We start from the raw sequence: 144,179 nt of genomic DNA, 5'->3' as shown, positions 1-144,179 counted from the left end.
TATAAATGTATTTGATTATTTATAATGTTATAAATGTATTTGATTATTTATAATGTTATAAATGTATTTGATTATTTATAATGTTATAAATGTATTTGATTATTTATAATGTCATAAATGTATTTGATTATTTATAATGTTATAAATGTTTTTGATTATTTATAATGTAATAAATGTATTTGATTATTTATAATGTTATAAATGTATATGATTATTTATAATGTTATAAATGTATTTGATTATTTATAATGTTATAAATGTATATTATTATTTATAATGTTTTAAATGTATTTGATTATTTATAATGTTATACATGTATATGATTATTTCTAATGTTATAAATGTATTTGATTATTTATAATGTTATAAATGTATTTGATTATTTCTAATGTTATAAATGTATTTGATTATTTATAATGTTATAAATGTATATTATTATTTATAATGTTATAAATGTATTTGATTATTTATAATGTTATACATGTATATGATTATTTATAATGTTATGAATGTATTTGATTATTTATAATGTTATAAATGTATATGATTATTTATAATGGTATAAATGTATATTATTATTTATAATGTTATAAATGTATTTATTTTTTGTAATGTTATAAATGTATTTGATTATTTATGTTATAAATGTATATGATTATTTATAATGGTATAAATGTATTTGATTATTTATAATGGTATAATTGTATTTGATTATTTATAATGTTATAAATGTATTTGATTATTTATAATGTTATGAATGTATTTGATTATTTATAATGTTATAAATGTATATGATTATTTATAATGTTATAAATGTATTTGATTATTTATAATGTTATAAATGTATATGATTATTTATAATGTTATAAATGTATATTATTATTTATAATGTTATAAATGTATTTATAATGTTATAAATGTATTTAATTATTTATAATGTTATAAATGTATTTGATTATTTATAATGTTATAAATGTATTTGATTATTTATAATGTTATAAATGTATTTGATTATTTATAATGTTATAAATGTATTTGATTATTTATAATGTTATAAATGTATTTGATTATTTATAATGTTATAAATGTATTTGATTATTTATAATGGTATAAATGTATATTATTATTTATAATGTTATAAATGTTTTTGATTATTTATAATGTTATAAATGTATTTGATTATTTATAATGTTATAAATGTATATTATTATTTATAATGTTTTAAATGTATTTGATTATTTATAATGTTATACATGTATATGATTATTTATAATGTTATAAATGTATTTGATTATTTATAATGTTATAAATGTATTTGATTATTTCTAATGTTATAAATGTATTTGATTATTTATAATGTTATAAATGTATATTATTATTTATAATGTTATAAATGTATTTGATTATTTATAATGTTATAAATGTATTTGATTATTTATAATGTTATGAATGTATTTGATTATTTATAATGTTATGAATGTATATGATTATTTATAATGTTATAAATGTATATTATTGTTTATAATGTTATAAATGTATTTGATTATTTATAATGTTATAAATGTATTTGATTATTTATAATGTTATAAATGTATTTGATTATTTATAATGTTATAAATGTATTTGATTATTTATAATGTTATAAATGTATTTGATTATTTTTAATGTTATAAATGTATTTGATTATTTATAATGTTATAAATGTATTTGATTATTTATAATGTTATAAATGTATTTGATTATTTATAATGTTATAAATGTATTTATTATTTATAATGTTATAAATGTATTTGATTATTTATAATGTTATAAATGTATTTGATTATTTATAATGATATAACTGTATTTGATTATTTTTAATGTTATAAATGTATTTGATTATTTATAATGTTATAAATGTATTTGATTATTTATAATGTTATAAATGTATATTATTATTTATAATGTTATAAATGTATTTGATTATTTATAATGTTATAAATGTATTTATTATTTATAATGTTATAAATGTATTTATTATTTATAATGTTATAAATGTATTTATTATTCATAATGTTATAAATGTATTTGATTATTTATAATGTTATAAATGTATTTGATTATTTATAATGTTATAAATGTATTTGATTATTTATAATGTTATAAATGTATTTGATTATTTATAATGTTATAAATGTATTTGATTATTTTCTGCTTCAGAACTGAACAAGGATTTCTGCTGCTCCTCGTGTCCATGTTCCTCTACAACCCAAAATCACCTCCACAATCACATCAAGAGCTGCAACCATGATAAATATGAGACTCTGGTGAAGATTAAGACTGAACATGAGGATCTGACGCCCACCAGAAGCTCCAGTAATCAGCAAACGTCCTCTGGTACTGTCAGCATTAACACCTCTCTCAGTCCCACACAGGAAGAAGGAAACGTCTGCTCACAGTGTGGGAAGAGCTTCAGGTACCCGAGTGCTTTCAAAATACACCAGCGCATTCACACAGGAGAGAAACCGTATCAGTGCTCACAGTGTGGGAAGAGCTTCAGTACCCAGGGTGCTCTCAAAACCCACCAGCGCATTCACACTGGAGAGAAACCGTACCAGTGCTCACAGTGTGGGAAGAGTTTTAATCAACATAGTTATCTTAAAATACACCAGCACATTCACACTGGAGAAAAAACGTATCAGTGCTCACAGTGTGGGAAGAGCTTCAGGACTCAGAGTGCTCTCAAAACCCATCAGCGCATTCACACTGGAGAGAAACCGTATCAGTGCTCACAGTGTGGGAGAAGTTTTAATCAACATAGTTATCTTAAAATACACCAGCACATTCACACTGGAGAAAAAACGTATCAGTGCTCACAGTGTAAGAAGAGTTTTATTACACAGTGTCATCTCAAAACGAACCAGCGCTTTCACAGTGGAGAGAAACCGTATCAGTGCTCACAGTGTGGAAAGGGTTTTAATACAAAGAGTGATCTGAAAAAACACCAGCGCATTCACACTGAAGTTAAACCATATCGGTGCTCACAGTGTGGAAAAAGTTTTAATCAACACAGCAATCTCAAAAGACACCAGCACATTCACACTGGAGAGAAACCGTATCAGTGCTCACAGTGTGGAAAGAGTTTTAATAGACAGAGTGCTCTCAAAAAACACCAGCGCATTCACACTGGAGAGAAACCATATCAGTGCTCACAGTGTGGGAAGAGTTTTAATCAACAGAGTCATCTCAAAACACACCAGCGCATTCACACTGGAGAGAAACCGTATCAGTGCTCACAGTGTGGGAAGAGTTTTATAACACAGAGTAATCTCAAAACTCACCAGCGCATTCACACTGGAGAGAAACCGCATCAGTGCTCACAGTCTGGAAAGAGTTTTAATGTACAGAGTAATCTCAAAATAAACCAGCGCATTCACACTGGAGAAAACCATTATCTGCATCCGGAATCAGATACTAACAGAGTCTGTACTAGATTGGAGGAAGTACGCAGCACTTTCAGTACAGAAGTAACAACAACCAATAACAACAATCAGATACTAACAGATACAATCAGATACTAACAGAGTCTGTACTAGATTGGAGGAAGTACGCAGCGCTTTCAGTACAGAAGTAACAACACCCAGTAACAACAATACTACGTCTGCCATCTTACCAACGTCAAGTGATGACGTAATATCGCCATGGTTACAGACCCCCATAGTTACAGACAAGCCCCACTTGACAAATTTTTGGATATTTATCGTCTTTTTGCGCTAATCATAACGTTATTTAGGGTTGTACACGATAATAACATTTTTATTTTGTTTATCTTACTTGCACCTCTGTAAACAGAGGACTCCTCCTTCTCCCCAATTTCTTGTTTTTTCTTCCGCTTCGCAGCTACAGTCGCATTATGGGATACATTATGGGTTGCATACTCGAACATGGCTGCCCAAGAAGTTCTTGCGTACCTTTTTATGTATACTGAATATTCAGACATACTAACCGCTCTCGCGTACTATTGAGTATGGAAGTATTCTGGATGCAGCTCTCATCAGTGCTCAGTGTGGGAGGAGTTTTAATCAACAGAGTTTGTGCTGTTAATTCAGTTCATGTGGTAAATGTTTACTCTTTGTTTAAGAGTCGTTTGGTAACTGATGATGATTCATAGTAGCGGTTCGCTAAGTGAAGCGATTCATGCAGGAGAATGTAGTGGAGCCTTGTGAAGTTCGTTTCATGCCTGTGGATGCATTGTGGGTATGTTTATTTGTTAATAGACGTTTTAATTGATGTTTATTAAGAGTATTAGTTGATTATGTATTACATGCTTGAATCAGGTTAGCTCATGATGCATTAAGTTACATGAATTTGCACATGTTGGCTTATTAGTATTGATATGCAGAACTTGGAATAATATGCATATGGACTTTAAACTTAAATATCATTTGATATTCATGTCTTGATGTGCTGAAGTTTATAAACGTGTTGTTTTTACTTCTTGTAGTTTTACCCTACTTCCAGTTTGCCATTAAACAGAGTTGAACTAAACATCTTCTACAGCGTGGTGATTGGTGGAGGAGTTATCTATCTGCCAGTTTATGCAGGGCGTATAAAGGTGGCAGAATAGAGTTAATACACCTGCACATTCACACTGGAGAGAAATTGACTCAGATTATCAGATTGTAAAAGGTCTAAGAAAGAAAGAACAGAGTTAGAGAAGCATGTTGGAGAACTAAACATGACATTAGAGGAACTGCTTGGAAGAACATCTAGGACTGACTGTAATCCTCTCTGAAGGACTACAGTCCACTGTTCAACTCCAAACATGCCATTATTTCAATTTGCCAAACTTAATGACCCTTCTGTAAATGGTTTAATGTGCACACTGCTGCTACTGGCTTGTTTTTCTTTTCTACAATGTAAGTTCACACCTTCAGGTTCATGTTATTTGAGGTCTGTGTTTTGTTCATTCATATGAATGCTGTGTACTTTGGTCAGTGGAAGTAGTTTTATAGCTTTATAAAAACATTGTACTTACTTATTATTTCCATTCTTGCAGGAGTGTGGGTTTACCTTCCACTTCAATAGTGAGGCGTGTCCAGCCCTGCTACACAAACTGTCATTTTTATTCCTGTTAAAGACTTTAGCTTAGTTAAAGCAAATAAAGACACATTTAAAATCTTCATCTTTTATTACAGGTTTAAAGTTGCATAAAACAAATGTTTGTACAAATAATATAAAACCAAAGTACAAAATAAACATTTCACTTATTTTAATTAATTTTTATTTCTAGCACCACTAGATAACGACGATGTCTGTACAACATGTTGAACTTCACTTTAAAAGTCAGTTGAATGTGTTTTACTGTAGTAAGAATGAAAGTATGAGCTGATCTTTGTCTCATTGTGTAGCTTTGATGAAGAAAAAGCCACTGGGTCAGTGTGTAACAGGAGGTTTGGAGTGAAGGTGGGTGTGTGTGGATAAAAGCTTTCAGCACCTGGTATTCCCAGGCGGTCTCCCATCCAAGTACTAACCAGACCCGACCCTGCTTAGCTTCCGAGATCAGGTGTTCTCAGCGTGGTGTGGCCATAAGTGAGAGACGCTGTAAACAAGCTGCTTCTTATAGACGTCCGTCGTTCAGCCTTTCTCAGTTTAGAAAGTCCTGATGCACAGCACATGCTCACCTGACTCTCTCTCAACCATGCTACCTTTAATCATTAAAGTGGGTGTGGCCCATACAGGGATCGAACCCGCGACCTTGGCGTTATTAGCACCACACTCTAACCAACTGAGCTAACCAGCCAGTTCATCTACTCTCTTTAGATCTTTGTACATAATTCTACACTAACTCCATTCAACCAGCTGCATGGCAGCACAAAAGCTATTTGAGATTCTGCACACTTTCAGTGAAGATCTGCAGAATTAAGTTGCTCCTAAACTGAATTTGGTTGTTATTGCACCAGAAATGCAGCAGTTTCATGTTATTTTAATGATCCAAGATCTCAGTCCTACTTCAGACATCTTTGTTATTTCTTATGTTCAGACTTTCTTAATACACATCTAAGAGGTTTTGTAGGTTCTTATATGTGTGAACTATCTAAACTATATATATAATACTAATACTATATACTAAGTTCTTGACTGAGCTTAATGCTGCCAACAAGTGACTGGACCAGATATGACTCAGGTCCAGGTTCTAGGATTTGTTCGTGTAGGTTTTAGGAAGTTGAGCTACTGTTAATATTTCTACCCCATTGAACTGTTTTGTATATTAAACTGTAAAGAAATGATTTACCCTCTTTAACGCTTCACAACTGTATTACTGTAAAACAGGGTTTAGATGCGCAGTAAAAATGACAATAACGTGACCGCGGTCAGACCCTAATTTTTAATTCTGGGTGAGACTTTGGACCTAAAAATACTACAAAAAACAAAAACACCATTGATTGGACACGATTGGGGATCGCAGACACCTGCTTATACGAGGTCCCACAGTACATAGTGGCCATGAGGTGAAAGGAATCGTCTGCAGACCTCGGAGGCATAGATCTGGGCAAGGGTACGGACACCAACATCCATAAATGGAAGAAGTCTGGCCTGGCTGAGAGGTGAGCAGGAACCTCTGGCATATCCTGGTGGAGACGTGAGAACCTTCCAGAAGATCGACCATCCAGGCAACACGTCCAAAAGGCACCTAGAGGACTCTCTGGAGGAGACCAGGCATCTGCCACCCCTACGGCCAATCTGAGCCATCGAGGAAGACGGGCCAAAATGCACCTCGAGGTCTCTCAGACCAGAAGAAACGAGTCACGTCTGGAGGAGACCAGGCACCCGGCTAATGCCACACCTACTGTGAAGCATGGTGGTGGCAGTCCCGATAGAGGGGAAGATGAATGCAGCTGATTCATCCTGCAGTGCTTATATACTTTATTTTAAACAGCGACTTTACAGAACGAGCATAGACGCCCTGGTGCTCGGGCTGGTGAGGGGCAGGTCGGTGCCGTGCAGCTCGGGCGGGTGGTCGTACGGAGCAGTTGGCGCCACAGTCGATGTAGTGATACGCTTCCAGGGTGTTCTGAGCACTGCGCACCACGCACGATGTTTTCACTGAGGTCCTGTAGACCCCACAGCCAATTACCCCTCAACCCTAATTACCCCAGATAAACTTACTGCATGAAGACCACTGTGTTATGAACCTTAATGCTGGCCATGGTGCAGAAAGCACTGAAACACACACACACACATAATACACACCTTATACAGACGTCTTATACACACACCTTATACACACACATTATACTTACACACCTTATATACACACACCTTATACACACACATTATACTTACACACCTTATACTAAAGCAATAAGCCACGAGAGGCCGTACGTTACTGTGATTTTAGCACGGGGATGACGTTTCTAAAACTTCTTTCCCCGTGCTAAAATCATAACAGTAATGCACGGTCTCGAGTGGCTTATTGCTTTTATAAAACGGCGGTCAACATAAAATATAATAAATACAACAATGTTTAATCATAAATTTATTTATTGTGTATAAACTTACAATAAAGCATTCTTCCGTGACGCAAGGTAATCCGATTAACAGTGTTGCTAGGCAACGTGAGGGCGAAAATAACATTAACTTTCTCTATTCAGTGGCGTATTAATATGGAATGATGTGAGGTGGTCCTAGGTGTGCGTTTATCGCGGATTTTACAACGGCTTCGAACGCGGCTCAGCCAATCAGATTTTAGGACCGGAACTATCCGTTTTATAAACACACATAATACACACACATAATACACATACCTTATAAACACACCTTATATACACACATTATACTTATACACCTTATACACACACCTTATATACACACGTAATACACATACCTTATACACACACCTTATATGGGTCAAAGACGAGACGTAACTTTTTAGTGTCCCCACTTGATAAATAATATACAATTATATTAATATAAGTGGATATACAGTGTAAGTGAGTACACCCCTCACATTTCTGCAGATATTTAAGTATATCTTTTCATGGGACAACACTGACAAAATGACACTTTGACACAATGAAAAGTAGTCTGTGTGCAGCTTATATAACAGTGTAAATTTATTCTTCCCTCAAAATAACTCAATATATAGCCATTAATGTCTAAACCACCGGCAACAAAAGTGAGTACACCCCTTAGTGAAAGTTCCTGAAGTGTCAATATTTTGTGTGGCCACCATTATTTCCCAGAACTGCCTTAACTCTCCTGGGCATGGAGTTTACCAGAGCTTCACAGGTTGCCACTGGAATGCTTTTCCACTCCTCCATGATGACATCACGGAGCTGGCGGATATTCGAGACTTTGCGCTCCTCCACCTTCCGCTTGAGGATGCCCCAAAGATGTTCTATTGGGTTTAGGTCTGGAGACATGCTTGGCCAGTCCATCACCTTTACCCTCAGCCTCTTCAATAAAGCAGTGGTCGTCTTAGAGGTGTGTTTGGGGTCATTATCATGCTGGAACACTGCCCTGCGACCCAGTTTCCGGAGGGAGGGGATCATGCTCTGCTTCAGTATTTCACAGTACATATTGGAGTTCATGTGTCCCTCAATGAAATGTAACTTCCCAACACCTGCTGTACTCATGCAGCCCCAGACCATGGCATTCCCACCACCATGCTTGACTGTAGGCATGACACACTTATCTTTGTACTCCTCACCTGATTGCCGCCACACATGCTTGAGACCATCTGAACCAAACAAATTAATCTTGGTCTCATCAGACCATAGGACATGGTTCCAGTAATCCATGTCCTTTGTTGACATGTCTTCAGCAAACTGTTTGCGGGCTTTCTTGTGTAGAGACTTCAGAAGAGGCCTCCTTCTGGGGTGACAGCCATGCAGACCAATTTGATGTAGTGTGCGGCGTATGGTCTGAGCACTGACAGGCTGACCCCCCACCTTTTCAATCTCTGCAGCAATGCTGACAGCACTCCTGCGCCTATCTTTCAAAGACAGCAGTTGGATGTGACGCTGAGCACGTGCACTCAGCTTCTTTGGACGACCAACGCGAGGTCTGTTCTGAGTGGACCCTGCTCTTTTAAAACGCTGGATGATCTTGGCCACTGTGCTGCAGCTCAGTTTCAGGGTGTTGGCAATCTTCTTGTAGCCTTGGCCATCTTCATGTAGCGCAACAATTCGTCTTTTAAGATCCTCAGAGAGTTCTTTGCCACGAGGTGCCATGTTGGAACTTTCAGTGACCAGTATGAGAGAGTGTGAGAGCTGTACTACTAAATTGAACACACCTGCTCCCTATGCACACCTGAGACCTAGTAACACTAACGAGTCACATGACATTTTGGAGGGAAAATGACAAGCAGTGCTCAATTTGGACATTTAGGGGTGTAGTCTCTTAGGGGTGTACTCACTTTTGTTGCCGGTGGTTTAGACATTAATGGCTGTATATTGAGTTATTTTGATGGAAGAATAAATTTACACTGTTATATAAGCTGCACACAGACTACTTTTCATTGTGTCAAAGTGTCATTTTGTCAGTGTTGTCCCATGAAAAGATATACTTAAATATCTGCAGAAATGTGAGGGGTGTACTCACTTTTGTGATACACTGTATATCCTATTACAGGACATGCTCTTATTCAGACACTAGTTTGTTTCTTCTCGTTTTGTCACACAAGATAAAGTTTTGGTGCAGATACAAATAAACAATAAGTAGTCTGTGTTATTATTTAAGGTTACTCATCTCAGCTGCACTACCATTTACTTTCAAGAATAGTGTTATTCATGGTGATCTCTCTTGTTCATTTAAACTTCATCCATGTGATTTTAAAATTAACAAACAGTATGTAGAACAAGTTTAACCTATAGATCAGTCCATTACACTAACAACACAGGGGGGAACAGATTTACCTGGAGGCCTGAGAAACATGGTTCCCTACATGTACAGTGGTGTTCAAAAAAATAGCAGTCCAACACCATTAACCTGATAAATCACTGTTTTTAGTAGAAATGCTATTTCTACATAGCAAATAATTTACTTGAAAGTGTAGTAGAGTAATGAAAACAAAACAAACCCAACAATTAGGACATGCATGCCGCTCATTCTGAGTTATTGAAGCATTGATTGAAAGGGGCTTGTTCAAAATAATAGCAGTGAGGAGTTCAATTGGTGAAGTCATGCATTCTGCAGAAGAGCGGGTGTCAATTTTGGCCCTTATTTAATGTAGGAGGGTGGCAAATGTTGCACAGGTTGGTTATAGCACATTTCCTTATGAAATACTGGGTAAAATGGGTTGTTCCAAACATTGTTTTGATGAACAGCGTACTTTGATTAAAAAGTTAATAGTAGAGGGAAAAACATACAGAGAAGTGCAGCAAATTATTGGCTGCTCAGCTAAAATGATCTCAAATGCCTTGAAGTGACAACCAAAACCTGAAAGATGCGCAAGGAAGCGTGGAACTACTGTTCGAAAGGATAGAATAGCCAAAATGGCAAATACTCAGCCAATGATCACCTCCAGAAAGATCATGGAACATCTGAAGTTACCAGTGAGTACAGAAGATGATTAAGTGAAGCCAATTTACCAGCAAGAACTCCTTGTAAAGTCAAGATAAAGACGTGTCCTGAATGGGTTAACATTTGCCAAAAACACATTGACTGGGCCAAAGAGAAATGGCTCAACATTTGTGGACTGGTGAAAGCAAAATTGTTCTTTTTGGGTCTAGTGGCCGTAGACAGTATGTCAGACGACCCCTGAGCACTGAATTCAAGCCAAAGTTCACTGTGAAGACAGTAAAGCATGGTGGTACAAAATGATGATATGGGGATGTTTCTCATACCGTGGTGTTACACCTATTTATCACATACGAGGGATCATGGATCAGTTTAAATATATCAGAATACTTGAGGAGATCATGTTGCCCTATGTCGCAGAAGAAATGAACTTAAAATAGGTGTTTCAACATGACAATGACCCAAAACATCTTGGTTACAGACAAACAAGATTGAGGTAATAGAGTGGCCAGCACAATCCCCTGACTTCAATCCCATAGAGAACTTGTGCGCTGATATCTGAAGTGCATTTTTTTGAGGCAAAACCCAAAATTGCAGAAGAACTGTGGAATGTAGTTTAATCATCCTGGACTGGAATACCTGTTCAGAGGTGCCAGAAGTTGATCGACTCCATGCAACACAGATCTCAGAAACAATTGTTTTGCCACTAAATATTAGTTCAGTAATTTAAAGTAAAGTGAAACCTCAAACTTTTTTTTCAGTTTATAGATAATTTTTTTGAGTTTTTAATGAAAAATGCTGGCACTGCTATTTTTTTGAACAGCCTAATATTCATTTTTCTTAACTTTCTGTGACAAATCAAGTGCGCATGTGCGCATGCCCAGATGTCCAGACTGACATGATGTCTGACATGATGTGTGTAGAAGAGAGGTTTGTGCAGAACAGGCAGAATAAAAGGTTATAAAGTCATCTGTCTGATGTAATATTGATGTAATGTAATATTTGTCCTGTCTGCATGAGGTTATTTGTATTTTTGTAATATTATAAATATGTAAATCTGTGCTGTATTCTTTTTTTATTGGAATATTGTTAATCATCTATTTTTTTTTAGATGTAAATAATGTCTTTTTGACATGTTTTTCATGTCATGTAATTAACTTACCCCCACACACATACATTTACACCCTTCATTTACATACCTACTTTAAATAATACATAAATATTGTATACATTATTATTGTCTTGATATTTGTATATTGTCATTTACCTATATGACCATAGTTAAACTGTCAATTACTGTAAACATCAAACATTAGAAGAGGTGACTATGAACTATTCCTAGTTGAACTTTAAACTGTAAGTTGACTGAATTTCACAATTCAACAATATCATGTTTACAGTTGAACTGTAAACTTCACAGTCAACATTATTAAACACCAGAGGAGGTGGCCATGAACTTCATGGTAACATGAGAGTTCACAGTTGTACTTATGGTCAAACTGTAAAAATGACAGTAGAACAGTGGCGGCTGCTGGTCTTTCAAAGAGGGGAAGCTCATTGTCGGTTTACATCATAAAATTTGTCAATTTATTTGTATATAAATCCTCTGTTCCTTTTCAAGAAAATGGCATGAAATGGGTTGCAGTTTGTCTTCTGACTTCACTCGCAAAATCCGCGATGGGACTGAAGCTCTCAGTGATAGCTGTCAATCAAAACGGGATTCAGCCTTTTGACTGATCCTCCAATCATCTTGCAGAAGCTCAGCGTCCAGACCCGCCCACAGCTCATTCACCGCCAGAGACGCTCAGTGTCCGGGGGCGGGACAAAATCGTAGCATTTATCCAATGAGCGGCGATGAAAAAAAAGCTCAGCGTCCAGACCCGCCCACAGCTCCATTCACCCCCAGAGACGCTCAGCTTCTGCGGGCAAATGCATTGACGCTCCGGGAATGTATGAGAAGTTCGAGTCAGTCGATTTGTGATAAGTAGCTGATTCTGAACGAACTCGTCTTCAAGATGAACGTGTTCTAACGCATTTGTAGTCAATAAAATGTTACACAACTGTACATATTTGACCATTTAATTTTTGACATTTTAGGGGAAGCTGAGCTTCCCTTGCAGTCTTAGAGAAATCGCCAACTGCAGTAGAACTATGAACTATTATGGTTCAACTGTAAACTTAACAGTTTTACTGTAAACTTCACAGTCAATATTATTAAACACTGAAAAGGTTACCATGAACTTCATGGTAACATGAGAGTTCACAGTTGTACTCATGGTCAAACTGTAAAAATGACAGTAGAACTGTGAACTATTATGGTTCAACTGTAAACTTAACAGTTTTACTGTAAACTTCACAGTCAATATTATTAAACACTGAAAAGGTTAGAATGAACTTCATAGTGACATGAGAGTTCACAGTTGTACTCATGGTCAAACTGTAAAAATGACAGTAGAACTGTGAACTTTTATGGTTCAACTGTAAACTTAACAGTTTTACTGTAAAACTTCACAGTACATTTTTTCCTGGGTTTCTCTTTGGCTTTATTTACTCAGCAAATCTTGAATATTTACGCCAATTAATTTTGCAATGACACGGTTCCAAGGTGTAATGGTTAGCACTCTGGACTCTGAATCCAGCGGTCCGAGTTCAAATCTCAGTGGGATCTGAGATGTTAAAGTCTAAAGTTGCGTGCGTGTGTGCGTGTATTTTTCTTTTTGGCTTTATTTACTCAGCAAATGACAAGTTTCATTTGGGAGCCGGTGTGAGTTCCAAGGTTTAGAAACTTTAGCAGTATCAGGATGGTAGCATTCAGCGCATGTGCAGTACAACAGAGCGCTTGTGGGGTGTAGACCACGATTACTTGTGCTAGTGTCAACCAAGCAGATCACCATTCAGGAAGGTATATCAGTGCCAAAATATGAGCCAGTTTGTTCAGTAAAACTTTATAAGTCAACAGCAGCGAATAAACTTAAGAGTCACCTTAGATTACATGTTAACTTCCATCTATCCATCCAGCTTCAATACCATAAACACTACATACAAAACATGTGGAGCTATTCTTACTACAGTAAAACACACTGAACTGACTTTTAAAGTGAAGTTCAAAATGTTGTACATAGATCGTTCCCATCTAGTGGTGCTAGATAAATTACAGCTTGTTGCTTGGGTACAGATTTGTGACATTATTATTAAATTGTTGTTGTTGTGTTTGTTGTTATTTTTTAACTGTTCATGTTTTTAAGTGTAAAACCATAAACAGCACCGTCAATAAATAAATGAATCTTGTGCTTCCAACTGAGATTTTTGTCTGAAATCTGACGAGCTTGATTAGTTTGTAATATGTGTTAAGATGATGAATGAACCTAAACACTTGCTTTTAAATTTTAAGTTTTCATTTATTTATTTTAGTTTCAATACAACGTGACACCGGCAAGATAAAGAAAGCAAAAATAAAGTGTCCCAAGTGTTTTTGTAACGTGTTGTAGACCTGCAATGGCGACTATTTTTGGTATACAGGAAAGAAAACGCAGAATGCAGGTGAAAATGTGTTATTTGGCAACCAGCACTGTAAACATTGGACAGAACACGTGATGGATTATTTTAACTTGTTGGGTTGTGCAGTTTAACCATTGTGCTGGATTAAATACATTTAAGAAAATACAGCATTAAAGCATAATCTTAATAAAATAGGCTACAATTTAACACTATAATACAATACAATACAGTGACAGTAAGTCTGTGTGTGTTTCTGTTGTTTATTCTGAATTGTGTTTGTGTGTAAACTGTGAATTAGTTCTTAATCTGGTCGTGATGTTAGTGAATTAAACCTACATCTCTCTGATGGTCTGATCGATGAGCTGTCTGTTCTGACATGCTGCTTAAGCCCGGCTAGCTCAGTCGGTAGAGCATGAGACTCTTAATCTCAGGGTCGTGGGTTCGAGCCCCATGTTGGGCGAGTATCTTCATATAACATCTACTGAAACCAAAAGGACGTTCTTCCACTTTGTACAGTCGGTCTCTGGTGACTTATCAGGAGGATGTTTGTGCTTGTAGGACTGTTGTTCGTGCTTGTAGGACTGTTGTTTACTGGATGTTTTCAGTTACTTATTTCCACTATTCTGTGGGACTACATGTTGTTGTTTCTCATATTCATTTCATCAACAGGCAGGTTTTGCAATAAAAGACACTCGTCCCTAGGTGGGCTCGAACCACCAACCTTTCGGTTAACAGCCGAACGCGCTAACCGATTGCTCCACAGAGACACACGCACAGCTTTTTCATTGGACGTTACACACGGGTCACATGACTTGCTAACTTTTACAGCAGGGCAGTTAAGTTTGGCAAATTAAAATAATGGCATGTTTCTGACCTTAATGAGAGGGGCAGTAAAAAGATCTCACACTTGTCAGAGACAACGTTTGAAGCCCAGGTCAATAGGACCTGCTAGTTAAAGAAGGATCACTTGTTTGTTAGTTTAAGTACAAAGGTGGGTGTGGCCAGTACAGGGATCAAACCCACGACCTTGGCGTTATTAGGTCCACGCTCTAACCAACTGAGCTAACCGGTCTATGTCCAGGAGCAGGGCATATACCAACATACCCGATTCTACACTGCCAGCCCTTCAGTTAAGGACCTGCCACATGGAAACGATGGAGAGCTTTACTGTTGGTCTCAAGTTCATCTCGGCTGTAGGAGAGGAGACTTAATGAATGAATTCAGTTTAAATGAAGGGTCATGGTATGGGGGTGTGTCAGTACAAGTACCAGGGTGTGTCATGATATGGGGTGTGTCAGTACCAGTACCAGGGTGTGTCATGGTATGGGGTGTGTCAGTACCAGTACCAGGGTGTGTCATGGTATGGGGTGTGTCAGTACCAGTACCAGGGTGTGTCATGGTATGGGGTGTGTCAGTACCAGTACCAGGGTGTGTCATGGTATGGGGGGGTGTCAGTACCAGTACCAGGGTGTGTCATGGTACACCAGTACCAGGGTGTGTCATGGTATGGGGGGGTGTCAGTACCAGAGTGTGTCACACATACTTATACCTAGGGTACCCTGTTACCCTTAGGACATGGGGAGAACATGCAAATTTCACCCGGTAATCAAACCCAGGACCCTCCAGAAGCCATCCCACAGTGGAAATCGTCAGTATATGTGCAGTGACATGAATCCAGTCATGCCCATATATGGTAAAGGTAAATTCACTCTGCTCCTTCGGAACGCTGTGACATCACAATGTGGACCTGTGCTCTTCAGCAGCAGCATTTAGATTTTCCCCTCATTTACGATGGCTGCTTCTCTGAGACAGAGGTTTCTGCGTGTGCTGTGTTGCGGGGCGCCTCCCCGGGCGTCCTCCGGGGGCGACCCGGGTCACGGGGGCGGCACGGGGGCCCAGGAAGCGCCCCTGATGGAGGGGTTTCTGTTTAAGAGGACCAGGAGTGTGTTTAAAACCTGGAACAGGTCTGTACACTGATGCTTAGTGTATATATTAGGAATTTTCTCTCTCTCTCTCTCTCTCTCTATATATATATATATATATATATATATATATATATATACACTCAATATTATATATATACACTTAATATTATATATATTTATATTGATGCAGGCGGTGGTTCATCATACAAAATGATCAACTTCTCTACAAGAAGAGGTTTAAGGTAGGTCACATGACTTTACATGATCTAAATCAGCTCTGTGAAATACCCATAATGCATAGCGGTCGTACGCCCCTCATAATTTGGGCGCATCACAGCAGACTTCTGTGCTGGGCTGCACCCCAAAACGCCCTTGTCGTGTTTAAGTCTGGGACGATTTCACCGGCGTTTATATCATCGACTGTATAAATAAGAAGGTTTTATGTTCTATTCCCCCAGCGTGACTTCATGGTGCTGGCTGAAGACCTGCAGCACTGTTCAGTCCAGAGCTGCGAGGACGCCGGGCGACGCTTCTGCTTCCAGGTGGTCACGCCCACAAGGTAAGTCCAGATCTATAATTATCAGAGATAGACAGACAGATGATCAATAGACAGACAGACAGATAACCAATAGACAGATAGATAGGCAGACGGACAGACAGATAGATGATCAATAGACAGACAGATGATTAATAAACAGACAGGCAATAAATAGATAGACAAGATAATTGATACATAGACAGACAGACAGACTAATAGATAGACAGACAGATATATAGATGATCAATAGACAGACAGATTATCAACAAACAGACAGACAGATAGATGCTAGATAGACAGATAAAGAAGAAAATAGATTATAGATAAATAGATAATTGATAGACAAACAGATAGGTAGACAGACAGATAGATAAATGATCGATAGACAGACAATAGATAGATAGACCAGATGATTGATAGATAGACAGACAGACTAATAGATAGACAGACAGATAGATGATCAATAGACAGACAGACAGATGATCAACAGAAAGACAGATAGATGTTAGATAAACAGATGGATAGACAGATAGACAAGAAGATAGATTATAGATAAATAAATAATCAAAAGACAGACAGATATAGACACACAGACAGATGATCAATAGACTGATCGATAGACATACTATTTATCTATCTGTCTATCCATCTGTCTGTCTGAATGTCTATCTGTTTATCTATCTACTCAATCTGTCTGTCTGAATGTCTGTCTATTTTTCTGTTTATCTATCTACTCAATCTGTCTATCTGTCTGCATCCTATATAATCTGTATCTATCACCGTGTGTGTACAGGAGCTGTACGTTCCAGGCCGACTGTGAGGCAGGTAGACGGGCATGGATCAGCGCCATTCAGAACCTGACTGAGAGAGAAGAAACAGTCGAGAGCGAGGTGAATTATCATCACCACTATACTCCGGGAGGGGAGGGGTTCGGTTCTCGACTCTGTAACACCAGTTTAATCCGTTTAAATTAGGAGGATTCAGACGGGTACGATGATGATTCGAAATCAGACTCCAGTGAGACGTTATCGGAAGGGGAGTTTCAGTTGGAGGACTCAGACTCGAGCGAGCAGACAGACTGCCAGGGACCACGAGTGTCTTCTGAAGCTCCAGGTAACTTTAACACCACCACATTCGAGTCCCACACTATTGAACTCTAGTGAATATATATTTAACTCTTGGACTTCGTAGGTGGGATCAGTTCTGGAGAAGTCGTCTGTGATGCTCTCGAGAACAAGGGTGAGTACGCCAAACCTTTATGTAGACCCTTATTTTTGGTCCACATGACACATGGAGCATCATTGGTGATACTTGTGTTGAAGATGCTGAAGGAGAAACCAACAACAGAGAACGTCAAGAGGAGAAAACGACCAACACGAACCCGGACAGCTTTGAGAGCGGACACACTGTCGGAGAGCTGCTGGGAAAGGGAGGCTGCGGTTCCGTCTACGAAGGCGACCGTAAAGCGGATGTGAACCAGGTGAGTATCAGTTTGCTGTATTGATCCTCCTCTGGATCCTCCTATGGCTCCAGATACCTGTGACGACCAACCAGGACTTTATTGGGTCACTGTGGCGGATGGGCTCTTCCAGCATGGCTAGAAGAGCATGACCAAGACTTCAGAGTACTACCCTGGCCCTCTAATTCTCCAGACTTAAACCCAGTTGAGCGTCTGTGGGACCACTTCAAGCAGCATCATGGCTCCAGATACCTGTAACCACCTACCAGGACTTTATTGGTTCACTGTGTCCATTGTCTTCCAGCAAGGCTAGAAACGTCCCACATTGGTTGGAAGAGCATGACCAACACTTCTGAGTACTACTTTGACCCCCTGATTCCCCAGACTTGAACCCACCTCAATTGTCATGTTGGCTTTACGGATCCTCCCCTGGATCCTCCCTTGGCTCCAGATACCTGTGACGACCTTCTGGAGAGTCAGATGTAGCTGTTTGGGTTCCTCTGCTCATGAATGAGATACATGTAGGATGAAACAAGAAGAGGCCAAATCAGTAATAATAATAATAATAACATGTCTCTTGTGGGCAGCAGGTTGAGGTGCCATGCACTGTACCCGAGACAGACGACACCACAGAGGGAACGTCACGTGTGGTTGAGGACGTCTCCGATCTGCACAAGTGCTATGAGGTTTACAATACCATTGGATCAGGTAACTGGTACCACTTTCAGTCGTCTCTCTGCCTTTGTGTAACACAGATGTGCATCTTTTAAAACCTGACTTAATATTTTTTTTAATTCAATCGTTCTTCAGGTGGTTATGCGACGGTCAAGCTCGGCAGGCACATTCAGACTCAAGAGCCAGTGGCCATCAAGATCCTGGAGAAGAAAGAGCTCGGGGTTAGCTTCAGCAAAACTGTCTGTTAAAGACGGACGTGTCTCAGTTTCCAAACGTTTGGTTCTCCTAATTCTGATCTGAAAAGTCATAAAACTGTTCCTGTTTCCTCCCCATTGCAGGATGAGTTGTCCGATTTGAGGATAGAGATTGAAGCCCTGAAGAACCTCAATCATCAGCACGTGTGCCGCTTGTACCAAGTCATGGAGACTGTTGACCAGATCTACATGGTGCTTGAGGTACCTTAAGTGGTTGGAAACTAACAGATTTGATTTAATCTCTGGATTTACGATGATTTGCTGCTCACTTGACTCGCTCTCTCCTCCAGTTTTGTCCGGGTGGAGATCTGTTCGACCACATCGATAATAACGACAGGTTGTCGGAGGAGGAGACGCGCAGGATCTTCCGTCAGATCGTCTCGGCGCTGGCCTACGTCCACAGCCAGGGATACGCCCACCGTGACCTTAAGCCAGTGCGTCAGCCAAACGATTTCCACTTATACTTTGTGCTCTTTCTTTGTAAGGGCTTGTACATGACGTGTTTTCTTTTGACTCTCAGGAAAACATCATGCTGGATGAGAAGAACAACATCAAGCTCATCGACTTTGGTCTCTGTGCCAAACCAGAGGTTCGTGTCTCTCCTAAGACTGTAGTGTATACTTAAATCAAGTGTGCCATTCAGAGAGTCTAGTAAGGTAGTGTGCTTACCCCCATCCATCATGCACACATGGTGTCCACAATTAGTTTCAGTGATCAGTTAGATGAACAGGACGTCACAGAGCCATGCTGGTTCAGTTTGTGTGCTGTGTTGCAGATGTGAGTCAACAGTTGGACCTTCGGTTGATAGAAATTTGTTTTGTTGTAGGGTGGACTGGGTACTGCTCTGATTGAGGGCTGTGGAACCCCTCCCTACTTGGCACCAGAAATCATTGATGCGCAACCCTATCTTGGTGCAGAGGTAGGTGTGTGTGGGGTGTGTCCCCAGGTTATTCCTGATAAACTTCAATTGAAAAGTCTCCAAATCCAAGGTGTTCAGTCCCCTCTGTAGCCCCATTCATGAGTTATTCTATGAGGTCTGGATGAGGGGACTGACCAGGATAAAGCATGGTTAAAAAAGACAATGAATATGTGTGTGTGTGTGTTTTAGGCAGATGTTTGGAGCTTGGGTGTTGTCCTATATGTCATGCTGTGTGGCTACCTCCCATTCGATGGTGACAACTTTGTGGAGCTCCATGAACAAATCACTGTAAGTCTTGGAACTACAATGAAACACCATTGGCATACACGTCTTGTTACGATTATGAAATTGAATCCATTATTTAATGATCAGCAGTATGTTAAACATACAGTAAAAGTAACAGTAATGGCTTGTGGTGATGTTCTTTGATCAGATGTGATTGTTTTGCTCTGTGTTTCCTCAGAAAGGACATTATGACACTCCTGATTGGCTGTCTCCTGGTTCTGTACTGCTGATTAAGGAAATGCTGCAGGTGTGTGTTTATGGTGTGTTTAATGTGAGCAAAGTGGGTGTGTGTTTCTCTGTGGGCTTCATCACCTGAAGTTCTTGTATCTTGTCCTGTAGGTGGTTCCAGAGCGGCGTATAAAGGTGGAGCATCTGCTGGATCATGAGTGGGTAATGAAGGGGTACAGCAGCCCTGTGGAATGGCACAGCACATGCCCGGTACAACATCCACCCTAGACGTAGTGTAATGACATGATGGAGATCCACCGTACAGAAGATTGTATCTTTATTATCTTACATACTCATATATTTGTGTCTGTGTGTGTGTTTGTGTCTCAGCTGGATCATCTAGATAAGGAGAGCATCACCGAGACGGCTGTGATGTTCAGACAGTCCAACCAAAGCACCAAGCAGCTGGTGTCTAAGGTACGTTTCAGTACTTGTATCTGCATCAACACAGATGCTGAAATGTAGACACATATTTATTAATATTTAATTAATTAATTTAATTAATTAATGTGTTTATGTGTGTGTGCAGTGGAAGTTTGATCAGACCACAGCTACGTATCTTTTGCTCTTGAGAAGGAAGCAGCGCAGTAGTCCAGTGTGTAGCTGAGCGGACGTGTAAGAAATCCAGGTAACATTTCCACAATCAGTGTATTTTACCTGATAAACGCTGCTCTACATGCTCATCTGTCCAAACACTACAGCTTCTGGAATGTTCTTACACCTCTTCTTGTTTTATTCTTGTTTAGGAGACGTCGTCAGTGCGACAAGGAGGGACGATGGTGGCACCATCCAATCAGGACACATTACATCTCAATTTCACATTTCAATGATTGTTGCAGATGTTTCTCTCTAACCCATCCTCTTTCTCTTTCTTTTTACCAGAACGATGCATTTTGGGTATCTGTGTGTGACTGGTTAGAGGAACTTCACTGAAGTGCCGCCCTTGTTGATCCACACAGCTGTATGAGAAGTGTAGAACATGGATGAGCAGGATCAACAAGCCTTAAAATCTTATAACATTAAATAATAAATAAATAAACTCACTGAATATATGAAGGTGCATGAATGTTCATTTTCACATTTGTTTATTATTTTGTGTATGAAGTCAGTAATATGACGTGAAAGGCGGCACAACGTTTCCCCACATGTTACAGAACATTGAACTCAGCAGTGAAGATACAGACCTACTGTCAGCTCACTCAGAGCAGCCTGAGATCGTTACCCTAAAACTTCATTAACTCACGTCTCTCAATTCATATTATTTCACTACAATTCTACAAAAGGGCCACAAGAGGGACGACATCACAAGGATTTTTTATTTCAACAAGGTCACAAGATCCCATCCCCTTTTTTCAAACATGCTTCCAATCTGGAGACTAATGCCAAGTTCACACTACACGACTGGATCTCTTGTAATCAGGAGTCTTTCTAGTCGGTGTGTATTTCACACTACACGACTGATAGGGGGTCACACACTACACCATCTATCACCAACTGGAATCGCAGTCGAGCTTCTCTGGTCTCCCAAACTACGTTTTAACACGAAAACAAACGCGAGAAGTGATGAGGGGTTTAATGATACCACATCCAAAAATGCATGTCAACAAGTAGCGAGAGATCAAAGTTTGTGTGCTGATGTGCAGCGTAAAAGCAAAGACAAAAAAATAAATGAATCTGGGTGGATTTGGCTTGGATTGTTCTATAGTGAGTTGGAGGTTAATAAATATTTATTGCAATGCAGCGTGGGTGTATAAACTATATTACGCCCCTGTCCCACCTTTTTACACACCTCCCCTGTGTTTCCACTCACACCGTATCTTGTGTTCTCATTGGCTGTTTGACATAGCACTCATTGCCAGTCAGCCAACTCAGATCCAAATACATGAACCTCAGTCATCTCACACGAAGATCTGTTCTGCTCAACAACAGTAAAGCTCTCCATCGTTTCTGTGTGGCAGCTCCATAACTGAAGGGCTGTCAGTGTAGAATCGGGTATGTGGGTATATGACCTGCCTTTGGTCATCGGCCAGTTAGCTCAGTTGGTTAGAGCATGGTGCTAATAACTGATCGATCCCCGTACGGGTCACACCCACTCTTGGACTTAAACTAACAAACAAGTGATCCTTCTCTAACTAGCAGGTCCTATTGACCTGGGCTTCAAACGTGGTCTCTGACAAGTGTGAGATCTGTGTACTTTGTTGGGTTGTTGTAATAACTCAGCACAATGGTTAAACTGCACAACCCAACAAGTTAAAATAACCCATCATGTGTTCTGTCCAGTATTTACACAGTGCTGGGTTGCCAAATAACACTTTATCACCTGCATTCGTCCTTTTCTTTCCTACAACACGTTACAAAAACACTTGGGACAAAAGAGGCATAAACTCTAATTTTTATATATTATAAAATCTGTACCCAAGTAACAAGCTGTAATTTATTTCTAGCACCACTAGATGGTGACGATGTCTGTACAACATTTTGAACTTCACTTTAAAAGTCAGTTTTACTGTAGTAAGAATGAAAGTATGAGCTGATCTTTGTCTCATTGTGTAGTTCTGATGAAGAAAAAGCCGCTGGCTCAGTGTGTAACAGGAGGTTTGGAGTGAAGGTGGGTGGCCAGACGTTCAGTTTTAGGTCGGACAGTCCGGCTTTTCAGCTGCCAGTCCTCCATCCACGCAACGCTAGGTCGGACGCTTAAAAATCCTCCTTTTGGAGTGAACTGGTTTCATTTTTGATCACTATTATCTGTCATTGGCTCAGGTACATGTCAAAACAAATGCTTTGTATTTCATTGGTTTAACAGCCTCATTTGACTGCTTATAGTGCTACCTATCGTGGCTCGCCCACCACCACTGGCCAATTGCAGTAGGTCCGCCCTCTAAATGCTAGTCTGTGATTGGGTGGTTAAATTTCGCCGGCCGCTCTGTTCTGTATACACCTCTACCTGAGTCAATTAGTCAGCTCTCATGCTCAGGAACGCTGTGAAAATGCCAAAAAGTAAACTTTTGGAGGCAGCAAGGAACAGACTTAAATATGAAAAGTAGACACAACATTTAGTGAGTAAAACAGTCATTTGTTATAGAATTCTTGCTTAAATTGGTCAAAAACTCTGTTATATGGGTTCTGGTTTCATTCTGTGTGTTACAGTATCATGTCCTCCTGTTCCTAATATAATGTCCTCCTTTTTGGGGTGTGGTGTCCTCCTTTTTGTGGCTATGAATGTGGCCACCCTAGGCCCGACCCTGCTTATGCCAAGTTCACACTACACAACTTTCTGATTTGTCGGGTCGCTGTACAGTTCAAACTACACGACTGAATCTTTTGCACTCGGGAGTCTTTTCAGTCAGTGTGTATTTCACACTACACGACTGATCGGTGATAGGGGGTTTCACACTCTACACCATCTATCACCAACTGGAATCGCAGGCGAGCTTCAATGATACCACGTCCAAAAATGCACGTCAACAAGCCGCGAGAGATCAAAGTTTGTGCGCTGATGTGCAGCGTAAAATCAAAGAGAAAAATAAATGAATTTAAGTGGATTTGACTTGGATTGTTCTATAGTGGGTTGGAGGTTAATAAATATTTTTTGCAATGTAACGTTGGTGTTATGTTTTGTAGAGAACAATCAAGTCAGATATACTGAAACTTGTGAAACTATACAAAAACTTGTGTGTGTGCTGATGTATTCTGATATAAACTATTTAACGCCCCTGTCCCACCTTTTTACACTCCTCCCCTGCGTTTCCCCTCACACCTTATCTTGTGTTCTCATTGGCTGTTCGACATAGCACTCATTGCCAGTCGGCCATCTCAGATCCAGATATCTGACATGCTAGAAATCTTGATAGCGCTCGTGGAGCCGCTCGGATCGAGTTGTTGAGTAGTTCACACATAGCAGTTGAGAACTATGTTTATAAACGATTCTTTTTAATTTTCACAATGTTTCCATTCTTATAAGCGTTCATATGATTCCCTCAGCACTGCTTACTGCGTTCTTATAGTTCACACATATAAGAACCCACAAAACCTCTTAGATGTGTATTAAGAAAGTCTGAACATAAGAAATGACTAGACAGCGATGTCTGAAGTAGAACTGAGATCTCGGATCATTAAAATAACATGAAACTGCTGCATTTCTGGTGCAATAACAACCAAATTCAGTTTAGGAGACGCTCATTTTTACAGATCTTCACTGTAAGTGTGCAGAATCTCAAATGGTTTTTGTGCTGCCATGCAGCTGGTTGAATGGAGTTAGTGTAGAATTATGTACAAAGATCTAAAGTGAATAGATGAAGTGGCTGGTTAGCTCAATTGGTTAGAGCGTGGTGCTAATAATGCCAAGGTCGCGGGTTCGATCCCCGTACGGGCCACACACCCCTTAACGATTAAAGGTAGCATGGTTGAGAGTCAGGTGAGCATGTGCTGTGTATCAGGACTTTCTAACCTGAGTAATTTGATCTCTGAAGGTAAGAATATCACCCTGTTCTTCTGCCATCTTCTTTGTGTATAATATAAAACCAAAGTACAAAATAAACATTTTACTTATTTAAATTATCTCACAAATCACTTCTCAGTTTTAAAGATCAAAGGCAGCAGCATCTTTTAGATCAGAACAGCTATTAACATTAAATATCACTAAAGAGGAAATCCTGAAGACAGCAATGTAAACCTTTCATTTAAATACAAGCTGCAGTAAAGTTACATAGTTGAACCATGGTAAAAAAGAACCTCACAGTTGGGTTGTTGTAACAACTCAGCACAAGTGTTAAACTGCATCATGTATTCTGTTCAATATTTACACAGTGCTGGGTTGCCAAATAACACCTTTTCACCTGCATTCGGCCTTTTCCTTCCTGTATACCAAAAACAGTCACCAGTGCAGGTCTACAACACGTTACAAAAACACTTGGGACAGAGGAGCCACAAACACTCTGTAATTTATTTCTAGCACCACTAGATGTGAATGATGTCTGTACAACATGTTGAACTTCACTTTAAAAGTCAGTTGAATGTGTTTTACTGTAGTAAGAATGAAAGTATGAGCTGATCTTTGTCTCATTGTGTAGCTTTGATGAAGAAAAAGCCGCTGGGTCAGTGTGTAACAGGAGGTTTGGAGTGAAGGTGGGTGTGTGTGGATAAAAGCTTCCAGCGCTTGGTATTCCCAGGCAATCTCCCATCCAATTACTAACCAGGCCTGACCCTGCTTAGCTTCCAAGATGGGGTGTTCTCAGGGTGGTGTGGCTGTAAGCGAGAGACACTGCATACAAGCTGCTTCTTATAGACGTCCGTCGTTCAGCCTTTCTAAATTAATAAATAAGTCATTAAAACCTTAAAATTGTTTAGGTTAGCTCGTTAAATTTCAGGTGTTGTTTATGTAAACACAAATCTCAAAAGGACGACTAATGAAATGTATTTATTTATAAATATTGTTCATGGTTTTACACTTTATGTTAATATTAATTAAAATAATAATAATAATAATAACTCAGAAGGAAAGATTTATGAAAATTCACGTCTTTAAAAGCACCATGTTTTGTTAAACTCTCTTGAGTTTTGCTCAATAAAATGCCAATTAAAAAGACACAGAGTTTCTTACATTTACACTGATTCTTATTCCACGGCAGTTCTTGACTGAGCTTAATGTCGCCACAGTTTAATAAATTTATCCAAGTGGATCCAGTGGATGTTTGTTTTAGAGCTTTTTATTGCTTTGATTTACACTTTCCCAATCAGTGTCAACAGTTTGGGAACCATTACAGCAGGTAGTGAACCAGCTCCCTGGTAAATCTTCAGCTATACGGGTTTTAAGGGTGGTGATTTATTTAACATGTAAACAAGAGCAGTTTAAGATGTATGTTAGATGTATTTCATATTTTTGTTTAATTACAGTTATTAAATAATAATTAGTTAATATAATTCAGACATTAATAAATTGTATTGTATTATAGTGTTAAATTGTAGCCTATTTTAATCAGATTATGCTTTAATGCTGTATTTTCTTAAATGTATTTATGCTTAATCTCATTACAGTAGCTATAAATAATATGTGGCTGCAATCAAAGAAATGCAGGATTTTCAACAATGCAAATAATATATTAATTATTAACTGTCTGATTTTGTTAATATTTTCCTAATTAGTTTTTTGTGTATCTATGTACATTTTGTATAATTTATTTTTATTATTATAATTTATTTTATTAAACATACCTTTAAAACGTCTTTGTGCTGTTTATTATTATTATTATTATTATTATTATTATTATTTGTTATAACAGGTGTTATTATGGGAAAAAAATGTTGAATAAGACTTAATTTAAATATGTTACCTGGTTTATAATGGTTTATTGGTTCACTCTGGCAGCAGGAGTGGCATCACCAAAATAAAGTTCAGTACTGAGTGAATATGTTGAGCATTTATTACGTTATCTTGTACTTAGCTGTTTGTGTACGTAAAACTATGTTGTTGCTTTTCCCTTGTCAGTTCCCTTGATTTGTTCCTCACTCCATGTTTTGGTTCAGATTCAGTGGTGGAGAAGTGTCAGATGAGCAGCAGAATAATGTATTCTGTAGAGAATGCCGAAAACAAGTCTAGACAAAAGGTTCCAGCTCGGTCCGTGTACCTTTGGTAATTCGTTTTTCACTTTAAATCCCAGATTTGAAAAACAAGAAAATGGGTCGTTTTTCGTTTCAAAAGCCAATATTGAAAAATGGGGAAATGGGGCGTTATTCGTTTATCGTTTCAAGATCAAAAATCAAATAACAAATACGCTGCTTGGCCCTTGAAAACCGACCTATATTCCTCCCTTATTGCTTTTGTTCTGTATTCTATGGTTGTGCAATATGTGTAGAGTTCTGTCTAGAGTTCTGTGTTTTGCTGCTGTAACGAAACAATTTACATTGGGATTAATAAAGTTCTATCTTATCTACGTATCTATATCATATTATTTTTATTTAACAATTCTCCAAAAGTGCCACAAGAGGGAGACATCAAACTACTTTTATTTCAGGTTCATCATTTCCTTCCTATGTTTTATTTTCCTCCATTTCTTTTATCCATTTCATTTATCCGTTTTTAATTCAATTTTATTTATGTTTACTTATTTTTCCTTAATTAAGTCAGTACCTGTGTAAACAATGGTCACAAGCAAACAATAATACAAGTCAAGTCACATTTATTTATATAGAGCTTTTTACACTGAACATTGTAAACATTGAACAAGTGATTTGTGAGATAATTAAAATAAGTGAAATGTTTATTTTGTACTTTGGTTTTATATTATTTGTGCAAACATTTGTTTTATGCAACTTTAAACCTGTAATCAAAGATGAACATTTTAAATGTGTCTTTATTTGCTTTAACTAAGCTAAAGTTTTTAACAGGGACAAAAATGACAGTTTGTGTAGCAGGGCTGGACACGTAAGTAAAATGTTTTTATAAAGCTATAAAACTACTTCCACTGACCAAAGTACACAGATCTCACACTTGTCAGAGACAACGTTTGAAGCCCAGGTCAATAGGACCTGCTAGTTAGAGAAGGATCACTTGTTTGTTAGATTAATTCCAAAAGTGGGTGTGGCCTGTACGGGGATGGAACCCACAACTTTGGCGTTATTAGCACCACACTCTAACCAACTGAGCTAACCGGCCATTTCAACTGTTCTCTCTTTAGATCTTTGTACATAATTCTACACTAACTCCATTCAACCAGCTGCATGGCAGCACAAAAACCATTTAAAAGTCTGCACACTTTTAGTGAAGTGCGTCTCAGAGTTATTTCTCCTGCTAAATTATTTAAATTGAATTAAGGTGGTGAAGTTTTTAACCAGCAATAAAAAGTTATATTTAACGTAACTGTTCATTACAATGTTTATTTTAAGTAGTGCCCTAAGTAGGGAGTTGGCGTCATTTGAGACGAGGCCGATAGTCTCTACTCAAAACAGCAGACTGAACGAACTGGCAAAGTTAGCTAAAGAAAGAAATGCTCTGAATAGACCTTTAATGCATTGTGGACATGCTGTTTCTCACATGTATTCCTCACATGCCTTTTTATCCCCTCATCTGTGTTTTTTTTAGCTTTCTCAATTTTGCACGTAATGCTAAACTAATGTTTTTATTTTTCCGGTTGTTGTGATTAGCATTTATTTTAAGATGAACTATATGGCACTAGGACCCAGCAGCACTGTTATTAAAAGAGTTATGGTTCTTTATATTTCTGAGCGGTACCACATGTAAACTCTAGATGTCGCTGTTGCACCACTTTCTAAAATTCTCCACACGAACATACCTGTACTGTAAGTGTAAGGACTCTCCCAGGTGTAGTAAATCAATGATTTAAACAAAGCGCAACAGTTTAGGGAAGGTCCTTTCCTGTTTTACATGAAGAAAAGTTGATGGAAAGGAACTCCAGTGTCACAGAGCCCTGACCTCAACTTAACTTGGTATAAAACCTGGGCATTTTTGTCACATCCGGACGTGCACAAATTCCCACATATACACTCCAGAATCTTAATAGTTGTAGCCAAGTGGAGCTTAATAATCCATTGACACTGACACACTGATATGCAGCCCCAGTTCTGGCTGTGTTGCTTAGGCGGGAAGTGAGAAAATCCAGGGAGAGCAATGCCCACCCCAGTTGCTTTAGTTTCGCCCTAAGCTGGACTCGAATCTAGGGCAGAAAAATACACGCTCTGCCCACTGCGCTACTCAAACAGCGGAGTAATAAACAGGTTGTTATGCTGATAAACCTGCGCACACACAGCGTCACCAAGATTAAACGTGAACACTACTTAAAATAATAACCAAACACTTTCTAATTCCCACGGTAGCAGCAGTTTCCTTCTGTTTCATACACATCACCCTGTCTCAGTCTAATCTGCAGCATTTCTCTCCCACTGATAAAAATACGGAACAAAACGCGTCCCGTAACAGTTAAATTGCAACTACGACTGCAACGGTACAAATACTAGTAGGTTTGATGTTGACTTTTTTTTTATTGTTTTTTTTTTACTCAGTAACGAAAGTTATTTAAAATGTAGCGAAGTACAAAGCTTAATACAAAACATACTTAAGTAAAAGTAAAATTACAGGTTGTAAAATCTACTTTAAAAAGTACAAGTACACAAAAAAACTACTTAATTACATTAACACGACTAAATGTAATTTGTTACTTTCCACCTCTATATAAGCCAAACTATGAAAATGTGTGAAAAACAAGTATAAGTAACATCTGTGCCAACATATAAAAATAATAATACATTTTATTTATGGGCGCCTTTCAAAACACTCAAGGACACCTTACAATACAAAACATTAGTACATAATTAATGACACAGATTAAGGGTAGGCAAGTTTAAAGAAATACGTTTTAAGGCCTGTTTTGAAACTAGGGATTGAATCAATGGTGCGAATGTCAGGAGGGAGAGAATTCCAGAGATGTGGGGCAGAGTAGCTAAAAGCTCTAGCTCCCATATGAGGTAGACCAAAAAGGAGAGAGTTACAATAATCAATTCGAGATGTGACCAGGGCATGAACAAGAACATCAACACTTCTAGGAGAAAGGAATGGACGTAGACGATTTATGTTATGTAAATGGAAATAAGCGGATCATGTGATATTGTTAATATGTGCATGAAATGAAAGATTGTGAGTGGAAGGAGAGACGACTGAGTTCATCATCATCACAGAGAATTTGTTAGATTTAGAGAGAGGAGATTTTCTACTTATAAGAAGAATTTCAGTTTTATCAGCATTTTATTTGAGAACATTGTAAGAGAACCATGTTCTTAATTCTATTAGCCAATCAGAGAGAGATGAAGGAGGAAGAGTAGCCGTGAGCACAGTGGAAAGGTATAGCTTGGTGTCGTCTGCATAACAATAAAATTGAATGTTGTATTTCCTAAAGATACGTCCAATGGGAAGCAGGTAAATTATAAATAGTAGAGGCCCCAAAACAGAGCCCTGAGGGACACCACTAGTAACAGGAGTTACTGTGAACATACTGTACACGTCTAGAAATGTATGAAGAAAACCAATCAAGCACAGCATCACTAAGACCAATATATGCTAGCTGATCCAATACCTTTTGTTTGTATTAACTGATAGCATTCACTTACATCAGGCTCTAAACCTCCTGGTTCTACCAACCATTCACTCCACTACAGATAATCACATTATTTCCCAGTAAGAGTTTAACCTAAAGATTTATACTTTTATTATTATTATTTACTTATTAATGTTTACTGTGTAATTAATTACCTATTAATTACACAGTATAATTCATTCATTGCTAACCATTTCTTCCCAACACTCACTCACTATATTTTATATTTTTATATTTTAGCTTATTTGGTAAAATCTGATGAGTCACACTTGTGTCTAAGTGCTGATAAATGAGCAAAGCAGCTCCAACACTGTGAGCATCATTTCTGTAAAATGTGAATGCGCTGGTGTGTTTTGAGATTACTCTGTATATTAAAACTCTTTCCACACTGTGAGCACTGATACGGTTTCTCTCCAGTGTGAATGCGCTGGTGTCTTTTGAGATTACTGTGTTGATTAAAACTTTATCCACACTGTGAGCACTGATACGGCTTTACTCCAGTGTGAATGCGCTGGTGTATTTTAAGAGCACTCAGACACCTAAAGCTCTTCCCACACTGTGAACACTGATGTGGTTTCTCTATAGTGTGAATGTGCTGGTGTTTTTTCAGATCACTCTTTGTATTAAAATCCTTTCCACACTGTGAGCACTGATATGGTTTCTCTCCACTGTGAATGCGCTGGTGTATTTTGAGCTCCCTCTGTCTATCAGAACTCTTTCCACATTGTGAGCACTGATACGGTTTCTCTCCAGTGTGAATGCGCTGGTGTGTTTTAAGATTACTCTGTCTATTAAAACTCTTTCCACACTGTGAGCACTGATATGGTTTCTTTCCAGTGTGAATGCGCTGGTGTATTTTGAGATGACTCTGTGTATTAAAACTCTTTCCACACTGTGAGCACTGATATGGTATCTCTCCAGTGTGAATGCGCTGGTGTACTTTGAGAGCACTCTGTTCAGTAAAACTTTTCCCACACTGTAAGCACTGATATGGTTTCTCTCCACTGTGAATGCGCTGGTGTATTTTGAGCTCCCTCTGTCTATCAAAACTCTTTCCACATTGTGAGCACTGATACGGTTTCGCTCCAGTGTGAATGCGCTGGTGTGTTTTAAGATTACTCTGTCTATTAAAACTCTTTCCACACTGTGAGCACTGATATGGTTTCTCTCCAGTGTGAATGCGCTGGTGTATTTTTAGATTACATTGTGTATTAAAACTCTTCTCAAAACTTTGAGCACTTATACGGTTTCTCCCCAGTGTGAATGTGCTGGTGTACTTTGAGATTACTCCGTGTAATAAAACTCTTTCCACACTGTGAGCACTGATACGGTTTCTCTCCAGTGTGAATGCGCTGGTGTATTTTTAGATTACTCCGTGTAATAAAACTCTTTCCACACTGTGAGCACTGACACGGCTTTAGTCCAGTGTGAATGCGCTGGTGTATTTTAAGAGCACTCAGACACCTAAAGCTCTTCCCACACTGTGAGCACTGATACGGTTTCACTCCAGTGTGAATGCGCTGGTGTCTTTTGAGATTAATCTGTTGAATAAAACTTTTTTCACACTGTGAGCACTGATATGGTTTGACTCCAGTGTGAATGCGCTGGTGTACTTTAAGATGACTGTGAAATAAAACTCCTTCCACATTGTGAGCACTGATACAGTTTCTCTCCACTGTGAATGCGCTGGTGTATTTTGAGATGACTCTGTCTATTAAAACTCTTTCCACACTGTGAGCACTGATATGGTTTCTCTCCAGTGTGAATGCGCTGGTGTATTTTGAGATGACTGTGTAATAAAACTCTTTCCACACTGTGAGCACTGATACGGTTTCTCTCCAGTGTGAAAGCGCTGGTGTATTTTGAGATGACTCTGTGTAATAAAACTCTTTCCACACTGTGAGCTCTGATATGGTTTCTCTCCAGTGTGAATGCGCTGGTGTATTTTGAGACGACACTGGTACTTGAAGCTCTTCCCACACTGTGAGCAGACGTTTCCTTCTTCCTGTGTGGGACTGAGAGAGGTGTTAATGCTGACAGTACCAGAGGACGTTTGCTGATTACTGGAGCTTCTGGTGGGCGTCAGATCCTCATGTTCAGTCTTAATCTTCACCAGAGTCTCATATTTATCATGGTTGCAGCTCTTGATGTGATTGTGGAGGTGATTTTGGGTTGTAGAGGAACGTGGACACGAGGAGCAGCAGAAATCCTTGTTCAGTTCTGAAGCAGAAAATAATCAAATACATTTATAACATTATAAATAATCAAATACATTTATAACATTATAAATAATCAAATAAATTTATAACATTATAAATAATCAAATAAATTTATAACATTATAAATAATCAAATACATTTATAACATTATAAATAATCAAATAAATTTATAACATTATAAATAATCAAATACATTTATAACATTATAAATAATCATATACATTTATAACATTATAAATAATCAAATACATTTATAACATAATAAACTAGAGATGTGCATTTCCGGAGAAAATGCGAGTGTGATTGCCGTGTGCCGGTCGGGCGGGCGCGCGTAACCCAATGCTTTATCCAAGTTGGGGTGTCATCAGTGGGCTTTACGATTTAAAATTGGAACGGCGTCGATATCTCGAACTTTCAAAAAATGAATGGAAGTGAATGAGACCAAAAACGGGCGTGGCAGATGGGCGTGGGTTCGAATCCCCATGCTGTACCTGAGTCGGGGTTACATCAGTGGGCTTTACGATATAGAGTTGGAACGGCGTTTATATCTCAAACTTTCAAAAAATGAATGGAAGTGAATGAGACCAAAAACGGGCGTGGCAGGTGGGCGAGGGTTCGAATCCCCATGCTGTACCCATGTCGGGGTTACATCAGTGGGCTTTACGATTTAGAGTTGGAACGGAGTTGATATCTCAAACTTTCAAAAAATTAATGGAAGTGAATAGGGCCGAAAAACGGGCGTGGCAGGTGGGCGTGGGTTCGAATCCCCATGCTGTACCCATGTCGGGGTTACATCAGTGGGCTTTACGATTTAGAGTTGGAACGGTGTCGATATCTCAAACTTTAAAAAAATGAATGGAAGTGAATGGGACCAAAAACCGGGCGTGGCAGGTGGGCGTGGGTTCGAATCCCCATGCTGTATCTGAGTCGGGGTTACATCAGGGGGCTTTACAATTTAGAGTTGGAACGGTGTCGATATCTCAAACTTTCAAAAAATGAATGGAAGTGAATGGGAATGAAAACCGGGCGTGGCAGGTGGGTGTGGGTTCGAATCCCCATGCTGTACCTGAGTCGGGGTTACATCAGTAAGCTTTACGATATAGAGTTGGAACGGCGTTGATATCTCGAACTTTCAAAAAATGAATGGAAGTGAATGGGGATTTTATAGGTTGAATAATGGTTGTAGAAATAACCATTCAACAACCATTCAGAAAAAATGAATGGAAGTCAATAGGACCAAAAATCGGTAGAAAAGCGGGCGTGGCGGATGAACGGGCGGGCGGATCGAAAAACTTTCTTCAAGATGTGACGTCAATAACGGGCCGGACGATCTAGAGTTGGAACGGCGTCGATATCTCAACATTTTTCGAAAACGAATGGAAGTCTATGGGAAAAATTTTCCGGAAAAACGGGCGTGGCGGGCGAATGGGCGGGCGGATCGAAAACCTGTATACAAGCACACCATTCCCGTATGGGCCGGACAATTTGGCATTGGAACGGGGTCGATATCTCGAAAACTGCGGACGAAGAAACGCGGACAAAAACGGGCAGAATAATAATAAAATGAAAAATAATAATAATATGACTTTCGGATAACAATAGTGTGCTTGCCCATAGGCAACCACACTAATAATCAAATACATTTATAACATTATAAATAATCAAATACATTTATAACATTATAAATAATCAAACACATTTATAACATTATAAATAATCATATACATTTATAACATTATAAATAATCAAATACATTTATAACATAATAAATAATCAAATACATTTATAACATTATAAATAATCAAATACATTTATAACATTATAAATAATCAAATACATTTATAACATTATAAATAATCATATACATTTATAACATTATAAATAATCAAATACATTTATAACATTATAAATAATCAAATACATTTATAACATTATAAATAATCAAATACATTTATAACATTATAAATAATCATATACATTTATAACATTATAAATAATCAAATACATTTATAACATTATAAATAATAAAATACATTTACAACATTATAAATACTCAAATACATTTATAACATTATAAATAATCAAATACATTTATAACATTATAAATAATCAAATACATTTATAACATTATAAATAATAAAATACATTTATAACATTATAAATAATAAATACTGTTAGTAATTGTTAAACTGAGATCTGACGCTAAAGTCCTGTAACGTGATTCATCCTGCATTCATCATTTCCTGCTCACACTGATCTGCATGAGCACAATAGAAGCTTTCACTGTATGATGCTTCATCCCAGGTTCCTCTGATTCTATTCAATCCAAATCTTATTTTACTCAAGATAAAAAATATCTTACTGAGTTCATCTTTATCTTCAGGTTCTTCCTTCTTCACAGGCTTCATCTGGAAACCTCCACACTGTTGGTCCTCTGGGGTGAGGTGTTCCTCAGAGGTGACGTGTTCCACAGGGATTAAAGATCCTTCACCTGAAATTCATCAATATGTGAAGAAGAAACTCAACAACTGGAGGAAACTGAAGGTTGTGGGTTTAGTTACCACAAATAAATACTACTTAGATTTAATCCAGACTGGAAGTATCAGCACTTCTGCACAGGACAGTACGGTACAGTACAGGTTCTAATCCCACTATCCACATTCTCTTATTATTTCTACTATACTAACCACACTGTACTGTACTAACATGGCAAATTGCTCCACATTTACTTACAGAAGTAACTTCCATCTTCTTCCTCCTCCTTTTTTATTAGTTTCTCTTGGAATCCTTCATTTTGTAGATCTATGGGGGTGACGTGTCCCTCTTCTGCTGACTGCATTATTAAAAGATCTGACAGGCAGACAGACAGATAGACAAATGTACTTTATTCCCTATTAAAGAGAAATCCAGGAAAATTCTTTCAGACTGTTTTAACTGTTTATTTTAATGCTGTGAGGCTGTAAACAGAGTGAAAATGTTGAAACTATTGTGGGACTGAGCAGCATCAGACAGAAAAGACTTCTAATAGAACTTTTTGGGTTGGTTTCACAGACAGGGATTAAGCCTAGTCCTAGACTACACAGCATTTTGAATGGAGATTCTCTATTTAAAGCTAAATGTAGTCCTGGACTATAAGACTTAATCCCTGTCTGGGAAACAACCCTTTGAGTTTGGTGGAAGTGGTTTTGTGGCCCAAAGTGAAATGATTAAGTCTGATGTTCTTTACATCTAGTTTCTCATCCACTCCCAATAACAGTGCTGTACTAATACTTTTAACTTTTACTATAAACCTGTAAAACAACCTGTAAACAAAGCTACAAGAACTCGCTGTTTGTATAAAATATACAAACTGTAAACAAAGCTGAAAATGTGACGCGTTTATATCAAAATGTGAGATTTAATCATGAATAAACTCTGAATCCGTTACAATCCACTGATTCATCGGTTCAATGAATCGGTTCGTCAGTACTGAATCATGTGTGATGCTAACAGTTAGCGGAGCAGCTAATAGTTTGTGTGTTTAAATAAAACTGGAGTTAAAGCTCCTCAAATCCTCACAGTGATGTTTTATTATGAACTCTAGTTTTATTATTAATTAGAATGTGGTTATAATCATTTTGGTTGCCCTTTGGTTCCCCAGGAATGTTTTCTTTACGCAAATAGTACGTTCCGGTTTGGTTGTGCATTATAGTTGTGGGAACGTTCCCCTAACGTTCCTGTAACCTTAAAATTATTGAAACCTTAAGGGAACCTTGTACTAACCTTTAAATTATTGAAAACTTTAGACAACCTTGCAATAACACTCCGGTAACACCAGCAGCCCGTGTCGGCTCTGACTATTTTTGAATGACTGCCCAGAATCGGGCCAAATACACTGGCCCAAATCTGGATGCCGGATCTCCGCCGACTCTCCCATAACTGGACCGGAATAGCCCCCGAAACACTGTGATACCGCTTATTTACCGTTTTCTTCTCCTTTCACATCCTCAGATAAAATAGTAGATTTATGATACAGATTAACTACAGATTGTGCAGTAGAAAGTATTTTATTAAGATAATTGCAGCAAGTAGTATAATAATAAAGACCAATTACAAAAGTGAACCAAAACGAGTCCTCTTTTTCAATGGCTCGCGTCGCACTGTTGCCATAGTGACGCTGTTCTGCCGGCGCTGAATCAGAGACTGGACGCTGGGCCACAGCCGGACAACCAGCGTTGGCGCGCACGTGTTTCTACGAGCACCAGCTGAACCCAGCTGTGGTAACAACTGGGCCGGATCTGGCTACATTGATTCTGGTCGATTCTGACACTCGGCCGACTGTGCCGATAGAAAAGTGGGAACTGGGCCAGATGATTGTGCTAGCTGGGTTAATTTAAAAACCTTCCGGGAACGTTACTGGAACGTTACTGGAACGTTACTTAAAACACATAAGAAAGAAAACCTTAAGGCAACTTTTAGATAACGTTCTCTGTTAGTTTTCATAAAACCATGAGAGAACGTTAGGTTTCATAGTTCCCGGAACGTTCCGGGAACAGCGCTGATTTTTTTAACGAAAATAGAACGTTACCATAACGTTATGGGATGGTTCCCTAAAAATAGCCATAGGGGAACCAAAATCTAACGTTACGGGAACGTTCTGTGTTAGCTGGGTACCCAGTGGCATGTACCATTCAATACAACTGTATAAAGTCCTACAGTATGGGTACAGTAACAATATATAGTGTCAACAATTCTAAAATCAATCATTTTAATATAATAAACGATGCAATAGTTACCTAGTGACATGTACCACCTACTACACTTAAATTACAGAAACAAACCCTACAGTATGGGTACAGTAATAAAGAATTAAAAGTAAAAAATAAATAACATAATTTTTTCATATAACCAAGGATGTAGTAGTTAACTAGTCACTTGTACTAGTTACTACAACCACATTATAAAAGTCCTACAGCATGGGTACAGTAACGAATCATAAAATGCACTACAGTAAAGGTACAGTAATAATAAAATATAGAAGATTAACAACAATTAAGAAACGCAAGCTTTAATAAGATGAAGGTTGTAGTAGTTAACTAGTCACTTGTATTACTTACTACAACCACATTGCAAATTAAAAGTCCCACAGCATGAGTACAATAGGTCATCAAAAAATTTTACAAATTAACAAAAATCGAGAAATGTAAACATGAACATAACACTCATGAATTAAACCAGGAAGTCTGAGCTGCTGTAAATAACTTGCTGTGTGTACTGGTGTTTCTGTTTACATGTAGAAAAATGGTCGGAGTCCAAAATATCAGTAACTCAAGACGAGTTCAGCTGTTCAGCTCAGTCAAGAACTTGAAATATATAGTTTAGATAGTACACACATATAAGAACCTACAAAATGTCTTAGATGTGTATTAAGAAAGTCTGAACATTAGAAATGACTAGCCAGTGATGTCTGAAGTAGGACTGAGATCTTGGATCATTAAAATAACGTGAAACTGCTGCATTTCTGGTGCAATAACAACAAATTCAGTTTAGGAGCCGCTCATTTCTGCAGATCTTCACTGAAAGTGTGCAGAATCTCAAATACCTTTTGTGCTGCCATGCAGCTGGTTGAATGTGGTTAGTGTAGAATTATATACAAAGATCTAAAGTTAATAGATAAACTGGCCGGTTAGCTCAGTTGGTTAGAGCGTGGTTCTAATAACGCCAAGGTCACGGGTCGATCCCTGTACGGGCCACACCCACTTTAACGATTAAAGGTAGCATGGTTGAGAGAGAGTCAGGTGAGCATGTTCTGTGTATCAGGACTTTCTAACCTGAGTAATTTAATTCCTGAAAGTAAGAATACCACCCTGTTCTTCTGCCATCTTTAATTCTGGCTTCATTTCACCTAATGAACGTGGCATGACCTTTATAAATGGCAAAAATAAATAAATAAAAAGAGAACTGCTGTGTAATTTAGTGAATTCTTGCCCTGCACATGGCAGAAGACTAAAATAAATGTAGACGGTGTAGAATAAAAGTATTAGGAAAGTATGAGGTTAAAAACATCAGCTTTTATTTATTCTTAAAAGAAAAATACATGAACCTCAGTCATCTCACTTGAAGATCTGTTCTGCTCAACAACAGTAAAGCTCTCCATCGTTTCTGTGTGGCAGGTCCATAACTGAAGGGCTGTCAGTGTAGAATCGGGTATGTGGGTATATCGGCTGGTTAGCTCAGTTGGTTAGAGCGTGGTGCTAATAACGCCAAGGTCGCGGGTTTGATCCCCGTATGGGCCACACCCACGTTTGGACTTAAACTAACAAACAAGTGAGGCTTCTGTAACTAGCAGGTCCTATTGACCTGGGCTTCAAACGTTGTCTCTGACAAGTGTGAGATCTTTTACTGCCGCTCTCATTCAGGTCAGAAACATGCCATTATAAACTTAATTACCCTGCTGTAAAAGTTAGCAAGTCATGTGACCCATGTGTACCATCCAATAAAACAACAGTGCCTGTGTCTCTGTGGCACAATCGGTTAGCGTGTTCGGCTGTTAACCGAAAGGTTAAAGGTTGGTGGTTCGAGCCCACCCAGGGTTATTGCACAACCTGCCTGTTGATCAAACGGATATGAGACACAACAACAATGTGTAGTCCCACAGAATAGTGGAAATAAGTAACTGAAAAACATCCAGTAAACAACAGTCCTACAAGCACAAATATCCACCTGATAAGTCAGCGGAGACCGGCTGTCGAACGTGGAAGAACGTTCTTTAAGTTTCTGTAGTTGTTAAATGAAGATAGTCTTCCAACGTGGGGCTCAAACCCACGACCCTGAGATTAAGAGTCTCATGCTCTACCAACCGAGCTAGCCAGGCTTAAGCAGCATGGCCAGCATCACGACCAGATTAAGAACTAATTCACAGTTTTCAAACAAACAAAACTCAAAATATAACAATAAGAACTAAATGCAAAACTGTAAGTTAGTCGCGTCTTTCTGCTCATACTGAGTATTACTGTGCGGCACTGCATGTAGGAGACACATGGAGCGCAGTATGGTAGGTGAACTATAGGGCACTAGGACCCAGCAGCACTACAATGAACAGAGGGACAGTGGGATCTAGCGGTATTGGGAGTAGTGATGGGAATTTTTTGGCTCGGCTCACTAAAAAGAGCCGGCTCTTTCGGCTCCCAAGCGGCTCCTTAGATTTTTTTGTTGCTTAAATTAATTTATTACCAAATTACATGTAAAATGAATTACTAATGTAAAAATACATTGTATCAAATGTTTATTATTTAAATTGCTTTATTTATATACTCAACATGGAACAGAGTGCTCCAACAATAAATTATAAAATACAAAAACAAAGACCCATCTCAATTAGACAAAAAGATCTGATTGTGTATATTATTTGTACATTTGCATCTAGAGTTGGCACTGTCGCCTCACGGCAAGAAGGTCCTGGGTTCGATCCCCAGGTGAAGAGCCTGGGTCCTTTCTGTGTGTAGTTTGCATGTCTTTCCTGTGTCTGTGTGGGTTTCCTCCGGGTGCTCTGGTTTCCTTCCACAGTCCAAAGACATGCAAGTGAGGTGAATGTTCCTGTCATGAATTTAACCAAAGTGTAAAACGTGACGTTAAAATCCTAATAAACAAAACAAAATAAACAAGCATCTAGAGTGAAACAACACAACATCAACGAAGCATCACTCACACTCAACGAAATATAAATGAAAATGTGCAAAACAAAAAGAAAATCCAGGTGAAAGCATCCAGGTGACAGTATTTGTAAGTATTTAGTGAAGATTGGCATTCAGAAAAACCAAGGAGCTCATCTTTGAGGGGTTGATCCTGTTTCTCCTTTCTGTTATGATCTGCCCTGTTAAAAAAGATTCTCTCTGAGGGGACAGATACACAGTCTATGTGCCATCACATGTATAAGATGTGGGTAGGCTGAGCACTTGGTCTCCCAGTGAACACTTGGTTCAGTGGGTCTGAACTTCTCTGTAAAAGGGGCTTCTCGTGTCCAAACTTTACTATATTTCCTCTCACTCATTTTCCTCACCTTTCCAGTGTGTAGTGTAAAGCGCTGAGTTCTCTCTCTCTCTCTCTCTCTCTCTCTCTCTCTCTCTCACTCTCCTGTTCGTGTGCACACTGTCTCTGTGTGTGTGTGTGTGTGTGTGTGTAACCCCTCCCCTCCTGCTCAGTGTAATTACACAAACGCCACCATGTATCTTGACCAATCACGTGCGGTTTTGACAGGAAAAAAAAAAAACGGAAAAAAACGAATCGGCTCCCAATCAGGAGCCGGATCCCGTCGTTCACTTTAAAAAGCCGACTCTTAGAGCCGGATCGTTCACGACCGACTCATCACTACTAGCGGTATTGGGAGCTCTTATTACAGGACGCTGTTTCTGCTGCTTGTTATTAAACTCACCTGTGGCTCATTTGAGTGGAGAAAACGTGCTGAGTTCTTGTTGTGTTCTTGTTTTTTATTGAGTTTTCTTGCTAGAAAAGGGATTTATGAAGCTTTTTGAGGTTGAAACTGGGTGCTGCATTTGTTTTAGATCTTCTGGACTTGCTCGGTGGCGCTATTTCTACTTAACAAAGTTTTAGTCTCATTTACACCCTGTTTTACGGTACTGATCACATTGTCTACACTAAAAGTTTTAGTGCGCATTTAAACCCTGTTTTACGGTACGATGCTCTGACTTTAGTACCGAGATTAAAACAGAAAGAAGTTTTACAGTTTAATAAACTTATCGAGTCCTGATGCACACAGATGTACCAGAAATAAAGTAAACATTGGTGCCACACTGGTGTCAGAAGTGGGATTGTGGCGTTTGGGTGGCTCTGGTGGTTCGGTGGGCCAATATGCCCAGTCTGTTTGAGTGCGCTGGCCCAGGTGGCTGCAGGGGCAGGGTGCCCGGTGCAGCAGTGGGTGGAAGGGCGGCTCGGCAGTGTAATGGGGTGAGGTCTGGATATAGAGCCACCCAGTGAACGCTGGTGAGTAGGTCACCGGGACGGTGGACCTTTGGGGAGGGTGTAATGTAGCGTCGCCACTGGGGGGCCGGCACGGGCTTTACCCAGAAGCCCTTGCGGCAATGCTGTCCAGGCTTATTGTAGCCGTGTATCCCAGTGTTGGGGATGGGGTGGCTGCGGTGAGGGCTGGATAGGCAGCTTTTATGTGTGTCTGTTGTATGAATGTTTGTGTGCATGAATGAGTGTCTTTCCCAAACCACTGAATGAACTGCCAAAGGCAGCTCACTCGCGGCCCCGACGCCCTCCTCCTTGCTCGCCGGCGCCACAATATTAAAGTTGAGTTTTGTAAAATCTTTGAGTAGAAAGTGACAGAATCTGTGCTGTGTGGATAAATATATATGTGTCCTTCTTTTGTTCGTTCACAGCACGTCAGAATTGTTACCATCTCCTCTGCTGGCACAGGATGACAGCTCAACCAAGGATGAACAGAAATTACCAGACACAGTTAGTCATTATTGTGCAGTTTGCCCTAAATTATGTTTGTTTCAGACCCAGGAGACCAGTTTGTGTGCTGTAGAGGACACTGAAATTTGCAACAATGCACTTTTATAGGCTGTTGTAACCAAATTTATCTTGATTCAAACAATTCCTTTTTGACAGTTGGTTCAGACACACAAAGAACATCAATGGGTAATGCAAATGGACATAAGAAACGACCTAGCACTGTCATAACATATAACAGAATCAAACACGCTACATACGCCTTCTTTTGTAAATTGAAAGGTTAATTGTTCAAGCCCCAGTTCTTCTGGAGAGTGTGTTTCTGTGTCCTTAAGGAAGCCACTGTTGGCTCCTGGTGTATCAGTTTCCCACATTAACCTCAATGTTATTGGTAATATTACCTGAGAACTAAATTATGAGATTAGGTAGAGGTTATTATTACACCATTTGTGTTATTCTTCAATTGTGGTTGTAGTTCTTCTATATTAATGTCTCCACTATTAAGACCTTTTGAACTAATAAACTTAATACATTTTTTATAATGAACGTGTTATTACTTCATTGTATTTCATGGTAAAAACCAATAATATTGTGCTTTTTTAATCAGGACCAAGATGAACAAACATTCTTCAAAATCCCACAGAAACCTTCGTACTTTTTCATTGAGAGGAAAGATTGGGAGATAATCAAAAGAAAAAGAAAACAAAGAGCTTGTAAAGGACTGCAGTGGATGAATATCATTTCAAAAGGATTGTACACTATATATCCATACTGCTCAATTTCATTCAAAAGGCACAGACCGAAAGCTTTAGGGTCCAAAAAAGCAAGCCCTGAATTCTGGTGTCTTGGTTACTGCCGATTTGAGGATTGCCCAGTCACTGTTACTCTGACTGTAGATAGTGAGAAGGACTTAAAGGCAAAGGTGGAGTTTCAAGGTGAGGAGTGCATTCATAATTGCACAGAACTGAAGAGACGACCTGTAAGAGCAAATGAAAGAGATGTAATTGGACAACAGTTACAAAAACAATTACCCCGAGCCATGTATCTACACTGTAAAAAATAAACATTTTTTTTACAGGTTTTCCCAGTACATTTTTACAGTTTTTCCCTGTATTTATAAAAGACAGAATTTTTTTGTAAAATTACAAGAATAAACTGTATATTGAAAAGTGTCATGTGATTTACCAAAAAAAATCTGTAAAAATGAAATACATAAAAAGTCTGTTTTTTAACAGTTTTTAAATGACACTTTTAACAAAACTAACTGTAAAAATAAAGTAATCTTCATTGACAAAAATAGCAGAATATTCTGTAATTTTCAAAAAGAAACCTTTTGTTATCACTGTCAAATACAAATAAATACTGTTAATAATGCATTTAAAAATGTACAATTGCAAGAAAATATGTGAGCAAAGAAAGAAATATTTTGTAATTTTGCATTTCTTAACCACTACTTTATATACATAAATTGGAAAAACAAAGGTATTTCCTACCTTATGAGACAGGCAACAATACAATTTAAACAGATTTTAACTTTTACTTTATTTATGCATTTGTGTTAATTTAAAGATTGAATTGTTAAATAAGTGCATTCATACAAACTGTGTAAAACCATAGTCAAATTTAAAACGTTATTAACTGTGATTTATTCTCACATTTATAATATTTAAATCAAGCATAATTTACCCATCCCCACATTCCCCAATAAACAGAAAGAGGTATTACAGTCCATCTGTGCAACATGTTGGGTGCACATTCCAACCAGAGCACCACAGATATAAAATGATGCTCTAACCTACCAGTTACACACTCAAAAAAAGGGTTTTGAGTGCCTGTCGGTTTTGCATAAAGAATATATGCTGGTGTGACACAAATCAATTACATTTTAGATTAAAACATGAATTCATTGTGTTTATTTAACTCAAATAAATGAACCATTCATAACATTCGATGTTTTCTAGTGGACTCAACTTAACTTAGTTGCTTTATTTCCCTTAACTACTTAATTGTGTTTCAATGGCATCTCAGGTAATGTGAAGCTTTACAAAATCTTTTTCCATATGTCTAATTGCATGCTAGTCATGATGTTTATCTTATTATATTGTTTAATGTAGCTCTTTAGTTGAATAATATTCAAGTTTTATTGCTGTGCATGCTTTATTTGTTTAAAAATGCTAACGCTAATTCGCGCGTGCTAATGCTAACGCTAACGGCGGACCTGCTTATAGTGATTTATTTATTAACATCTTTCCAGAGTTTCTGTGAATCATATTAAATTCTTGAGGCAGATTTTAATGGATTGCTGTTGGCTGACTGTATATTAAGTCCGGTTGCGCTGTGTGATAACGTTGCACTGCCGTGGTGCTAGCTAGTGCTAAGCTAGTCAAGTTCAACAGCCAGTATTCTCAACTTGTGGCAGTAAGGTTCTTTCCCGAAAGGTAAAAATGGCTTAAATTACTTCATGCGGAAGTATATTAGAAGAAGGTAGAAAATAAAAAGATGTGTAATATTTGCGGTGCCAGTGCATTAAAAAACATGGACACAACCTAGCTAGCTAAGATGTGAGCAGGCAGCTCGAGCCTGAGGGGAACGGCTTTTCGTTTGGCGCTCACGTTCTGCACAAACTAAAAACAAAGTGATTCTGTAACGTTAGTATCATTACAAACCTGAGTTTTGTGACTGTTATCCTCGAAAGCACACACATGTGAACAGTATTGGATAATCAATGAATTTGTAATGTTAAAGTCTTTACTATAGAAATAATATTTTAGTTATTTACAACAAAATAATTGATGTCTTGTATCTTCTGTTTACAGATGGTTGGAAATGTGTATTTGCAGTTGGACTGACCTTTTACTGGTAATTTTTTTTCTACATTTTATGCTAAATTGAAGAATATTGAGCTACTTTTGACTGAACACTGAGTTAAGTCTAGATTAAGTGAAGAAGAAAAAATGTGTAAATTCTTATTATTTATCCTGTTTGTTTCTTTTACTTACTTTTTTGTTTTATGTATTTTATGTCTATTTTCTTATTTAAGCTGGTAATATTCTTTATAAATATTTGTCTTGCTGATTTAGATTTCCTTTAGTAATTTTTTTATATATATATAACTTTAATAGTATCCAATTTCATCTACAGTTTAGGATTCCCCCAATCACGCAATACCATCAGCGCTAGGAGGGTGAAGGTAAGCACAAGTTTCCTCTGAATTGTTACAGCAACCACCCCATCTTTTCGGGTCAATGTACGTCTGAGCTAAAATAAAGGTTGAAGTGAGATGTCATATGTTAAGTTCTAAATGGAAATTTGTGTACTGTTAAGTTCAAGAAAGTGATTTTCCCCTCTGTTCCATTGTAGGATGGTAATATGGCTGCAACTGAACGGGTGATTGAGGAGACTGTTCGGGGGATCTATGCGACTAGAGTTGAGGGAGCTGAAGCCATGGACCCCCCTGCCAATACTGGAGTGGTATTAGAAGGTGGTGTGTTCCTTGCCTTTGCAGTCCGGGCTGATTTATGCCTTATATATTTATAACCTTATGATTTAGAACTTGAGTTACCCTCCTACATTCAGATACACTTTTGATGTACTCCAAAAACTGTTTCTGGAACTAGATGCTAACAAACTGTCTCATAAAGCTCAATTACTAAATACCAAGCTGTTCAGTGAGATGTAGTCCATACTGAGTATTACACTTGTGACGTACTGTTTATCCAATTCCACTGTGGTTGCACTTTCTGAAAACTTCAATGTTGGCACTGTTTTTTTGTACATAATTCAGATTTATAAGTGTTTCATACTCATGTTTTGCAGACATTTCACTTAACTGTGTGCTGCTTTGTTAAACATTTTCCATTGAAATGAATTCTGATTGCACTTATTGTATGCTGTATTGTGTTAGACATCTGATTCTTACACTGATCAGCCATAACATTAAAACCTCCTTGTTTCTACACTTACTGTTAATTTGTGTGAAAATTATTTGGGTCAAAAATAGCTGAACTGTGGTGGATTTTGATCCATTTTGAAGCTGAAATTAACAAAAGCTATTTATATACTGCATTTTTAAAGTTCTATATAACATGTAATAGCTGCAAAATTTAACAGTAAGTATTATGCAGACAAATCTTAACCTACTTAAAATTTTTGTATTTTGTATATATTTTTTAAATGAAGAATAACAATTTAAAAGTACAGTTAACTTATGTTTTAGAGAAAGAAAATGCTTTTATTTTGACAGTTTATTAATGTATTTAAATAATAAAAAAAGACAATTTAACAGATATTTTTTGCAATACCTCTGACAGTTAATTTAAAATTGGGCTTTTGCTAAGTAAAATTACATGTTTTTTTTTGTTTTATATGCAAATATTTTGTGAAAACAGTAGTAATTATCTGTACTTAAACTTTTCTTTACTATTTATAAAGATAAATATTCTGTTTTTTTAGAGGTGTATGACACTGTTCTAACAATGAATATATGTTGAAAGTAGAAGATTTCATGAAATTATAGGACAATTTCCTGTAAAATTACAGTGATAGATGTTAATTATGGTAAATATAATTACCGTTTTTTTACAGTTTATCTCTGTTTTAAATTTTACAGTTTTTTCCTGTTTTTTTACAGACATTCTCTGGCGCCCCTGCTGCCAGAAAAATACCGTTTTTTTACGCTTTTTTTTTTTTTTTACAGTGTATAGGTGGCATGAAATGGAGTCCAGTGATTACCAATCCTGGCATTTAAAATCCATATCCCTGTATATTTTGAAGTTCTCACTTTTTATACCAACACTGAACTAACAAATCATCTCAGTAGGAGATATAGCTCAAGCACGAAACACTAACTGTGCGCGTGGATGAGTTAGAATCTTCGTGGCGAATTTAAAAGGTTAGCGCGAGCGAACCAGTTAACGGACACTCAACGGTTTTGTAAGCTATCGCCTGAGACGCTGCTCTTCTACCCGGCAAAACCATCGATTTATTGTAGCATATAGTTGCTTTTTGTATATAGTAATTCCACTGACTTTTCTTCAGTACAGCTTCCCTGAGTATAAGTTACATTCCTGTTTGCATACAAAGTATTTACCCCCATTTACAAAGTAAGTAGCACTAGCTAGCTAACTTGGCTAACATTACGACTTTAGCTTGAAGCTAAAAAAAAAACTAGCTATAGCATTAGCCGGAAATAGTTTTGGTATTTGTTAGTTAGAAGTGTCAATTCTGAATACAATTCTGTTATTAACTTAACACTACTAGCAAAGGTTACATCAGTGGCATAATTACGGGCTAAACGACTTTTGCTAGCTAGCACTAGCTAACCTCGTCTCATTTTAGCTTTAGCTAACGCTAAGAAACATGCCTTTAGAAAAACACGAAATGTTAGTATTACCTCTCCACGGACTTTTAAGCAGTGAAAATTTCAACATACTACGTGAAATCCCTCCGTTTCTCATCAGCCACAGCTAAACCACTCACCGTTAGTTCTTTGGGTTGTTTTTTTTTTAAGTCACGCCTCTCCACATAAAGCATGTGATACATGTGATACATGCTTCAGCCAGTTAAATAAATAGTAGGCGAGTACCCTACATCCACAAAGGGCCGGTGTGGCTGCAGGTTTTCATAAAGTAACATGGGCACATATACTTGTGTAATCAGTTGGCCTCAGTCTTTAAACAGTTAACCTGATGTGCTCTGAAATCCAGCAGTTAACTGTCCAGTTGTGGATAAGTCTGGACAACGCTGAATAAAAATACACAGGTTCTTTCAAACATCAAGAAACTATATATTAAAGAAGCATGGTAAATTTAGTCGTTCAATGTATAGTTAACATTATCTCCCATTTATTATTAAATACATGTGTAAAAATGATCAAACCTACATTTAAATATATTTACCTTCACTATAGTTGAGCAGTCGAAAAAGTGCACAAAATCAGGAACTTTGCAAACATTTCAACACACCACAGGGTCAGTGTTCCCAGATAGTGATTAAGATCAATCCAGGATGACTTTTTTCCTTATGGAAAACTGTCGGTTCTCTGAGTGATCCCACAGAAGATCCACGTTTGTTACCATAAAATACAAAGTTTGTTTTTCGGCCCCATTCACTTCCATTCATTTTTTGAAAGTTCGAGATATCAACGCCGTTCCAACTCTAAATCGTAAAGCCCACTGATGTAACCCCGACTCAGATACAGCATGGGGATTCGAACCCACACCCACCTGCCACGCCCGGTTTTCGGCTCCATTCACTTCCATTCATTTTTTGAAAGTTTGAGATATCAACGCCGTTCCAACTCTATATCGTAAAGCTCACTGATGTAACCCCGACTCAGGTACAGCATGGGGATTCGAACCCACGCTCACCTGCCACGCCCGTTTTTCGGCTGCATTCACTTCCATTCATTTTTTGAAAGTTCGAGATATCGACGCCGTTCCAACTTTTAATCGTAAAGCCCACTGATGTAACCCCGACTCAGGTACAGCATGGGGATTCGAACCCACGCCCACCTGCCACGCCCGTTTTTCGGCTCCATTCACTTCCATTCATTTTTTGAAAGTTCGAGAAATCAACGCCGTTCCAACTTTTAATTGTAAAGCCCACTGATGTAACCCCGACTCAGATACAGCATGGGGATTCGAACCCACGCCCACCTGCCACGCCCGGTTTTCAGCTCCAATCACTTCCATTCATTTTTTGAAAGTTTGAGATATCAATGCCGTTCCAACTCTAAATCGTAAAGCCCACTGATGTAACCCCGACTTAGGTACAGCATGGGGATTCGAACCCACACCCACCTGCCACGCCCGTTTTTTTTCCCCCATTCACTTCCATTCATTTTTTGAAAGTTTGAGATATCAACGCCGTTTCAACTCTAAATCGTAAAGCCCACTGATGTAACCCCGATTCAGATACAGCATGGGGATTCGAACTCACGCCCATCTGCCACGCCCGGTTTTGGGTCCATTCACTTCCATTCATTTTTTGAAAGTTTGAGATATCAATGCCGTTCCAACTCTAAATCGTAAAGCCCACTGATGTAACCCCGATTCAGGTACAGCATGGGGATTCGAACTCACGCCCATCTGCCACGCCCGGTTTTGGGTCCATTCACTTCCATTCATTTTTTGAAAGTTTGAGATATCAACGCCTTTCCAACTCTACATTGTAAAGCTCACTGATGACACCCCGATATGGATACAGTATGGGGATTCAAACCCATGTTCACCTACCACACCCGTTTTTCAGCACTATTTACTTCCATTCATTTTTTGAAAGTTCGAGATATCGACGTAGTTCCAACTCTAAATCGTCTAAATCGTCAACCAAAATAATTCAGAAACCACCAACAGCATGACCAAAAATATACAGACATCACCAACTACATGATCAAAAGTATTCGGACACCACCAACTCCATGACCAACTGCATGGCCAAATGTATTTGGCAAACACCACCAAAGCATGACCAAAAGTATTCCTACACCACTAGCTACATGACCAAAAGTTCTCAGAATTATTGATATCTTTGTAGTATCAACATTAGTTTAAGAGTTTTAAAGTGAGCCTTATGTCTCTGCTTAAAATATTAATTATTTTAGAGACTTAAATCAATAAAAACATTGGCAACTTGGTGGTGGTAGCAAAAGGGCAATAGTGGAAACTTGGAGGGGGTTGAATCAATTACCTTCTTTTACAATTTCAGGTCCTTAATCACTGAGCTGCAATAAGCCATATAAACATGAAAAACATTACCAGACAATGTATGCATATTTTACAGTAGACAACCTTGTCACATCAATATTTTATTTGGCACATAATAGAAAATTAGAAATAGCCAGGGATAATATTTCCAACAACAATTATATTATTTAATAACTAAATACGTACAAATGTTGATAAAAAAAAATTTTTTTAATCATATTTGGGAAAAGGGGTTGGACATTCAAATATTTAAAAAATATCGGGTTCAGTAAATGTATAATGGCTGCCAATGTAAACATTTCACATTGTACATCTAACTTACATAATATCTCACATTAGCTTGCTAGAAAAGTTTTCTTTACAGGAACAAGGCTCTGAGATATTCTGATATATTATTAAAAAAAATGTCATTGCCCAAAGGACTCAAATGAACCTTATCCTGAAGGAACAGCTTACGGTCGTTAAAATGTATGTCATGGTGATGCACGATACCCCCATTAGTTCCAAAAACAAAACTTGTAATTTTACTGTTCACCCACTTACGAGACCGTTCAATTTTTTTCGGGTGTACAGACCCCCAGCAGCGTCGCTGGGTGATGGCTGATAATATAATTTGCATTTCTGGAAAACGCTGTTGGAGATCCTGAAGGTCCCGCTTCATTGCTGCAGCAAGATGCAAGGACTTTATTTTCCCCAAGTCATTCCCACCGCAGTGAATAAGCAGAACATCTGGTGGAGTTCTTCCTGAAAGCCAGTTGTTGAAATGAGGGACAACAGAATGCCACCTCAATCCACCCAAGCCAAGCCACTCAACCTCGGCATAGACACCCAGGCTTGTCCCTATGGTCCTCCTTGCTCTTTCTTTTCCATGCCGAATGTAGCTGTCACCTAACAGCAATACTTTTGGTAGATCTATAAAAAAAAAGATTATCAAACTAAATATTGAAAGACATAACAGACATAATTTTTTGTTGCAATAATTACAGATTTTTTACATTTACATTTACATTTTCAGCATTTAGCAGACGCTCTTATCCAGAGCGACTTACAGAAGTGCTTCCATAGTGAACATTTCATTCCTTAAGTTTAGATAGACAACAGTCAAAGAACACAACTCTGCTAAAACCTGTTAGAACCAAAGTGCCTCTTTTTTAATGGAAAAGATTGGAATAAAGTGTTAGTAAATAAGTACAAATCAGCTTAAGTGTTTAGTAAAAAGGTGTGTTTTTAATCGTTTTTTAAAGACAGCAAGAGACTCAGATGTTCGGACAGACAGAGGAAGTTCGTTCCACCATTTGGGCGCTAGAACAGAGAAGAGCCTTGATGCTTGTCTTCCTTTAGTCCTGGATGGAGGCTCAAGTCGAGCTAGACTAGAGGCTCGGAGGTTGCGTGGTACAGAGCGGGGTTTGATTAGACCCCGAAGGTACAGTGTATCACAAAAGTGATTACACCCCTCACATTTCTGCAAATATTTCATTATATCTTTTCATGGGACAACACTATAGAAATAAAACTTGGATATAACTTAGAGTAGTCAGTGTACAGCTTGTATAGCAGTGTAGATTTACTGTCTCCTGAAAATAACTCAACACACAGCCATTAATGTCTAAATAGCTGGCAACATAAGTGAGTACACCCCACAGTGAACATGTCCAAATTGTTCCCAAATGTGTCGTTGTCCCTCCCTGGTGTCATGTGTCAAGGTCCCAGGTGTAAATGGGGAGCAGGGCTGTTAAATTTGGTGTTTTGGGTACAATTATCTCATACTGGCCACTGGATATTCAACATGGCACCTCATGGCAAAGAACTCTCTGAGGATGTGAGAAATAGAATTGTTGCTCTCCACAAAGATGGCCTGGGCTATAAGAAGATTGCTAACACCCTGAAACTGAGCTACAGCATGGTGGCCAAGGTCATACAGCGGTTTTCCAGGACAGGTTCCACTCGGAACAGGCTTCGCCAGGGTCGACCAAAGAAGTTGAGTCCACGTGTTCGGCGTCATATCCAGAGGTTGGCTTTAAAAAATAGACGCATGAGTGCTGCCAGCATTGCTGCAGAGGTTGAAGACGTGGGAGGTCAGCCTGTCAGTGCTCAGACCATACGCCGCACACTGTATCAACTCGGTCTGCATGGTCGTCATCCCAGAAGGAAGCTGACGCACAAGAAAGCCCGCAAACAGTTTGCTGAAGACAAGCAGTCCAAGAACATGGATTACTGGAATGCCCTGTGGTCTGACGAGACCAAGATAAACTTGTTTGGCTCAGATGGTGTCCAGCATGTGTGGCGGCGCCCTGGTGAGAAGTACCAAGACAACTGTATCTTGCCTACAATCAAGGTACCAATGGTGGTCAAGGTACCAATGGTGGTGGTAGCATCATGGTCTTGGGCTGAATGAGTGTTGCTGGCACTGGGGAGCTGCAGTTCATTGAGGGAAACATGAATTCCAACATGTACTGTGACATTCTGAAACAGAGCATGATCCCCTCCCTTCGAAAACTGGGCCTCATGGCAGTTTTCCAACAGGATAACAACCCCAAACACAACCTCCAAGATGACAACTGCCTTGCTGAGGAAGCTGAAGGTAAAGGTGATGGACTAAACCCAATTGAGCACCTGTGGCGCATCCTCAAGTGGAAGGTGGAGGAGTTCAAGGTGTCTAACATCCACCAGCTCCGTGATGTCATCATGGAGGAGTGGAAGAGGATTCTAGTAGCAACCTGTGCAGCTCTGGTGAATTCCATGCCCAGGAGGGTTAAGGCAGTGCTGGATAATAATGGTGATCACACAAAATATTGACACTTTGGGCACAATTTGGACATGTTCACTGTGGGGTGTACTCACTTATGTTGCCAGCTATTTAGACATTAATGGCTGTGTGTTGAGTTATTTTCAGAAGACAGTAAATCTACACTGCTATACAAGTTGTACACTGACTACTCTAAGTTATATCCAAGTTTTATTTCTATAGTGTTGTCCCATGAAAAGATATAATAAAATATTTGCAGAAATGTGAGGGGTGTACTCACTTTTGTGATACACTGTAGCTTGGGGCTGGTCCATTTTTGGCTTTGTAGGCGAGCATCAGTGTTTTAAACTGAATGCGTGCAGCTACAGGAAGCCAGTGAAGAGAACGCAGCAGTGGGGTGATGTGGCAGTGTTTAGGTTGGTTAAAAACCAGACGTGCAGCTGCATTTTGAATGAGCTGTAAGGGTTTAATAGTGGCCATGGGATTTCCTGCCAGGAGGGAGTTGCAGTAGTCCAACCGAGAGATTACAAGTGATTGCACCAGAATCTGGGTAGCTTCCCTGGAGAGAAATGGACGAATCTTCCTGATGTTGTACAGGAGGAACCGGCACGATCTCGTCATGTTGGCTATATAAGGAGAGAAGGTCAGCTGGTTATCCAGGACAACACCAAGACTTCTTACCTTATCAGATGGTCTAATCTGGAAGTCATCCAGAGAAATGACTAGGTCCTGGGTTGGAGACAGATCTCCAGGAATGAGCAACATCTCTGTCTTGCTGGGATTAAGTTTTAGAAGATGAGCTGACATCCATTGTGAGATATCTCGCAGACATGATTTTAGCCTGGCCCAAGTTCATTTTATACCTAAAATCTATAGCCAACATGGCACACTCAGCAATGGTGCACATGAAAATTCATTCAAAGGGGCAATTTCAGAAGCATACTGGTGGCATAATTCAAGTTGGGCCAGACAAATAAAAAATCCATCATACAGAACTGGTCCCTCTCTGTAAGAAAAAGTTGATTTTAGCCTGGCCCAAGTTCATTTTATACCTAAGATCTAACTGCCAACATGGCACACTCAGCAATGGTGCACATGAAAATTGATTCAAAGGGGCAATTTCAGAAGCATACTGGTGGCATAATTCAAGTCGGGCTGGATCTCTTCTCTCTGTGAATTTCTCTTTACACAATACTTTCATTTTTCTTCTTGAATTCTATGTGTAATCGTTCTTCCTCTTGTGTTAATCCTTCTGTTATGTTTGTTTTGTCATTGTACATTGACCTTGAGTTTGCTGAAAGACGCTATATAAGTTAAACTTATTACTATTATTATTATTGTAGTTTGTGTGCAGCTGCTGTCTCTATTATCATGGCTGAACAGATTCTCACAATTTGGGGTTGACGGTTTTATTTATTTGTGTAAATAGAGATTAGAGTCGTTTGTGTGACTGTGAGGGTTTAGTGGTGCTGTTAGTGTTAGTGATAGTGATAAACACAAATAAATTCAATAATAAATGTTAGTTTTACTTACTGAGTTCATCTTTATCTTCAGGTTCTTCCTTCTTCACAGGCTTCATCTGGAAACCTCCACACTGTTGGTCCTCTGGGGTGAGGTGTTCCTCAGAGGTGACGTGTTCCACAGGGATTAAAGTGACTTCACCTGAAATTCATCAATATGTGAAGAAGAAACTCAACAACTGGAGGAAACTGAAGGTTGTGGGTTTAGTTACCACAAATAAATACGACTTAGATTTAATCCAGACTGGAAGTATCAGCACTTCTACACAGGACAGTACGGTACAGTACAGGTTCTAATCCCACTATCCACATTTTCTTATTATTTCTACTATACTAACCACACTGTACTGTACTAACATGGCAAATTGCTCCATATTTACTTACAGAAGTAACTTCCATCTTCTTCCTCCTCCTTTTTTATTAGTTTCTCTTGGAATCCTTCATTTTGTAGATCTATGGGGGTGACGTCTCCCTCTTCTGCTGACTGCATTATTAAAAGATCTGACAGACAGACGGACAGATAGACAAATGTACTTTATTCCCTATTAAAGAGAAATCCAGGAATACTCTTTCAGACTGTTTTAACTGTTTCTTTTTAATGCTGTGAGGCTGTAAACAGAGTGAAAATGTTGAAACTATTGTGGGACTGAGCAGCATCAGACAGAAAAGACTTCTAATAGAACTTTTTGGGTTGGTTTCACAGACAGGGATTAAGCCTAGTCCTAGACTACACAGCATTTTGAATGGAGATTCTCTATTTAAAGCTAAATGTAGTCCTGGACTATAAGCCTTAATCCCTGTCTGGGAAACAACCCTTTGAGTTTGGTGGAAGTGGTTTTGTGGCCCAAAGTGAAATGATTAAGTCTGATGTTCTTTACATCTAGTTTCTCATCCACTCCCAATAACAGTGCTGTACTAATACTTTTAACTTTTACTATAAACCTGTAAAACAACCTGTAAACAAAGCTACAAGAACTCGCTGTTTCTATCAAACATTACAAACTGTAAACAAAGCTGAAAATGTGACGCGTTTATATCAAAATGTTAGATTTAATAATGAATAAACTCTGAATCCGTTACAATCCACTGATTCATCGGTTCAATGAATCGGTTCATCAGTACTGAATCATGTGTGATGCTAACAGTTAGCGGAACAGCTAATAGTTTGTTTGTTTAAATAAAACTGGAGTTAAAGCTCCTCAAATCCTCACAGTGATGTTTTATTATGAACTCTAGTTTTATTATTAATTAGAATGTGGTTATAATGAAATATAAGGGTTATAATTAAATACATATTTTACTTACAGATGAGGCTCTACAGTACAAACACAGCAGCTTCTTGTTCTTCTTATGATGGTTAATGGCGGTTGGCAGAACAACTTAAGACGCACCAGCGTCACCAACTGGACTGGAGTTGAACAGCAGCTTAGCAGTAAAACATCTCCATTAGCCCTGTATCTCTCAGCTACAGTGTTGGGGGGAACGCGGTACAGTCACGTGATTACTTTTTATCTGTAACGTGTTGGGAGGAACGAACCGATTCTATTGAATGACTCTTTGAAATGAACTAAAGGAACCGAGTCGCTCCTCTAGTATAAGGACAAATAATTAAGGAATAAACTCGTTTAATGATGTTAAATCTGATTGGTTCATGGCGTTTATGTTTTAAAGCAGAAACAAACACAGGCACATCTCTGTACAAGAGAGGATTTTTCTGAAACTAAATAAATAAAGTAAATAAATGGAATTTGTTTGTAGATGTGATTCCAGTATACAGTATTTGTTTGGGTTTAGAATGTAACGTGAAAGTAAAGTAATGAGGAACGAGATTATATTTTCCAGGAAGTAATGAGTAAAGTAATCCCATTACAATTTTAGTTAAGTAATGAGTAATGAGTAATGGATTACTTTTTTGAGTAACTACCCCAACACTGCTCAGGTAGCTTTAGAGAGGACTACAGTCAGTCCTAGACGTTCTTCCAAGCAGTTTCTCTAATGTCATGTTTTGTTTTCCAACTCACACATTCACACCAGTAGAAGCTTAAAAATAACACTACAAACCAACTAGTCTATAAGCACAAGAGGATTCATCTTTACAGACGGTGCTGTTTATGCTTTTACACTTTAAAATATGAGGAGGTTTTTTTATTACAACAAACACAACGGCAACAATTAATAATTATAAAAATAAAATAATATTAATAAAGTCACAAATCTGTACCCAAGCAACAAGCTGTAATTTATTTCTAGCACCACTAGATGGCGACGATGTCTGTACAACATTTTGAACTTCACTTTAAAAGTCAGTTGAATGTGTTTTACTGTAGTAAGAATGAAAGTATGAGCTGATCTTTGTCTCATTGTGTAGCTTTGATGAAGAAAAAGCCGCTGGGTCAGTGTGTAACAGGAGCTTTGGAGTGAAGGTGGGTGTGTGTGGATAAAAGCTTCCAGCACAGGTGGTCTCCCATCCAAGTACTAACCAGAACCCACTCTGCTTAGCTTATTTGTATCATCTGTATTCAACCATTTCTTCACCAGCAGCACTGTAATTATGAGAGAATTTCTATTGTCACTCCAGCTCAAGCCTACATACAAATACATGGACCGTGAGTTTAGTCCCATTTAACAACCGTGGACACATTTGTTGACATCAGATTCAACTCTCATCACACAGAGGACTCGGATGGAATTTACAGTTTAACAAATACATTTATTCATCAATAAAGAAACACTTGTCTCCCGACCCCTCAACTGGTCTTGGTCAATTGGTCACCTCCATGATAAGAAAACACCTGAACTACCACAATAGTATTTATTTATTTTTAAATGTAATTGTAAAACATGTCAGTGCAGTCTGTATTAGGATTTATATGAACTGGGTTTTATGCACTAGAAGATGGTGGGATAATTAAATGTAAATATGAGTATTTCTTTTAACAAAGGAGTTTAGCTACCACTAATTTGGTCTATAGATAAACACAAAGAACAAAGACTCATGATGACAGAACAATGCAACACTGTTCAGTCTACAGCCCTCCATTCACACCTTCTCATGTACATTCTGGTTGAGGACGGTTCATTATTTGCTAAGTGGAAATCATCTAAAGACTAGAATTTTGGAGTGTAGATCTAAAAGTGTTAAAGTAAAAAGTTATACATTTATGAAAACTTAGCATTCATAATATGAAGAATTTATGCAAACACCATAAAGACCAGGGTAAAAATCTTCCACTTGAATGTAAAAGTTGTTCTGTGTTTATTAAAGTAGATTAAACTTGAATAATTAATAAAACAGATTCTGATTCAGATCTGAGGTTGGTACATTACACCACATTACATTTGATGATTAATGATAATATTCATACAATCATGTACATTTGATAATTGAAGTAGAACAGTTCTAGTGGATATTAGTAGAAAAAGAAAGTACACATAGCTTTTTCTGTACATGCAGTAGTGGAGTATCATTTTATTTTCTCCTCTGAATGCGCTGGTGACCGTACTGGTGTCAATTAAAAATGCTGCTTCCAGTAAAACTTCATCTGCACTATAAGCAGCAATATGGGTCATCCTCTTATGTGAATGCGCTGGTGTGGTGTACTTAAAGGATATTCCTTTCACTAAAGTTCTTTTCAGACAGTAAACTGTGATACGACCTCTCTCCTGTGTAAATGCGCTGGTGTTGTTGGAGAACATAATGTGCAATAAAATACTTCCCACACTCTTAACAGTGATGTAGTTTCTCTATGTGAATACGCTGATGCCGTTTGAGACTATTTTCATGAGCAAACATCTTTCCACACACTGAGCAGTGATACGGCTTCTCTCCTGTGTGAATATGCTGGTGTATTTTGAGGTTAACATGTTGAGCAAAACTCTTTCCACACTCTGAGCAGTGATACGGTTTCTCTCCTGTGTGAATACGCTGGTGTACTTTAAGGGCACTACTTTGAATAAAACTCTTTCCACACTCTGAGCAGTAATATGGTTTCTCTCCTGTGTGAATATGCTGGTGTTGTTGGAGTGTACATCGTTTAGTAAAACTTATTCCACACACTGAGCAGTGATACGGCTTCTCTCCTGTGTGAACACGCTGGTGTACTTTAAGGTCACCACTTTGAGCGAAACTCTTTCCACACTCTGAACACTGATATGGCTTCTCTCCTGTGTGAATGCGCTGGTGTTTTTGGAGCATATTCTGATGAGAAAAACTGCTTCCACACTGTAAGCAGTGATATGGCTTCTCTCCTGTATGAATGCGCTGGTGTTGTTTGAGATTACTCTGCATAGTAAAACTCTTCCCACACTCTAAGCAGTGATATGGCTTCTCTCCTGTGTGAATGCGCTGGTGTTTTTGGAGCGTATTCTGTTGAGAAAAACTGCTTCCACACTCTAAGCAGTGATATGGTATCTCTCCTGCACTGTAAGCCCGGATGAGTTCAATCTACTTAAAAAATTTGAGGAAACCGGTTGCCTTAAAAAAGTTAAGTAATGTATAATGAAAACTTGAGTTAGCATAACTTAAAACATTAAGTTATTACACCTAAAAGGCAAGTTGATTAAACTTTCTTTTTTTTGTTATACCAACTGCTTTTCCCAATAATTCTACTTATTATCTTGAGCTCAATGGAAAAAACTATTGATTTCTTCTTAGTTTTCATGTTAATTACATTTTAAATATGAATTACAAATGTTTATAGAGAAACAGACACAATTATAAAATTATTTTTCTTTATTTCACTTCAGAAGTATTTACTTAAAATACATGTCAAGAAAACATCTTTAAAACTGTACAAACTGTATATAAAGTTCTGATGAAACACAAACAGCTCCTCACAGTAACCATGAACCTGTAAAACAACAAAAAGAAACAAGAAACAGAAGTATTAAAATCAACATTAATAGCATTAATTTAAGGATTAAAATAAAGCAAGTCAGCACACTCTTTGCTTCGTATGAAGGCTAGCATGCTAACATGCTAGCATGTAGCCTAAATACGGCAAATAAAGCAGCGCTGTTTGATTATTTATTTAGTGTCAACATTAAGATCATTTATTTTAAACAAAATTGTTAAGTAAAGTACAACACTTACCAAAATTAGACGGAAGATGAAAAAGCCCCATTAGACTGGTGTACATGCTACTCAAAAATAGCATAATGAGGAAGAAAATGTTTGTCCACTTAGTTTAACAAAGGTTCCACTTCTCAAAAGACATTTGAGGAAGACAAGTTTACTTTTGCAAAAAGCCTTAAATGAAAAGTAAAAAGTAATTTGCAACAACAGGTTTCAAAAGTTAAAACAAATGGCTGCCTGATTCACCAACAGCAAGCTGAAAAAAGGCGGACTTACATGTAAATGGGGGCGTTTTTCTGTTTTATTACCTTAACTTAACTTTTTTAAGTTAATCTGATGGAAAAGTAATTTTTTTTGTTTAGTACACTTAAATCTTTTAGCCCATTTAAATGTGTACTCAAATTAGTACAATGTACTCTGCATTTTATAGTAGAGCAAAAAAACTTAAATAATTTATGTATGTTGTACTAAAAATGTTTAATTAAATATAAAGTCCGGGCTTACACTGTGTGTGAATGCGCTGGTGTTGTTTGAGATGACTCTGCATAGTAAAACTCTTCCCACACTCTAAGCAGTGATATGGCTTCTCTCCTGTGTGAATGCGCTGGTGTTGTTTGATATGACTCTGCATAGTAAAACTCTTCCCACACTCTAAGCAGTGATATGGCTTCTCTCCTGTGTGAATGTGCTGGTGTTGTTGGAGATTACTCTGCATAGTAAAACTCTTCCCACACTCTGAGCAGTGATATGGCTTCTCTCCTGTGTGAATGTGCTGGTGTTGTTGGAGATTACTCTGCGTAGTAAAACTCTTCCCACACTCTGAGCAGTGATGAAAGTTCTTCATGTTTATGCTTTGATAAGACTGTAGAAACTGTTTCCTTGGAAAGCAACAGAAACAAAGAAACAAGTCGATTAATTAGAATTACTTTTACTACATTAATACCACAATAATATTAAACTCATCACCTAGTAATAAAAACATTAAATTCACTTCACGTCTAAGTGAGAATCTGAATTCAAAGAACATCAGGATAAAATACTTATAAATACTGCAGATATTAATAAGTAAATAACTATAAATAACTTGATATAAATAAAGATATAAGAGATCTGATTTTCTCAACATCAGTCCTGAACCAAGCAAATCTAATCCAGTTCATGACAGGACTAATAATTAGCTCACAAGTGTAAATCTTTGGTGTGCTGGGAGTAAAAAAGGCTTCATAAATCACCACAATTATGAGCATAAAGCTATTTTAAACAGTCTGAATATATTAACCTGATAATATTAAATAACATAATAAAATAAAAAGAACAACAAATGCAACATAAATGTAAAAGAAACAAACAAGAAAACCCTTTACCTTCCTGTTAGAATCCTGGCACGCCACTTTAACAATGCTGGTGTCTCCAGCAGGTCGTTTCTAATGAAGAACGTGCAGAAGATCCTTCTTACCAAGTGACTCAGCTACAGGTCTAGAGTTTAGTCCTTAAATAGAGCTGAGAACAAAGACCCAAGACCAGTTAAAAACTCTGCATTGGTCAATCATCAGCCAACTATACACACCTTCTTGTGTGAAGTACTAGCTCATTATCTGTGGAACATGTGCAAATGAAGTAGATGGAGCCACAAAGCATGATGGGTGAAGTCAAACTACATTCTGATGTATCATTTCTGAATACATTTTAGACACGTGACAATGTTAAAGGCCCTAATTATAAAGTTTAAGGGTACCAAAAAACAGGGTTTAGATGTGCATAAAACTTTCAGCATAGACCATGTGATCAGTACCATAAAACATGGTTTAGATGCGCATTAAAACCTTTAGTGTAGACCATGTGACGTACCGTAAAACAGGGTGTAAATGCACATTAGGTTTTGAGCAAATTTTAGTGCGCATTTAAACCCTGTTTTACAGTATGCTTAAAGTTTAAGTGCGCATCTAAACCTTAGTAATTTTATTCAATAGTAACATTTAATAGTAACACTTTAAATACTACAACCCCTGGCAAAAATGATGGAATCACCACTCTTGGAGGATATTATTTAAATAGTTTAATTTTTTAGAAAAAAAAAAATACAAAAACAGACATGCCACAAAACTCATTTTTCAAAAGTTCAACCTTCTGGCATTAAGAAACTAATATAATTGTTGTGGTAGAGGAAAACTCTGTAATTTGCAGTTTAAAAACAAAACATCTGCAGCAGATTAAATTTGCTAATTATTCTCCAGTTTAAAAACAGTGCTCACACCTCGGAGAGCTGTTGCACAAAGCAGATTGACATGAATCATGGCTCCAACACAAGATATGTCAGTTGAAACAAAGGAGACGATTATAAAACTCCTTCAAGAAGGTAAATCATCATGGAATGTCGTGAGAGATGTTGGTTGTTCCCAGTCATCTGTGTCTAAAATCTGGACCAAGTACAAACAAAATGGGAAGGTTGTAAAAGGGAAGCATACTGGTAGACCAAGGAAGACATCAAAGCATCAAGATGAGAATGAGAAACAAGTGGGCGGAAAGTGGAGTCAATGTCTGTGACCGAACTGTAAGAAATCACCTAAAAGAAATGGGATTTACATACAGAAAAGCCAAACAAAAGCCATCATTAACACTTAAACAGAGAAGAACAAGGTTAAAGTGGGCTAAAGAAAAGCAATCGTGGACTGTGGGTGACTGGATGAAAGTGATCTTCAGTGATGAATCGTGAATCTGCATTGGGCGAGGTGATGATGCTGTGACTTGCTTGGTGTCTGTCCAATGAAATGGTTGAGGATAACTGCATGTAAATTTCCACAGCTGTTGATGATATGGGCCTGCATGTCAGGTAAATGCACAGGGGAGATGGCAGTCTTCAATAAATGCCAATGTCCACATTGAAATTTTTTAATTGAAAGTATGTTTGGTGATAATGAATTCACTTTTCAAGATGATAATGCATCTTGCCATAGGACAAAGGACATGAAAACTTTCCTTAAAGAAAACATATAATGTCAATGGCATGGCCTGCAAATAGTCCAGATCTCAATCCAGTTGAACATCTCTGGTGGAAATTGAAGAAGATGTTCAATGACAAGGTTCAAATCTGCAAAGCTGATCTTGCAACAGCAATAAGAGACAGTTGGAGGCAGATTGATGAAGAATACTGTTTGTCATTAGTTAACTCCATGCCTCAGAGAGTTATTTCTTTATTGTTTTTATTGTTGGCATTATGTAGTTTTACTACATTCTGATGCACACTGTGTATCATACAGCTAGACAGCAAATAAAACCAACATAACTGTTCTGGAGGGAGTTGTCTGTCTGTCTGTCTAGCTGACAGACAGACTCAAAACTGGGTGAACGATTGTCTTAAAATACACTGTAAAATCCTACATAAACTGCATCTCCCAAAATGCATGCTGATTTTCTGACCCGCAATGTGACCCCATTCTGCCAGTAGATTATGTAAAAAAATATTTACACATAATCCCAACATGTACAAGAAGAGAAAATGAAGCAGAATGAAGAAATGTAATGAAAATGAATACAAGTTTGTGCTTTAGGAAGAGAAAGGAAAGGAGTTTAGCTACCACTAATTTGGTCTATAGATAAACACAAAGAACAAAGACTCATGATGATAGAACAATGCAGCACTGTTCAGTCCACAGCCCTCCATTCACACATGTACATTCTGGTTGAGGACGGTTCATTATTTGATAAGTGGAAATCATCTAAAGACTAGAATTTTGGAGTGTAGACCTAGAAGTGTTAAAGTAAGAGGCTATTCATTTATGAAAACTTAGCATCCATAATATGAAGAATTTATGCAAACACCATAAAGACCAAGGTAAAATTCTTCCACTTGAAAGTAAAAGTTGTTCTGTGTTTATTAAAGTAGATTAAACTTGAATAATGAATAAACAGATTCAGATCTGAGGTTGGTACATTACACCACATTACATTTGATGATTAATGATAATATTCATACCATCATGTACATTTGATAATTGAAGTAGAACAGTTCTAGTGGATATTAGTAGAAAAAGAAAGTACACATAGCTTTTTCTGTACATGCAGTAGTGGAGTATCATTTTATTTTCTCCTCTGAATGTTTTTCTAGACGACTCCAGTCACAAAAACTATTAAAAATGCTGCTTCCAGTAAAACTTCATCCTCACTATAAGCAGCAATATGAGTCATCCTCTTATGTGAATGTGCTGGTGTGGTGTACTTAAAGAATATTCCTTTCACTAAAGTTCTTTTCAGACAGTGAACAGTGATACGACCTCTCTCCTGTGTGAATGTGCTGGTGTTGTTGGAGAACATAATGTGCAATAAAATACTTCCCACACTCTTAACAGTGATGTAGTTTTTCTATGTGAATACGCTGATGCTGTTTGAGATTATTTTCATGAGCAAAAAACTTCCCACACTCTGAGCAGTGATACGGCTTCTCTCCTGTGTGAATACGCTGGTGTACTGTAAGGACACTACTTTGAGTAAAACTTTTTCCACACTCAGTGCAGTTATACGGTTTCTCTCCTGTGTGAATGCGCTGGTGTACTTTAAGGGCACTACTTTGAGTAAAACTTTTTCCACACTCAGTGCAGTTATACGGTTTCTCTCCTGTGTGAATACGCTGGTGGTTTTGAAGGGTACTATGCTCAGCAAAACTCTTTCCACACTCTGAGCAGTAATATGGTTTCTCCCCTGTGTGAATACGCTGGTGTTTTTGAAGGGTACCATGTTCAGCAAAACTCTTTCCACACTCAGTGCAGTTATATGGTTTCTCTCCTGTGTGAATACGCTGGTGTTTTTGAAAAGTACCATGTTCAGCAAAACTCTTTCGACACTCTGAGCAGTAATACGGTTTTTCTCCTGTGTAAATACGCTGGTGTTTTTGAAGGTTATTCTGTTGAGCAAAACTCTTTCCACACTCTAAGCAGTGATACGGCTTCTCTCCAGTGTGAACACGCTGGTGTACTTTAAGGTCACTTCTTTGAATAAAACCCTTTCCACACTCTGAGCAGTGATAGGGCTTTTCTCCAGTGTGAATACGCTGGTGTACTTTAAGAGCAATACTGTAAGAAAAACTCCTCCCACACTCTGAGCAGTAATACGGTTTCTCTCCTGTGTGAATACGCTGGTGTAATTTAAGGTTACTGCTTTGAGTAAAACTCTTTTCACAGTCCGAGCACTGAAATGGCTTCTCTCCTGTATGAATGCGCTGGTGTTTTTGAAGGGTACCCTGTTTAGCAAAACTCTTTCCACACTCTGAGCAGTGATATGGTTTCTCTCCTGTGTGAACATGCTGGTGTTGTTGGAGATTACTCTGCTTAGTAAAACTCTTCCCACACTCTGAGCAGTGATGAAAGTTCTTCATGTTTATGCTTTGATAAGACTGTAGAAACTGTTTCCTTGGAAAGCAACAGAAACAAAGAAACAAGTCGATTAATTATAATTACTTTTACTACATTAATACCACAATAATATTAAACTCATCACCTAGTAATAAAAACATTCAATTCACTTCACGTCTAAGTGAGAATCTGAATTCAAAAAACATCAGGATAAAATACTTATAAATACTGCAGATATTAATAAGTAAATAACTATAAATAACTTAATTAATTTAAATTATTATTAAATAGAATAATCTTGATTACATTAATTGTTATTGTGATTAAAAGGAATCTACTTGTTTCCACAGAACAATTCCACTTCATAATGATAGTACATCATCTGTAGTTTACACTCAGTTAATATCAAGACATTCTGATGTATCATTTCTAAATACATTCTAGAAATGTGACAATATAAAAGGCCTTTATTATAAAGTTTAAGGGTACCAAAAAAAAAAAGGGTTTAGATGTGCATAAAACTTTTAGCATAGACCATGTGATCAGTACCGTAAAACAGAGTTTAATCAGGGGTGGGCAATTAAATTTTCCAAGGGGCCACATAAGAAACTGGGACTGTCGTGGAGGGCCGGACCAATAAGGTGAACTTAATTCTGCTCAATATTAATTTTATCTTTTTATTTACATTTTCAGCATTTAGCAGATATCTTTATCCAAAGTGATTTACAATACAGTTACAGTATACAGTCTGAGCAATTGAGGGTTATGGGTCTTGCTCAAGGGTCTAACAGCAGCAACTTGGCTGTGGTGGGCTTTGAACCAGCAACCTTCTAATTACTAGTCCAGTACCTTAACCACTAGGCTACGACTGCTCACTCTTTATGAAAAGCAGTAGATTGTACAGTTCTTATAAGCTGTTAATGTTTAGATGTTACAATCAGAAAATTAGAAGTAGAGAGAGTAAAAATGTTCTTATATTTCTGTTTAGTATCATAACAGCGATTTAGAGCCTAAATTCTGATCCTTAACCAGCGTTACACCTGACTTCAGTTAATAAATACCTCAGAAGTTAATGTCTTGTTAAAAACTCCTTCTGTTCACATTACAGTGAAGCTGGAAACACTCGCACACACGTAAATCAAAACTTACGGTAATTTAAAGACATAGCGCTCCCGTCAAAATCAATCCTGTTGTAATGCATGTTTGATGTACATTGTTTTACATCTAATTTTTAATTGCCACGAACCTCATGCGGGCCAGTTGGGGATGTCTCGTGGGCCGGCTGTAAAATGATGATTATAAAATGACTAATAGTTTAACAATAAAATATTACTAGCTGTAATACCAATGTAAACAAAATACATCACAAAAAAGTATCGGAATGTAAAATGAAAGTATATTATTAATAATAAAATATTCACTAGTAGTACACTGATCGATCATTTGCCATTCCACCAATATCTGTGACACCCTGGATTCTGGTCTAGTTTCAGCTTCAGGGTTGATTTTAGACCAGACATTAGGCTGAACCTGGAAACTCTTGCGATTTTCCTGCCCAAATTGGGCTACTTTCAAAATGTGTCATGGCTGTCTAAAAGCTTTCATTGCAAACCGTACAAAATGTTTTTAATGAGGATTTGCGCTCACATACCTATGAACAAGGTCTGCTTGTTTTAGCATGTGAAGGGTGGGTTTAGACAGACTTTGAGCTGGATATTTGTGCTGGACTTGGCAACCCTGGGTAGAGTTGAATTGTTTGGTGTTGGTTCCAGTCTCTGCTGGAGGTAAACATACAGAGTACAAGTACAGTCTGTGTTCCTGTTATGAACTGCTCTAATTCTTTATTAATCTTTATGTTTCCTCAGTGAGCTCGTATCACTGCTCAGAATGTAGAAAGTGTTTCAGTAAATACAACAGTTCACATATTTCTACACCATAAATACAGATAAATCTATAGGTGGGTGTTTCCTCTTATAGTTTTCTTATTGTTCCTCATATACAGTAGAAACTAATTCACACAAATATACATACAGCATTTTACATGACTTAGATTCTTATCATAAAAGCTTTATCTAAGTTCATGTCATTTCACTTTACAGAATAGCCTTTCAATTCCTTGTTTGTGTTTAGGATTAAATGTAAATAACTTCTCTGCTGAGATAAATAGGTGAGGTTTGACTTCACCCATCTTGCTTTGTGGCTCCATCTAGTTCATTTGCACACGTTCCATAGATAATGAACTAGTACTTCACACAAGAAGGTGTGAATGGTTGTCTGATGATTGACCAATGCAGAGTTTTGAACTCTGAACTGATTTTTAGGCTAGTAACTTTAACTCTTCTCTTATTGCAGAGTTTTGAACTCGTCTTGGGTCTTTGTCCTCAGCTCTATTTAAGGACTAAACTCTAGACTTGTAGCTGAGTCACTTGGTAAAGTCACTTGGCTTCTGCACGTTCTTCATTAGAAACGACCTGCTGGAGACACCAGCTTTGTTAAAGTGGCTGCCAGGATTCTAACAGGAAGGTAAAGGGTTTTCTTGTTTGTTTCTTTTACGTTTATGTTGCATTTGTTGTTCTTTTTATTTTATTATGTTATTTAATATTATTAGATTAATATATTCAGACTGTTTAAAATAGCTTTATGCTCATAATTGTGGTGATTTATGAAGCCTTTTTTACTCCCAGCACACCAAAGATTTACACTTGTGAGCTAATTATTAGTCCTGTCATGAACTGGATTAGATTTGCTTGGTGCAGGACTGATGTTGAGAAAGTCAGATCTCTTATATCTTTATTTATATCAAGTTATTTATAGTTATTTAATTATTAATATCTGCAGTATTTATAAGTATTTTATCCTGATGTTCTTTGAATTCAGATTCTCACTTAGACGTGAAGTGAATTTAATGTTTTTATTACTAGGTGATGAGTGTGGTATTAATGTAGTAAAAGTAATTCTAATTAATCGACTTGTTTCTTTGTTTCTGTTGCTTTCCAAGGAAACAGTTTCTACAGTCTTATCAAAGCATAAACATGAAGAACTTTCATCACTGCTCAGAGTGTGGAAAGAGTTTTATGAAGCAGAGTAATCTCCAACGACACCAACACATTCATACAGGAGAGAAGCCATATCACTGCTCAGTGTGGAAGCAGTTTTTCTTGTCAGAGTACGCTTCAAAAACACCAGCACATTCACACAGGAAAGAAGCCATATCAGTGTTCAGAGTGTAAAAAGAGTTTTACTCAAAGCAGTAACCTTAAAATACACCAGCGTATTCACACAGGAGTGAAACCATATCACTGCTTAGAGTGTGGAAGCAGTTTTTCTCAACAGAATTTGCTTCAAAAACACCAGCGTATTCACACAGGAGAGAAACCGTATAACTGCACTGAGTGTGGAAAGAGCTTTACTCAAAGTAGTGCCCTTAAAGTACACCAGCGTATTCACACAGGAGAGAAGCCATATCACTGCTCAGTGTGTGGAAATATTTTTGCTAATGAAAATAATCTCAAACGGCATCAGCATATTCACATAGAGAAACTACATCACTGTTAAGAGTGTGGGAAGTATTTTACAGAGGTGGAAAGTAACGAATTACATTTACTCGTGTTACTGTAATTGAGTATTTTTTTGTGTGTACTTGTACTTTTTAAAGTAGATTTTACAGCCAGTAATTTTACTTTTACTTAAGTATGTTTTGTATTAAGATTTGTAATTCGCTACATTTTAAATAACATCCGTTACTGAGTAAAATAAAAAAACGCATTCATACAGGAGAGAAGCCATATCACTGCTCAGTGTGGAAGCAGTTTTTCTTGTCAGAGTACGCTTCAAAAACACCAGCACATTCACACAGGAAAGAAGCCATATCAGTGTTCAGAGTGTAAAAAGAGTTTTACTCAAAGCAGTAACCTTAAAATACACCAGCGTATTCACACAGGAGTGAAACCATATCACTGCTTAGAGTGTGGAAGCAGTTTTTCTCAACAGAATTTGCTTCAAAAACACCAGCGTATTCACACAGGAGAGAAACCGTATAACTGCACTGAGTGTGGAAAGAGCTTTACTCAAAGTAGTGCCCTTAAAGTACACCAGCGTATTCACACAGGAGAGAAGCCATATCACTGCTCAGTGTGTGGAAATATTTTTGCTAATGAAAATAATCTCAAACGGCATCAGCATATTCACATAGAGAAACTACATCACTGTTAAGAGTGTGGGAAGTATTTTACAGAGGTGGAAAGTAACGAATTACATTTACTCGTGTTACTGTAATTGAGTATTTTTTTGTGTGTACTTGTACTTTTTAAAGTAGATTTTACAGCCAGTAATTTTACTTTTACTTAAGTATGTTTTGTATTAAGATTTGTAATTCGCTACATTTTAAATAACATCCGTTACTGAGTAAAATAAAAAAACGCAAAATAAAATCGCGTCTGGGAAGCCTCTGCAGTGAATTCTGAGATGGGGAGTCGGATCTTTTACTCGGTTCATTTTCAAGAGCCGACACATCACTAGTGGTTATACAGTTCAAAATGTTTTATGGAACTAAAATGACACATTACACAGCACTAAATGTTTTAAATGTTGTATCAACATGTTTATTCTATTATATTTTAATTAAAAACAACTATTGTGAGATTTATATCCACTTGTTATGTTTGCATTACACAGAAGAGACACGCCCCCCTGTGGTTAAAAAAGTAACGAAGTAACGTTTACTCTGTAACGTTTACTCTGTAACGTTTACTAACGTTTACTCTGTAACGTTTACTCTGAGTACATTTTACTTTTTACTTGAGTAGATTTTTAGGCTAGTAACTTTACTCGTAAAAATTAATTTAAGTAATCGTATATGGAGCTAATTTAGTGCCAAAACTTCGCAAATAAACAGACCGTATTCTGTAAATATGATACGATTTGTAAACAAACACACCACGATGTACAAATAAAAACATGACTATTTAACGCACACATTGTGATTTACAAATACAAAACGCCACTGTTGCAAATGCATATGTGACTTTCTAATAAATGCACAGCTGTTTTCTAATACACTGCACTTCACAAATAGAACACGTTTTACAAATACAAACGCTGTTCCGCAAATGCCATTTGGGAATCACGTGACTTTTGGCACTGTTCTGGCGCCGTGTGTCATACCCCTTTTCCACCGACGCGGCACGTAGCCCGTTCCGGTTCCCGAACTTGACTTTGAACCGGTTCCGCGTGTTTCCACTGGAAAAAAGAGGTTCCAGACAGTGAACTAGCGGGTCAATCTGGCACCACAGAATACTTGGTTTTTCAACCCGAACCGTGACGTCTGTCTGTGGGCGTGTCATGTTATACAGCATAGCGCGTTAGCAACAATGGCGTCCGCTGGAGTCTCGTATGGAGCTTAATGCTGAATTTTTTTCTTTTAAAGTTCACCTGATCACATTTTGAGCCAGTTTGCCACTGATATTTTCAAAGTGCATTTAAAAAGATGAACTGTGTGATATGACGTGATAAAAGTGACCCGGACAGAACAAAAAACGCTTGACGTGAGAAATAAAGCGTGAAGCTTTTTCAACTCCCCGAGCTGCATAAACACCACATGTGTAAATCCAGATAAACACAGATACATGTGGTATTTTAGAGTAGATTTGATGTTTATTTCACACAGACAGATGTTCGTGTTGTGGAACTTTAGTGATCTTTCACCGCTCGAGTCGAGCGCTGAGCAAATCGGCTATTTGCGCTGAGAGTCGTGGTGAAACCGAAGAGCAAAACGCTTCTCACGTTAACGAACTAAAAAAAACAACAACTGAGACAAACACGTCACGTCTTCTTATCACCGATTGTTAGATCGATGCTTTTTACATAAAAATGAACATCTGTAACAACAGCACAAATGCTTGCACATAATATGCACACTCCGCCATGATATTACTACTCTTAACTTTCGTTAAGTAACGCCCACCGATGATGACGCTGCTTGGTTTTCAAAAACTGGCGGGAACGTGCGCCGGTTCTCTACAGAACACCAAGGTTCAGAGAAACCTGAACAGAACCGGTTCAAGAACCATGTTTTTTTTTGGTGGAAAAGGGGTAAAACTGAACTGCGTCTTTCTGTACATGAGGAAGAAATATATGGAGAGATCTTAAATAACATGAACCTGAAGGTCTGAACTTACATTGTAGAAAAGAAAAACAAGCCAGTAGCAGCAGTGTGCACATTAAACCATTTACAGAAGGGTCATTAAGTTTGGCTAATTGAAATAATGGCATGTTTCTGACCTGAATGAGAGGGGCATTAAAAAGATCTCACACTTGTCAGAGACAACGTTTGAAGCCCAGGTCAATAGAACCTGCTAGTTAGAGAAGAAGTCCAAGAGGAGATGTGGCCCGTACGTGGATCTAACCCGCGACCTTGGCGTTATTAGCCCCACGCTCTAACCAACTGAGCTAAACGGCCAGTTCGTGTGTACTTTCTTTAGATCTTTGTACATAATTCTACACTAACTGAGTTTAATATTATTGTGGTATTAATGTAGTAAAAGTAATTCTAATTAATCGACTTGTTTCTTTGTTTCTGTTGCTTTCCAAGGAAACAGTTTCTACAGTCTTATCAAAGCATAAACATGAAGAACTTTCATTACTGCTCAGAGTGTGGGAAGAGTTTTACTACGCAGAGTCATCTCCAACGACACCAGAGCATTCATACAGGAGAGAAGCCATATTACTGCTCAGTGTGGAAGCAGTTTTTCTTGTCAGAGTACGCTTCAAAAACACCAGCACATTCACACAGGAAAGAAGCCATATCAGTGTTCAGAGTGTAAAAAGAGTTTTACTCAAAGCAGTAACCTTAAAATACACCAGCGTATTCACACAGGAGTGAAACCGTATCTAACCCCATTCAAGCAGCTTAAACGGACTTTAATAATAAACATCTAAGAGGTTTTGTGGGTTCTTATATGTGTGAACTATATAAACTATATATTTCTTAAAGTTCCTGACTGAGCTTAATGCCGCCAACCAGCGACTGGAGCAGATACGACTCAGGTCCTGCACACAGTAAGTAGTTCTGATACACAGTACCAGCCTGCACACCAGAGGGGCTCCAAACCTCAAGTTTTCACTCATTAAATCATGTATTTTGTGAACTTTGTGGAATGAATGTAGGATTTGTACGTGTAGATTCTGGGTTTTAGGAAGTTGAGCTACTGTTAATATTTTCCCCAATTGAACTAAAAACCTGAATTGATGTTTTAATTGTTCATTAAGACTTCACTAAGAGTTATTACCATTAAGCAAATGTAAAGTATATTTCTATGGGAAGAGCATCTGTTTCCAGATAATATACATTGAGGTTTAATGGTTTGATCATCAGGCATGGTTGTGCAATAAAAGGCACTCGTCCCTGGGGGAGCTCGAACCACCAACCTTTCAGTTAACAGCCGAACACGCTAACCAATTGCACCACAGAGACACACACACAACTGTTTCATTGGACGGTACACACAAAAAATCTCTATACAGGCTCACTGTGGAGGCAAATTGGTGGTTAAGTGGGCGGGTCTAAACTGATGAAGACTGAATGAGTGTACCACAATACAGTATAGTGTAGATAGTTCACACATATAAGAACCCACAAAACCTCTTAGATGTGTGTTAAGAAAGTCTGAACAGAAGAAATAACTAGACAGCGATGTCTGAAATAGGACTGAGATCTCAGATCATTAAAATAACATGAAACTGCTGCATTTCTGGTGCAATAACAACCAAATTCAGTTTAGGAGCCGCTCATTTCTGCAGATCTTCACTGAAAGTGTGCAAACTCAGATGGTTTTTGTGCTGCCATGTAGCTGGTTGAATGCAGTTAGTGTAGAATTATGTACAAAGATCTAAAGGAGAAACACTATAAACTGGCCGGTTAGCTCAGTTGGTTAGAGTGTGGTGCTAATAACGCCAAGGTCGCGGGTTCGATCCCCGTACGGGCCACATCTCCTCTTGGACTTAAACTAACAAACAAGTGATCCTTCTCTAACTAGCAGGTCCTATTGCCCTGGGCTTCAAACTTTGTCATTCTGGTAGGACAATAAAAGCGATATACTACTTTTTATTCAATGTATTAAAATACATAGTGTTGTACAACATTACATGTGTACTTAATACTTTTGTATTTTAATACTTGCAAATTTGAATACTTGCATACTTTAATACTTGCTTACTATAATACTTTGCATTAATATATATTGAGCTGCTGTAATAAATGATCTATCTATAGATTCATTTAATTTGACCTGTAATGCTAGTGATGGGCTATCCTAAACTATCTTTAGGAAGGTAAACATATCTAGCTTTGGGGTTGAGGCTAAATATTCATGATTGTTGTAATGTTTCTACACAGTCACATTAGAAATCCCTTTTAAAACTAATGTTTGATATTGGAGGGTCTGATGAAGACACTAAAAATCTTATCCGGTGGAGAGTGGCCAACCAGGCCCTCTTCACTGGAAAACAGAATGCAGCAGTTCGAGGGTTTGAGTAAGTGACTGTTTGTTTGACGTAAAACAAAATTTGTGTTACATCTTATGCATAATATTAATTACAAATGGTGGTATAAAGACAAGTTTTAGTATTTAAGTTTTTCAAAGCATTAAAAAACTTTTAATGACCAAACTTTTTTTGAAGCAGTGTATGCTATATACATTAATAACTGTTATGTGCATTATATTGTAGAGCCTTTGTGTTGGAGAACCGAATGCAGGGGAAGGTGACTCCCACTTATGTGAAGAAGAAGTGGGAGAACCTCAAACAAAACTACAAAGTAAGCTTCATTTGATGGTAAGATCTTCAGTAAAAATATCAGAAAAGATTTGTAATACAAGTTAAGGTCCTTGTACTGTGTTTATGAATCTTGTAGGAACTTAAGTGTCCACCTACTGGGGTAAGTACAGAGGGTGGTGAAGCAACAGCAGCATCCTGGAAATGGTATGTGGATATGGATGAGGCAATAGGTGGGAGATCATCAATTAGCCCAGCGACCCTTATTTCCTCATCCGGCCAGGATGCTGCTGAAGCTTCACCATCCTCGAGAAGCATGGAAGCCCCAGCCAAAAAGAGACGAGGGGAGAAAGATTTAGTTGAGTATCTGAGGGAGATGGAAGAAAGGGAAAATGAGAGGGAGACAGAAGCAGCAGAGAAAGAGGAGAGAAGATGGAGAGAGGCTGAGGAGAGGGAGGAAAGAAGAGAAAGGGAAAGAATAGATCGAGAGGAGAAGAGAAAGCAAGAGGCGCGCCAGAGAGAGGAAAAGCGAGAGCGAGAGACGCGAGAGAGAGAGGAGAGGAGAGACCAGGAAGCAAGAATGAGGGAGGAAAGGAGAGATAGGGAGGCAAGAGAGAGAGAGGAAAGGTTTATTAAAATCCTAGAGATTGTAATGAAAAAATAAATAGTTGAAAATCAAAAAGTGTTGTAGTATTATTGCATGTTGTGAGAAAGAAAATGTGTTGGCAAATAATGGACATAAAGAATTTTCTTTTTAATTTAACCTCAATTAAAAATAGAAAAACTGGTAAAATTGGAAAATTGGAAATTGTAATTAAAAAAATATTCAAGTTTTACTTTTAAATAATGCATAAACTGTTAATGTCAAGAGACAATCAAGAACTGTAGAACAAAACGTAAAAACAAACAAACATGAACCTATTAACAAAACATTTTTCTAAATGTAATCATGCTCATAAAGAGCTGGTATGCTGTGCTGTGGTGCTGTGACAGCTGCAGCCAGATGCCTTGCATCTTCACCTGATGTAATGTCATTAATTACAGGCTCTGGTTGGTCAACATGTACCTCTGTTAATTCTGGCTCAATGATGTCTCCATGAGCGATACAGAGGTTGTGGAGCACCGAAGACAGGTCTCACCTCAAGGGCTTTAAAGAAAATGGAACGCCATTTTGTCTTAATCATTCCAAAAGCCCTTTTCACCACATTCCTGGCCTTGGACAGTTTGCTGTTAAAACGAGCCTGTACAGGGTTCTGCACAGGCTCTCGATAGGGGGTCAGGAGCCGGATGGGTGTATTAATGCAGGGATAACCCCCATCCCCAAAAATTTATCGTCCTGCAGGTGGGTATAAGCCCTTTTTATACATAGGGCTGTTCTTTAGTACCCTTGCATCATGAATTGCCCCAGGGTAACTAACAAAAATGTCTCTGAACTTCCCCTGGTGGTCACAGATGGCTTGAAGCTGAATTGAGTAGAACAGCTTCCTGTTTAGGTAGCACTGTGCGTTGGCAGATGGGGGTTTTATTCGAATGTGGCACCCATCAATAGCACCAACTGCCACTCTAAAACATTTGGATCCTACACACTCTAGTTCATCACCAGTTGGTAGGGTGATGATCCTCCTGACGAGCCCTCTGACAGCCCTACTCATTTTGTGCACAATGTCGTGCACAGACGATTTTCATTGTAGTAGTCTAATCATGGTAATGTAGTATACTGTTGCTAAAGGTTAGCAGTACTTACATTATTTCTGAGGTAAAAAATCAATAACTTTCTTAGTTCTCTTCTGTGATTTACTTCTCTCTGCCATCTCAGTGTGGAGTCGGGATACATGACTATAGATTAATCAGTAAGTGGCGCAAATAAAGACGATAAATACTCAAAATTTTGGCGAGTGGAGCTTGAAATGAGCATGCGGTCTGTAACTATGGTCACTTGACGTTGGTAAGATGGCGGACGTAGTACGTACGGGTGTTGTGTGCATACTGCACACTTCTGTACTGAAAATACGTACTTCTTTACCAGCCGAGTGGTGCATACTTCCTCCTGTCTGTTTCTGTTGATTATTTTGAACTTAGTTTGTTTGTAAACTGTGAATTAGTTCTTAATCTGGTCGTGATGTTAGTGAATCTCTCTGATGGTCTGACTGATGAGCTGTCTGTCCTGACACGCTGCTTAAGCCCGGCTAGCTCAGTCGGTAAAAAAAAGCTGGTAACGTTGAATCTCAGGGTCGTGGGTTCAAGCCCCATGTTGGGTTAGTATCTTCATTTAATGTCTTCAGAAACCAAAAGGTCATTCTTTCACTTTGGACAGCCAGTCTCCGGTGACTTATCAGGTGGATATTTGTGCTTGTAGGACTGTTGTTTACTGGATGTTTTTCAGTTACTTATTTCCACTATTCTGTTGGACTACACGTTGTTGTTGTGTCTCATATCCGTTTCAGCAAAAGACATGGTTGTGCAATAAAAGGCACTCGTCCCTGGGTGGGCACGAACCACCAACCTTTTGGTTAACAGCCAAACGCGCTAACCGATTGCACCACAGAGACACGCGCACAGCTGTTTCATTGGATGGTACACATGGGTCACATGACTTCCTAACTTTTACAGCAGGGTAATTATGGCAAATTGAAATAATCACATGTTTCTGACCTGAATGAGAGGGGCATTAAAAATAACTCACACTTGTCAGAGACAACGTTTGAAGCTCAGGTCAATAGGACCTGCTAGTTAGAAGAAGAGCACTTGTTTGTTAGTTTAAGTCCTAAAGTGGGTGTGGCTCATACAGGGCTTGAACCAACGCCCTTGGCATTATTAGCATCACGTTCAAACCAACTGAGCTAACCAGCCGGTGAGCAAGGACAGGGCATGTACCCACAAACCCGATTCTACACTGACAGCCCTTCAGTTATGGAGCTGCCACACAGAAACGATGGAGAGCTTTACTGTTGTTGAGCAGAACAGATCTTTGTGTGAGATGACTGAGGTTCATGTATTTTTCTTTTAAGAATAAATAAAAGCTGATGCTTTTAACCTCATACTTTCCTAATACTTTTATTCTACATGCTCTAAATTTCTTTTAGTACACAGTTCAGTTAGCAGCTCCAAAAAATGTGGTTATCACCCATATCCTTTGCTGTGTGCGAGAGGTTTTTAGCTTTTTTTTGCCCTGAAATGAGTTTTTGCAACTTGGGATATCTGACATGTTAACTTCCATCTATTCATCCAGCTTAAATACCATAAACACTACATTAAACATGTGGAGTTAATGGTGTAATTATTAACCTTTGTGCTGAATTGTTTATCTTTTGTGGTTCCATGGTGTAATGGTTAGCACTATGGACTCTGAATCCAGTGATCTGAGTACAAATCTCGGTGGAACCTGGTTTTATTTAGGTAAAAACACTGTTATCAATGCTGAGTAGAGAATAAATAGTGTTTCACATATGACTGCTCTATGCCAAATTAGAACACAAAGTGGCAAGTCATTGTTTACTTAGTGCCATTTTCCAACAGTGGAACGTTTTGTTGTGATTTTGATACTTGGGTGGCAATGTTTAACTAAAATTACTTTTATTTAGTGTTTAAAACTTCTAAATTACCTCAGTTTTTTCTATTGCTTTCAGTCAATTATATCAATCACATAAGTTTAAATAACTTGAGATGTAAAAGTAAAGTCTGAAGTTGTGTATTTTTGCTTTATTTACTTAGCAAATGGTGAATCATTACGTTTAGTTTTTGTGCTGTTAGGGTTCCATGGTGTAATGGTTAGCACTCTGGACTCTGAATCCAGCGATCCGAGTTCAAATCTCGGTGGGACCTTACTGCTTTTATTTCGGGCCCGGCGTGAGGTCCAAGATTGAGAAACATTAGCAGTTTCAGGATGGTAGCATTCAGCGCATGTGCAGTACAACAGAGCATCACAATTGCTTGTGCTAGTTTAGAGTCACCTTAAATTACATGTTAATTTCCATCCATTCATCCAGCTTGAATATCATAATAGCACTAGTAGTGTTATAGTGTTCCACATGTGACTGCTCCATCCCAAAATATAATCGCTAATCATTGTTTACAGCGCCATCTAACAGCTAACTTGCACTTACATGACTAATTATTAACTTTTGGGCTTAAGTAAGACCTCACTGTGTGGTTCCATGGTGTAATGGTTAGCACTCTGGACTTTGAATCCAGTGATCCGAGTTCAAATCTCGGTGGAACCTGGTTTTATTTAGGTAATAACACTGTTATCAGTGCTGAGTAGAGAATAGTGTTCCACATGTGACTGTTCTATGCCGAATTGTAACACCAAAAGGCAAATCATTGTTTACAGCGCCATCTACCGGCCAACTGGGTCCTAAACTTAACTCAGTGCAGTTTAACAGTGGAATAGTTTGTTATTTTGATACTTGGGTGGCAATGTTTAACTAAAATTACTCTTATTTACTGACTGAAAACTTCTAAATTAGCTCAGAATTATATCAATCACGTAAGTTTAAAAAATCTGAGATGTAAAAGTAAAGTCTGAAGTTGTGTGTGTGTGTGTGTGTGTGTGTGTGTGTGTATTTTTCTTTTTGGCTTTGACTCTAACCATTACACCATGGAACCACACAGTGAGGTCTGACTTAAGCCCAAAAGTTAATAATTAGTAATTTAAGAGCAAGTTGGCTGTTAGATGGCGCTGTAAACAATGATTTGCGATTATATTTTGGGATGGAGCAGCACTCCACACTGACAGCCCTTCAGTTATGGAGCTGCCACACAGAAACGATGGAGAGCTTTACTGTTGTTGAGCAGAACAGATCTTCGTGTGAGATGACTGAGGTTCATGTATTTTTCTTTTAAGAATAAATAAAAGCTGATGCTTTTAACCTCCTACTTTCCTAATACTTTTATTCTATACGGTCTAAATTTCTTTTAGTCTTCTGCCATGTGCAGTGCAAGAATTCACTCAATTACACAGCAGTTCTTTTTTTTTTTTTTATTGCCATTGATGAAATGGATTGTAAGCATTTATAAAGGTCATGCCACGTTCATTAGGTGAAATAAAGCCAGAATTGAAGATGGCAGAAGAACAGGATGATATTCTTACTTTCATTGATTAAAATACTCAGGTTAGAAAGTCCTGACACACAGCACATGCTCACCTGACTCTCTCTCAACCATGCTACCTTTAATCATTAAGGTAGGGGTGGCCCATATGGGGATCGAACCCGCAACCTTGGAGTTATTAGCACCACGCACTAACCAACTGAGCTAACCGGCCAGTTAACCCATTCTTCCTTTAGATCTTTGTACATGATTCTACACTAACTCCATTCAACCAGCTGCATGGCAGCACAAAAACCATTTAAGAGTCTGCACACTTTCAGTGAAGATTAAAGCAAAACATCACAACGAGAAATCCTGACTTCAATCAATTTCTTTGAGGAATAACAGAAAACTTGAGTGACGTCCCATTCTTAATCCACCGGGTTTAATATGATGTTGGCCACCCTTTGCAGCTATAACAGCTTCAACTCCTCTGAGAGGCTTTCCACAAGGTTTAGGAGTGTGTTTATGGGAATTTTTGACCATTCTTCCAGAAGTGCATTTGTGAGGTCAGACACTGATGTTGTACGAGAAGGCCTGGCTCACAGTCTCCGCTCTAATTCATCTCAAGGTGTTCTATCTGGTTGAGACCAGTCAAGTTCTTTCACACCAAACTGGCTGATCCACGTCTTTAAGGACTTTGTGCTTTGTACACTGGTGCGCAGTCATGTTGGAACAGGAAAGGGCCATCCCCAAACTGTTCCCACAAAGTTGGAAGCATGAAATTGTCCAAAATCTCTTGGTATGCTGAAGCATTAAGAGTTTCTCTCACTGGAACTAAGGGGCCAAGCTCAACTCCTGAAAAACACCCCCACACCATAATCCCCCCTCCACCAAACTTGTACAAGTACTGTTCTCCTGGCAACCGCCAAACCCAAACTCCATTGAATTGCCAGGTAGAGAAGCGTGATTCATCACTCCAGAGAACACGTCTCCACTGCTCTAGAGTCCAGTGGCGGCATGCTTTAGTCCATGCGCTTGGTGATGTAAGGCTTGGATGCAGCTGCTTGGCCATGGAAACCCATTCCATGAAGCTCTACACACTGTTCTTGAGCTCATCTGAAGGCCACATGAAGTTTGGAGGTCTGTAGTGATCGACTCTGCAGAACGTTGGTGACCTCTGTGCACTATGTTCCTCAGCATCCGCTGACCACGCCCTGTCATTTTACGTGGTACCACTTTGTTCCCAAACGCTTCCACTTTGTTATAATACCACTGACAGTCGACTGTATAATATTTAGTAGTGAGGAAATTTCTTGACTGGACTTGTTGCACAGGTGGCATCACAGTACCACGCTGGAATTCACTGAGCTCCTGAGAGCAACAAGGCGAGGTGCTTGGTTTAATACACCTGTGGCCATGGAAGTGATTGGAACACCTGAATTCAATGATTTGGATGGGTGAGTGAATACTTTTGGCAATATAGTGTATTTTGTAACTGGACCTCGTGTATTATAAAATGGTTGTTAATAGTTTACTGTCTCTTTAGGAGATATGAGTTCATTAAGTTTTAGGGTAACGATCTCAGGCTGCTCTGAGTGAGCTGACAGTAGGTCTGTATCTTCACTGCTGAGTTCAGTGTTCTGTAACATGTCGGGAAACGTTGTGTTGCTATTGTAAAAATGAACATCCATGCACCTTCATATATTCAGTGAGTTTATTTATTTATTATTTAATGTTATAAGATTTTGATGCTTGTTGATCCTGGTCATCCATGTTCTACACTTCTCATACAGCTGTGTGGATCAACAAGGGCGGCACCTCAGTGAAGTTCCTCTAACCAGTCACACACAGATACCCAAAATGCATCATTCTGGTAAAAGAAGAGAGAGAGAGAGGATGGGTTAGAGAGAAACATCTGCAACAATCACTGAAATGTGAAATTGAGATGTAACGTGTCCTGATTGGACGGCTCCACCATCGTCCCTCCTTGATGCGCCGACAACGTCTCCTGCTAAATAAAACAAGAAGAGGTGTAAGAACATTCCAGAAGCTGTAGCGTTTGGACAGATGAGCATGTAGAGCAGCATTTATCAGGTAAAATACACTGATTGTGGAAATGTTACCTGGATTTCTTACATGTCCGCTCAGCTACACACTGAACTACTGTGCTGCTTCCTTCTCAAGAGCAAAAGATACGTAGCTGTGATCTGATCAAACTTCCACTGCACACACACACACACACACACACACATCTCTATTAGACGGAGCACAAGAACCTCAATATTAATAAATATGTGTCTACATTTCAGCATGTGTTGATGCAGATACAAGTACTGAAATGTACCTCAGACACCAGCTGCTTGGTGCTTTGGTTGGACTGTCTGAACATCACAGCCATCTCGGTGATGCTCTCCTCATCTAGATGATCCAGCTGAGACACAAACACACACACACACACAAATATATGAGTATGTGAGATAATAAAGATACAATCTTCTGTACGGTGGATCTCCATCATGTCACTGTACTACGTCTAGGGTGAATGTTGTACCGGGCATGTGCTGTGCCATTCCACAGGGCTGCTGTACCCCTTCATTACCCACTCATGATCCAGCAGATGCTCCACCTTTATGCGCCGCTCTGGAACCACCTACAGGACAAGATACAAGAACTTCAGGTAATGAAGCCCACACAGAGCTTTGCTCACATTAAACACACCATAAACACACACCTGCAGCATTTCCTTAATCAGCAGTACAGAACCAGGAGACAGCCAGTCAGGAGTGTCATAATGTCCTTTCTGAGGAAACACAGATCAAAACAATCACATCTGATCAAAGAACATCACCACAAGCCATTACTGTTACTTTTACTGTATGTTTAACATGCTGCTGAGCATTAAATAATGGATTCTGTTTCATAATCGTAACAAGACGTGTATGCCAATGGTGTTTCATTGTAGTTCTAAGACTTACAGTGATTTGTTCATGGAGCTCCACAAAGTTGTCACCATCGAACGGGAGGTAGCCACACAGCATGTCATATAGGACAACACCCAAGCTCCAAACATCTGCCTGAAACACACACACATATTCATTGTCTTTTTTAACCATGCTTTATCCTGGTCAGTCCCCTCATCCAGACCTCATAGAATAACTCTGAATGATGAATGGGGCTACAGAGGGGACTGAACACCTTGGATTTGGAGACTTTTCAATTAAAGTTTATCAGGAATAACTTGGGGACACACCCCACACACACCTACCTCTGCACCATGATAGGGTTGCGCATCAATGATTTCTGGTGCCAAGTAGGGAGGGGTTCCACAGCCCTCAATCAGAGCAGTACCCAATCCACCCTACAACAAAACAGATTTCTATCAACCAAAGGTCCAACTGTTGACTCGCATCTGCAACACAACACACAAACTGAACCAGCATGGCTCTGTGATGTCCTGTTCATCTAACTGATCACTGAAACTAATTGTGGACACCATGTGTGCAAGGTTTTAGCATGATGGATGGGGGTAAGCACACCACCTTACTAGACTCTCTGAATGGCACGCTTGATTTAAGTATACACTACAGTCTTAGTAGAGACACGAACCTCTGGTTTGGCACAGAGACCAAAGTCGATGAGCTTGATGTTGTTCTTCTCATCCAGCATCATGTTTTCCTGAGAGTCAAAATAAAACACGTCATGTACAAGCCCTTACAAAGAAAGAGCACAAAGTATAAGTGGAAATCGTTTGGCTGACGCACTGGTTTAAGGTCACGGTGGGCGTATCCCTGGCTGTGGACGTAGGCCAGCGCCGAGACGATCTGACGGAAGATCCTGCGCGTCTCCTCCTCCGACAACCTGTCGTTATTATCGATGTGGTCGAACAGATTTCCACCCGGACAAAACTGGAGGAGAGAGCGAGTCAAGTGAGCAGCAAATCATTATAAATCCAGAGATTAAATCAAATCTGTTTCCAACCACTGATGGTACCTCAAGCACCATGTAGATCTGGTCAGCAGTCTCCATGACTTGGTACAAGCGGCACACGTGCTGATGATTGAGGTTCTTCAGGGCTTCAATCTCTATCCTCAAATCGGACAACTCATCCTGCAATGGGGATTAAACCGGAACAGTTTTCATGACTTTTCAAATCAGAATTAGGAGAACCAAACGTTTGGAAACTGAGACACGTCCGTCTTTAACAGACGGTTTTGCTGAAACTAACCCCGAGCTCTTTCTTCTCCAGGATCTTGATAGCCACTGGCTCTTGAGTCTGAATGTGCCTGCCGAGCTTGACCGTCGCATAACCACCTGAAGAACGATTGAATAAAAAAAAATATATTAAGTCAGGTTTTAAAAGATGCACATCTGTGTTACACAAAGACAGAGAGATGACTGAAAGTGGTACCAGTTACCTGATCCAATGGTTTTGTAAACCTCATAGCACTTGTGCAGCTCAGAGACGTCCTCAACCACACGTGACGTTCCCTCTGTGGTGTCGTCTGTCTCGGGTACAGCGCATGGAACTTCTACCTGCTGCCCACAAGAGACATGTTATTATTATTACTGATTTGGCCTCTTCTTGTTTCATCCTACATGTATCTCATTCATGAGCAGAGGAACCCAAACAGCTACATCTGACTCTTCAGAAGGTCGTCACAGGTATCTGGAGCCAAGGGAGGATCCAGGGGAGGATCCGTAAAGCCAACATGACAATCGAGGTGGGTTCAAGTCTGGGGAATCAGGGGGTCAGGGTAGTCCTCGGAAGTGTTGGTCATGCTCTTCCAACCAATGTGGGGCGTTTCTAGCCTTGCTGGAAGATCCCATACGCCACAGTGACCCAATAAAGTCCTGGTAGGTGGTTACAGGTATCTGGAGCCATGATGCTGCTTGAGGTGGTCCCACAGACGCTCAACTGGGTTTAAGTCTGGGGAATTAGAGGGCCATGGTAGTACTCTGAAGTCTTGGTCATGCTCTTCTAGCCATGCTGGAAGAGCCCATCCACCACAGTGACCCAATAAAATCCTGGTTGGTCGTCAAACTGATACTCACCTGGTTCCCATCCGCTTCACGGTCGCCTTCGTAGACGGAACCGCAGCCTCCCTTTCCCAGCAGCTCTCCGACAGTGTGTCCGCTCTCAAAGCTGTCCGGGTTCGTGTTGGTCGTCTTCTCCTCTTGATGTCCTCCGTCGGTGGTTTCTCCTTCAGCATCTTCAACACAAGTATCACCAATGATGCTCCATGTGTCACGTGGACCAAAAATAAGGGTCTACATAAAGGTTCGGCGTACTCACCCCAGAACTGATCCCACCTACGAAGCCCAAGGGTTAAATATATAGTCACTAGTTCAATAGTGTGGAACTCTAACGTGGTGGTGTTAAGGTTACCTGGAGCTTCAGAAGTCACTCGTGATCCCTGTGAGTCTGTCTGCTTGCTTGAGGAATCTGATTCTGAATCGTTCTCGTACCCGTCTGATTCCTCCTGATTCAGACGCATTAAACTGGTGTTAAAGCCGAGAACTGAACCCCTCCCCTCCCGGAGTATAGTGGTGATGATAATTCACCTCGCTCTCGACTGTTTCTTCTTCTCTCTCAGTCAGGTTCTGAATGGCGCTGATCCACGCCCGTCTACTTGCCTCACAGTCGGCCTGGAACGTACAGCTCCTGTACACACACGGTGATAGATACAGATTATATAGGATGCAGACAGATAGACAGATTGAGTAGATAGATAAACAGATAGATAGACAGACATTCAGACAGACAGATGGATAAATAGTCTGTCTATCTACCTGTCTGTCTTTCTATCCATCATCTTGTCTATCTATCTTTTGTCTGTTTATTGATCATCTGTCTATCTCTGATGATTATAGATCTGGACTTACTTTGTAGGCGTGACCACCTGGAAGCAGAAGCGTCGCCCGGCGTCCTCGCAGCTCTGGACCGAACAGCGCTGCAGGTTTTCAGCCAGCACCGTGAAGTCACGCTGGGGGAATAGAACATAAAACCTTCTTATTTATACAGTCGATGATATAAACGCCGGTGAAATCGTCCCAGACTTAAACGCGATGGGGGCGGTTAGGGGCGCATCCCGGCACAGAAGTCGACCTCTGCTGTGATGCGCCTGAATTATGAGGGGCGTAAGACTGCGGTGCATTATGGGTATTTCACAGAGTCCAGGAGAGAGCTGATTTAGATCATGTAAAGTCATGTGACCTACCTTAAACCTCTTCTTGTAGAGAAGCTGATCGTTTTGTATGATGAACCACCGCCTGCACAGATCAAACACATCGTATATATATATATATATATAATGTTGAGTGTATAAATATAATATTCAGTGTATATATATATAATATTGATAATTATATATATATATATACAGGGGTTGGACAAAATAACTGAAAAACCTGTCATTTTAGTGTGGGAGGTTTCATGGCTAAATTGGACCAGTCTGGTGGCCAATCTTCATTAATTGCACATTGCACCATTAAGAGCAGAGTGTGAAGGTTCAATTAGCAGGGTAAGAGCACAGTTTTGCTCAAAATATTGCAATGCACACAACATTATGGGTGACATACCAGAGTTCAAAAGAGGACAAATTGTTGGTGCACGTCTTGCTGGCGCATCTGTGACCAAGACAGCAAGTCTTTGTGATGTATCAAGAGCCACGGTATCCAGGGTAATGTCAGCATACCACCAAGAAGGACAAACCACATCCAACAGGATTAACTGTGGACGCAAGAGGAAGCTGTCTGAAAGGGATGTTTGGGTGCTAACCCGGATTGTATCCAAAAAACATAAAACCACGGCTGCCCAAATCACGGCAGAATTAAATATGCACCTCAACTCTCCTGTTTCCACCAGAACTGTCCGTCGGGAGCTCCACAGGGTCAATATACACGGCCGGGCTGCTATAGCCAAACCTTTGGTCACTCGTGCCAATGCCAAACGTCGGTTTCAATGGTGCAAGGAGCGCAAATCTTGGGCTGTGGACAATGTGAAACATGTATTGTTCTCTGATGAGTCCACCTTTACTGTTTTCCCCACATCCGGGAGAGTTACGGTGTGGAGAAGCCCCAAAGAAGCGTACCACCCAGACTGTTGCATGCCCAGAGTGAAGCATGGGGGTGGATCAGTGATGGTTTGGGCTGCCATATCATGGCATTCCCTTGGCCCAATACTTGTGCTAGATGGGCGTGTCACTGCCAAGGACTACCGAACCATTCTGGAGGACCATGTGCATCCAATGGCGGTGCCGTGTATCAGGATGACAATGCACCAATACACACAGCAAGACTGGTGAAAGATTGGTTTGATGAACATGAAAGTGAACATCTCCCATGGCCTGCACAGTCACCAGATCTAAATATTATTGAGCCACTTTGGGGTGTTTTGGAGAAGCGAGTCAGGAAACGTTTTCCTCCACCAGCATCACGTAGTGACCTGGCCACTATCCTGCAAGAAGAATGGCTTAAAATCCCTCTGACCACTGTGCAGGACTTGTATATGTCATTTCCAAGATGAATTGACGCTGTATTGGCCGCAAAAGGAGGCCCTACACCATACTAATAAATTATTGTGGTCTAAAACCAGGTGTTTCAGTTTCATTGTCCAACCCCTGTATATGTATATGTATGTGTGTGTGTGTGTGTGTGTGTGTGTGACTTGCGTTTTTCCTCCGCTTTAATCAGGACAGACACCAGGCTGAGATGATGCAGCTTTATTATCATCTGAAGGGAATGACAACCACAGTATAGTAGGTCAGCACTAGGGTTGCCAACCGTCCCGTAAAATACGGAATCGTTCCGTATTTGGAAACTAAACGTCGCGTTCCGTATTGAACTGATACGGGACGCGCTTTGTTCCGTATTTTTATCAATGGGAGAGAAACGCTGCAGATTAGACTGTTCAATACAGCTGGGCGGTTCCTGAATCACCCGGGTTAATGATTCGAATCTTTGTACTGAATCAGGAATCACGAATCCGAACTGGTTGACTGCTCAGTATACAAGGCGAGTGAGCCGACTCACTGGAAACAAGCTAAGCTAAAGTTTTTAACAGGGCTGAACACGCCTCACTATTGAAGTGGAAGGTAAACCCACACTCCTTCAAGAATGGAAAGCATTCATATGAATGAACAAAACACAGACCTCAAATAACATGAACCTGAAGGTATGAACTTACATTGTAGAAAAGAAAAACAAGCCAGTAGCAGCAATGTGCACATTAAACCATTTACAGAAGGGTCATTAAGTTTGGCAAATTGAAATAATGGCATGTTTGGAGTTGAACAGCAGCAGCTGGAGTTGAACAGCAGACTGTTGTCCTTTAGACGTTCTTCCAAGCAGTTCCTCTAATGTCATGTTTAGTTCTCCAACATGCTTCTCTAACTCTGTTCTTTCTTTCTTAAACCTTTTACAATCTGATCATCTGAGTTTGATTCCTGTGTATTACAGTGTTTACAGAGTCCATATACAATTTCTCTCCAGTGTGAATGCGCTGGTGTAATTTGAGATGACAATGTTGATTAAAACTCTTGAGACCCACACTGAGATTACTGATACGGTTTCTCTCCAGTGTGAATGTGCTGGTGTATTAACTCTATTCTGCCACCTTTATACGCCCTGCATAAACTGGCAGATAGATAACTCCTCCACCAATCACCACGCTGTAGAAGATGTTTAGTTCAATGTTTAATGGCAATCTGGAAGTAGTGTAAAACTACAAGCAGTAAAAACAACACGTTTATAAACTTCAGCACATCAAGACATGAATATCAAATGATTTAAGTTTAAAGTCCATATGCATATTATTCCAAGTTATGCATTTCAATACTAATAAGCCAACATGTGCAAATTCATTTAACTTAATGCATCATGAGCTAACCTGATTCAAGCATGTAATACAAAATCAACTAATACTCTTAATAAACATCAATTAAAATGTCTATTAACAAATAAACATACCCACAATGCATCCACAGGCATGAAATGAACTTCACGAGGCTACACTACATTCTCGTGCACGAATCGCTTCACTTAGCGAACCGCTACAATGAATCATCATCAGTTACCAAACGACTCTTAAACAAACAGTAAACATTTACCACATGAACTGTATTAACAGCACAAACTCTGTTGATTAAAATCTAGTACAGACTCTGTTAGTATCTGATTCCGGATGCAGATAATGTTTTTCTCCAGTGTGAATGCGCTGGTGTGTTTTGAGATGACTCTGTTGATTAAAACTCTTACCACACTGTGAGCACTGATATGGTTTCTCTCCAGTGTGAATGCGCTGATGTGTTTTGAGATGACACTGTTGATTAAAACTCTTCTCACACTGTAAGCACTGATATGGTTTCTCTCCAGTGTGAATGCGCTGGTGTATTTTAAGATTACTCTGTTGATTAAAACTCTTTCCACACTGTGAGCACTGATACGGTTTCACTCCAGTGTGAATGCGCTGGTGTATTTTAAGATCACACTGTTGATTAAAACTCTTCCCACACTGTGAGCACTGATACGGTTTCTCTCCAGTGTGAATGCGCTGGTGTATTTTAAGATCACACTGTTGATTAAAACTCTTCCCACATTGTGAGCACTGATACGGTTTCACTCCAGTGTGAATGCGCTGGTGACTTTTGAGAGTACTCTGTATATAAAAACTCTTTCCACACTGTGAGCACTGATATGGTTTCTCTCCAGTGTGAATGCGCAGGTGTATTTTAAGAGCACTCGGTCCATTAAAACTCTTTCCACACTGTGAACACTGATACGGTTTCACTCCAGTGTGAATGCGCTGGTGTATTTTGAGATTACCCTGTGTAATAAAACTCTTTCCACACTGTGAGCACTGATACGGTTTCTCTCCAGTGTGAATGTGCTGGTGTTTTTTGAGATTACTCTGTGTATTAAAACTCTTCTCACACTGTGAGCACTGATATGGTTTCTCTCCATTGTGAATGCGCTGGTGGATTTTGAGTTTACTCTGTGTATTAAAACTCTTCTCACACTGTGAGCATTGATACGGTTTCTCTCCAGTGTGAATGCGCTGGTGGATTTTGAGCACACTCTGGAACTTGAAGCTCTTCCCACACTGTGAGCAGACGTTTCCTTCTTCCTGTGTGGGACTGAGAGAGGTGTTAATGCTGACAGTACCAGAGGACGTTTGCTGATTACTGGAGCTTCTGGTGGGCGTCAGATCCTCATGTTCAGTCTTAATCTTCACCAGAGTCTCATATTTATCATGGTTGCAGCTCTTGATGTGATTGTGGAGCTGATTTTGGGTTGTAGAGGAACGTGGACACGAGGAGCAGCAGAAATCCTTGTTCAGTTCTGAAGCAGAAAAAAATCAAATACATTTATAACATTATAAATAATCAAATACATTTATAACATTATAAATAATCAAATACATTTATAACATTATAAATAATCAAATACATTTATAACATTATAAATAATTAAACACATTTATAACATTATAAATAATCAAATACATTTATAACATTATAAATAATCAAATACATTTATAACATTATAAATAATCAAATACATTTATAACATTATAAATAATCAAATACATTTATAACATAAATAATCAAATACATTTATAACATTATAAATAATCAAATACATTTATAACATTATAAATAATCAAATACATTTATATCATTATAAATAATCAAATACATTTATAACATAAATAATCAAATTCATTTATATCATTATAAATAATCAAATACATTTATAACATTATAAATAATCAAATACATTTATAACATTATAAATAATCAAATACATTTATAACATAAATAATCAAATTCATTTATATCATTATAAATAATCAAATACATTTATAACATAAATAATCAAATACATTTATATCATTATAAATAATCAAATACATTTATAACATAAATAATCAAATACATTTATAACATTATAAATAATCAAATACATTTATAACATTATAAATAATCAAATACATTTATAACATTATAAATAATCAAATACATTTATATCATTATAAATAATCAAATACATTTATAACATTATAAATAATCAAATACATTTATAACATTATAAATAATCAAATACATTTATAACATAAATAATCAAATACATTTATATCATTATAAATAATCAAATACATTTATAACATAAATAATCAAATACATTTATAACATTATAAATAATCAAATACATTTATAACATTATAAATAATCAAATACATTTATAACATTATAAATAATCAAATACATTTATATCATTATAAATAATCAAATACATTTATAACATTATAAATAATCAAATACATTTATAACATTATAAATAATCAAATACATTTATAACATAAATAATCAAATACATTTATAACATTATAAATAACCAAATACATTTATAACATTATAAATAATCAAATACATTTATAACATTATAAATAATAAAGACATTTATAACATTATAAATAATCAAATACATTTATAACATTATAAATAATCAATACTGTTAGTAATTGTTAAACTGAGATCTGATGCTAAAGTCCTGTAACGTGATTCATCCTGCATTCATCATTTCCTGCTCACACTGATCTGCATGAGCACAATACAAGCTTTCACTGTATGATGCTTCATCCCAGGTTCCTCTGATTCTATTCAATCCAAATCTTATTTTACTCAAGATAAAAAATATCTTACTGAGTTCATCTTTATCTTCAGGTTCTTCCTTCTTCACAGGCTTCATCTGGAAACCTCCACACTGTTGGTCCTCTGGGGTGAGGTGTTCCTCAGAGGTGACGTGTTCCACAGGGATTAAAGATCCTTCACCTGAAATTCATCAATATGTGAAGAAGAAACTCAACAACTGGAGGAAACTGAAGGTTGTGGGTTTAGTTACCACAAATAAATACTACTTAGATTTAATCCAGACTGGAAGTATCAGCACTTCTACACAGGACAGTACGGTACAGTACAGGTTCTAATCCCACTATCCACATTCTCTTATTATTTCTACTATACTAACCACACTGTACTGTACTAACATGGCAAATTGCTCCACATTTACTTACAGAAGTAACTTCCATCTTCTTCCTCCTCCTTTTTTATTAGTTTCTCTTGGAATCCTTCATTTTGTAGATCTATGGGGGTGACGTGTCCCTCTTCTGCTGACTGCATTATTAAAAGATCTGACAGGCAGACAGACAGATAGACAAATGTACTTTATTCCTTATTGAAGAGAAATCCAGGAATACTCTTTCAGACTGTTTTAACTGTTTATTTTTAATGCTGTGAGGCTGTAAACAGAGTGAAAATGTTGAAACTATTGTGGGACTGAGCAGCATCAGACAGAAAAGACTTCTAATAGAACTTTTTGGGTTGGTTTCACAGACAGGGATTAAGCCTAGTCCTAGACTACACAGCATTTTGAATGGAGATTCTCTATTTAAAGCTAAATGTAGTCCTGGACTATAAGCCTTAATCCCTGTCTATGAAACAACCCTTTGAGTTTGGTGGAAGTGGTTTTGTGGCCCAAAGTGAAATGATGAAGTCTGATGTTCTTTACATCTAGTTTCTCATCCACTCCCAATAACAGTGCTGTACTAATACTTTTAACTTTTACTATAAACCTGTAAAACAACCTGTAAACAAAGCTACAAGAACTCGCTGTTTCTATCAAACATTACAAACTGTAAACAAAGCTGAAAATGTGACGCGTTTATATCAAAATGTTAGATTTAATAATGAATAAACTCTGAATCCGTTACAATCCACTGATTCATCGGTTCAATGAATCGGTTCATCAGTACTGAATCATGTGTGGTGCTAACAGTTAGCGGAGCAGCTAATAGTTTGTTTGTTTAAATAAAACTGGAGTTAAAGCTCCTCAAATCCTCACAGTGATGTTTTATTATGAACTCTAGTTTTATTATTAATTAGAATGTGGTTATAATGAAATATAAGGGTTATAATTAAATACATATTTTACTTACAGATGAGGCTCTACAGTACAAACACAGCAGCTTCTTGTTCTTCTTATGATGTTTAATGGCGGTTGGCAGAACAACTTAAGACGCACCAGCGCCACCAACTGGACTGGAGTTGAACAGCAGCTTAGCAGTAAAACATCTCCATTAGCCCTGTATCTCTCAGCTACAGTGTTGGGGGGAACGCGGTACAGTCACGTGATTACTTTTTATCTGTAACGAAGTCATGTAACGCGTTACAGTTACATATTTGTAATGACATTACAGTTACTGTGATGAGGGATGAGTCGTTCCCGAACGAACCGATTCTATTGAACGACTCTTTAAAATGAACTAAAGGAACCGAGTCGCTCCTCTAGTATAAGGACAAATAATTAAGGAATAAACTCGTTTAATGATGTTAAATCTGATTGGTTCATGGCGTGTATGTTTTAAAGCAGAAACAAACACAGGCACATCTCTGTACAAGAGAGGATTTTTCTGAAACTAAATAAATAAAGTAAATAAATGGAATTTGTTTGTAGATGTGATTCCAGTATACAGTATTTGTTTGGGTTTAGAATGTAACGTGAAAGTAAAGTAATGAGGAACGAGATTATATTTTCCAGGATGTAATGAGTAAAGTAATCCCATTACAATTTTAGTAATGAGTAATGGATTACTTTTTTGAGTAAATACCCCAACACTGCTCAGGTAGCTTTAGAGAGGACTACAGTCAGCTCCCAGGAAAAAATGTACTGTGAAGTTTTACAGTAAAACTGTTAAGTTTACAGTTGAACCATTATAGTTCATAGTTCTACTGTCACTTTTACAGTTTGACCATGAGTGCAACTGTGAACTCTCATGTTACCATGAAGTTCATGGCCACCTCTTCTGGTGTTTAATAATATTGACTGTGAAGTTTACAGTTGAACTGTAAACATGATATTGTTGAATTGTGAAATTCAGTCAACTTACAGTTTACAGTTCAACTAAGAATAGTTCATAGTCACCTCTTCTAATGTTTGATGTTTACAATAATTTAACTATGATCGTATAGGTAAATGACAAGATACAAAGATCAAGATAATAATAATGTATATAATATTTATGTATTATTTAAAGGAGGCATGTTAATTCTCAGAATCGAGTCTGTTAAAGTACGCGCTGTGTATCTGCTTAAAAATAAAGTTCCTGCCACATGTGTTATTGAGTCAGAACATATTAAAGGACAAGAATTAGACGACGGTAATCTTGTCAACGGCTAAACTGTTTATCTGGAAAGTGAGAAATGGATAAAAAAGACGTTGGTGAAGCGGCGCCCTGCTAACATGCTAAACCCTGAAGTTCTATGGTAAGTCAAAAACTTAAACCGTTTATAATAATAAACAATAATATCTTTACTGTGCCTGAAATGTTATTAAAAATAAGTGGCCATATTAGAAAGCCGAAAATAACACAGGTGTCAGGATTCTATGTCTTCAAATTAGTTACTTGGGACGTTAGCTAAACCATTAGCATTAACAGTCTGTTAGCTGACGGTAGTTGATTGTGCACTTTTTAAATGCCTAGTAACGTTTGCAACGCGTTAAGACTCGTGCAGTTAGTACTTAGTTTATAGTGTTGTTACAGTGCTGAACTACACTATAATAAACCTAATAAATCACTTTGTATGATTTTAAGTGTACAGATAATATTACTAAGAAATGAACATAGAGAAGTTTGTAAATGCTTTTAATACTTCCTACGAGACAATTCACCTTTATGTCTTATTTATACACATATCTCTACATTAATTAAATGTGGACGTTAACCTGCAAGTTGCTCTTAAAATAGTAAGCCCACCAACAACCCAGGGAAAACCCTGCATTTGTGCCACTGTGTTTAAGCTACTTTAGTATTCTGTTAACTACATATTTTAAATATGAAATTAAAAACAGTATTTTTATTTCAGGAAAATGGTCACATGTCAAGGAGGGCTGCTGAGGTTGAGAGAGTCTCAGTGTCCAACAGTGAAGACCCGGATATTGTAGATAACAGTATCTGCCTACATGCACATCAGGATGGGTTTTCCATATTCTTGTTCATGATAGTAGCAGCAAGTTTGATATTCAGTACATTGCTTTACAACCACATCCACAGAATGTTACTGTTTTTGTAGCCCCAGATAAATACATATTCTAAATCATTTCATTCTAGGACTATGCTGTAAAAGAGAAAATTGCAACAAGGCCTGGATCTCGAAAACTTGAAGTAAGTGCTAGTTGATTTTTGAAGAATAGATTGTGTTTTAAATATGTAAAACAACTCACTTCTTTACAGTTTTGGTGCTGACAATGTCTTTTCATCCATCCATTCATCCACCTTTGTGCCCGCCTGCCCATCTATGTATGCTTAAAGCCCTGACTGTTTTCAACTTCTGTTGGGTGTGTTACTACGGGGTAAATGCTAAACCTTGTACTGATTGCATAGCTGCTGATATAAATTATTTGATTCTTTTTCAGTCTACTAGCGAATCAGACGGGCCATGCCGATCAATCTTAAGGCAGTCTGAGCTACTAAAATAATGAAATTAAAAAAAGATCTGTCTGTGTCAGTGCATTAGTGCAGATGAAGGTAAGTCATGTTTTTCAGCAATAAATATTTTTTGCACCATAAGAATTAATGGTAAGATCACAAAGTTCTTATATCTCGTCATATATTGAGCACTCAAACAACAGATTATATTTTAAAAATAAAATACACGGTACTTTGTCTGTCACTTTAATTTCTGCTTAAGATCAATCTTTTGAACATGTATAAACATATGTTTGCATTTATATATTGATACGCTCACCAAGTATATGCTTTATGATACATCAGATGTAATGCATTGCTGATCAAATATTTTAGGGTCCCTGTAGCTTAGAGGTGATGGCGGCAAATGTTTGATTATTTATTTTATTTATTTATTTATTTTTGCATTTTTAAAGGTGGTCGAACATATTTTTCCCATGGAGGAGGTCCAGAAAGTGTACTTCACCAGCAAATTCAACAATGTGGACAAGCTAGGAAAACAAGAGGTGTAATTCATGTCACAATTCACACCCCCACACACACACAAAGACATAGGACACACCCAAGCACCCAATACTGCCATAATTAAATGCATAGTGAATGATTATAAATTAGATTTTTTCATTATATATGTATAGAGTTTATATATAAATTTATACCACAATACATTATTCAGTTATATAATTGTATATATTACTGTATAATAAAAATATATTATTGTATAATTACCATCGTAAAATAAATTATTAAGTGTAATATAATTATTTTATTATATAACAAATACAATCTATTACTATTATTTTCTATATTACTATTATTATAGTACATTTAACATTACAATATAGAATGCCAAGTAAATGTGTTATCAGTTTACCATTTAGAAGGAATCCTTACCTGTTGTTTTTGTGCATGTTTGAAATTATACCGTTGCTTAATAAATGGAGTTGTGAGATCTATACATTGTATTGTATTGTATAATGTCAAAGTGCAGTAATTACAGTCAAAGTAAACTGTGAAGTTCAGAGTAAAACTGTTTACCAAGTTTACAGTGGAACTGTTAAACTTCACAGTAAAATAATCAATCAGGTTTACAGTTTTACTATGAAATTGTTTATAGTAGAACTGTGAAATAATTCATGGTCAAACTGAAAGTTCGTAGTGGAACTGTCAATTAGATTACTTTGAAATTTCACAGTAGAACCATGAAGTGGCCAAATTACCATCAATTCATAGTAGAACTGTAAAATAATTCAGTTTTACTATGAAATTGTTTATAGTAAAACTGTGAAATAATTCATGGTTTTACTGTGAAAGTTTATAGTGGAACTGTCAACTAGATTACTATGAAAGTTCACAGTAGAACCATGAAGTGGCCAAATTACCATCAAAAGTTCATAGTAGAACTGTAAAATATTTCACAGTTTTACTATGAAATTTCGCAGTAAATTTTTTCCTGGGTAATGGTGTAATTATTAACCTTTGTGCTCAATTCTTCATTAAAAACATGTCTTTTGTGGTTCCATGGTGTAATTGTTAGCACTCTGGACTCTGAATCCAGCAATCTGAGTTCAAATCTCAGTGGAACCTGGCTTTATTTAGGTAAAAACACTGTTATCAATGCTGAGAAGACAATAGTGTTTCACATATGACTGCTCTATGCCAAATTAGACACAAAATGGCAAGTCATTGTTTACAGCGAAATCTACATGCCAACTGCGTCCTGAACTTAATGCCATTTTCCAACAGTGGAACGTTTTGTTGTGATTTTGATACTTGGGTGGCAATGTTTAACTAAAATTACTTTTATTTAGTGTTTAAAACTTCTAAATTACCTCAGTTTTTTCAACTGATTTCAATTAATTATATCAATCACGTAAGTTTAAATATAAATAACTTGAGATGTAAAAGTAAAGTGCAGTTGTGTGTATTTTTTGCTTTATTTACTCAGCAAATGCTGAATCATTACGTTTAGTGTTTGTGGTGTTGAGTTTCCATGGTGTAATGGTTAGCACTCTGGCCTCTGAATCCAGCAATCTGAGTTCAAATCTCGGTGGGACCTTACTGCTTTTATTTGGGGCCCGGTGTGAGGTCCAAGATTGAGAAACATTAGCAGTTTCAGGATGGTAGCATTCAGTGCATGTGCAGTACAACAGAGAGTTTAGAGTCACCTTAAATGACATGTTAATTTCCATCCATTCATCCAGCCTGAATATCATAATAGCACTAGTAGTGTTATAGTGTTCCACATGTGACTGCTCCATCCCAAAATATAATCGCAAATCATTGTTTACAGCGCCATCTAACAGCCAACTTGCTCTTAAATGACTAATTAATAACTTTTGGGCTTAAGTAAGCCCTCACTGTGTGGTTCCATGGTGTAATGGTTAGCACTCTAGACTTTGAATCCAGCGATCCAAGTTCAAATCTCGGTGGAACCAGGTTTTATTTAGGTAAAAACACTGTTATCAATGCTGAGTAGAGAATAGTGTTCCACATGTGACTGTTCTATGCTGAATTGTAACACCAAAAGGCAAATCATTGTTTACAGCGCCATCTACCTAAAGGTTTAGAAACATTAGCAGTATCAGGATTGTAGCGTTCAGCGCATGTGCAAGTACAACAGAGCGCTTGTGGGGTGTAGACCACGATTACTTGTGCTAGTTGTGTCGACCAAGCAGATCACCATTCAGGAAGGTATATCAGTGCCAAAATACGAGCCAGTTTGTTCAGTACAACTTTATAAGCCAACAGCAGCGAATAAACTTAAGAGTCACCTTAGATTACATGTTAACTTCCATCTATCCATCCAGCTTAATTAAATACCATAAACACTACGTACAAAACATGTTGTACAGAGATCGTTCCCATCTAGTGGTGCTAGATAAATTACAGCTTGTTGCTTGGGTACAGATTTGTGACATTATTATTAAATTGCTGTTGTTGTGTTTGTTGTTATTTTTTAACTGTTCATGTTTTTGAGTGTAAAACCATAAACAGCACCATCTATAAATAAATAAATTGTGCTTCCACTTGAGATTTTTGTTTACGTGAACAATGTCTGAAATTTGACGAGCTTCATTAGTTTGTTATATGTGTTAAGATGATGAATGAACCTAAACACTTGCTTTTAAATTTTAAGTTTTTATTTATTTATTTTAGTTTCAATACAATGTGACACCGGCAAGATAAAGAAAGAAAAAATTAAGTGTGTCAAGTGTTTTTGTAACATGTGGTAGATCTGCAATGGCGACTGTTTTTGGTATACAGGAAAGAAAACGCAGAATGCAGGTGAAAATGTGTTATTTGGCAACCAGCACTGTGTAAATATTGGACAGAACACATGATGGGTTATTTTAACTTGTTGGGTTGTGCAGTGTAACCATTGTGCTGGATTAAATAAATGTAGGAAAATACAGCATTAAAGCATAATCTCAATAAAATACGCTACAATTTAACACTATAATACAATACAGTGACAGTAAGTCTGTGTCTGTTTCTGTTACGAATTCTGAATTGTGTTTGTTTGTAAACTGTGAATTAGTTCTTAATCACAGATGTTTCATTGGATGGTACACATGGGTCACATGACTTGCTAAGGTTTACCTCAGGCTATACCACTGTTCTTCTGCAATCATTAATTCTGGCTTTATTTCACCTAATGAACGTGGCATGACCTTTATTCAATCAATTTTGTCAATGGCAAAAATAAATAAATAAATAAAAAGAGAACTGCTGTGTAATTTAGTGAATTCTTGTACTGCACATGGCAGAAGACTAAAAGAAATGTAGAGCTATATACTTTTATTCTACACGGTCATGTATTTTTCTTTTAAGAATAAATAACTGTTTGTTTATTTGTTTATTAGAATTTTACCGTCATGTTTTACACTTTTGGTTACATTCATGACAGGAACGGTAGTTTATCTTCACACAAGGTTCATCAGTTCACAAGGTTACATCAAACACAGTCTTGAACGATTTAGTGTCTCCAATTCACCTCACTTGCATGTCTTTGGACTGTGGGAGGAAACCGGAGCACCCGGAGTAAACCCACGCAGACACGGGGAGAACATGCAAACTCCACACAGAAAGGACCCGGACCACCCCACCAGGGGATCAAACCCAGGACCTTCTTGCTGTGATGCGACAGTGCTACCCACTTAGCCACCGTACCACCCAGAATAAATAACTGAAGGGCTGTCAGTGTAGAATCGGGTATGTGGGTATATGCCCTGCCTTTGTACGTAGGCCGGTTAGCTCAGTTGGTTAGAGCGTGCTGCTAATAACGCCAAGGTTACAGGTTCTATTCCTGTACGGGCCACACCCACTTTTTCTTTTATTACAGTTTAAAGTTGCATAAAACAAATGTTTGTACAAATAATATAAAACCAAGGTACAAAATAAACATTTCACTTATTTTAATTTATTTCTAGCACCACTAGATGGTGACGATGTCTGTACAACATTCTGAACTTCACTTTAAAAGTCAGTTGAATGTGTTTTACTGTAGTAAGAATGAAAGTATGAGCTGATCTTTGTCTCATTGTGTAGCTTTGATGAAGAAAAAGCCGCTGGGTCAGTGTGTAACAGGAGGTTTGGAGTGAAGGTGGGTGTGTGTGGATAAAAGCTTCCAGCACCTGGTATTCCCAGGCGGACTCCCATCCAAGTACTAACCAGGCTCGACCCCGATTAGCTTCCGAGATCGGGTGTTCTCAGGGTGGTGTGGCCGTAAGCAAGAGACTCTGTAAACAAGCTGCTTCTTATAGACGTCCGTCGTTCAGCCTTTCACTCCGCTGTGTGGCGTCTTTTACTTTCTCTGTTCTACACGCAGCTTTTCAAATAAAAGATCCTGAAACAGAGACAAAACACACAGAGAACCACACACACCGCTCAGCTGCTGCTGCTGATCCTCTTTCACCTGCATTTAGTACAAAAACACCTTCATTAGGATTTATATGAACTGGGTTTTATGCACTAGAAGATGGTAGGATAATTAAACGTAAATATAAATATTTCTTTTAACAAAGGAGTTTAGCTACCACTAATTTGGTCTATAGATAAACACAAAGAACAAAGACTCATGATGATAGAACAATGCAACACTGTTCAGTCCACAGCCCTCCATTCACACCATCTCATGTACATTCTGGTTGAGGACGGTTCATTATTTGCTAAGTGGAAATCATCTAAAAACTAGAATTTTGGAGTGTAGACCTAGAAGTGTTAAAGTAAGAGGCTATTCATTTATGAAAACTTTGCAAACACCATAAAGACCAGGGTAAAATTCTTCCACTTGAAAGTAAAAGTTGTTCTGTGTTTATTAAAGTAGATTAAACTTGAATAAAGAATAAAAACAGATTCAGATCTGAGGTTGGTACATTACACCACATTACATTTAATGATTAATTATCATATTCATACCATCATGTACATTTGATAATTTAAGTAGAACAGTTCAAGTGGATATTAGTAGAAAAAAAGTACACATAGCTTTTTCTGTACATGCAGTAGTGGAGTATCATTTTATTTTCTCCTCTGAATGCGCTGGTGTTTTTCAAGACGACTCCAGTCACAAAAACTATTTAAAATGCTGCTTTCAGTAAAACTTCATCTGCACTATAAGCAGCAGTATGGGTCATCCTCTTATGTGAATGCGCTGGTGTGGTGTACTTAAATAATATTCCTTTCACTAAAGCTCTTTTCAGACAGTGAACGGTGATATTACTTCTCTCCTGTGTGAATGAGCTGGTGTTGTTGGAGAACATAATGTGCAATAAAACACTTCCCACACTTTTAACAGTGATGTAGTTTCTCTATGTGAATACGCTGATGCCGTTTGCAATTATTTTCATGAGCAAAAATCTTTCCACACACTGAGCAGTAATACGGATTCTCTCCTGTGTGAATACGCTGGTGTACTTTAAGGTCACTACTTTGAATAAAACTCTTTCCACACTCAGTGCAGTTATACGGTTTCTCTCCTGTATGAACACGCTGGTGTTTTTGAAGTTGACTCTGTTGAGCAAAACTCCTCCCACACTCTGTGCAGTGATACGGTTTCTCTCCTGTGTGAATACGCTGGTGTTGTTGGAGATTACTCTGCTTAATAAAACTCTTCCCACACTCTGAACAGTGATATGGCTTCTCTCCTGTATGAATGCGCTGGTGTTGTTTGAGATTACTCTGTGTAGTAAAACTCTTCCCACACTCTGAGCAGTGATATGGCTTCTCTCCTGTATGAATGCGCTGGTGTTGTTTGAGATTACTCTGTGTAGTAAAACTCTTCCCACACTCTGAGCAGTGATATGGCTTCTCTCCTGTATGAATGCGCTGGTGTTGTTGGAGATTACCCTGCATAGTAAAACTCTTCCCACACTCTGAGCAGTGATGAAAGTTCTTCATGTTTATGCTTTGATAAGACTGTAGAAACTGTTTCCTTGGAAAGCAACAGAAACAAAGAAACAAGTCGATTAATTAGAATTACTTTTACTACATTAATACCACAATAATATTAAACTCATCACCTAGTAATTAAAACATTAAATTCACTTCACATCTAAGTGAGAATCTGAATTCAAAGAACATCAGGATAAAATACTTATAAATACTGCAGATATTAATAATTAAATAACTATAAATAACTTGATATAAATAAAGATATAAGAGATCTGACTTTCTCAACATCAGTCCTGCACCAAGCAAATCTAATCCAGTTCATGACAGGACTAATAATTAGCTCACAAGTGTAAATCTTTGGTGTGCTGGGAGTAAAAAAGGCTTCATAAATCACCACAATTATGAGCATAAAGCTATTTTAAACTGTCTGAATATATTAACCTAATAATATTAAATAACATAATAAAATAAAAAGAACAACAAATGCAACATAAATGTAAAAGAAACAAACAAGAAAACCCTTTACCTTCCTGTTAGAATCCTGGCAGTCACTTTAACAAAGCTGGTGTCTCGAGCAGGTCGTTTCTAATGAAGAACGTGCAGAAGATCCTTCTTACCAAGTGACTCAGCTAAAGGTCTAGAGTTTAGTCCTTAAATAGAGCTGAGGACAAAGACCCAAGACCAGATAAAAACTCTGCATTGGTCAATCATCAGACAACCATTCACACCTTCTTGTGTGAAGTACTAGCTCATTATCTATGGAACGTGTGCAAATGAACTAGGTGGAGCCACAAAGCATGATGGGTGAAGTCAAACTACACCTATTTATCTCAGCAGAGAAGTTATTTACATTTAATCCTAAACACAAACAAAGAATTGAAAGGCTATTCCGTAAAGTGAAATGACATGAACTTAGATAAAGCGTTTATGATAAGAATCTAAGTCATGTAAAATGCTGTATGTATATTTGTGTGAATTAGTTTCTACTGTATATGAGGAACAATAAGAAAACTATAAGAGGAAACACCCACCTATAGATTTATCTGTATTCATGGTGTAGAAATATGTGAACTGTTGGATTTACTGAAGCACTTTCTACATTCTGAGCAGTGATACGAGCTCACTGAGGAAACATAAAGATTAATAAAGGGAAGGAAACAAAACCTGAAAACCTTCACATGCTAAAACTAGCAGACCTTGTTAATAGATATGTGAGCGCAAATCCTCATTAAAAACATTTTGTATGGTTTGCAATGAAAGCTTTTAGACAGCCGTGACACATTTTGAAAGTAGCCTGAAGCTGAAACTAGCCCAGAATCCAGGGGGTCACAGATACTGTTGAAATGGAAAATGAACGATCAGTGTACTACTAGTGAATCTTTTATTATTAATAATAATATACTTTCATTTTACATTCCGATTGATACTTTTTTTGTGTTGTATTTTGTTTACATTGGTATTACAGCTAGGAATATTTTATCATTAAACTTTTTATCATTTTATTTATTATATTATATTATATTATAAACATTTTAGTTTTTATAATTTTTTATAATTTTATAATAGATCATATAAAAAACATTTAATAATAACACTTTAAATACTGAAAGCTCCGAATTTCACTTCACTTCTACCCTTTTCTGTTCTTCTCCTCTCCAATCTTCTTTATTAACTAATGATTTATGAATAGAATTTCAGGTTACATGAAGAACTATTTTAAATTAGGCAGATGCTATCTGAACCCTGGTGTAAACAGCAAAGTGTACAGTTTGCACCCTGTTGTAAATGCTATTTAAACCCAGGTCCATTAACACCATGTTTTACGGTACAGATCACATGGTCTATGCTAAAAGTTTTATGCACATCTAAACCCTATTTTTTGGTACACTTCAACTTTATAATAAAGGTCTTTTATATTGTCACATTTCTAGAATGTATTTAGAAATGATACATCAGAATGTCTTGATATTAACTGAGTGTAAACTACAGATGGTGTACTATCATTATGAAGTAGAATTGTTCTGTGGAAACAAGATCATTCCTTTTAATAACAATAACAATTCATGTAATCAAGATTATTTTATTTAATAACAATCTAAAATAAAACAGAAATGAGCTTAGATTATATTTTAGCTGACTTTAAATTAAAGTAAAATCATATTAAATCTACAGATAAATCTATAGGTGGGTGTTTCCTCTTATAGTTTTCTTATTGTTCCTCATATACAGTAGAAACTAATTCACACAAATATACATACAGCATTTTACATGACTTAGATTCTTATCATAAAAGCTTTATCTAAGTTCATGTCATTTCACTTTACAGAATAGCCTTTCAATTCCTTGTTTGTGTTTAGGATTAAATGAGTGTGGAAACAAGTTTGCTGAACATAGTATCCTTCAAAAACACCAGCGTATTCACACAGGAGAGAAACCTTATCACTGCTCAGAGTGTGGGAGGAGTTTTTCTCACAGTAGTGCTCTTAAAGTACACCAGCGTATTTACACAGGAGAGAAGCCGTATCACTGCTCAGTGTGTGGGAGGAGTTTTGCTCAACAGGGTCACCTTCAAAATCACCAGCGTATTCACACAGGAGAGAAACCGTATTACTGCTCAGAGTGTGGAAAGATTTTTGCTCATGAAAATAATCTCAAACGGCATCAGCGTATTCACATAGAGAAACTACATCACTGTTAAGAGTGTGGGAAGTGTTTTATTGCACATTATGTTCTCCAACAACACCAGCGCATTCACACAGGAGAGAGGTCATATCACCATTGTTGTGGGAATTCAAAATAACCCTTAAAGATTGACACAGACAACCGGGATAGTGATAAAAGCAAATCATCAATTTATTACTCAGCTGAGGGCCAACCTCAATGCAAACCGCTCACACAGCTTTACAGAGAGAGAGGGCCCCTCCTGTCTGCCCTATCACAGTATTTATACCCCACTTTACTGCCCCTTCAGGCTAACTCTTCTCAGCGACCCAACTCAAGGTCAACTTTCCACATCAAACTTGCTTATCATCCTACAAGAATAGTTAGTTTGTTAGAAACATGGCGTACCTCCACAAGAATGCACCCGTATCAAAACTGCGCATGCACCCCCGCACACACCATCCCGACACCCATGCATTCCCACGGAAGCAAGAAGCCCATGCCAAGGTCAACATATCTCTGCCCCTAAGTAACCTTCCAAAAGTCTCTTCTACCTCTGCTAATTGAACTAAGAAAGCAGAAACGTATAAGTTTGATGCAAATAACTAATAAAATATAAAATTTCCATTCACAATCCTTCCTCTTGTCCTTCCTGGACAACACTAACAAAATTTTATATACTAAATATACCCTTGTCAGAGGTTTAAGGTATTGTTATCATAGAGTAATCACACCTAAAAAAAAAAAAAAATAGTATGAAATGAATATACTGTTTTTGCTAGGAATATTTCTGAGAATATCACTAAGAATAGATTCCCCTCTTTTGTGACTTTATGTCACAAACCCATAAGTGATTAATAAAGTCTTAATATAAATGTTCCATGCTATCTACTTGTTTATCCTGTCATCCCCCATGGGTGGACGAAAAAAACCCTCAGGCTCATTCGAGAATCCTCACGAGCTAATTAGCAACCAATTTCCAATTTAGGGAAAATACCACACCCTACCCATCTTACCAACCAACCTACCTGATGTGATAGTGTACTCAACACCACAGGTTCAGCACAGGATGACTTACATAAAAAATATATATACAGTGTATCACAAAAGTGAGTACACCCCTCACATTTCTGCAAATATTTCATTATATCTTTTCATGGGACAACACTATAGACATGAAACTTGGATATAACTTAGAGTAGTCAGTGTACAACTTATATAGCAGTGTAGATTTACTGTCTTCTGAAAATAACTCAACATACAGCCATTAATGTCTAAATGGCTGGCAACATAAGTGAGTACACCCCACAGTGAACATGTTCAAATTGTGCCCAAAGTGTCAATATTTTGTGTGACCACCATTATTATCCAGCACTGCCTTAACCCTCCTGGGCATGGAATTCACCAGAGCTGCACAGGTTGCTACTGGAATCCTCTTACACTCCTCCATGATGACATCACGGAGCTGGTGGATGTTAGACACCTTGAACTCCTCCACCTTCCACTTGAGGATGCGCCACAGGTGCTCAATTGGGTTTAGTCCATCACCTTTACCTTCAGCTTCCTCAGCAAGGCAGTTGTCATCTTGGAGGTTGTGTTTGGGGTCGTTATCCTGTTGGAAAACTGCCATGAGGCCTAGTTTTCGAAGGGAGGGGATCATGCTCTGTTTCAGAATGTCACAGTACATGTTGGAATTCATGTTTCCCTCAATGAACTGCAGCTCCCCAGTGCCAGCAACACTCATGCAGCCCAAGACCATGATGCTACCACCACCATGCTTGGCTGTAGGCAAGATACAGTTGTCTTGGTACTTCTCACCAGGGCGCCGCCACACATGCTGGACACCATCTGAGCCAAACAAGTTTATCTTGGTCTCATCAGACCACAGGGCATTCCAGTAATCCATGTTCTTGGACTGCTTGTCTTCAGCAAACTGTTTGCGGGCTTTCTTGTGCGTCAGCTTCCTTCTGGGATGACGACCATGCAGACCGAGTTGATGCAGTGTGCGGCGTATGGTCTGAGCACTGACAGGCTGACCTCCCACGTCTTCAACCTCTGCAGCAATGCTGGCAGCACTCATGTGTCTATTTTTTAAAGCCAACCTCTGGATATGACGCCGAACACGTGGACTCAACTTCTTTGGTCGACCCTGGCGAAGCCTGTTCCGAGTGGAACCTGTCCTGGAAAACCGCTGTATGACCTTGGCCACCATGCTGTAGCTCAGTTTCAGGGTGTTAGCAATCTTCTTATAGCCCAGGCCATCTTTGTGGAGAGCAACAATTCTATTTCTCACATCCTCAGAGAGTTCTTTGCCATGAGGTGCCATGTTGAATATCCAGTGGCCAGTATGAGAGAATTGTACCCAAAACACCAAATTTAACAGCCCTGCTCCCCATTTACACCTGGGACCTTGACACATGACACCAGGGAGGGACAACGACACATTTGGGCACAATTTGGACATGTTCACTGTGGGGTGTACTCACTTATGTTGCCAGCTATTTAGACATTAATGGCTGTGTGTTGAGTTATTTTCAGAAGACAGTAAATCTACACTGCTATACAAGCTGTACACTGACTACTCTAAGTTATATCCAAGTTTCATGTCTATAGTGTTGTCCCATGAAAAGATATAATGAAATATTTGCAGAAATGTGAGGGGTGTACTCACTTTTGTGATACACTGTATATAAAAAAAAACTACTCAAACAACATTAAATCATCAAAAACTTCTATCAACTTGATTGATAAGATGATCAAAACAAAAACTCTCAGTCAAAAGAAACTCAATAGGTAAATAAAAACTATTTACATTAATTATTTAACACTTTAGTTATTTTCATAAACAGTAATACTGATACCTAATTCTCGAACACCTGTCTAAGAATTTAGCTATCTTTTCCCCAATTCAACCTATCTAAGCCACATCCAATCTTAGACATGCTAACATACAATACACCATGTGTCAATAATAGGCTTTCATTTTCATCAGACTTTGAAATTTCTAGGTTAGGTGAGCCTTTGCCATTTTTGACGTATGTTGGTGCTCGGAGTGCGGGCACGCCCAATCAGCACTCGTCCCACCTCACCGAGGCTTAGAAACACCCTTCCTCTATAGATTATCTAGTCTACAACAATTTTCTGCAACACAGGTGTTATCCCCAGGTCTCACTCTCAGTCTCTGGATCTCCCACATGTTCCAAAGATCACTTCGCTGATCCTGTTAAATCAGATAAAACTCACACACAAGCTCACAGTTGACTCTTTCACTAGTTACTGAGGTGAAAATCTGTCTCATTAAATGTTCTGGATTTTGGTTCAAGATGTACTTTATTACACAGTGTTCAAGGTTTTTTTTTTTTTTTCAGTTCGATCAATCAGCTATTTCACACCGTCCAATGTCAGTCGGCTCAATGACGTCCTCTTCTTTTATCAGGTACCCCTCTCCTGGGTCAACACGTTTAGGTGACTTTTATGCAAAAACTCTGTTGTTTTTGTGTGGTTTTGGGCAAAATGACAAGCTCACATTGCCCCTTTAATCTTGCTCTGTGTTGTGTGTCAGGGCTGGTTTCAGTTGATTCCTCCTCTCTCTGGTTCTCAGTTGGTTCAGGTACTCTTCTGCAATGGCTATCGTGGATCCACGTGGCTCTTTCAGCAACCTTGACGACGGTGTGTGCCGTTAGGAGCACTTGGAATGGATCTAGCCACCTCTTGGCTTTCCAGCTTTTTCTCCCGAAGTCTTTTCTGAACTCTTTCACCATCACTCAGTAACCTGGATTTCAGATCATGTAGATAGGTACTCCTTGGTCCTGGAAGGAAGTCTTTCACCTGCTTGTGAACTTCACACAAAACACAGGACAGGTTTCGCAATAACTTAACATTTCACTCACACTCATCCGTGAGTGGCCTTGGAGTTTCTCTGGGCCTGATTCCTGCTTTTGGAGGTCTTGCCAAATAGTATCTCAAAAGGGCTTAGGTTTGTTCTTCCCTTATTCTGGTTCTCATATACATTATTATCACTGGCTGGGCCTTAACCCATGTCAGACCAGTATCTGAACGACATTTTGTCAATTTGTGTTTGTGTGTGCCATTTTCTTGCTCCACAGCCCCACAGGCTGGGTGATGGGCGCACTGTTGTTTTAAATCAATAAATCACATACTCACGACCTGCTGTAATGCTTTGTTGACAAATGGAGTACCATTGTCATTGCCAATTCTTTCACAGATCCCCCACTTTTGGATTATGTCAGTGCTTTTGCTACCGCACTTGCATCCTGTTTTTAATGTCCCACCCTCAGTTGGGAATGCTTCAATCCATTTGGAGAACATATCAATGAAATCAATCTGTAGATGCTGAAATGGTCAATCAGCCGATGGTTTGGCACTTTAAGGAGTTTTAATTCCCCTACTAACTTTATTTATTTTGCAAATCATGCAGCATTCACAAAATTTTTGGGAGTAAATAGTTAAGCTAGTTAAGCCCTTAGTGTACCAATGTCTTGAGATACTACCATGCATCCCTCCTTTTTGGCACATGGTCTCGACCATGTGTCAAATTATCATAATCTAGAAAAAAAATTTTGGGGAAGACACGGCTTACCAGTTGGACCATACCAAACCTCATCCTTTTTGTTACACCCAGCTCGCTTCCACTCGGCCTTTTCTTCCGCCTTGGCGAAGGACTGGATGGCTGTCAGGTCAGCTGAAACAAAAATCATTTTTTGCACAACACAAAATATTTATCTACTGTACATTTCACTGCTGCCTTTTCTTTCTCGGCCATGTCTGCTCTGTTGTTGCCCTGTGAAATGGGATCAGAACGTGAGGTGTGAGCTTCACATTTACATACATCAATAGCTTTTGGAAATAGGATTCCATCCAGAAGTGCAGAAAACAGGTTGTGATGTGTGATAGGTTTACCTAAATAGGTCAAAAGCCTCATGTACTACTTCAAATTTATATGTACAGTCAGTGAAAATGCTAACAGTTTTTCCCTTTAGCCAATTTACAATGCTATTAATTCATCAGCTTGAGCTGATAGATGAGATGTTAGTGATTCTGCTTTAATTGTTAAATTTTTTGTCATTACATCATACCCCACACAGCTTCTTCCTGTTTCTGTGCTTCTGTATGAAGATTCATCAACAAATAGCTCCATATCTGGATTTTGTAGTTTCCTGTAAATCTGGTCTAGGAAAGCAAACTTCATTAACAACATTAATACAATCATTTGGTTCACCTTCATTTTCTGTAGGAAGAAAAGTATCAGGATTAAATACATTACATATTTTCATTGTGATATTAGTAGTGGTGTGCGATACTGCAAAATTTGGTATCGATCCGCCCACCACTAGATGTTAGTCATTTCAATTAATACACTGTTATACCTCAGCCATCTAGCTGTCATCTTATCATATCATATACTCTTCAGTTGAGAAACAACATTTATAACCAACAAGGTCAAATTTCAGTAACTTACTAAGTTTATTAAATCATTGACTTCATCAGTGACTTCATTCATCATAATTTATTTATTTATCTAAAATCCATACTTCAAATTGTACTGGTTATCCTGTGTAAATATCCATATGTTTCTGTAAATACTTGTAAATCTTCTTCTTCCTTTTATATTTTGACAGCACTGAATACTATTCAGTAACCGTGACTCCTGTTGCCCCAACTGAATGCATGAATCTTCCACTTTTCTTTGGAATGACCTCAAACTCATCAGTTCTAATGGCTGAACTCCCTTCTCCTGAGTCTACCAAAAACTCTATCTCAGTTCCATTCACAAACATTAAATTATCATAGACATTTTAAGGTTCAGAATACTTAACATATGTTCCTTCAGGAAAATACTTTTGTTCTATATGTTTTATAACTACTTGGATCTTATCATTTACATTTAACAGCTATAGGTGTTAGCTTAAGCAATTCTTCTTTGCAAAGCATAGAAAATTCTGACTCACCAGACCCTTTTGGTTTGTCCTCAGTCCGGTCCTCCTCCATCATTCAGTCTTCTCCATAGTTCTCAACTCTTTTAGTCATTTGTTGGCCCAGTGTCCTTCTTTTTGCAAATGAAGCATTTGTTGTTGTCCTTATGACTCCAGGTCACATTTCACTGTGTGACATTGTCTGTTATCCAGTCCATTCTGACATGTGAAATGTCCACGCCCAGCTTCCGACCCATTAGACGTTTTAGTTCATTTGTGGTAGGTCTCAGTTCCACTAAGAACTTTTCTCCTCCAACTTCACGAGGATGTGTCAGTTGTTGGGACACCTCAGGGATGTCATTCTCCGTCCACGGACAATGAACCACCATTGCATGTCCATCAGGTCCTGCTACTTCAATCATGGGAAATGTAGCATGTCTTTATTGTCCATCTTCATTCTTCTTAAAACGATATTCACCAGTCGAGCGAGTGTGAAGGGAGGAAAACATGTTGGATTAGAACAGGTCCTCTCTGTCTTCACTAGGCGGGTCATAGGTTGTACTTAGCACAGCTGAGCTTCCTGCTTCAGGTTTGGAAGGCAGGTCTAGTAGATTATTACGTGGAGTTATTGGGCGGTGCTGTTCAGGAGGTGGAATGGCACCCTCATGGCTTCTTGCCTCAGCTTTCTGTTGAACTTGCGCTTGTTTCTGTGCTGGAGGACACGGACCGGGACACCCGTCTAGGTCTGGGTCTGAAACAGATTTAACACACTAGACGTCTGCTTTGTTAGTTTTACATACTGCTTGTAATATATGTGCACGTTTCTTAGACTTTTTTTTTTTTTTTTTTCTTTTCAACATTTTTAATTGTCTTTCACTAAAACTACCTTTGGAAGAAAAACCACACTCTTTTATCCAAAATGCAAATTTAGCCACTGCTGTTTCACCATAATTAACATACATAAACCACACATTTGGTTCATCATACACATCTAACAAAAATTTCTGTTTGCTTTTGCCACTCCCCATTATGCCTTGTTGTGTCAATCCACCCAATTTAAATTGTCCGTCGTGAATCACCCGAACACATAAATACATCCCGTATTTCGTTAAATATATCCCATATTTAACTTCTATGTTCGTTCTACACCACCTAAACACATAAATACACCCCATATTTCGTTAAATATATCCCATATTTAACTTCTATGTTTAGGATTGACTTGTTTTTTCTCCCGGGAGACATATTGCACTAGGTTCGTCAACCTGTGGCAGATTTTCTATCCAAGAAATACTGCTGAATCCCGGCCATCCCGACCATCAACAAAATCCAAGTCTAAATTTTGTTACTTGTGTGATTCACCACATACAATTATATTAAATATTTAATTTACTTACTTTCTATAAAATTATAGTAACCCCGGAACCAAGGCGGCAGATGAAGTCTGGTCCTGCAACGCAGAATGCCAATTGGGCGTTTCAGATGAAGTAAATTCCTTCAGGATACTGACGTCTGTATCCCCCAGAACTTCTCAGCCGTCCAAGGAATGGGTCCCATCTGGTTGGTGCCATGTTGTTGTGGGAATTCAAAATAACCCTTAAAGATTGACACAGACAACCGGGATAGTGATAAAAGCAAATCATCAATTTATTACTCAGCTGAGGGCCAACCTCAATGCAAACCGCTCACACAGCTTTACAGAGAGAGAGGGCCCCTCCTGTCTGCCCTATCACAGTATTTATACCCCACTTTACTGCCCCTTCAGGCTAACTCTTCTCAGCGACCCAACTCAAGGTCAACTTTCCACATCAAACTTGCTTATCATCCTACAAGAATAGTTAGTTTGTTAGAAACATGGCGTACCTCCACAAGAATGCACCCGTATCAAAACTGCGCATGCACCCCCGCACACACCATCCCGACACCCATGCATTCCCACGGAAGCAAGAAGCCCATGCCAAGGTCAACATATCTCTGCCCCTAAGTAACCTTCCAAAAGTCTCTTCTACCTCTGCTAATTGAACTAAGAAAGCAGAAACGTATAAGTTTGATGCAAATAACTAATAAAATATAAAATTTCCATTCACACCATTCACTATCACCAGCACATTCAGGGGATAAAATAAAATGATACTCTACTACTGCATGTACAGAAAAAGCTATGTGTACTTTCTTTTTCTACTAATATCCACTAGAACTGTTCTACTTCAATTATCAAATGTACATCATGGTGTGAATATGATTATTAATCATCAAATGTAATGTGGTGTAATGTACCAACCTCAGATCTGAATCTGTTTTTGTTCTTTATTCAAGTTTAATCTACTTTAATAAACACAGAACAACTTTTACTTTCAAGTGGAAGAATTTTACCCTGGTCTTTATGGTGTTTGCAAGAATTCTTCATGTTATGAATGCTAAGTTTTTATAAATGAATAGCCTCTTTCAGGTTATGAAGCAGGTTAGAAACTTACTTTAACACTTCTAGGTGTTAAAGTAAGTTTATAATCAAAAATTCTAGTGTTTAGATGATTTCTAAACACTATTTCTAAACCTCTATTTTGCGGTGGTGTGCTGGGGTGGTGGCATCAAGGCTGGAGATGCCAATAAACTAAATAAGCTGGTCAGGAAAGCCGGTTCTGTGGTGGGTCTACAGCTGGACAGTCTAGAGGTAGTCAAATCAGGGCCATCCTGCATAATCCTTCTCACCCTCTCAATGAGGAACTATGGCAGCTGGGTAGTTCATTCAGTCATAGACTAATTTCACCAAAGAGCAAGACAGAGAACGTCTTGATGGCAGCACATGTTGCTCTAAAATCTCCATGTACTTTTCTGTATTAACCCTCCTATTACCTTCAAGTTTTTAACACAAATTAAACCTCTAGAAAATTATTATAATGAAAGTTTTTACCCAAGTTTATGTCACATGCTTTATGTTTGTTTGTTTTTTGACCACTTAAACAACCTTAAAAAAAAAGCAAAATAAAATAAAATATGCAGATCACCATAAAATCTCATTGACTGATCTCAAATTGGCAGTAGAGATCTTTTTGTTTTATGGGCTTTATATACTTCCTAGGTACACATTGCTGCAAGTGTGTCATGCTCTCGTCGGCCGTGCCTTATTTCTCTGTCATCAATGACAAGGGAGAAAACATGGAATGTGTTTACAGACATGGTGGCTGGAAATATTGCCCTTCCAGTGTCAGCAGCCCAAAGACTTGCTGTGATGGTGTTAGGAAGAGCTCAAATGCTGATTTTATGTCTTGTACATGGCTGGTGGGGCCTGGAACCATTTTGATGACATTAGCAGCACTAAGTCTACCCTGTTGATTAAGTGGGGAGACAGACCATAATAACTTTTCATTTTTTGAAGGTAGTGTGTTTGCTGGTGGTTGAGAGACAAAAGAAGGGTCAACACTGAGGGACTCATTCTCATCAGGGTCCTCCTCAACATCATCCTCTATCTCTATACGCGGGAACCATATTTTCCTGTCCCCACAGCATGGGAAATATCAAAAATCTAACGAGGATGATGTTTTCCCCTCCCCCATGTTGTGTGAACTATCAGTGGTTCTGGCACTACTACAGTTATGAGTATGTTAAATTAGGGCCTTAAAGTTTTTTTTAAAGATTATAAAATTGCATGTCATAGTGACCTCAATATCTTCCTAAACAACCAAAACAAATGTGTGTAAAATGTTGATATTTATTATATGTTTTATACAGCTAAAACAACCTGGTGTCAAACTGACCTCAAAGAACACTGATGCGTACAACATGTGTACAGGACACTGAACACATCATCATGTTAATTCTATGTTTACCCAGTTGTCCCCATTAAATTAGGAAAAGTCATTAAATATGAAGCAAAAAAAAAAAAAAAAAAAAGATTTCAATTATATCAATCACGTAAGTTTAAATATAAATCACTTGAGATGTGAAAGTAAAGTCTGAAGTTGTGTATTTTTCTTTTTTGCTTTATTTACTTAGCAAATGGTAAATCATTATGTTTAGCTCCTGTGGCATCAGGGTTCCATGGTGTAATGGTTAGCACTCTGGACTCTGAATCCAGCAATCTGAGTTCAAATCTTGGTTGGACCTTACTGCTTTTATTTGGGGCCCGGTGTGAGATCCATAATTGAGAAACATTAGCAGTTTCAGGATGGTAGCATTCAGCGCATGTGCAGTACAACAGAGACTTTAGAGTCACCTTAAATGACATGTTAATTTCCATCCATTCATCCAGCTTGAATATCATAATACCACTAGTAGTGTTATAGTGTTCCACATGTGACTGCTCCATCCCAAAATATAATCGCAAATCATTGTTTACAGCACCATCTAACAGCCAACTTGCTCTTAAATTACTAATTATTAACTTTTAGGCTTGAGTAAGCCCTCACTGTGTGGTTCCATGGTGTAATGGTTAGCACTCTGGACTTTGAATCCAGCGATCCGAGTTCAAATCTCGGTGGAACCTGTTATCAGAAATCACTGTTATCAATGCTGAGTAAAGAATAGTGTTCCTAAACTCAGCTTTAGAGGTTTAGAAACTTTAGCAGTTTCAGGACGGTAGCGTACAACAGAGCGCTTGTGGGGTGTACACCATGATTACTTGTGCTAGTTGTGTCAACCAAGCGGATCACCATTCAGGAAGGTATATATAAACTTAAGTCACCTTAGATTACATGTTAACTTCCATCTATCAATACAGCTTAAATACCATAAACACTATGTACAAAACATGTGGAGCTATTCTTACTATGCATTAAAGCGTAATTTCAATAAAATAGACAATTGAACACTATAATAAAATACAGCGACAGTAAGTCTGTATCTGTTTCTGTTACTTATTCTGAATTGTGTTTGTTTGTAAACTGTGAATTAGTTCTTAATCTGGTCGTGATGTTAGTGAATTAAACCTACATCTCTCTGATGGTCTGATCGATGAGCTGTCTGTTCTGACCTGCTGCTTAAGCCCGGCTAGCTCAGTCAATAGAGCATGAGACTCTTAATCACAGGGTTGTGGGTTCGAGCCCCATGTTGGGGCATTTTCATTTAACATCTACAGAAACCAAAAGGACGTTCTTCCACTTTGGACAGCCGGTCTCCGGTGGTGGATATTTGTGCTTGTAGGACTATTGTTTACTGACTTTTTCAGTTACTTATTTCCACTAATCTGTGGGACTACACGTTGTTGTTGTGTTTCATCAACAGGGAGGTTGTGCAATAGAAGGCACTCGTCCCTGCCAAGTCCAGCACAAATATCCAGCTTAAAGTCTGTCTAAACCTGCTCACTGCAAAAAATCACCTTCAGAAAACAAGAAAAATAAAAACAAATCAAGACAAAAGGTACTGAAATCAAGCAAAATTATCTGCCAGTATAGTGAGAAAATTTATCTTAGCAAGATTTCCTAAAATAAGAAAAAAGATCTTGTGCTATAAATTTTCTCATAATCTTAAAATTAGTAGGAAATTACTTGAATTAAGGCATTATGAGTAAAACTCATTTGCTCTAATTTCATATTAATAATTCAAAAACTAGCATAATCAGCTAAACTAGCATAATAATCTTGTTTTAAGCATTTTCATAAAACCTTATTTGGTAAAAAAAATTCTTGAAATTAGAATGCTTGGACATATTTTTAGCTAAAATGGCTTTAAAATGTTCTTAAATTAACACTGTAAAGCTTAAATTAAGATCAACTCCAGAAATAGTTCTCAAAATAAGAAATTAACAATTTAAAAACCCTCACATTATTATAATTAACACACTAAAAAACGATCTATAAAAACAGCAAAAGAAATATTGAAATGAGATGTAAATGCTTATATTAAGCAAAAAAAAATCTGCCAATGGGGTACGCAAATGTTACTTAGTAAGACTTCTTAAAAATAAGCACTAATACATAAAAATTAAAGCATTTTAATTATAACATAAGCATTAAAAAATTCAGTTTCCATGCACAAAAGATATAGAGACTCAATACTAAACATCATACGCCAAGTCCGTTTATCGAAAATACAACAGAAAATCTGAATTTTGCTATCAATTTTATTAACATTAACAAGTGTGCCATCATGGCAGCTTGATATGAATACATTACAAGTGTGCGAACAAGGCAGCGTTATCCAAATACACAACAAGCATGTTCAGGCCGCTTCTGAGAATTCTATTAAAACATGTCAATCTTAGATGTTAAGGTTTTCCAATAACAATGTCCCTACGTCTACAACATTAACAACATTGCTTGGTCTTCATATACCATCTTTAAACATAAAAAAGTCCTTCAATCTGGACCTGACTTGCCTTGACATACAAAACACCTTTGTGCAGCAGGCCTTCGGGGAATGTTGTCACTGGGTTCTTGACAACACTGATCATGCAGTTATCCTGGTCAGTTAGAAGCAGGGGGCTTGATAGAAGCGTTTTCAAAGGGCTGAAAAAACAAAAACCAAAGGCACTATAAGCCACAGACATGAACAGAACAAACGATATTCAGGATTTAAATAACAAAAAGCTTCTTTGCAAGCAGTTTAGTAAACTATCTAAACAACAAATAAATAACAGCTGACAATACTTACCATGAGAATATGAAACAGAGCCTCACTTGGCTGTCCCAGTTTCTGTGGTGGTGCAACTCCTGATGGGAAGAGTGCTGGAAGGCCGTTCAAAATCTCAATGGACTGTTGCACTATATAAAGAAAATCAATGTCTTACTGAAATTGAAATCACTTTTAAAATCATTTTTTTCCCTTCCAGAATTTTTACAATATGTCATATCTAATTCACTTAATCTTTGCCTGGCCACACCACAGGATTTACAATAATTACACATTTATTTTACCTTCAGTCACCGAAACCCACAGACTTCAAATCTACCCAGAATAAAACAGACACCACCAAACGTGTACAAAGTTCTAGACCAACCTGAGAGCTCACAACATTTCTCATGAACAGACATGACTTTAGACGGGGCTTCAGACTACCGCTTGTTGAGGATGATAAAAATAGCACATGGGATATTTTACTGATTACTGATAAACTGTTTTGCTTCAGGGTCGAGTGGCAAATAAAGACTTAACACTCAACATCTATAAAACAATCATTTACTAATAAAGCAGTATTTCATCCAGAAATTATTTTAAATCACTTTTATTTCATCAAGTTTTTACTGCAAGCATAATGCAAATTTCTATCTTTAATGAGAATGTATTGTAGCATCAAGCTAACAGTTTTGTCTGTTTGTGTTTTTTAACACTCTTAAACAGACAAAGTTTCTAACAAACATTTAAGTAACATTTCCTGTTAGAGTCTCTGTAATCTGGTCAACCTTCTAAATACTATTCACAAACAACAATCTAATGTTTGTGTTCAGTGATTAGCCAATTTAGTGATTTTCAAACTTAAATTAGGCTCCAGGGAACAAAAAATATGTTTGTGATATTCTTCTTTCAGCCATAAATGTTAATAATTGTTTATAATTACTGTTTGCTAGCTATTTACATCGATTAACCATAACATTAACACCAACTCCTTGTATCTACACTCATTGTCTATTTTATCAGCTCCACTTACTATACTGGAGTACTTTTCTAGTTCTACAATTACTGACTGTAGTCCATCAGTTTCTCTGCATACTTTGTTAGCCATCTTCCATCCTGTTCTTCAATGGTCAGGACCAACACAGAGCAGGTATTAATTCACTGAAGGATTGTCTCAGCACTGCAGTGACTGACATGGTGGTGGTGTTTTAGTGTGAGTTGAACTAGTACAAGTGGATCAGACACAGCAGTGCTGCTGGAGTTTTTAAAAACATTGTGTCCACTCTACAGACACTCCTACCTTGTTGGTCCACCTTGTAGATGTAAAGTCTGAGATGTTCGCTCATTTCTTGCTGCAGTTTGTGTTGGTCATGCACTAGTCCTTCATTAGTGGTCACAGGATGCTGCCCAAAGGACGTTGTTGGCTGGTGGACTGCTTAAAAACTCAATTAGCACTGCTGTCTTATCCACTCATATCAGTGCAACACACACCAACACACCACCATCACATCAGTGTCACTGCAGTGCTGAGAATAATCCACCACCCAAAGAAAACCTGCTCTGTGTTGATACTCTGGGGGTCCTGAAGAACAGGATGGAAGAGGGATAAAGCATGCAGAGAAACTGATGGACTACAGACTGTAATGGTAGAACTACAAAGTACTCCAGTATGATAAGTGGAGCTGATAAAATAGACAATGAGTGATTAAGGTGGTGTTGATGTTACGGCTGATGTGTGTATGATGCCCATTACAATGCATGCTGGTTACAATGCATTCTGAGCAACAATATTACAGTATTTACATATAATTGTAAGAGTTATTACAAAAAAACCTAACTACAATATTAAATTACATTGATGTGTTTTCACAGAGAACTCAGCAACACCAGCAGCCTTATCCTCTGCCTACACCTTCTCTCATACACCGAGAGGATCTGGTAGGGGTGGTGGTACAGGTTTGCTCCTGACCAGGAAATGGCAATTCACTACTGTGAATGTTTCTCACCTTAACATTTCATCTTTTGAATTTCATGCTATTACTGTTACTTTTCCGATTACTCTTCATATCATTGTTATTTACAGACCACCTGGCTCATTGGGAGACTTCATAGAAGAGCTGGATGTTCTTCTGAGTTTCTTTCCTTCAGATGGAACTCCTCTGACTCTTCTTGGTGACTTTAATCTCCCTACACTTCAGTCATCCTGTCTTCTTCCTCTTCTTTCATCTTTCGACCTCCTCTTTAACCACAGCCCTCCGACACACAAAGGAGGCAATCTTCTGGACCTGGTCTTCAGCCGTCCAGCTTCTGTTCTGGACCTCACTGTCACCCCACTCCACCTCTCTGACCATCACTTTGTGTCCTTCTCTCTCTGTCTCCCAACTCTTCCTACCTCCAACCACACTTTCACCCTTACAACACGCCCCAATCTTCACTCTTTATCTTCCTCCCTGCTAATCTCCAACATCCTAACTTATAATAATAATAATAAGTTACACTTATATAGCGCCTTTCACAAAACCCAAGGTCGCTTAACAATTAATAATACAAAGAACAGATAAATGACAACAACAATATTTGTGCAGAACATGATAGCCACGGAGCTAACAGCCCGGTTCAGGAGAGTAGAATAGTCGCGGTGCTAACAGCCAGGATCAGCAGAGCACAATAGCAGAGGTGCTAACAGCCTGATACAGCCGAGTAGAGTAGAATAGCCGCGGTGCTAACAGCCAGGATCAGCATAGTAGAATAGCCGTGGTGCTAACAGCCAGGATCAGCAGAGCACGATAGCAGCGGTGCTAACAGCCAGGTTCAGCAGAGCACGATAGCCACAGAGCTAACAGCCCGGTTCAGCAGAGTAGAGTAGCCGCGGTGCTAACAGCCAGTATCAGCAGAGTAGAATAGCCGCAGTGCTAACAGCCAGGATCAGCAGAGTAGAATAGCCGCAGTGCTAACAGCCAGGTTCAGCAGAGCACGACAGCAGCGGTGCTAACAGCCAGGATCAGCAGAGCACGATAGCAGCGGTGCTAACAGCCAGGATCGGCAGAGTAGAATAGCCTCAGTGCTAACAGCCAGGTTCAGCAGAGCACGATAGCAGCGGTGCTAACAGCCAGGTTCTGCAGAGTAGAATAGCCTCAGTGCTAACAGCCAGGTTCAGCAGAGCACGATAGCAGCGGTGCTAACAGCCAGGTTCAGCAGAGTAGAATAGCCTCAGTGCTAACAGCCAGGTTCAGCAGAGCACGATAGCAGCGGTGCTAACAGCCAGGTTCAGCAGAGTAGAATAGCCTCAGTGCTAACAGCCAGGTTCAGCAGAGCACGATAGCAGCGGTGCTAACAGCCAGGTTCAGCAGAGTAGAATAGCCTAAGTGCTAACAGTCAGGTTCAGCAGAGCACGATAGCAGCGGTGCTAACAGCCAGGTTCAGCAGAGTAGAACAGCCGCGTGGCAGCAACAAACACGCCAAAACAAAAACAAAAACTTAAAATTAAAACATAAACACTATAGACAAAGACAAAGACAACACAACAAACACAGTTCAGACATGGGGAGAAGCGGCAGTCAACAAAGGGACGCCAGCGTACTCTCACCCGACCATGACGCAGACATGACGCAGACTTCACTACCTAACCCTGACATGCTTGCTACCCTTCCACTCAACTCCGCAACTAATACTCTACTCTCTTCTCTTTCAACATCCCTCGATCAGCTCTGTCCTCCTACCCTCAAACGAGGTAAACCTTCTCACCCTGCTCCTTGGCTTTCAGATGCACTGCGCAGCAACAGAAGAGAATTAAGGGCAGCTGAGAGAAAGTGGAGGAAATCTAAGCTCAGTGGTGAGCTCCACTCCTACCACGATCTGCTGTCCAGGTTCTCATCCGGCGTGACTGCTGCAAAAACATCTTTTTACAAAGCCAAGCTTGAACAATCTGCTGCTGACCCACGTAAGCTTCATGCTATCTTTTCCTCTCTTCTAAACCCTCCTCCTCCTCCCCCTTCTGCCTCTCACTGATACTGACTTTTCAACATTCTTTCAGGACAAGATTGAAAAAATCAATCAATCCTTCTCTCCGACTGACCAACTTTCTACTGACCCTCAACCCACCAACACACTCATCAGCTTCACCCCACTCACCATGGATGAGGTTACACAGCTCCTCTCATCCAGCAATCCCACTACATGCGCACTTGACCCTATACCATCCACCATCCTCAAAGACATCTCACAGGACCTAATCCCCTTCATCACACCCATCATCAACAACTCCCTGACATCAGGTGTTGTCCCTACTGCTTTTAAGAAGGCTCAGGTCATTCCCCTTCTTAAGAAACCTACACTAGACACTACAGACATCAACAACTACAGACCTGTCTCACTCCTCTCTTTTCTATCCAAAATTCTTGAACGTGCTGTCTATAACCAACTATCTGCCTTTCTCACTCAGAATGACCTCCACGATCTGTACCAGTCTGGCTTCAAGGCAGCGCATTCTACGGAAACAGCTCTTGTAGCGGTTACTGAGAAGCTTCATGCAGCCAAAGCAGCCAAACTGTCATCTGTCCTTATTCTTCTTGACCTTTCTGCAGCCTTCGACACAGTGAATCACAGCATTCTTGTCCACTCTCTCCAACCTTGGAGTAACAGGTTCAGCATGGCAATGGATGGCCTCCTACCTGGAAGGGCGCTCCTACCAAGTGTCATGGAGGGGATCCATATCTCCCCCATGCACTCTCTCAACCGGTGTTCCTCAGGGCTCTGTACTTGGCCCACTTCTTTTCTCTATCTACACCCGCTCTCTGGGCAAGGTCATAGCCTCCCATGGCTTCTCCTACCACTCCTATGCAGATGACACTCAGCTCGTTCTGTCATTTCCTCCTTCAGACACGCAAGTCTCAGCTCGCATCTCAGCATGTCTGCAAGATATCTCACAATCTCATCATCTAAAACTTAATCCCAGCAAGACAGAGATGTTGCTCATTCCTGGAGATCAGTCTCCAACCCAGGACCTAGTCATTTCTCTTGATGACTCCCAGATCAGACCATCTGATAAGGTAAGAAGTCTTGGTGTTGTCCTTGATAACCAGCTGACATACTCTCCTCATATAGCCAACATGACAAGATCGTGCCGGTTCCTCCTGTACAACATCAGGAAGATTCATCCATTTCTCTCCAGGAAAGCTACCCAGATTCTGGTGCAATCACTTGTAATCTCACGGTTGGACTACTGCAACTCACTTCTGGCTGGAGCTCCCATGTCCACGATTAAACCCTTACAGCTCATTCAAAATGCAGCTGCCCGTCTGGTTTTTAACCAACCCAAACACTGCCACATCACCCCACTGCTGCGTTCTCTTCACTGGCTTCCTGTAGCTGCACGCATTCAGTTTAAAACACTGACGCTCGCCTACAAAGCCAAAAAAGGACCAGCCCCAAGCTACCTTCGGGGTCTAATCAAACCCCGCTCTGTACCACGCAACCTCCGAGCCTCTAGTCTCGCTCGACTTGAGCCCCCATCCAGGACTAAAGGAAGACAAGCATCAAGGCTCTTCTCTGTTCTAGCGCCGAAGTGGTGGAATGAACTTCCTCTGTCTGTCCGAACATCTGAGTCTCTTGCTGTCTTTAAAAAACGATTAAAAACCCACCTTTTTACTAAACACTTAGGCTGACTGTACTTATTTACTAACATTTTGTTCCATTCTTTTCCATTTCAAAAAAAAAAAAAAAAAAAAAAAAAAAAAAAGCCTTTTAACAGGTTTTAGCAGATTTGTGTTCTTTGACTGTTGTTTACCTAAACTTGAGAAATGAAATGTTCACTATAGAAGCACTTCTGCAAGTCGCTCTGGATAAGAGCGTCTGCTAAATGCCGAAAATGTAAATGTAAATGTAGTCCGAGGTAGGTATAATCTTTAGTGTCTCACTCCACACTCCTAAGAGATAAGATGTGTTCTCTTACTGCCAATTCTTATTCCGCACTGGTTTTCTGTGTACATGGATTTAATAAGATCATATGTTTTACCCCCTACACCACTCTCCAACATCTTATAAAACAATCCTTCATGCCAAATTGAATCAAAAGCTTTTTTTTAAATCAATAAAACATACATATTTTTCGATCAGGGTGTGTAGGGTGTAAATATGAATGGTAGTGTGGTAATTGGGTAGAAATCCAATCTGACTTTTACTTAGGACATTGTGTTCGGTATCTCTCTCTCTCCTATGTTAATTGGTTTATTTTGTGCTTCCTCTCTAGATTTCTGTGGGTTCACACTGAATCCAAACACAGTAAATAAATACCTCTGTCTGTCTGAGGAGAACAAAGTGGTGACCTACAGTAGAACATTACAGTCGTATCCTGATCATCCAGATAGATTTTATAGTTACCTCCAGGTTGTGTGTAGAGAGAGTGTGAGTGGACGCTGTTACTGGGAGGTTGAGTGGAGTGGGGTTGTTGGGGTTGATATAGCAGTGTCATATAAAAGCATCAGCAGGAAGGAACGTGGTGATGAGTGTTGGTTTGGAGATAATGATCAGTCCTGGCGTTTGTTCTGTTCTCCATCCAGATTTTTATTCTGGCACAATAACAAAGGGACTGAAATTCCCATAATGCCGAGTTCCTCTAGAATAGGAGTGTATGTGGATTATGAAGCAGGAACTCTGTCCTTCTACAGCGTCTCTGATACAATGAAGCTCCTCCACAGAGTTCAGACCACGTTCACTCAGCTCCTCTACCCGGGGTTTTATCTTTATTCAGGATCAGAAGTGAAACTGTCAGATTGAACAAATTAAATGTAAGATTTACATGAAAGTGTAACATTAAACTGTGATTTTAGAATCTTTGAGGCAGTGATACATAAATTGATTAACCACCATTTATTTAGTGTTGTAAGAGTATACCCCTTTCCTAATCTTCTGCTCCTGAATATTTATCATCTAAGTGAATGGATCGTGAGGAATAATACAGAAGATACATGTGGATGGTTTCAGAGGGGATTTGATTATCTAAAAAAATAGTTATTGGTATTGTGGTCCGTTCGTTCAGCCTATATAAGTTTATCTCTGCTCATTCAGCCTACAGCAGTGTAGACAATATAATGTTTATTTTCTCCAGAAGATATATTTCACTTTATACCATACAAATGTGGTATGTCTGAGAACAACCCAGGCTTTCGTCCAATGACTTCTTGATTCTTTTAGCAAGACCACCGCTACAGGGTCTGTATTATTACATTATGAATTTAGTTATAATAATATTTAAGTAACAATTCTATTGTTTTCAGTTTGTGCACTTTTATTTCAGGTTAATCATTTTCTTCCTCTGTTTTATTCTCCTTCATTTTTTTTATCCATTTAAAAGGTTTTGTTTTTTTATTTTTTATATTGATTTTTAATTCCAATTTAATTTTTTATTTTTAAAAAAATCCGGGTGTAAATTCATGTAAAACGTCTTTTAGCTGTTGATTTTTTGCTCCTTTATATTCTAATTTTATGGCTGGGTTCAGGAATAGGGGTTGGTTCAGGATCTGGTTCCTTTCTTTTGAAGTAAAAACAGTAAAATCCATAAAATCTTTAATGATCTACAACGAGTCTCTTCACAGTCGAGGCAGCCAGATCTAATGTTGCTGGACTGATTAGGGCTGTTTTTCCTTGATCATAAACCACTTATTCACTGAAGTCACTATTTTCTAGACCCCAAATTTGCTGTCTCACTTTGTTATTGTTATTATTATTCTTGTTATTTATAATCTAGTGATAGTAATGGTAATAATGTTGATATTAGTGGTGATAATGGTAGTGGTAATTATGATGGTAATAATAAATGTGTATTTGGATACTTTATTGATACAGTATACTGTTTTTACTCCATATTTGTATATAGCGGTGCCCTTGTATATTCCTCCCTTACTGTTTTGTTTTTTATATTCTATGGTTGAGTTCTGTGTAGAGTTCTGTGTTTTGCTGATGTAACGAAACAATTTCCATCGGGATTAATAAAGTTCTATCTTATCTATCTATATCATATTATTTTTATTTAACAATTCTCCAAAAGTTCCACAAGAGCACAGATAGCAAAATCTTTTATTCTCAAGTCTTCTAGATAGGAAAATAGGAAATGTGAAACACATATAGTACTGTGCAACAGCTTTAGGCACCTGAGAAAATGAGATTTTAAAAGCTATAAAAATAAAACTATTTAAAAGTAAGAGTTTATTTGCTCAGAAAAAACTAATGTTAGAATAAAAACAACCAACATTAATACAGTAAGTAGTGCTTTTCTGTATGTGAATGTATAGTTTAATATTACTTGTGGTTATCATCCAGTACCTAGTTTGGTTAATCAACACTTCATTATTTTAAATGTGGTGTGCTGGTGATTTAACAGATTCATGCAATCAAGGAGAACATCTCAGGAGTCTAAGACTGTTGTGTAGTCTGTATTTCTTGTTCAAAACTGTCAACATATCAGTAAAAAAAATTGTGGTCATTATGTGATACTCTGTGTTTGCCTTCAATATTCAGCAAACAATTAAATATATGGAAGCCAAGTTCCTCAAAAACTAATCATGGTAAGATTTTACAGTTACTGATACTAGACAGCATCTTTCATCCTCCTCCTTTCCTCCATCATTGCATGCCCTTCCTGCTTGCAATCATTACCTGTATTCTACAATGTATTCTATATAATCTTAACTCATTAAAATTAAATTGTGTTTTAGCAAAAGTGTTTTTAAATATCTTTGACTCCTAAGTCTGGGAACAATCTGCTCCAGTATGTGTTAGCTTTAGGTTGTACCTTCACTTTTCCTAGTAAACGTTTATAGAAAGGTTTAGTTTGCATTGTTCAAATTCTATTGTTTTCATTTTTATTTCTACTTTTATTTTAGGTTCATCATTTTTATCCTGTTTTATTTTACTCCATTTATTTTATCTATTTAAAGGGTATTGCTTGTTTTATTGTTTTTTAATTCAATTTTATTTATGTTTACTTCATTTTCTTTAATTAAGTCAGTGCCTGTGTGAACAATTGTCACAAGATCTCCATATCATATTTTTTAACAATTATCCAATAGTGCCACAAGAGGCGCCAAACAATAATACAAGTCAAGTCACATTTATTTATATAGCGCTTTTTACACTGAACATTGTCTCAAAGCAACTTTACAGAGACCAACAAACCAAAAACCCCTGATGAGCAAACCGAGGGCGACAGTGAGAAGGAAAAACTCCCTTAAAATTACAGGAAAACCTTGAGAGGAACCAGACTCAGCAGGGACCTCCATCCTCCTTGTGTGGCCTAGAGGAGAATTTAAATAAATAAAATGTACACAAATTATACATACACAAACCTAAACCATTTTAAGCTTTTAATTACTTTTAATTTATTTATTTTAGTTTCAATACAACACGAAACTGGCAAAAAGAATCCCAAACAAAACCCAAACAAATACTGTATACTGGAATCAAATCTACAAACAAATTCCATTTATTTACTTTATTTATTTACTTTCAGAAAAATCCTCTCTTGTAGAGGAAACACCCACCTATAGATTTATCTGTATTTATGCTGTAGAAATATTTACTCTGCACTTGTGTGTGTGTGTGAACTGTGTGATTTACTACTGTGGTCAAGCCTCCACTTCAAAATGTTTACTCAAATCAGCCCCCACATTGTTTGTGAAGATGTGCGTATACTAAACATTACGGTAAAAGCGTCTGGCGGAACTATTTAGTTTAATTTCAGGTTTTAAAATAAAAGATTCGGTAATAACTGGGCATTATGATTTTACTTTAAATTTAAAGTCAACTGAAACATAATCTAAGCTCATTTCCGTTTTAATTTAGTTATTTAGTTATTTAATGAAATAATCTTGATTAGATGAATTGTTATTGTTATTAAAAGGAATCTACTTGTTTCCACAGAACAATTCCACTTCATAATGATAGTACACAAAATGTAGGTTACAAATACATTCTAGAAATGTGACAATATAAAAAGCCTTTAATTATAAAGTTTAAGTGTATCAGGGGTGGGCAATTAAATTTTTCAAGTGGCCACATAAGAAACTGGGACTGTTGTGGAGGGCCGGACCAATAAAGTGAACTTCATTCTGCTCAATATTCATTTTTTCTCTCCAAAGCGATTTACAATACAGTTACAGTATACAGTCTGAGCAATTGAGGGTTATGGGTTTTGCTCAAGGGTCCAACAGCAGCAACCTGGCTGTGGTGGGGTTTGAACCAGCAACCTTCTAATTACTAGTTCAGTACCTTAACCACTACGCTACGACTGCTCACTCTTTACTAAAAGCAGTAGATTGTACAGTTCTAATAAGCTGTTAATGTTTAGATGTTACAATCAGAAAATTAGAAGTAGGCAGAGTAAAAATGTTCTTATATTTCTGTTTAGTATCGTAACAGCGATTTAGAACCTAAATTCTGATCCTTAACCAGCATTACACCTGACTTCAGTTAATAAATACTTCAGAGGTTCATGTCTTGTTAAAAACTCCTTCTGTTCACATTACAGTGAAGCTGGAAACACTCGCACACACGTAAATCCAAACTTACTGTAATTTTAAGATATAGCGCTCCCGTCAAAATCAATCCTGTTGTAATGCATGTTTGATGTACATTTATTTACATCTAATTTTTAATTGCCACAAACCTCATGCGGGCCGGTTGGGGATGTCTCGCAATATGTGTAGAGTTCTGTGTTTTGCTGCTGTAACGAAACTATTTCCATCGGGATTAATAAAGTTCTATCTGTCTATCTATATTATATTATTTTTATTTAACAATTCTCCAAGTTTGCATAGTAAAAAATAACATATTACAGAAATAACATCTGAAGTACAATTTCAGGTGCTGAAACTTCAATGTACAACTGAATACAACTGAACAGTAGCAAATATTTAAGAATGCAGTATGTGGTGTGGGACTGCAATCATTATACACCAGATAAATGGGTTATACAGCTGACAGTAGTAGTAACACAATATTCCCAGCAAAACAACTTACAATAATAAATCAGATAGAATCTAAAGCAACTGAGTTATTGACACCATATAAACACCTCAGAAAACAGTCTAAAATGTTTAGCTAATATCAGTTTAATCTTATGTTCATAACACATCACATCTTCACAAGTGAAATCATCTTAAATCTAGTCCATATATGTCATATCATTTTATGATGGTTTTAACTAGTTTTAAGTACTTTTACCTAATGAAAGTGTCTGGTTCCTATGAAAGATAGTCGTGCTTGATTCAAGCATTATTTATTGGATAATGCAATTTTGTTCAAAGGAATAAAACATTCTCTAGATAAAATGACCTAATACAAGTACAACACGTCTAATAAGAAGTGAATCTAATACAACTAATGTCAAAAGTTTTGAATTTAAGAAGATTTCACAACAACAGGATTAATTTGAGATTAATTTGATGCTGGATGGATCAGGGACACAAAACATGGTGGGTAGTAAAGACAAAGGGTTTTCTGTCTCCAAAAACAGCACCTCGAGTCCTTTTCTTCCCTTCCTTTATAAAGCCTTTGACTTGGACCTGATACGACATTTGTTGATAACGGCTTTCTTCAGTTTGTCTTTCTCAACTGGTTCCCATCCATGCAGTTTACCACAGATCATGGTATAAGCTGCAGTAGAATATAAAATGAACGTATGTACAGTGATTGACTTTATAAATGAGTACTAAGAGTCTACAACACATCTATCCACAGCACTGCTATACTGGTTATACTGACCACAATGTAATGACTGCTACCCACACTGTGTACATCTAAGGTTGCTTCAGTATGAAGTGAGAAAGCTAAAAGATACTTACTCAGTATTCCATTCACTTTGGATTTATCCAGCCTCTTCTTCCCCTCTGGAACTTTGCCATGCTTTCCAAATGTAACAGAGTTGATGCACTCCTCAGGTCCTCAAGTCCTTTTTTTGCCTCCTGAATTGCTGCCAGTCTGGTCCACTGTTTGGGTATAACTCATGTTGGTCAGGTCTAGCCTTTGGGATTGGAAATCCACTCTCGAGTCCTTTGTGTTCCTCAACTCGGTCTAAGACGTCACTGACTGCCTGCAACTGCTCAATATCTAGAAAAAAGCAAACATAGATAGATCATTGTGATTATATTTTATTCTCAATCTGTCTTCTAGCAAACAACTAAATAGGAAATGTGAAACACATACAGTACTATGCAAATGTTTTAGGCACCTGAGAAAATGAGAGTTTAAAAGCTATAAAACATTATTAATGTAAGTAGTGTTTTTCTGTATGTGAATGTATCGTTCAATTTTATTCGTGGTTATCATCCAATATCTAGTTTGGTTAATCAACACTTCATTATTTTTAATTAAATGTGCTGGTGATTTAACAAATTCATGCAATCAAGGAGAACATCTGGAAACAAACTTTGTTCTTCACACCAGCTCACATACATCATTTTTACTGTATTTATGATTATTTGTACTTATTCTAATTTTATAACTCCATACATAATCTTAGGAGTCTAAGACTGTTGTGTAGTCTGTATTTCCTGTTCAAAACTGCCAACATATCAGTAAAATACTTGTGGCCATGATGTGATACTCTGTGTTTGCCTTCATTATTCAGCAAACAATTAAATATATGGAAGCCAAGTTCCTCAAAAACAAATCATTCCTTGCTCTTCCTGCTTGCAATCATCACCTGGTTCCCATGGTCTGTCTTTATCTGATTCAGGTGTGGCTGTAAGCTGTAGCTTACTATGTGTTAGCTTTAGGTTGTACCTTCACTTTTCCTAGTAAACGTTTATAGAAAGGTTTAGTTTGCATTGTTCAAATTCTAAATTCTAATGTTTTCATTTTTATTTCAGGTTCATAATTTTCTTCTCTATTTATTTTATCCATTGAAAGGGTTTTGTTGTTTTATTGTTTGATATTGTTTTTTAATTCAATTTTATTCATGTTTACGACAGATCACCGCCCATTGCATAACAATGGAACCGGTGATCAGGTCCATGTGCAATTCTCAATGACCATTAATGACAATGGCCATGTGTGTCTTTTACACATGATTGGGGAAAAAGACACACATTTACCCCAATTGTGAATTGCATATGGACCTGATCACCGGTTCCATTGTAATGCAATGGCCGGTGATCGGTCGTTATGCAAATCAACCGCATATAAGGTTGGGGCAGTCGCTGCTGGAGGTACAAGTACAAGTACAGTCCGTGTTCTTTTAGTTATGAACTGCTCTAATTCTCAGCTGTTTTAACAGGATTTGAACGGAAGGTAAAGCTCTTATTTTCAGGTTTTTATTTACTTATCTTTATTAATCTTTATGTTTCCTCAGTGAGCTCATATCACTGCTCAGAATGTAGAAAGTGCTTAAAATGTTTCTTATATATATATATATATATATTAATAATACTTAATATTTCTACATCATAAATACAGTTAAAATCTGTTTCCTGTTATGGTTTTCCTATTGTTACTCATATACAGTAGAAACAAAGTCATTTTACATGACTTAGATTCTTATCGTAAAAGCTTTATCTAAGTTCATGTCATTTCACTTTACAGAATAGCCTTTAGTGGTTTGACTTCACCCATCATGCTTTGTGGCTCCATCTAGTTCATTTGCACACGTTCCATAGATAATGAGCTAGTACTTCACACAAGAAGGTGTGAATAGTTGGCTGATGATTGACCAATGCAGAGTTTTGAACTGGTCTTGGGTCTTTGTCCTCAGCTCTATTTAAGGACTAAACTCTAGACTTGTAGCTGAGTCACTTTGTAAGAAGGATCTTCTGCACGTTCTTCATTAGAAACGACCTGCTGGAGACACCAGCTTTGTTAAAGTGGCTGCCAGGATTCTAACAGGAAGGTAAAGGGTTTTCTTGTTTGTTTCTTTTACATTTATGTTGCATTTGTTGTTCTTTTTATTTTATTATGTTATTTAATATTATTAGGTTAATATATTCAGACTGTTTAAAATAGCTTTATGCTCATAATTGTGGTGTTTTATGAAGCTTTTTTTACTCCCAGCACACCAAAGATTTACACTTGTGAGCTAATTATTAGTCCTGTCATGAACTGGATTAGATTTGCTTGGTGCAGGACTGATGTTGAGAAAGTCAGATCTCTTATATCTTTATTTATATCAAGGTATTTATAGTTATTTAATTATTAATATAATAAAAAAAATTATAAGTATTTTATCCTGATGTTGTTTGAATTCAGATTCTCACTTAGACGTGAAGTGAATTTAATGTTTTTATTACTAGGTGATGAGTTTAATATTATTGTGGTATTAATGTAGTAAAAGTAATTGTAATTAATCGACTTGTTTCTTTGTTTCTGTTGCTTCGGGAGTCAGCTGCGTGGAGCCTGGCGAAGAGGCTTCGGGAGTCAGCTGTGTGGAGCCTGGCGAAGAGGCTTCGGGAGTTAGCTGCGTGGAGCCTGGCGAAGAGGCGTCCGGATTCAGCTGCGAGGACCCTTGAGAAGAGGCGTCCGGAACCAGCTGCGAGGACCCTTGAGAAGAGGCGTCCGGAGTCAGCTGCGAGGACCCTTGAGAAGAGGCGTCCGGAGTCAGCTGCGAGGACCCTTGAGAATAGGCGTCCGGAACCAGCTGCGAGGACCCTTGAGACACTGGAATCAGCTGCGAGAACACTGGAGAGGCGTCCGGAATCAGCTGCTTGGACCCTGGATATGCGTCAGAAGTCAGCTGTTTGGACCCTGGATTGGCGTCCTGAATCAGCTGCTTGAACCCTGGAGGGACGTCGTGAATCAGCGGCTTGAACCCTGGAGGGACATCGTGAATCAGCTGCTTGAACCCTGGAGGGACGTCTTGAATCAGCTGCTTGAACCCTGGAGGGACGTCTTGAATCAGCTGCTTGAACCCTGGATGGACGTCGTGAATCAGCTGCTTGACCCCTGGAGATTCGTCTTGAATCAGTTGCTTGGAACCTGAAGATTCATCTTGAATCAGTTGCTTGGGACCTGAAGAGGCTTCTTGAATCAGCTGCTTGGAACCTGGAGAGGTTTCTTGAATCAGCTGCTTGGAACCTGGAGATTCGTCTTGAATCAGCTGCTTGGAACCTGGAGAGGTTTCTTGAATCAGCTGCTTGGAACCTGGAGAGGTTTCTTGAATAAGCTACTTGGAACCTGAAGATGCTTCGTGAATCAGCTGCTTGGAACCTGAAGATTCGTCTTGAGTCAGCAACAGGTTTCTTGGGTAAATAACCCAACTTAGAGATAACTCAGACTTGGTAGACTCTGACTGATTGGCTGGAGGACCCGAGACAACAAACAAATTCTCTTTAAAACCCTGATCCGTAAGGGTTTTTTCCTGAAAATTGAGCTCGCATGAGGCCCTCAAACTCTTGCACAGAGTTCAGCTCAGCTTCCTTCTCAGTCCAGAGCCTCCTAGCCCTGGAGCTGCACCACTCAGCCGAGACATCATAAACAGCACTTGCTGTTTTTCAGTTATGTCACGGGGGGGGGGGGCTAAGGCGAGACAGAGAGGGCGGACACACACGCAGAGATGTTCAAACTAAATAATATTTATTAATGACAAAGGACAAGACAAACTAAGCAAACAAGACAGACAGGACTAACCAGGCAAACTAAAGCTAAACACAGTGAACTAGACTAAACAGAGACTAAACATACTAAACTTGCTAAACTAGACAAACAAGGCTAAACAAGGACTAAGGACAACGCTAACAGACAGAAGAAAGGCAAAACTAAACTAACAGACAGAACTAGAGTAAACAGACAGGACTAAGCTAACAAACAAGACTAAACTAACAGACTGAACTGAAGTACACAGACCGGATACAACGGACAGGACAAGGAAACCAACAAACCGGATTAAACGGCCAGGAGTAAGGAACAGAGCAGCATCAGAGCAAACAAAATCCAATAGTCTCCATTGAATCATCTTCTTCTTCTTCTTATTATTATTTAATGGCGATTGGCATACCAATGTAAAGATGCATTTACCGCCACCAACTGGACTGTGTAATACAAGATATAAAAAAAAAAAAAAAAAAAACTAAAAAAAAACTACATTCTATTATATATTTCTATTTCTTTTAAAAACTTGATAATTAAATGATTTATATTACTTGGTGTTTTCCCTAATAATCCAGCTAGTGTTAAACTGTGTTGTTGAGCCATTTCCAAAGATTGCAAAACGTTATTTCTTTCTTGTTCATATTTTTTACAATGTAGCAGTACATGTTCTACAGTTTCTACCTGTGTACAGTGTATGCAATTCCCTGTACTATGTTTATTGATTATCTTTAGTGTGTGATTTAGACCTGAGTGTCCTATTCTTAGACGTGTTATTATGATTTCCTCCCTCCGTCTCCTGCCTGTCCTTCTACCTGAGTCTATCTTTTTTTGTATTCTGTATAAATGTCTTCCTGTTTCACTTCTATCCCAATATTCCTGCCAGGCTGTTTTGCCATACTTTTTAATGTAGACCTTTGCCTCTGTTTTGTTCAGTGGAATATGTAGATCTATGTGTTTGTGTTTTAAAGTTTGTTTTGCTATTTTATCCACCTGTTCATTCCCCTCTACTCCAACATGAGCAGGAACCCAAAGAAAACTTACTGACCTACCTTTGATATCTATTTTATGTAAAATGGTATAAATTTTATTTAACCTGGCTGTGGTGGGGTTTGAACCAGCAACCTTCTAATTACTAGTCCAGTACCTTAACCACTACGCTACGACTGCTCACTCTTTACTAAAAGCAGTAGATTGTACAGTTCTAATAAGCTGTTAATGTTTAGATGTTACAATCAGAAAATTAGAAGTAGGCAGAGTAAAAATGTTCTTATATTTCTGTTTAGTATCGTAACAGCGATTTAGAGCCTAAATTCTGATCCTTAACCAGCATTACACCTGACTTCAGTTAATAAATACTTCAGGAGTTCATGTCTTGTTAAAAACTCCTTCTGTTCACATTACAGTGAAGCTGGAAACACTCGCACACACGTAAATCCAAACTTACGGTAATTTAAAGATATAGCGCTCCCGTCAAAATCAATCCTGTTGTAATGCATGTTTGATGTACATTTATTTACATCTAATTTTTAATTGCCACAAACCTCATGCAGGCCGGTTGGGGATGTCTCGCAATATGTGTAGAGTTCTGTGTAGAGTTCTGTGTTTTGCTGCTGTAACGAAACTATTTCCATCGGGATTAATAAAGTTCTATCTGTCTATCTATATTATATTATTTTTATTTAACAATTCTCCAAGTTTGCATAGTAAAAAATAACATATTACAGAAATAACATCTGAAGTACAATTTCAGGTGCTGAAACTTCAATGTACAACTGAATACAACTGAACAGTAGCAAATATTTAAGAATGCAGTATGTGGTGTGGAACTGCAATCATTATACAACAGATAAATGGGTTATACAGCTGACAGTAGTAGTAACACAATATTCCCAGCAAAACAACTTACAATAATAAATCAGATAGAATCTAAAGCAACTGAGTTATTGACACCATATAAACACCTCAGAAAACAGTCTAAAATGTTTAGCTAATATCAGTTTATGATGGTTTTAACTAGTTTTAAGTACTTTTACCTAATGAAAGTGTCTGGTTCCTATGAAAGATACTCGTGCTTGATTCAAGCATTATTTATTGGATAATGCAATTTTGTTCAAAGGAATAAAACATTCTCTAGATAAAATGACCTAATACAAGTACAACACGCCTAATAAGAAGTGAATCTAATACAACTAATGTCAAAAGTTTTGAATTTAAGAAGATTTCACAACAACAGGATTAATTTGAGATTAATTTGATGCTGGATGGATCAGGGACACAAAACATGGTGGGTAGTAAAGACAAAGGGTTTTCTGTCTCCAAAAACAGCACCTCGAGTCCTTTTCTTCCCTTCCTTTATAAAGCCTTTGACTTGGACCTGATACGACATTTGTTGATAACGGCTTTCTTCAGTTTGGCTTTCTCAACTGGTTCCCATCCATGCAGTTTACCACAGATCATGGTATAAGCTGCAGTAGAAAATAAAATGAACGTATGTACAGTGATTGGCTTTATAAATGATAACTAAGAGTCTACAACACATCTATCCACAGCACTGCACATACTGGTTATACTGACCACAATGTAATGACTGCTACCCACACTGTGTACATCTAAGGTTGCTTCAGTATGAAATGAGAAAGCTAAAAGATACTTGCTTAGTATTCCATTCACTTTGGATGTATCCAGCCTCTTCTTCCCCTCTGGAACGTTTCCATGTTTTCCAAATGTAACAGAGTTGATGCACTCCTCACATCCTCAAGTCCTTTTTTACCTCCTGTTGAATTGCTGCCAGTCTGGTCCACTGTTTGGGTATAACTCCTGTTGGTAAGGTCTAGCCTTTAGGATTGGAAGTCCACTCTCGAGTCCTTTGTGTTCCTCAACTCGGTCTAAGATGTCCCTGACTGCCTGAAACTGCTCAATATCTAGAAAAAAGCAAACATAGATAGATAATTGTGATTATATTTTATTCTCATTCTGTCTTCTAGCAAACAACTAAATAGGAAAAGTGAAACACATACAGTACCGTGCAAACGTTTTAGGCACCTGAGAAAATGAGAGTTTAAAAGCTATAAAACATTATTACTGTAAGTAGTGCTTGTGGTCATGATGTGATACTCTGTGTTTGCCTTCAATATTCAGCAAACAATTAAATATATGGAAGCCAAGTTCCTCAAAAACAAATCATTCCTTCCCTGTCTGCAATCATCACCTGGTTCCCATGGTCTGTCTTTATCTGATTCAGGTGTGGCTGTAAGTTTTAGCTTAGTATGTGTTAGCTTTAGGTTGTACCTTCACTTTTCCTAGTAAACGTTTATAGAAAGGTTTAGTTTGCATTTTTATTTCAGGTTCATCATTTTCTTCTCTATTTATTTCATCCATTGAAAGGGTTTTGTTGTTTTATTGTTTGATATTGTTTTTTTATAAAATTTTATTTATGTTTACGACAGATCGCCTCCCATTGCATAACAATGGAACCCGTGATCAGGTCCATATGCAGTTCTCAATGACCATTAATGACAATGGCCATGTGTGTCTTTTACACATGATTGGGGAAAAAGACACAGATTTACCCCAGTTGTGAATTGCATATGGACCTGATCACCGGTTCCATTGTTATGCAATGGCAGGTGATCAGTCGTTATGCAAATCAACTCCATATAAGGTTGGGGCAGTCGCTGCTGGAGGTAAACAGACCGAGTACAAGTACAGTCTGTGTTCCTGTAGTTATGAACTGCTCTCATTCTCAGCTGTTTTAACAGGATTTGAACGGAAGTTAAAGCTCTTATTTTCAGGTTTTTATTTCCATTTCTTTATTAATCTTTATGCTCGTATCACTGCTCAGAATGTAGAAAGTGCTTAAAAAATACTTAATACTTAATATCTGTAATAATAATAATACAATCTGTTTCCTGTTATAGTTTTCTTATTGTTCCTCATATACAGTAGAAACTAATTCACACAAATATACATACAGCATTTTACATGACTTACATTCTTATCGTAAAAGCTTTATCTAAGTTCATGTCATTTAACTTTACAGAACAGCCTTTAGTAGTTTGACTTCACCCATCATGCTTTATGGCTCCATCTACTTCATTTGCACACGTACCATAGATAATGAGCTAGTACTTCACACAAGAAGGTGTGAATGGTTGGCTGATGATTGACCGATGCAGAGTTTTGAACTGGTCTTGGGTCTTTGTCCTCAGCTCTATTTAAGGACTAAACTCTAGACTTGTAGCTGAGTCACTTGGTAAGAAGGATCTTCTGCACGTTCTTCATTAGAAACAACCTGCTGAAGACACCAGCTTTGTTAAAGTGGCTGCCAGGATTCTAACAGGAAGGTAAAGGGTTTTCTTGTCTGTTTCTTTTACATTTATGTTGCATTTGTTGTTCTTTTTATTTTATTGTGTTATTTAATATTATCAGGTTAATATATTCAGACTGTTTAAAATAGCTTTATGCTCATAATTGTGGTGATTTATGAAGCCTTTTTTACTCCCAGCACACCAAAGATTTACACTTGTGAGCTAATTATTAGTCCTGTCATGAACTGGATTAGATTTGCTTGGTGCAGGACTGATGTTGAGAAAGTCAGATCTCTTATATCTTTATTTATATTAAGTTATTTCTAGTTATTTCATTATTGATATCTGCAGTATTTATAAGTATTTTATTCTGATGTTCTTTGAATTCAGATTCTCACTTAGACGTGAAGTGAATTTAATGTTTTTATTACTTTAATATTATTGTGGTATTAATGTAATAAAAGTAATTCTAATTAATCGACTTGTTTCATTGTTTCTGTTGCTTTCTACAGTCTTATTAAAGCATAAACATGAATAACTTTCATCACTGCTCAGCGTGTGGGAAGAGTTTTACTAAGCAGGGTAATCTCCAACGACACCAGCGCATTTATACAGGACAGAAGCCATATCACTGCTCAGAGTGTGGGAAGAGTTTTTCTCATCAGACTACGCTTCAACAACACCAGCGTATTCACACAGGAGTGAAACCGTATCACTGCTCAGAGTGTGGAAAGAGTTTTGCTGAACATAGCACCCTTAAAGTACACCAGCGTATTCACACAGGAGAGAAACCGTATAACTGCACTGAGTGTGGAAAGAGTTTTACTCAAAGTAGTGCCCTTAAAGTACACCAGCGTATTCACACAGGAGAGAAACCGTATCACTGCTCACAGTGTGGAAAAAGTTTTACTCAATGGAGTAATCTCCAAGAACACCAGCGTATTCACACAGGAGAGAAACCGTATCACTGCTCAGAGTGTGGAAAGATTTTTAATCAAAGTACTGCCCTTAAAGTACACCAGCGTATTCACACAGGAGAGAAACCGTATCACTGCTCAGTGTGTGGAAAGAGTTTTGTTCATGAAAATAGTCTCAAACGGCATCAGCGTATTCACATAGAGAAACAACATCACTGTTAAGAGTGTGGGAAGTATTTTACAGAGGTGGAAAGTAACGAATTACATTTACTCGTCTTACTGTAATTGAGTCGTTTTTTTGTGTACTTGTAGATTTTACAGCCTGTAATTTTACTTTTGCTTAAGTATGTTTTGTATTAAGAATTGTAATTCGCTACATTTTAAATAATATCCGTTACTGAGTAAAATAAAAAAAACGCCAAAAAAAAAAATCGTGTCTGGGAAACTGCTGCAGTGAATTCTGAGATGGGGAGTCGGATCTTTTACTCGGTTCATTTTCAAGAGCCGTGTATATAATGACTCCCAGCAGTGCAAATCGAGCCCTTTCAGTTTAAAGGGCCGTTCAATAGAATCGAATCATTCTACGACACATGGTTAAACTGTGGTTATACAGTTTAAAATGTTTTATGGAACTAAAATGACACATTACACATCCCTAAATGTTGTAAATGTTGTATCAACATGTTTATTCTATTCTATTTTAATTAAAAACAACTATTGTGAGATTTATATCCACTTGTTATTTTTGCATTACACAGAAGAGACACGCCCTCCTGTTAAAAAAGCAACAAAGTAACGTTTACTCTGAGTACATTTTAAATGAGTTACTTTTTACTTGAGTAGATTTTTAGGCTAGTAACTGAAGTGTCTTTTGTCTTGCGTTAGCGATGAGGTGTTTGATGAGGAATGACGACTTCGTTGACACGTCTTATTTGTAATTAAGAAGTTTATTACAGAATAAAACCGCATCGATCAAACAGCTTTGTCCGGAGAGAGAGCTTGTAGCCGAATATTCTCTCTCTGACTTCGATGACATTTGCTTCTCCTTAAATACTTGAATATTCAGACAAAAACATAGGGTGGGTCATTTTCTTACAACTCAGTAGAGGTTCCCACACTCCTACTGACAGTTAGGGCCTCTGTGTGATTAATATATTTTCTATAGAATAACAGAAATGTATGCATTTAAAATGGATCCCAGATGTGGGATTGCAACCGAATACACCCCGGCCTCCTTATGGAATGTAGAGGTCTCATGAGAGGCATCCCAGAAGTGTGGGAATATTCCAACACAGCCTGCTTCTACAAAATAATGCATTCTCCACAATAACCCATATGTGAGATTATGAAAAGGGATATCTGAATAAAATATTTTGTGTGTAACTTCTAGATACATCATATTCCCCCCTTTGAGACTAATTAGTCTCTATTATCAAAAGAATAACATAGTAAATAATGGTTATAAACATAACATAATACCTGTTCCACTTATATATATACGTATATACATATATATACTGTATATATATACACTCAATATTATATTTATACACTCAATATTATATATATATATGTATATACTGTATATACAGTGCCTTGCAAAAGTATTCAGCCCCCTTGAACTTTTCAACCTTTTGCCACATTTCAGGCTTCAAACATAACGATATGAAATTGTAATTTTTTGTGAAGAATCAACAACAAGTGGGACACAATCGTGAAGTGGAATGAAATGTATTGGATATTTTAAACTTTTTTTAGAAATAAAAAACTGAAAAGTGGGGCGTGCAATATTATTCAGCCCCCTTGCGTTAATACTTTGTAGCGCCACCTTTTGCTGCGATTACAGCTGCAAGTCGCTTGGGGTATGTCTCTATCAGTTTTGCACATCGAGATACTGAAATTTTTGCCCATTCTTCCTTGCAAAACAGCTCGAGCTCAGTGAGGTTGGATGGAGAGCGTTTGTGAACAGCAGTTTTCAGCTCTTTCCACAGATTCTCGATGGGATTCAGGTCTGGACTTTGACTTGGCCATTCTAACACCTGGATACGTTTATTTGTGAACCATTCCATTGTAGATTTTGCTTTATGTTTTGGATCATTGTCTTGTTGGAAGATAAATCTCCGTCCCAGTCTCAGGTCTTTTGCAGACTGCAACAGGTTTTCTTCCAGAATGGTCCTGTATTTGGCTCCATCCATCTTCCCATCAATTTTAACCATCTTCCCTGTCCCTGCTGAAGAAAAGCAGGCCCAAACCATGATGCTGCCACCACCATGTTTGACAGTGGGGATGGTGTGTTCAGGGTGATGAGCTGTGTTGCTTTTACGCCAAACATAACGTTTTGCATTGTGGCCAAAAAGTTCGATTTTGGTTTCATCTGACCAGAGCACCTTCTTCCACATGCTTGGTGTGTCTCCCAGGTGACTTTTTATAGATATCTTTGAGAAATGGCTTTCTTCTTGCCACTCTTCCATAAAGGCCAGATTTGTGCAGTGTACGACTGATTGTGTCCTATGGACAGAGTCTCCCACCTCAGCTGTAGATCTCTGCAGTTCATTCAGAGTGATCATGGGCCTCTTGGCTGCATCTCTGATCAGTCTTCTCCTTGTTTGAGCTGAAAGTTTAGAGGGACGGCCGGGTCTTGGTAGATTTGCAGTGGTCTGATACTCCCTTCATTTCAATATGATCGCTTGCACAGTGCTCCTTGAGATGTTTAAAGCTTGGGAAATCTTTTTGTATCCAAATCCGGCTTTAAACTTCTCCACAACAGTATCTCGGACCTGCCTGGTGTGTTCCTTGGTCTTCATGATGCTCTCTGCGCTTTAAACAGAACTCTGAGACTGTCACAGAGCTGGTGCATTTATACGGAGACTTGATTACACACAGGTGGATTCTATTTATCACCATCAGTCATTTAGGTCAACATTGGATCATTCAGAGATCCTCACTGAACTTCTGGAGTGAGTTTGCTGCACTGAAAGTAAAGGGGCTGAATAATATTGCACGCCCCACTTTTTAGTTTTTTATTTCTAAAAAAAGTTTAAAATATCCAATAAATTTCGTTCCACTTCACAATTGTGTCGCACTTGTTGTTGATTCTTCACAAAAAATTACAATTTCATATCGTTATGTTTGAAGCCTGAAATGTGGCAAAAGGTTGAAAAGTTCAAGGGGGCTGAATACTTTTGCAAGGCACTGTAGCTCACCTGTAAGTGCTGCGGTGGAAATATCATCCAGGATTTCTCCATTTCAGTTGTTTATGTTAGCATTTAGCAGCAGAAAAAGACTGAAATGTCGGTTAGAAGAATGTTCCGGCGGGAACTGAGGAGGAATGTACCATCTCATGTTGTAAAAGGGAGCAATTCATTTCATTAGGCAGCACGGTTTTGGTTAGCTGTTTGAATTGATAAAATGTGTTGCATTTATTACAGCTCTAAAACACAAATATAATTAAACAAAAACAGCTCAAGAATACCCCCCTTATTTTTTACATAAAAATAGTCCAGGCGGGATTCGCGGGCTTTTGTTTCGGGTGTGACGTAGCTAGTGGTGTGCAATACTGCAAAATTTGTTATGATCCGATTCCAATACCAAGTAAATACAGCGCCAGTATCGCTAATATCAATCCGATACTTTTTAATAATTAAGGTAGATGCATCATCAAATTGCTTAATCTGAATTCTCATGAGGTGTATTAATGTAATACATTTTTTGTAAAGAGCTGCTCTCAGTAGGGTTGTAAATAAATTCAGTTGTTTAAAGCTCAGATTTCTTGTTTCTTGTAAGATGTGAGAGGAGCGAGTCTGTACACACATGGTCTCTACTTTCTGATGAAACGGGAGAAACGTGCTGAATGTAGCGGAGAAAAAGTAAAACTAAAGTATCGATCCCATCACACTAGTATCAATCCAATACCAACGTTGGTATCGATAATATCGATATTTGGATCAATCCACCCACCACTAGCGGTGGCTTGTTATCTACTTGTTAATAGTATATTTGTTATCTACTTGTTAATAGTATCTGTATTTGTAGCTTTAACACTTAAGTCAAATAAACACTGGGTAGAGAGAACAAGGGAGGTTTGAAAGAAAGAGAAGATAAACTGTTGCCTGTTTTGTTTTTTGTTTTTTTGACCCAGTTTTGTCATCTGTATGAACCCACAATCAGAATGGCTGTAAAGTTTCAAGTGCATGTTTAAGCAATAGAACACGAGAGGGAGTGTGTTATTCGCGATAACACACGACCTTGAGTGTTCTATTGCTTTTATACAACAGTTTTTACAAAATAAAGAAAGAAAATAAGTCAAAGAAGCCCTGAATTTCATATTAAATATGCTTTAATATTGACAATACCTTCCACCAAAAAAGTAGTTCCACAACGAATATAAAGTTTAACACTACAAAGCAGACATCCCAAGTTGAAAAAACTCATTTCAGGGAGGTAAGAACAAAAAGAAGAAGAAAGCAAGAACCTCCGAAGGGAAAAAAAGAAATAAAAAAACCTCTCGCACACACCAAAGGCTATGGATGAAAACAGAACTACTAGGAGCTGCTAACTGGCTTAACTAACTGTTCGCGTTACAAACACATTAATGTTCCCTAAATAGTGCACTAGATTGTGTATCAGATCATGGATATATGTTCCCTACATAGTGCACTAGATAGTGAATTAGACAATTGGTTATGTTCCCTATACAGTGCGCTAGATTGTATATCAGATAACGGATTTAAAACGTGACCGGGAAAAAAAGTCTGTGTCGCCTGCGTGCGCGTTTGTGTGCATGAAGCTTGTCGTTAATGGCAACGCGTCAACGGAGTAATACCATTGTGGTGTGAAAAGACCATGCTGTTATCACGAATATCAGCACGTTTAGAACGCTTCTCAACCAATTAGATTGTAAGGTCGGAACTACCTGTTGTATAAGTATAAATAATGTACAAAAGAATATACAGAAAGGATATGTCTTTGTTTTTTTGCACTATTGTACTTTATTTATTTGCACTTTATGTAAAATGTGTTATAAAACAAAAAAAATGCTTCACCTTTTTTGAAATTTGTGTTTTGTGTAATGAGCATTTGGTTAAAAGAAACCCAACAGCAAATCGAAAATACCAATAGAATTCTTGTCAGTCACATAAAAATGTGTCATCAAATTAAGGGAAACATGAGTGGGGATGTTTAGCTTTATAATCTTAAAAAAGAAATATTCAGAACACATTGTATTCTTAAATTAAGTAAAATTGTCTTAAATTTCTTTTTACGTAGTGGAGAGGGTTAATACTTTTCAGTTCTCTAGAAAAAGTTTCTTGTTTCATTGTAAGAAGTCTGTATAATTAGCTAATTTTTCTAATTAAGACAATTGTAGACAAAGTTTCTTAAATCTAGATTATTAATCTTGCACATGCAAATCTAGTCAAGTCAGTTAATCTTAAAATAAAAAAAACAAGATCTATTGTTTATTTTTAAGATTTTCTGCCTTGTCAAGATTTCATTTTTTGCAGTGTATAGTTTCTCTCCAGTGTGAATGTGCTGGTGTCTTTTCAAATCACTCTGTCCGTTAAAACTCTTTTTACACTGTGAGCACTGATACGGTTTCTCTCCAGTGTGAATGCGCTGGTGTATTTTGAGAGCACTCTGTCCATTAAAACTCTTTCCACACTGTGAGCTTTGATACGGTTTCTCTCCAGTGTGAATGTGCTGGTGTCTTTTCAGAGCACTCTGTCCATTAAAACTCTTTCCACACTGTGAGCACTGATATGGTTTCTCTCCAGTGTGAATGCGCTGGTGTATTTTGAGATAGCTCTGTCCATTAAAACTCTTCCCACACTGTGAGCACTGATATGGTTTCTCTCTAGTGTGAATGCGCTGGTGTATTTTGAGAGCACCCTGGGTACTGAAGCTCTTCCCATACTGTGAGCAGACGTTTCCTTCTTCCTGTGTGGGACTGAGAGAGGTGTTAATGCTGACAGTACCAGAGGACGTTTGCTGATTAATGGAGCTTCTGGTGGGCGTCAGATCCTCATGTTCAGTCTTAATCTTCACCAGAGTCTCATATTTAACATGGTTGCAGCTCTTGATGTGATTGTGGAGCTGATTTTGGGTTGTAGAGGAACGTGGACACAAGGAGCAGCAGAAATCTTTGTTCAGTTCTGAAAATATCTTACTGAGTTCATCTTTATCTTCAGGTTCTTCCTTCTTCGCAGGCTTCATCTGGAAACCTCCACACTGTTGGTCCTCTGGGGTGAGGTGTTCCTCAGAGGTGACGTGTTCCACAGGGATTAAAGATCCTTCACCTGAAATTCATCAATATGTGAAGAAGAAACTCAACAACTGGAGGAAACTGAGAGGACTACAGTCAGTCCTAGACGTTCTTCCAAGCAGTTTCTCTAATGTCATGTTTTGTTTTCCAACTCACACATTCACACCAGTAGAAGCTTAAAAATAACACTACAAACCAACTAGTCTATAAGCACAAGAGGATTCATCTTTATAGATGGTGCTGTTTATGCTTTTACACTTTAAAATATGCTTTTCTTCACTAGGAATTATATGAACTGGGTTTTATGCACTAGAACATGGTGGGATAATTAAACGTAAATATGAGTATTTCTTTTAACAAAGGAGTTTAGCTACCACTAATTTGGTCTATAGATAAACACAAAGAACAAAGACTCATGATGATAGAACAATGCGACACTGTTCAGTCCACAGCCCTCCATTCACACCTTCTCATGTACATTCTGGTTGAGGACGGTTCATTATTTGCTAAGTGGAAATCATCTAAAGACTAGAATTTTGGAGTGTAGACCTAGAAGTGTTAAAGTAAGAGGCTATTCATTTATGAAAACTTAGCAAACACCGTAAAGACCAGGGTAAAATTCTTCCACTTGAAAGTAAAAGTTGTTCTGTGTTTATTAAAGTAGATTAAACTTGAATAATGAATAAAAACAGATTCAGATCTGAGGTTGGTACGTTACACCACATTACATTTGATGATTAATGATCATATTCATACCATCATGTACATTTGATAATTGAAGTAGAACAGTTCTAGTGTATATTAATATAAAAAGAAAGTACACATAGCTTTTTCTGTACATGCAGTAGTGGAGTATCACTTTATTTTCTCCTCTGAATGCGCTGGTGTTTTTCAAGATGACTTCAGTCACAAAAACGTAACTTGTGTGTGACCGTACTGGTGTCTATTAAAAATGCTGCTTCCAGTAAAACTTCATCCGCACTATAAGCAGCAATATGGGTCATCCTCTTATGTGAATGCACTGGTGTGGTGTACTTAAAGAATATTCCTTTCACTAAAGTTCTTTTCAGACAGTGAACAGTGATATGACCTCTCTCCTGTGTGAATGTGCTGGTGGTGTTGGAGAACATAATATGCAATAAAATACTTCCCACACTCTTAACAGTGATGTAGTTTCTCTATGTGAATACGCTGATGCCATTTGAGATTATTCTCATGAGCAAAAATCCTTCCACACTGCAGTGATACGGTTTCTCTCCTGTGTTAATACGCTGGTGTACTTTAAGGGTATTACTTTGAGTAAAACTCTTTCCACACTCAGTACAGTGATATGGTTTCTCTCCTGTGTGAATACGCTGGTGTTTTGGAGGTTAACCTGTTGAGTAAAACTCTTCCCACACTCTAAACAGTGATACGGCTTCTCTCCTGTGAGAACACGCTGGTGTACTTTAAGGTCACCACTTTGAAAAAAACTCTTTCCACACTCTGAGCAGTAATATGGTTTCTCTCCTGTGTGAACACGCTGGTGTACTTTAAGAGCATTACTGTAAGCAAAACTCTTCCCACACTCTGAGCAGTGATATGGCTTCTCTCCTGTGTGAATGCGCTGGTGTTTTTGGAGCGTATTCTGTTTAGAAAAACTGCTTCCACACTCTAAGCAGTGATATGGCTTCTCTCCTGTATGAATGTGCTGGTGTCATTGGAGATTACTCTGCATAGTAAAACTCTTCCCACACTCTGAGCAGTGATGAAAGTTCTTCATGTTTATGCTTTGATAAGACTGTAGAAACTGTTTCCCTGGAAAGCAA

General features: G+C 38.1%; 4 protein-coding genes, 1 long non-coding RNA gene, 8 other non-coding genes and 2 pseudogenes across 13 annotated transcripts; 10 read left to right on the top strand and 5 right to left on the bottom strand.

The window, feature by feature from the left end:
* Positions 1 to 5,464: 5,464 nt before the first annotated feature.
* LOC134327221 (5S ribosomal RNA) lies at positions 5,465 to 5,573 on the bottom strand (annotated as a pseudogene).
* Positions 5,574 to 6,750: 1,177 nt separating this feature from the next.
* On the top strand, positions 6,751 to 21,327 carry LOC134326183 (maternal embryonic leucine zipper kinase-like). Its single transcript, XM_063008377.1, has 18 exons — positions 6,751 to 6,831; positions 16,385 to 16,485; positions 17,258 to 17,354; positions 17,439 to 17,577; positions 17,656 to 17,703; positions 17,787 to 17,944; positions 18,511 to 18,631; positions 18,734 to 18,819; positions 18,937 to 19,053; positions 19,143 to 19,286; positions 19,373 to 19,441; positions 19,679 to 19,771; positions 19,961 to 20,059; positions 20,235 to 20,303; positions 20,396 to 20,494; positions 20,615 to 20,701; positions 20,814 to 20,912; positions 21,031 to 21,327. The coding sequence occupies exons 1-17, from the start codon at positions 6,751 to 6,753 to the stop codon at positions 20,889 to 20,891; spliced, it is 1,686 nt and encodes a 561-aa protein (XP_062864447.1). The 3' UTR covers positions 20,892 to 20,912; positions 21,031 to 21,327.
* On the top strand, positions 14,389 to 14,461 carry trnak-cuu (transfer RNA lysine (anticodon CUU)). The gene has a single exon. It is a non-coding gene; the product is annotated as a tRNA-Lys (tRNA).
* A 3,256-nt stretch (positions 21,328 to 24,583) lies between the features above and the next one.
* Positions 24,584 to 24,657, top strand: trnai-aau (transfer RNA isoleucine (anticodon AAU)). The gene has a single exon. It is a non-coding gene; the product is annotated as a tRNA-Ile (tRNA).
* A 14,150-nt stretch (positions 24,658 to 38,807) lies between these two features.
* On the top strand, positions 38,808 to 38,881 carry trnai-aau (transfer RNA isoleucine (anticodon AAU)). The gene has a single exon. It is a non-coding gene; the product is annotated as a tRNA-Ile (tRNA).
* A 5,995-nt stretch (positions 38,882 to 44,876) lies between these two features.
* Positions 44,877 to 45,498, top strand: LOC134326751 (uncharacterized). Its single transcript, XR_010014573.1, has 3 exons — positions 44,877 to 44,921; positions 45,204 to 45,252; positions 45,423 to 45,498. It is a non-coding gene; the product is annotated as an uncharacterized LOC134326751 (long non-coding RNA).
* Positions 45,499 to 57,833: 12,335 nt separating this feature from the next.
* On the bottom strand, positions 57,834 to 59,250 carry LOC134326182 (zinc finger protein 79-like; the record flags this gene model as incomplete). Its single annotated transcript, XM_063008376.1, has 2 exons — positions 59,237 to 59,250; positions 57,834 to 58,455 (listed from the first exon to the last, which is right to left on the bottom strand). Coding segments are annotated over exons 1-2 (636 nt in total), but the record flags the coding sequence as incomplete, so codon positions are not given.
* A 531-nt stretch (positions 59,251 to 59,781) lies between these two features.
* On the bottom strand, positions 59,782 to 93,003 carry LOC134326180 (zinc finger protein 420-like; the record flags this gene model as incomplete). Its single annotated transcript, XM_063008375.1, has 5 exons — positions 93,000 to 93,003; positions 87,509 to 88,054; positions 63,518 to 64,451; positions 60,623 to 60,641; positions 59,782 to 59,901 (listed from the first exon to the last, which is right to left on the bottom strand). Coding segments are annotated over exons 1-5 (1,623 nt in total), but the record flags the coding sequence as incomplete, so codon positions are not given.
* Positions 72,363 to 72,436, top strand: trnai-aau (transfer RNA isoleucine (anticodon AAU)). The gene has a single exon. It is a non-coding gene; the product is annotated as a tRNA-Ile (tRNA).
* Positions 76,973 to 77,044, top strand: trnaq-cug (transfer RNA glutamine (anticodon CUG)). The gene has a single exon. It is a non-coding gene; the product is annotated as a tRNA-Gln (tRNA).
* On the top strand, positions 77,371 to 77,442 carry trnaq-uug (transfer RNA glutamine (anticodon UUG)). Its single transcript has one exon. It is a non-coding gene; the product is annotated as a tRNA-Gln (tRNA).
* Positions 79,971 to 84,408, bottom strand: LOC134327004 (maternal embryonic leucine zipper kinase-like). Its single transcript, XM_063009094.1, has 17 exons — positions 84,376 to 84,408; positions 84,137 to 84,237; positions 83,816 to 83,915; positions 83,640 to 83,733; positions 83,306 to 83,463; positions 82,669 to 82,789; positions 82,479 to 82,564; positions 82,244 to 82,360; positions 82,015 to 82,158; positions 81,860 to 81,928; positions 81,519 to 81,611; positions 81,229 to 81,327; positions 80,985 to 81,053; positions 80,805 to 80,903; positions 80,598 to 80,684; positions 80,377 to 80,475; positions 79,971 to 80,264 (listed from the first exon to the last, which is right to left on the bottom strand). The coding sequence occupies exons 1-16, from the start codon at positions 84,406 to 84,408 to the stop codon at positions 80,398 to 80,400; spliced, it is 1,548 nt and encodes a 515-aa protein (XP_062865164.1). The 3' UTR covers positions 79,971 to 80,264; positions 80,377 to 80,397.
* A 3,139-nt stretch (positions 93,004 to 96,142) lies between the features above and the next one.
* Positions 96,143 to 96,214, top strand: trnaq-uug (transfer RNA glutamine (anticodon UUG)). Its single transcript has one exon. It is a non-coding gene; the product is annotated as a tRNA-Gln (tRNA).
* Positions 96,215 to 98,401: 2,187 nt separating this feature from the next.
* LOC134327212 (5S ribosomal RNA) lies at positions 98,402 to 98,510 on the bottom strand (annotated as a pseudogene).
* Positions 98,511 to 113,177: 14,667 nt separating this feature from the next.
* On the top strand, positions 113,178 to 113,249 carry trnaq-uug (transfer RNA glutamine (anticodon UUG)). Its single transcript has one exon. It is a non-coding gene; the product is annotated as a tRNA-Gln (tRNA).
* The last annotated feature ends 30,930 nt before the right edge of the window (positions 113,250 to 144,179 follow it).

This window comes from Trichomycterus rosablanca, chromosome 14 (assembly GCF_030014385.1).
Source record: "Trichomycterus rosablanca isolate fTriRos1 chromosome 14, fTriRos1.hap1, whole genome shotgun sequence".
NCBI classification, from domain to species: Eukaryota; Metazoa; Chordata; class Actinopteri; order Siluriformes; family Trichomycteridae; genus Trichomycterus; species Trichomycterus rosablanca.
The sequence above is the reverse complement of the archived record's forward strand: the minus strand, read 5'-3'. Positions and strand labels throughout refer to the sequence as shown.

Excerpts from the sequence above, each read along its gene's own strand:
- LOC134327004 (XM_063009094.1), bottom strand. The coding sequence starts at position 84,408 with ATGCACCGCAGTCTTACGCCCCTCATAATTCAG. Across the intron at positions 82,159-82,243 it reads AGATCTACATGGTGCTTGAG|TTTTGTCCGGGTGGAAATCT; the intron begins GTACCATCAGTG and ends TCTCTCCTCCAG. Across the intron at positions 80,904-80,984 it reads TGATTAAGGAAATGCTGCAG|GTGGTTCCAGAGCGGCGCAT; the intron begins GTGTGTGTTTAT and ends CTTGTCCTGTAG.
- LOC134326183 (XM_063008377.1), top strand. The coding sequence starts at position 6,751 with ATGCACCTCGAGGTCTCTCAGACCAGAAGAAACGAGTCACGTCTGGAG. Across the intron at positions 18,632-18,733 it reads TTACAATACCATTGGATCAG|GTGGTTATGCGACGGTCAAG; the intron begins GTAACTGGTACC and ends ATCGTTCTTCAG. Across the intron at positions 20,702-20,813 it reads CCAAGCAGCTGGTGTCTAAG|TGGAAGTTTGATCAGACCAC; the intron begins GTACGTTTCAGT and ends GTGTGTGTGCAG.